The sequence below is a fragment of the Pteropus medius genome, unplaced genomic scaffold (assembly GCF_902729225.1).
Source record: "Pteropus medius unplaced genomic scaffold, Ma_sr-lr_union100, whole genome shotgun sequence".
Classification (NCBI taxonomy): domain Eukaryota; kingdom Metazoa; phylum Chordata; class Mammalia; order Chiroptera; family Pteropodidae; genus Pteropus; species Pteropus medius.
The window spans coordinates 18634974-18759969 of NW_024352784.1; the positions used below are offsets into that span (position 1 = coordinate 18634974).

The following is a 124996-nucleotide window of genomic DNA, read 5'->3' on the forward strand; positions in this document are numbered from 1 at the left end:
TGTCACATCCTGCCACTGGACAGAAAAACATCATCATTATCTTATAGATGCCATCTCTGAAATGATATACCCAACTCCATCTGAGGGCACCCTACAAAGATACACTCATTTGTGGAAGACTCTTTGTGGGGTGTTAGACCTTTACTTCCTCCTCACCACCACTGTCCCAACAGGGGGCTTGAATTCTAATCAATAATCACACATTACAGCAATGTCTGTAGGTGTGGTCCATGGACCGCCTAAGTTAGAAAGTTTCAGGTGATTGTTGAAAATGCAGATTCATAAGGCCTAAACCCAAACATATCATATCAGAACCTCTGGGGTAGAAAAATCTCCATTTTAACAAGCTCTCAAGTGATTCATATATCCGCTAAGATCTGAGAGCCATAGCTTTAGAGTTATCAAAATTCTTTTGTATATTATAATTTTCTTTTAAAAACACATTGATGCTTCTATTAGCCTTGCTATTATTAGCCTCATTTTACATAAGAAACAGAAACATTGCATTAATTTCCTAATGCTGCTTTAAGAAATTGCCACATACATAGTGGCTTAAAACAATACAATTATCTTTCTTACAATTCTGAAGGCCTAAAATAAGTTTTCCAAGACTAAAATCAAGGTGTCGTCAGGGCTGGTTCCTTCTGGAGGCTCCAGGAGCGTCTTCCTTGCCTCTTCCAGCTTCTAGAGACTGATTGATTGCCTCAGCTATGGCTGCATCACTTCAATCTGTTTTTGTCTTCACATTGCCTTCTCCCACAATGCTTCCCTCTCATAAGGGTTCCTGTGATTACACTGGGCATACCTAGGAATCCAGGATAATCTCCCCGTCTCAAGATCCTAACGTACTCACATCTGCAAAGGCCCCTTTGCCATGCAAGGTAACATTCACAGGTTCCGGGGATTAGGATGTGGACATCTTTAGGGGCATTATTCAGCCTACCATAGGCACTAAATCCATAGCTGGTGAATGGCAGAGAAAGGATGCAAATATGCAAATCAAAGACTTTCGATTTCAAAATGAAATTACCTCATTAAACTTTGTTTTCTACTGACACCTTACTGAGCATTGGTTCCTCATATCAGCTTTAAGTGGGAACTTGAACTGATTGGATGCACAACAGGACAACTGGAGCATAGAAAAAGGCTATGCCCAGGTGGAATTCCACAGAGACAACTCTGAGCTTCCACCAGGCACCTTGCAGGGAGTATCTAGAAGAGTGAAGGGTGCTGGAGAACCACTTTAGCTAATTGAGCAGGGCTTAAAAGCGATGCCACCAGCCTGTGGAACTTTCGAATTTACTAGTGACTCCAAACTGGAACGCTTAGGATATCCAGAACTACAGAGAGGGCTCATAGTCTTCCTACTCCAAGTGTGGGCCCAGACTGGGAGCATCAGCAGCACCTTGTTAGAATGCAGAACTTCAGGCCCCACCCAGACCAACTGAATCAGAACCCGCATTTTAACAAGAGCTTAGGTGACTCGCATGCACATTAAATTTTGAGAAGCACTGTCTTTTATCACAGCCTATTGGTTCTGTGTGCATGGGAGAGTGGAGCTGTTGATACATTTCAGGCCCAGGGCATCATTATGATCTGAAACTGGTCATTCTTAAAAGGATGCTGTAAACTCCACACAGGCTGACTGATGTAGAACACAGAGGAAAGCTTTGAGTCAAAATGCTCTCCAGGTTATCTGCTGTAGAACTGGGATAGATATTGGGTTCATTAAAAGAAACAATTCCAAGCCAGAGAGGACAAGAGTCAAGGACATCCTTTGAACATCACCTCCGTTCCATTTAAGAAATCTGGAAAACATCCAAGTATGATCTTAGAGCTACAGTCACTCAATGCTAAAAGCCATTGCTGGGTCGGAATAAACTGAAAAGAAATGTAAATGTCACCTGAATATAATATAAGAATGTATGTCATCCAAAGGTTAGCCCATTAATAGAAGTGAAGATGTAAAATACAAGAAGTCATTATGAAGCTTTATTCAATTATTTCTAGAAAAATCAATTACTTATAAAAGTTATAAATGAGTTGCGTTCTGATTTGGGCAAACACTTGTTGAATCCCTCCTATGTGCCAGCTACAGTGGATATAAACAAGACACAGTATTTGCTCTCAAGAATTTACAGAAGAGATATATAGGTTTTTTTTTTTTAAGGTGCAACACAAGATAATAAGTACAGGGTGATAAGGGTAAAAGCGCAGGGTAATGGGTACAGGATAGTAAGGTACAATCTGTGACAGAAACAAAGAGGAAAAAGTAACAATGTTGGTGAGTAAAGTAGAAGCAATAGAAAATTTAGAAAATACAAAAATCAGGAAGAAGAAAATAAAAAACATATATAGTCCCACTACAGTATTTCACAGTTAAAATTTTGCCCTATGCCCTTTGGAACATTTCCCCATGCAGATATATCAATTTTGTATTTACTTCTGATTTATAGGTAACTGTATGGAATTGCTCCTTTTGTAGGTTAAAAATGATTGACTGTTGGAAACTTCAGACGGTTCAACCTAACGCTTTCAAACATGTCTGGGGATAACTTACAATAGTTAAATGTATAAAACAGGTAATTAAAAAAAAAGAGAGAACAAAAAAGCACTTGAAACAGCAGATATATAAATGGTCTCACGCATCTGAAATCCATTAGTTACTGCCTTTGCACTTTACACTGTGGTGGTGAGTTTCCTAGCAGCTAAGAAAAGGCAGAAAACCTTTTCTGTTAATAAAATTCTCTTTATAATTAAAGGAAGCACATGTTGTTCACCTGAAAAAATGAACTTTTCTTCCCAGTGAAACAAAAGAAATTTATTATTTTAAATGATGCTCCTTACATGACTCCCTCCATTAGAGCAAAAGCTATAATACTAAATCTTTACTCAATGGTGGCCTGTGTAATGCTGTAAAAGACTTTCAAGAAGCCGAAGGTCTGGAAAACTAATAAGTCTTTCGGACTCCGTCTCGGAAACTACTTCAAGTAAGCTTTTAGCAGGTCTCAATTCATGGTCAGATAAGCTCCTAAATTCTCTTGAAGTATTGGTAATCTACATCATTAATTAAAGAGCACTCCATGTTGCTCCTTAACTAAGTGCCAGAAATGTTGTCAGGGTTAACTTTCTGCAATGACAATTTCTTTAGGAACCTGATTCTTGCTCAAATAAAAGATCTTTTCCATGTTAGTTAGTTTTGCTCAGGGAGCAAGGGCCAGAGCTGTGCTCAGGTGACTTCTTTAAGGAAATGTCACACCATAGGACTTGATGAGAGCTGGAACGTTGACTGTCTTTCAGGGTCATTTAGTATGCCCTGCATTTCTGTGAACTTGCTTTAGCCCTAGTGACAAAGCCATCATCTCATCCTTCCTGATTCCTGCTAACGCCCATTCTCCTAACCCTTCTCTCTATTTTTACTTCTTTTATATTTCTGTTGCTTCCATCCTCTCTCTGTAAGTGTCACATTCAACATACCCTTCAGGAGGAAAGAATTTGATTGAATTGTAGCCATCCAATATGGAGCACCCTTATTGAGTGAATGAGGTGACCCCACAGGCTATGGGTTAAGATAAGGGCTCTAGAGTCAAACGGACAGAAAGGCCCTGGGTTCAAGCCCTAGCAACTCCACTTACTAGCCTGTGACATTGGACCAGTTACTAAGCCTCTGTGATGGTGTGGCTCGTCATGAGACACATGTGTTTAAAGTTGGGTGATCGTGGAGAATTTTTCGCATCCTGTCAGGGTATCTCTGTAACTATATGTGAATTGTTATTAAGGTACATTTGATAATATCCCAGCCAACCTCACAGGACTGTTGTGAAAATTAAATAAAACAATCAAGGGAAGGCCTCAGCATAGTGTTTGAATCATAATAAGTGCTCATTAAATATTTAGCTATTATTACTATATTCAGCTCTTGACAATTACTTTCAACCCTGATTTCTGGTTCAATCAATTTTGGCAAGATAACAGGATCACATAACACTAACCCTGATAACTTTGGGCACAAGGGACCATCTTTTCTCCTAAAGGGACAATGAACATGGCATGCACTTAGTGATTTACACATTGTTCAGGAAGATCCCATTTCTGCATGAATTGGAATGCATTTAGCATCATAACCCTGGAAGATATGGCTTGTGCTTTAAATAATTAAAGACATCATTACAAACTGTCTTCTTTGACCATAAAAGGAAAGAACTAGTAAAATAGCATCCTTAGAGACTGTTCAGGATTTATCTACTCTTGTTTCCTAATCATTTCCTAGACATAAATCTCGATACCACAACTAGATTGGGATCTTGAGAACAGAAAACCATATATTTTAAATTCTTTTTATTTCCCCAAATTCCTAGACAAATAAATAAAAGATTCTCAAAAGGCACTTGTGACCTGTCTTGTTGAAGACAAACATTTGCTCAACGGAAAAAAGAAATAACTTGCTTTCCCGCCCCTCCCCCCGCCCCAACTTTCAAGGTATGACTAAAGCAGAAATTCTCTTGGGATCCTTTGAAAATGCTGTGCTCTCCTCACCTATGTGTCCCTCCTCACTACATTTATCACAGTGGGTTAGCAGAACTCTACAATTGCTTAGAAAACAAGAGAGGCCCAGGTCACTTCCATTTGTTGTGGTTTCTGTACTAAAAAAAATTTTAAGTCACAAACGATGCAATAGAATTCTATTATTTGTAAGACAATACATATAAATTGATGAAAAAATATAGCGAAAATAATTTTAATGGTCACTTTACAGTATTTCTATACTTTAAATTTTTCTCAAAATTATAGAAGAAAAAGGAAAACAATAGTAAGTACTCACAGTGTACTGCAGATGGTGTGGTTATGGCAATGAGTTACACATGTTTAAGTTGTATGACCTTTGACAACTTCTTTGAATCTTGTCAGGGTTTCTCTGCAACTATATGTATGTTATTATTTGTAAACAATGTCTCGAGGTCAGTGTAATGATTTTTGTCAGCTGCTACGTGAGTTGTGTCTACTTATAGAAGCTCAGAATTTGAAGGTCCTTAGAAGTCTTCTTGCCCAACCCATTCTCCCACTCAGCTTTCTTCTTCTCTGTCCTCCCTTCCTCACTCTACCAACATCTGCTTTTAGTATTCAATAAAAACGAGTCAACATTTTTGATAATCAGCAAAGTGATCTAAAATTTCTAAAGCAAATCTATAATCTGACCCTTCCTTTATTCTAAAAACTGCAATGCAGAGGGACTATACTCCTGTACAAGAATATTCTAGGAGTCCTTCATGGTCCTACAATAAATCTTAATCCATTTCAACTCCTATGCCAGAAACTTTGGAATCTCTTTTCTTCTACCCATTCTCCTTTCTTCTCCCTCTTCTCCATCAATCTGACATCGGGCCTTGTCTATTCTTTCTTTAAAGTGATTTTTATCTTTTGGGTAATAGACTTCTATAGAATAAAATTAATTGGGTGATAAGCACTTTACATTATATTGTTTTGTTGCTTTGTTATCTCCAGAAGGTTAAGTAACTTGTCTAAGTTTTCGAAGCTACTAAGTGATCGTAATGGTGTCTGAGCCTAGATTTTCTATCTCCAATGTCGGTGACCTAAAAACACTCTCTATATTGCCTACTCAGAGATTAGCGAAATCTATAAAACTTAATACCTATTGAAAAACACATAAAGTCCAAATTTGAGAGCCCTCAAACCCTAAAGTTTATCCTTGTATCCCAAGTAGATCCATGGACCACACATTAAGAAATTTCGCTTTATAATGTTTTTTGATTTCACTTTTTTTCTCCTCTATTCTCATTGCCATCACCCATGCCCAGGTCTCTCATAGCATCTCTCCTTCTCAGTCTACTCTGCCAACTTAATTGTCCTAAACTCTGCTTTCATTGTATCATATGCCTCTGTTGAAGCATCTACAGCAATGGTGGAGCTGAATCTTTGCACATTTTAATCATTTACTTAATAACATAATTTTTTAGATGCCGTTTTATCCACTGTGCTGTAAAACCCATGGAAGGCAGGGAAAATGTCTGTTTTGTTTATCATAATACAGCAATTCTTAAACATACAATAAATATTTGTTGCTTGACTAGTTTTTTGAACACTCTTCTACATAAATAGTGGAACATAAATTGTAGAGAAATTTGCCAGTGTATTTATATGCGTGGAAAAACGGCTTGGGAAACACAGATAATGTTAATAGTAGATATCTCTGAAAAGTGGGATTATTGAGGGCTTTTATTTTTTAGGTCATCTGGAAAAATCTCATCTCCAATGTTTTCCCTTAGTCTACTTAAACATATCTTTTTCTTCCTCCCTCCCTCCCTTCGTCCCTCCCTTTCTTCCTTCTCCCCTTCATTGGCTTCCCTTTTAAAAGGTCCTTCAGTGTCTGATCCCATCTTACTAGATCTCCCACTGGTCTCTTATTAGAAAGCTCTTCTCCAGTTAATTTATCCATCCACCCATTCAAACAATATTTATTGAAAATTCATAATTTTCCTGGCACCATGGTGTGGGGAAAAAGACACATGAACAATTCATTACACTACAATGTGATTAGTGCTGCTTTAGAGGCACGTACAAAAGGCTGTGGGAACATAAATGGGGGGAGTGGTTGACTTTTGCCCAGGTGCTGAAGGAGGTCAGGCAAGGCTCTAGAAAAGGAAACCGTATTTGAACTGAACCTTGAGGAGGGATTTAGCTAGGCAGAAAAGTAGAAGAAAAATATTCTAGGCAGAGTGAGCAGCCCCTGAATCATTTCGTGAGGCCTGTAATTCCATAGGAAATACATGTGTGTATTTCACAAGGGGTGAAATACTGTGTGCCTGGAACACAGGCGTCTACAGGCAGGAGTGGTTGTCCAAACCTAGACATCTCAAGTCCTGCTTCCTCCAATAAGTCTTCCCGGATGCTCTTGGTATCCTGTGGCCTCTCCCTTCTTGTAGACCTATCGCCCTATTTGGTATTTGATTCAAGACATTTTATTATTCTCATTTTTATCTATCTGGTTTGCATCCTTCTTAAGAGTGAAAAATAGACCTTACATTTGTTTCAATAGTATCCACTTCAGAGACTGGTTAATGTACTCCTTGGTGCATAGTAAGTTCTTAAAACTCATTGCTGACTGATAGACAGGTGACTAACTTCTGTGTTTTGAGCTGCAAGGCTATCTGAAGAGCCACACAAAAATGGTTAATCTTAAGGTGACTGACTGGAGCAATTTGATAAATCACTGGGATAAGTACTGGTGTGCAATCACCCCAAACTGTCTTTTGGATCTTCTCTCACAGTAAAAAGGGCAGACCCACCATTGGTGCAGAACCAGAGTTTCTATAAATAAGGCCTGTTGTGGCCCCATAAGACCTTTCAATTCTGATTGAAGAGCTTGCTGTGTTTACTAAACTCCTGAGATCACTAAAGTCTGGAGCAATGTCTCATGCCTCATTAATCTCCAATGTTTGCAGTAATCACTAATGTGTAATAAATCTCTAGTCTCTGAAGGTTTAAACCACACAGATGTGTGGTTTCAGATGAATAATGACAGACATGATGTTGCCATTTAGTCATTCTACCCACACTTAGAGAATACCTACCATGTTCAAAATATTGAGCAGGGTTCTTTCCCTGTGACCCACACTACTGTGTCCTAACTGCTTTATGTCATAGTGAAAAACAGACTCTCTCTCTCACACACACACACGAATGGAAGTTGTTTGAATGAAAATTAAAGGATTATTTTAGTGATCAAATATATTGAGGAACTTTTCTCTTTGGTTTAAAGTTAAGACTTGGAGATTCTTTTCCTTCCTTCCTTCCTTCCTTCCTTCCTTCCTTCCTTCCTTCCTTCCTTCCTTCCTTCCTTCCTTCCTTCCTTCCTTCTTTCCTTTCTTTTCTTGCTCCATCCCTCCCTCCCTCTCTTCTTTTCTTCCTTTCTTCCTTTCTTCCATCAATAAATGTTTATAGAGAACCTATAATGTATCAGATACTGAATCAGAAACTAGAGAAATGATGACAAACAAAAAGAGACACAAAAGTTACATATTTCCAGCTATAAAATAAATAAGTCATGGGAATGTATACAGTGGGTTGGCTGTAGTTAATGATACTGTATTGCATACTCGAAAATTTCTAAGAGTAAATCTTAAAAGCCCTCATCACAAAATATTTACGACTATCTATGGTGATGAGTATTAACTAGACTTACTATGGTGATGATTTTGCAATATATAAAAAATATTGAATCATTATATTGTACATCTGAATCCAATATAATATAATATGTCAATTAAACCTCAATAAAACAAAGAGACACAATTTATGCTTATGTGGTGCAATAATATCTGTGCGTAGAAGGCAGAGTCATTTAGAACTTTTACATTTTATCATCCTTTACTAAATACTCATTTGATACCAGCCATTAATATAATCAAGATAAGTTGAGTGAATTATATATGTCCATTACTTCAAAGTGTGTCTTTTATTTGCATGATAATGACAAGTGTTTAGAACAGGAGATTTGGAGTTAAAAGACTTGAGTTCTATTCTGCCTTGTATTACGTACGTGAGCTCAGAAAATCATTTCCTTCTTTGTGCTGTAGTTTCCTTATCTATAAAGCTGAGAAAGTGATAAATGTTTAATTCCTGGGGGTTTGGGGAGAGTATATAAGGTAACTCTCGATGACTTTGCACATGCGCCCTTTTCACTCCCTGAACTGTCTTTTCCATCTCTCCATCCCTTCTGCCTGATAAACTCCTGTTCATCTTTGAAACCCTGGCTTAAGTAAGTATCACTTCATGTAAAAAGTCTTTTCTTTCTACCCTGATGGTGCTGAGCACTCTCTCCTCTTGGCCCTAACTGTACCCATTTGGTTTTTTATATTGCAATTATCACATGATATCATCACGCAGAAGGGCAGAGCGCATGTCGTATTCACATGCTATGTACCTAACATAGTGCCTGGCCCATAATCACTGCTTTAAAATCTTCTGAATGAATGAATGAATAAATAAATGAATGAATGAATGAATGAATAAATAAAATATCGGTGAAATGTTTTATAAATTTCAAAGTATTAAACAAAAGTAAGATATTATATCATCATTATGCTTCCCATTCTAGTGGGACTCAATTCATTTTTATAAAATATAAAATTTATTTTGGCCTAATCCTGATATGTAACTGGTGGACATTATGGTGCTCACTAATAGATCAGTCCTCCTTTCCTCCTGTGCATATAGGAGAATTGGACTTTCTTGCCCCCTTGAACGTAGAAATAAACATGTGATTTGCTTTAGTCAACGAAATGCATGGCATGGCTCACTTCCATACAAAAGCATTTCATTGCCATTGTTGGACTGTTCGGCTCTCTCTTCCCTACACTGGTGACTGTGGAAGTACATGTTGACATAGAGTTGCCATGAGATTGAAGCAGCCCAGCATGGTAACCTGGTACCACACGGAGAACAGCCATCTGCAGAGGCACCTAGACCAAAAGGAGACTTGGCATGACTGAGCAATAAACGCGTATTCTACTAATCCTCTGAGATTTTGCCTTTTACCACAGCATAATCTAACTTATCCCAACTGATAAAGTGACCAACTGACTTCCAGGAAAAAATATGGCAATTTTGGGGGAATATAAACATGGTAATAATCAAAACCAAAGCATGAAGGAAAAAAATTTGTCTGAAAAGTATACATCTTAGAATCAAACGATAATACAAAGGATCTAGTTTACTTTATAAGAGTGATAAATCTCTCTTAACTTGAGTCTCCTTCCCAAAATCTAGAGAAATTCCTTTTGTAGTCAGCGCTGAAGAAGGGTCCAAATCCCATACTTACATTAGAAGGAAATTTTATGCAACAAAATATTTTTTGAAATAAGACATTTGGCATAACTTATTTTAAAGGCTCTTCTGCCAAATATGATCACTGTTAACAGTCTGTTCAGTGTACTCCTTCCCCAACTGTGAATTGTAGTGAGGAGTGTCTCATTATTTTCCACTCGATTAGTGCAAAAGAGGAAAACATTCTTTTATAGATTTAGTTCTGTTTCCTTTTAAAACAATTTTTTATTGTGAAATACACACACACACACACACACACACACACACACACACCACACACACACACAGAGTACATGAAACATATATTTACGGTTTACCAAAAACTCTAAAGTGAAACTGCGATAGCCATTATTTAGGTCAAGAAATAGAACATTACCAAGACTCTAGAAGTCTTCCTATGTATTTCTCTTGCTAGAGGAAACCACTGGCTTGGGAATAATCATTTTCTTACTTTTCCTTGTAGTTTTACCGCTGGGCCTATTTTTAAATTTATTGTATCGTATATATTGTGTCATAACTTATGTACCAAAAAAATGCACCATTTAAAGAATACAGTATAGTGAGTTTTACAAATATATATATACCTATGTTACCACCATCCCAATCAAAATACAGAATTTCCACTGCTAAAATTACTGCCCAAATCACTCTGTAGACATAATTGATAAAAATAATGTCTTTCAGTTTTCCGAAAAATAAATATATAAATGGGATACAAACCAAAAAAAAGATACAGAATTTCTATCACCCCCAAATTTCCCTTTTCTAAAAGCAACAAATGAACAGGACAAAGAGAGACTCATGAACATGGACAATAGACTAGCGATTACCAGAAGGTGGTGGGGAGGACGCAGGTAGATGGGGCAAAGAGGTCAAATATGTGTTGACAGAGAGAAATCTAACTATGGGAAGTGAACACACAATGTAAATATATATTGCCTTACTGTTTAAAATGTACAGCTGAAACTTACTGGATTTCATTAACCAATGTCACCATCAAAATTAATTAATTAAAACAATTTTTTCCTTGTGTCTTTGCAGTAAATCCCTCAGTCCCAGCCCCAGGCTACCACTAATTGCCTTTCTATCTCTATAGATTAGTTTGACCTTCGATAGACTCTCATATAAATAAAACTACACAGTATATACTGGCTTCTTTCACTTTGCATAATTTATGTCTGATTTTAAACTGTATATAAACAGAATAGTAATATATCTTATGATTCTTTTGTGTCTTGCTTTCTTGTTCAGCATCATGCTTGTAAAATTTATCTACGAACTTGCATGTACCTATAATTCATTCATTTTTATTGCTGTATATAAACCATTGTATGACTGTAGCATAATTTATTTATCCATTCTGTTATTAATAGATAGTTGGGCTGTTCTATAGTTTTACTGTTGTCATATATTGATTTTATAAGTGGATTTTTATGTCCAGCTAGCTTGCTAATCTTTCTTATTAATAATAACAACTCTTCTGTAGATTCTTTTGGATTTTCAGTGCATATATTCTTATTATCTTCAAATAACAACTTTCAGTCCTTAAAATCTCTATATTATTTATTCATTTTTTTTGTTTGTCACGAATGATGTAAATTTACTAATAGTTTCAACATGATTGGAAAAAGAATTTTATCATATGTTTTATCTACAACTATTGAGATAATTATATAAATTGATATTCTATGGTATTATATTGGTATCTTTCATTCCTGATATAAACCAATTTGATAATAATATTTTATCCATTATATATTTTGTTTATTTTTGTTTATATACTTCATGAGTAAGTTGGCCTGTAATTCTCTTTTCTCATACTCTCCTTGTCAGGTTTTGATTTAAAAGTTTTATTAATCTCTTAAAAGCATAGAGGAGTGTACCCTCTTTTAAAATTTCAACCTCATGTAAAATTGGACTTATTTTTTCCTTGAATGTTTGATAGAACTCAGTAGTTAAGCCATCTGGGCCAGCAATTTTTTCGATGTGTGTGGGAAACTTATTTCTAAAAATTGCTTTATTTTTCTAAATTTTGAAATTTATTGGTATGAAATTCTTCATGAAAATCTCTCCATTGACATTTAATATCGGTAGCATTCTGCAGTGTTTTATACACTTTAATTAAATCTAGTTTGTTCATTATATTCTACAAATATTCTGTATTCTTGCTTTTTCTGCTTGTCGGTTTATTTGTTTGCTGATTTACTGAGAGAAGTGGATTAAAATTGCCCACTTGGATTGTAGTTTTGTGCATTTTCTCTGTAGTGCTCCAATTTTAGCTTTATATATTTAGAGGATATTTTGATCAATGCATGTATTTTTATAATTGTTATATATTCTGAAGAACTTAACATATTTATCAATACGAAATCACTCTCTATCTTTAAGTAGTTGTTTGACCATAAAGTTTATTTTTCTGATATTAATGTAGCTGTGCCAACCTTCTTTGGTAGGTAATTTTGCAAAATATACATTTTCCCAAACATTTACCTTAGATTTTAGATGTGTCCTCTGAAAAGAGCATATAGTTTGATTTTTTAAAAAAAAAAAACCTAGCCTGAATATCTTTGCCTTTTAACTGTATTCTTTTGTTCATTTATAATTAATGCAACTGCTGATATATTTGGATTTTAAAATATCATTTTTCATTTCTAATGTATATTCCCTATTCTGTTTCTTTTTTTCTCCCCTTCCTTTCTAACTTTTTGTTGATCAATATAATACTTTTGTTATTTCATTTTTTCTCCTACTAGTTTTCAATTTATATAGTTTATTTCTAATCTGTTCATGGTTAGAACCTAGAACTGTGTTCTCCAATACAGTTGCCACTAGTCACATGTGGCTATTTATATTTTAATTAAATAAAATTAAAAATTTAGTACCTCAGTCTCAGTAGTCATATTTCAAGTGCTCTAAAGCTATATGCATCTAGTGGCTACTGTATCAGACAGTATAATGGAACATCTTCATCATCGCAGAAAGTTCTGTTGGAGAGCGCTGCCTTACAAACTACAAGATACATACTTAACTTATTAAAGTCTAAATCAATACCTTTATTACTTCATAGATAATTCAAGGACTTTAGAACACTGTAACTCAATTGAACACATCCCAATTTGTATATTATAGCTGCTTAATGTTAATTCATTTAAAAATGTCACTAACCTAGTATAGTAACTAAACATAACTCTGGATAACCATGTGGCTTATATTATTTAATTGTTAATATAGCTAAAATAACAAGAATGACACTCGTAACAAGTCTATCTTCTTAGCAAACAAAGTAGATTGACTATATGTCTACGTAATTGCTTTCTGTTGTGAAATGTTTGATCCAGTTAAAAATATAGATCGACTCTTCTTTTTAAAAGATTAAAATACCATGTAATTAATTAACTAATTACTTTATTGAGTCATTATATTTACTTACTGAGTAGAGCTATAGGTTTCCCCAAGCAAGATGCCTGCACAAAAGATACAAAGCTTACGAACTCATTTATAAACCATTCTTTCCATCTCCCGTCAACCACCATTAGTGGCCAACCACTGTGACTTCTTGTCTATGCTTTTGGAATTGCTCCCTAGCTAGTCCTTTTCTTCTACTCTTGCTCTTTTGAGATCCATTTTTCAGTGAAGAACTAGGACATTCTTTTAAAACATTAATTGGGTCACATATTACTGTTCTGCCATAAATCTTTCAAAAATTTTCCAATATCCTTAACTTTAAATCCAAAGTTCTTAACACACCCTGGAGCCCTGACATGATTTGCCTATATTTCTAACCTTATCCCACTCCTGTCACCTGCACCGTGCCACAATGTCCCAAACATATTGTCCTCTCAATTTCTAAAGTGCTTTGATCTCTTTCCTGACACAGGCCTTTAAACATAGGGTTCCTTCTTCCTGGCATTATTTTCTCCTACTGTTCACCTGGCTAATCCCTACTTGTGCTTCCTGTTTTAGATTTCACTTCTTCAGAGATACCTTTTGTTATCATTCATATTAAGATAGACCCCTAACTTACTCTCTCAACACATCTGAAAGTTTGCTTTCATAGCACTGTCACAATCTGCACTTCTATATTTATTGTTTGTTTACGTGTTTAATGTCTATTTCCTCCACACGAGTCTGTAAGATTTAAGATAGGAACCATGCCTGTCTTGTTCACCACCTAGCACCCAGCAAAACATCTTGTATGAGCTTCTTAAACATTTGTGGACGAATGAATGAAAAAATTAGCGAACAAATTCAAGGCTTATACAATTGCAAGTAAAAATGGCATTCTGGACAGGAAGTGCTAGAAATCACAGAAAAGAGGGAACTCAGAGGAGCCTAGAAAGCTAAAGAAAGGCTCCTGAAGGATGGAGTACCACTTTAGGGAGATCTCAAAGGATGGATAAGATGTAAAGAGGCTCTAATGAGACCTGTGGAGAGAAGCTTCATTGCTCAAGGAGAGGGCAGGACCAGCGGAAATGTAGCCAGTTAGCAGGAGGCAGTGAGGGGTGTCACTTGGATCTAGAGCTCACTCCCGGATGTCAGTGAGTAGTTGGCTTCCAAGTGCACAGGGAGGCTATGAAGTAATTTCTTATGAATCTTATCTCTTGAGTAAACACTCATGCAGTGAAACTACTCAGAATATAGACCTCCAGATGTGTGGTGTGGGCACAGAGGCAGGTACTGCATGCAGGCTGGCTCCCCGGATTTCATGTCAACCCCTGACAAGAGTGTGCTTGTCGCATGCCTGAGCCTAGAAAGCTAAGAGCACATATCAAGACTCCCATCAGCTTGAGTTCTGGTCCTGATCTAATTTCTTTTGGGCAGATATCTCTGTGCCAGATTTAGAAAGAAGCTAATATCATGCATAAGAGGCCACACTTCTGCTGCTGCTTTTTGCAAGCAAGGCCATCAAAGTACTTGCTTTTTGGAGGCAGCTGTAGCAGAGGTCTCAGTCTGATCACTAGCTTCTTGATTATTGAAAGGCATGGCACAGAGTATCACTTTTGCTCAGGCAAATCATGGCCAAAATTAAGTGATTCCACGATGAAAACTCCTGGAGAACCTGTGATTTTTGGTTCTCTCTTAACTAATACAAGTTCAAAAGTCACCTTAGGACTTTTGACAGAGACAGTGTCAATTCAATGATTTAAAATGCTCTTTAAACTTGATGTAAATTTAAAATCTTCTCCATTCCCATAATGAAACTAGGGCCTGCAATAGGCTGGACACTTGCAGGAGGTTAGAGAATATGGTTCTTCTTTCTTTCCCTTTTCATCTTAATCCAGCTTGCTTTCCAGTTATGATCTCTGTGTGAGTGGAAATCAGAGAGGTTGGAAAGGAAAGGGGAAAGGAAAATTTTTATTTGACCAGTACTATTGTAAGATGTCTTCACACTTTCTGAGTTGAGCATATATTTAAAGTTGACTCAGTCTGAGGGGGTTCTTTACAGACCTCAATATCACAGTAGTCTTTCCTTTACAGTTTCTCTGATCTGGGCAAATGCATGCTATTCCTGCTCCTTCTCCTATAAGCTCTAGGGAATGGGCGATCCACCTCAGCTTCATTTCTGTTGAGGTCTTATTGTTCTTCTGATGTTCCTAATGGAAAAGATCTAAGATGTCTTTATTATTTTAGCCATAGTAAGGCAGAATTTCTGTTGTTAGCAAGCAAAAGCTAGTGGTCTTCCAAAGATCTCTCGTGTCAGGTCATGAGTCCTGAACAATTCACTGCGACAATGGAAGCATAGGGTGATGCAAACATTAACCAGCATAGCTAGCGTAGGTCACTTGTTTCTTCCCTGCAACTGTGGTGATTTTCCAGGAACCAAAGGACTCCTCCATATTTGTGGGAAAAGAAAGAGATAAAGAAATGCAGAAGAGGCAAACACCCCATTGAGACTGTAGGCAAATGTTTTTTTAAAGTAACTTCTGAACCATTCTCCTTCATGGGTGCAGTTTTAACATTCCAGTTGCCTGGGCCATGTTAACAGCACTCAAGCAATTAATATTATTTGAGATCATTGCTTCATGTACATAGCAGAAGTCCACTGTGCTTGATTATCTCCTTCCCAGTGAAAAATTTACCCTAAATTTTATTACTTTATGAGGCTAGTAGGTATATTGGAAAAAAACAAAAAAACAAAAACCTACAAATGTATTTTATAGAAAGATACCAAATCAACACATGAGCTTATGAACTTCATTTTTAATTAAATAAATGTCTTTATGGGAAGTTGCTGCTTCCAGCCAATGAGGCTTTTTAGTTAACCATTTTGTTTTTATTCTATTAGAGTATTTAATTCTATCAGCTTAGTAAATTACTTGTGTACTCTGTGTATTTCTGGGAAGCTCCAGATGTCTTTGTGAGTATTTTGATGTGTTCGATTGCCGTAAGCAATGCCACTTTGCTTCTAGGTACCAATAGCATCAAAGATAAAAATAGACAGAAATGAGACACTTAGGATGGCATCATCTGTATGATGGTTGGAGAAATGATCAACAACCTCTGAATGTCTCTTGAATCTTCCTTCTCGGCCACTTTTGTTCAGACTTGCACTATCTTGCTAGATGACTGCGAAGCTGCTGAAGTGGAATCTTTTTAAGCTCCTGTCTTTCCCCTCTTCAGTCCAGCCTTCATGCTGTCTCCAGATAGATCTTACAGTCACACAGTTCTCATCACATCACTGTCTCAGTCAGGAGCCTTTGGAGACCCTCCACTGTTGGCCAAAATGAATGGCATTGGGGGCCGTGGTATTCGAGGGCCTTATAATGTGACCTAAACTCATTTTTCAAACTTTTCTCCCATTTTCCCTGCATGTACTCTATTACTCAATAAACTGGACTGTTTGCCATTCTCCAAATATCTCTCACACTCCCACTTCTCTGAGCCTTGGCCGTGATCTTTCTCCTATGATGACTATTGTCTTAGTCCATTTGGGCTGTTATAACAAAAATCTAGAGGCTGAGTGGCTTAGTAAACTAACATTTACTTCTCACAGTTCTGGAAACTGAGAAGTTCAAGATCAAGGCTCTGGCAGATGTGGTGTCTGGTGAGGGTTTGCTTCCTGGTTCATAGACTGCTATCTTCTCGCTGTGTCTTCACATGGACAGTTGCACAAGAGTGGAAGTCCCTCACTACAGTGTGGGGGCCCCCATCCAGAAGGAGAGAGGGCAAGGAAATACCATGGATGAGGATGATTAGAGAGGGAGCTTCAATAACTAGGTGAAATGAATCTGGGTCAGTGAGGTGTAAAGGGCCATCGCACCTTGGGGTCTTATAACATCAAGCTCTATCTTATCAATTGCTAGCAGATGTGGGGTTAGGTTTCACAAGGTCTACAAAGCAGGTAGGCTCTAAATGGCTAAAAATACGTTTGTTTAGGTTATTTTAAAAATAATTGAATGTGTAAAGTTTTGATTTTGATGCTGGTAGGCTTTGGACTAATAGATATCTATCTTCAGTGAAATAATAAACAACCTAAGGGTCAATACCGAGAGACCATCTTTGGCTCATTGATATAATATATTGGGCAATAACTAGCAGTCAGTGCTACAACAACCATTTATAAATTGCATCAAGTATTAAACATTCACAGTTTAGAAGATACTCCAGCAAATATCAAGGGCTATTCTAGAATTATAAACTAGAAAAGAACAAAACTGATTTGCTTGGGAATGGAGGATGGGGAGGCAATTGTTGGCTCCAATAAAGATATATAAAATCAGCTTAGACGTCCTACTGTATTTTTATTTAGAGCTGAAATCATCACTCATACTCTTCTTCTCCCCGAGATAAATTTGTGGGAACTCTAAATCAGAGTTTAATGCAAGATACCCAAATTGAAGTGTTGCCTAGTGTGATGGGGAACAGAAGACCCCCCACAATGATATTACCAGTCTAATGGTGCCCCTCATGACTGTTGTATAGGTTGTTTTCATGAAAGCACTTCCTTTCCAAGCAGAAGAGATGAAAATGTTAAATAAAACGTATTATTCTTCCATGGTTTGGTGTACCATTAGAATTTTTTATGTAATCACAATTAAAGTGTCCCATAATTTACATCATTCCCCCACAGAGCACATCTTCTTTGTTTTAATCTAGGAAGCACCTACAGTCCAGAATCAATACATATCCCCAATTATTTTTTGTATGTAAGTCCAGAAGCACAGAATTGCTTTACAAAATGAAAGCTTAGCATATTAGAAATTCACAAGTCCCTTAAGTTTCTGGGGACATGGGTCATAATTTAAGATTTTAATTACTGCTTAATATTCTCTGAAATGTTTCCTAATTCAATTCGAATAGGTAATTTCAATCATGCGACTCTTGATATCTATGTTTTCGGTCAACGAATGTTTATTGAGTGCCTGCTACGTGCTAGGCACTGCGCCAGAAAATGGGGACATGGCAGTGAACAAATTCAGCTTAATCACTGTCCTAAAGGTGTGGGGACTGATGTGGTGATCATAAGTCTGCCCCAAATCGAAGATTCTGACACTGTAAGCAAAAATAGGTAGTTTTACTGTTTTATTTTCTTCTGGTCTGGGCTCCCCTGAGGCTGAAACTGATTGACTTCGGTTACAAATCCTGCTGGAGAAAAAGTGTTGTTTGTTTGTTTGTTTTTTTAAGAGAATTGATAGCTATGTTAGCTTATCACTGGTTTGAGCACTTGATCTGAGCTCCAATTTGCTTCAACAAGGTCCCCGATCAGCCTCAAGGAGGCTAGTTCATGGAATCCCACATTCTGACTTATCAAAATATTCATTTGACCTTGAAAACATTCGTTTTGATGCAGTACAGCTAGAAAACAAAGTATTTGAACAAAATGTTTGTATCAGTGACTCCAAATTGGCACCAGCTCTGTAGGTTGTCTAGGATGAGAAACCTCTCTAAGGCTCATTTTATTTAGTGCCTGCGGGGTTTTGTTATTCTCTGCTAAAAGATGACAAGAAGCATGTTAATTAAAAAATGGACATCTTTCAATTTACTCTTTTCTCACTACGTGCGATATTCCTTTCTCCTCCAACTCCCATCTCCTGCCATTACCAAAGAAGTGTAAATGAAAGGTTTCACAGTTTTTACATGAATAATTTGGGGGCAGATACTGTTCTTCTCATCAACCACTTTACAGCAGTGTCAAACTGTGTGCCCTATTACCTTAAATGTTGATTTCTTTAACAGAAGAAAAATCATTTTGATAAAGGTTAATGCCTCCTTAATATTTATACACTTGAATATATCGAAAATACATTTTTGAAATTCTGAAATCCTGAATTAATATGACAACGTGCAAAGACTGCGCAACACCATTTGTAATTCATTAGCACATACTTTACAATATATTAGCATCAAAGGTGGAATGCTCTGTCATAATTCTGGCAAGCCTGAGTTTCGTCCTAGTCTATTTTCTAGCACTTTAAGGTTTTGACATGGATGCCCAGAGACAATTCCAAATGATTCTTACAGATCTGGAATAAATTAATTTATCCAGCAACCTGCTAGGTGTAATATATTATCCTGAGAAACATGCTTACCTAGCAGCCATCCAGCATATGTTTATCTAGTTTCAAGCAGATTTTGAACACCAGACTGTTATAATGTGAATGAATTGTGACATGATTCTGGTAAATTGGGGACTGCATCTGCTGAACTGCACCTGGCACATGTCCTCTTTGTACAATGAGACTGCAGATAATTAATGGTCCCTACAACTCACATCATTTTGAAATAATGCCTGGATGACCCCACATGTATCATCAGTGGGTCCTAGAACAGATGGAAATCTAACAATGTCTTAGATTTCCACAAGTTTGTTTTTTGCTGATGCTAAAATGCTCAGGAATATTTATTTTAATGACCTGATCTCCTGGGAATCTAAAAATCCAGTCTCTGACTGACAGATACAGTGTCCAAAACAATAATTTAATGACTATACTTAGTTTGACTATCACCTCAAATATTTAGATCGTAGCTCTTAAAAATTCCCAAATCTCAAAAAAATCCTTTGGCATTGTAGAATATTCAGTCCCCCTGAGTCTGAAAACTTTTGTATGGGGTGCAGCATAGGAGTTTATGTTTTAAAATGTTTATAAAGATGTTTCTGGTTTTATTACTATCATTATTAGAGAGAAAGCCAAAATTCTGAATTTTAGAATTGACAAGTCTGCTTCATAGTTATTATTAATCTCTGTGACTGAAATATTTAGAACTGTAGGCAATATTTTTGACCCATCGTGTAGTGTGTGTGTATAAGTGCGTGTGTGTATGTGCATACACATACAGATCCTTCTGGAACATAGCAAATGCACTGTTGGATGTGAGTGTGGTCTGATCCTTGTTGCCTGTGCAAATGAAGTTGTTCTTGCTTCCTCCCTTTGAGAAATGACAGACAGCTTTGCTCTTAGCCTCATCTCTGCCACGCTACTTCAACCCTCCAGTAGTGTGTCAGGGACTACTAATTTCTTCCTAACAGCCATTTTATACCCTCTATGGTAACATCAAGCTTGGTTTTAGCTGGATACATTGCTGTCCACACAAATACACATTTTCCAGCCTCCCTGCAGCTAGGTGTGAACAGATAACCTCATTTTAGACAATAAGACACAAATGGATCCTCCTTGGATCCCCTCCATCAATCTGCTGCCTGGAAAATCTACCCGATGGCTTGAGCTCCAGCAGTCATCTTGTGCAATATTTGAACGATGTTCATACAGTGAGCTGGAAGGAGCCTTGTACTCTGACCATTGGGGGACCTCACCCCTCCCAGGCTATCTTCAGATTATTCTATGCAAGAGAGACATAAACCTCTATCCTATTCAAGGTATTGTTTTCCCTGCTGTTGAATCCCAACTGATAAAAAGATTTCTTCCACATCTGCCCTTGATGCCATCTGTTCCCTTCTCTGACCCCTGCCATCCATGTTGTCCAGGAGCCACTTTTTTGCCTGTCTAATATCCTTGACACATGAAGCCTGCCAAATTTGATGACTGCTTCTCTGTTCTGCCTCACATTTACCATTACTCCTAACCTTCAAACTCCACATCTCAGCAATATTGCCATGCTTCCTTATGCTTCAGGTTCATGGTTGCTCTTTCTGTCTAGACAGTCCTTCCTGCGTTCAACAACTTGAGAAACTCAAGTCTCAGCTCCAGTGCTCACCTCCTTCTTTGAAATTTTCCATGATTCCCCTAGACAGAGCAAATTCATGTGTCCTTTCTTTTATATGTCCCTGCACTGAGTTAACTAACTGTATTAAAATACTTTGTATGTCTGCCTCCATGCGAAACTATAAGCTTCTGGAAACAAGCGCTCAGATATTTCTTACTTGTATATCTTGTAACAAGCACATTATAGTCACTTAATGTATGTATGCTGAGTGAAAAAAATGAATTAAAGAATGAATAAATGAATGATTCAACTAGGGACTCATTCCATCAGGAAGCGTTCCCCCTACTTTAAATAACCTAGCTTCAACTCCTTAGTTGTGACAAAAAACCTCAATGATTAAAAAAAAATACTAGAATTTTATAGTATACTGTTTAAATTTTTATGTTTTATCTTCTTCACCTTAAAACATTTTTAGGGTAAAAAATGGCATAAAAGTAAAAAAAAAAAGTATGTTTTTATTTAATTAGTTTTAGTAATGGCTACTGTGTATAAAACTATCGTACAGTGGCAACTTGGCCCTGCCAAGCACTATGCTAAGTGCTTTACGTGCTTTATTTTATTTAATTTTTGCCTTAATTATTGTATTCAGGTAAGTATTGTGTCCAGACTCTTTTAGTTGTAAGTAATAGGACCCCAAGTCAGTCTAATTTAAGCAAAAGAAATTTATTGGCTCATGAGCTAAAATGCTGTTAAGGTGCTATCCCTATCCTTACCTCTAACTCCATCCTTGTCTCTGTCCCTACCTCTACTCTATCCTATCCTTACACCAACTCTATTCTTGTCCCTATCTCTACCTCTAACTCTATCTTTGTCCCTATCCCTAACTCTAACTTTATCTCTATCCTCATCTCTAACGGTACTCGTATTTCTCTCCCTAACTCTATTCCTTTCCCCATCTCTATCTCTGTCCTCACCTCTATCTAAATCTCTATTTATATCCCTATCCTTATCCCTATCTCTATCTCTCCAAAAGTCTCTTCATTTAGCAACCATGGTATACATCATAGGCTCAAACTTATATTCTACTCCCTTAGTAACCCAAAGAGAAAGGAAGTATCTTCCCTATTCCTCTGAGAGTAAAATCCCAGAGAATTGTCTGATTGGCTGCCTTGAGTCATTTGCTTATCCTTGAAGTTGAGATTGATTATGTGAATAAAACAGAGTGGTTTCTGTCCCTACCTGAACTAACCATGTGGAATGAGTGTCCCTAAATGAGGAAAGGTGGGTTCCAAAAAATGGTGAAAGAATGCCAGGCAGGCAAAAAATGGAAGAGTTCTGACACAGATATGTTCACTCCTTGCAGATGAGGAAACCAAGGTTAGAGAGAGTTTTTTTGTTTGTTTGTTTTTTGTTTTTTTTTTCATTTTCCAAAGAACACACAGAATGTAAGTCATGGAGCTGAGATTCAAATCCAGTTCTATCTGACTCAGAGTCTTGGTCCCCTATGCACTCTGCTGAATTATGTTCCTGAATTATATAGTACTAAAAAGTAAACACTAAACCTTCAAAACTTAACTGATAATGAGGCAGAAACAAAGAAAAATCATTAGGTGGTCACGGGGATGGGGAGAACAGCATGGGGAATGCAATCAGCATTAATATATAGAGTAGGTGGAGAGCCAGAGGAGAGAAAGAGCAATTGGGGGATCGTTTCCTGAGCGATATAAATGTCTAACCAATGTACTGTATACTTGAAACATAATAAAATTTTAAAAATAATAATTAATTTGCCTAAATTTGTGACATAGGGCTAAGGTTTTGATGTGAATTGCCATCTCATATCCTACTCAACCAAATTACACCTCCTTATCAAAAAAGTACACAATTCCTTTTCATACATTGTCCCTAAACGAACAAATAAAAACATATACGAGTCACTTCATTCCTTTTATTTTATTGTTTCATTTTCCTTGAAGCTTTATTCTTGGCATAGGTAATTCTCACAGAGATATTTTCTAAATGATACTCAGCTTCTCAATACTTTTTCTTAACTATGCATAACCATAGCAGCCTTAAATTACCCAAATAGATTCCTATGTACACTGTACTTGTCCTGGCATTGCTCTTAACACTGGGCATGCTTTTTAGGTTTCCCTAAGAGAATAAAGGCTACTCTACCTACATACTTTCTGTGTTTAAACACTCATCCATAGAAATCCTAAAAGATATAAAACATGCCACATCAATATTAAGGGATTTGGGTGCAGGGACCTATCTGAGAGATCATTAAACCTAATCATCTCATTTTATAGATGAGAGAGATGAGATTCAGAGGTTAAGTGGCTTGCTCAAAGTCACTCCACTGTTTTGGCAGAATTTGGGGACTTAGATTTTCTGATGCTTTGTCTCACATTGTACCATTACCCACATTGGCCCACAGTTCATTTACCACACACTGTTAGGACTCTCTCTCCAGGACCTGAGATAAGACATCCTCTGAGACATTGTGGACCAGAAAATTTGAGCTCTTTTGCCCTTGCACACTAGCCATGTGATTAATATAAAAATGAGGCAGATACAATCAAATTCCAAGGAATATAAAAGTGTCATTGAAAAATGCCAGGAGATTTTAACAGCTGCTGTGCTTGATGGATGTTAAGTATGCTCCTTGAATTTTGTACAGAAAAGCATTTTCATCATAGAACAAATAATCTCACTGCTGTAGTAATAGAAATGGAAAAAAGAAAGAATGAAAACTATGATAAAAGAGTGACAAAAAGTCCTTGCAAATGACAGTTAAAAGTTGTCCAGATAACTTTACTATTCTATTTTTCCATCACAAAGCATTTCTTTTCTCTTCCTTTTAATAATCCCTTTTTTGAAACTGTTCAAACCTCATTAAATTGTCATATTGTCATGGTAGCCTAATCTCCAAATGTGAATTAATTATATGTTGACTTCAAGGAACATGATTTTCTTATAAAGTGTAATGCCAATACCACTGGTGGAGATATTTCGCTGCTTTGGAAACTCTTAAGTAATTAAATTCTATTAATCATAGTGCTGTAAAGTTTCAAAGTATATCTGCATGTTGGTGTTCAGAAACCTAAATGGCTTTTTTTGACTGTAGCAATTTCACGGGAATAATAGGGTTCTATAGTGATGACTTACTTACATCTTTTAATTAAGGTGTTTGTAAGAATTAGGTATACTGGGATACGTGACCTAATTTGGTAAACCATTAAACAGACTCTGGGCTTGCTTTCACTCAAACTCAAAAACTCCAGGGCCAGGCCTATGAGAGACTGAGTATTTTCTCTTACGCCAAGAATGGCAAATAGTTTTCATCTGAAGACTCAACTCTGATTGACCTAGAAATAGATACTGGGAAGGATGGTGAGTCTGTTTCTAGGCTCTGGAGGGAAAGCGAGATATTATCAATTAGTAATGTCTCCCACGGACAGAGAAGAAAGTGGTAGCACCTGTGGGGTGCATTGATACTCTCCAAAAGATAGTTCTCACTGTTTCTTCATTTTCTTTCTTTTTGTTTCAATTTCCATTTTTATCAAACATACATATGGTTAGAAAGTCAAATAGTGATTATTAAAAAGCCCAACAGAAAGACAAAGGTTCACAATGAATATTAGTTTCCTGATTGACTTCTTCCCATTCCTGAATTTTGTTTTTCTAAGTTAGTATTTTTTAACATATTTCATTTGAACTTCTTTAGCTATTCTTTTGGTATTTGCCTCTATAGTTCTTAGGGTATTAGTTCCTAGGGAGTAAACAACTGACTCCGGGTATCACGTAGCTCATAGGGATGCCCAGCTTTCAGGAACAACAGTTATAACTGTACAGCAAAACTGCCCTGAAAGAAACACATTCTACCACGATTTGCCCCACTGATGCTCATTCTGCTCTGAAACTCAACCTTGTGGCAACCCGCCAAAGCTGAATGATGCTGTCACAGCCCTCACCAACCAAACGTTTTCCTTAAGGGACCACCTTCCTCAAGTTGCTCACATCTAAGTCAAAATCTCGTGTGAGTGGTAGTGGAGCTCAAGTTATGTGTTTCTGTGTTATCTGCAAAGGAAGCTGAGAAACAATTTTCTGGGTTTATTTTGAGGTTACAGGGCTCATCTGGCAGTAAATTCTCCAAATATAATAGGATGTTGTTCAAAAGGTGTGAACAACCTGAAAAGAAATGACAAATATCTACCACAGTTTTCACGTTTCTAATAAACAAGTTTATTCTACTCTTTCGTATTTTGTATGTTAGTTATTATCTATGCGCTTCCCACTGTTAAAGATAGGTCACAACTTCATGGAACACTCACATGGAATTTTCCTCCCTCATCTAACCACATAAATAGCTATATCACATTTTTGATAGATCACTATTTGGATTTTCATTATTTGGTCTATGTAAACATTGTTTTTTTCTGAGCCAAGTACTTTACTATATTCTTTTCTTATATAATATAACATTTTCTCCAGAATTAATAATTATCTTTTTTAGTCGATAGTTTTCTATATACCTATTATTAATGCATTCTAAATTTTATTCCAGAATTATAATTTCTCATATCATATTTTAGAATTTCTAAGAGCACTAATTTGTGTTTGAGCACTAAATGTTTTTTTATGTATTTTTTGTATGTGTGTTATAGATATAATAATGCCTTTTCTTATTTCCCTAAAAATAACTATAGTTTTTTTTTCTGCTGCTTCCCACATTGTTTGTCTCTGTGTTACCTTTTTCTAATTGTTTTGGTCTCTCTGAAGTTAAATGTTTCCTCGAATCTCTTGTCATTCTTATTTGAGTTCATAATTTAAGAAAGAGGCCCTAAAATTGTGGGAGAGAGTAGGGCTCATTAAAGGCTTGGTATTGCTGAAGGCCTTGTGGACTTAGATATCCGCTTCCTCATAGGAGACCCACAGAGTTTCTAAAAATAATTATCATTAAAGAAACACCAGCAGCTTAGACTGAAGGAGATAGAGAAAGGACACAATGAAGAAGCCAAGATTTTACTGAGAAAATACACAGATCCCAGACAGGTTATCTGTCAAGGAAAAGGAAGGATGACTCAGAGGATGGAAATGAGAACACCAAGGGTGCAGCCAAGAGGCATGGAGAATTATTCCTGGGAAGGAGTAAGACCGAGTTCAAATCAAGAAACTTCTAACATGCACCTGGGTGGATGTCAGAATAGCTTTAGAACAATGATTGCTTTGAGCCTCCCATTTTCCCTCTTTTTGAACGAAAATATCTAGAGTGGTTATCTGTGCCTGTCCTACATATGTATATCGGGTGTGTATTTGAGCAAATAATTTGTTTCTTTAGCTCCCAGGGCTTGGGATAGAAGGAACCGTACTCAAGAAGCTGCACTGAAGGAATGACACCCAAGAAGCCTCATCCACATCTTGATCTGATTAAGATGACATTTCTGGACTTTAAGCTGATTCTGTGAAGAGTTGAGACTTGAGATTGAGGGGTGGATTTGGAAGGTGCTGAGCATATTTTTCATGTATAAATTTTAATAATTTGTGGCCAGAGAACAAGTTGGAATAGTTTTAAAATATGTACACAAATCATTCAACACTCTTCCCCCCAAAAAATGGAGCCTAATTTGCCTTCCCTTGCACTTAAAATGGACTTGGTGACTTGGTGCTAATGAAGAGAATATTATAGAAATGATAGTGTGCTACTTCTGAGACTAGATCATAAAAGCCTTACAGCTTCCTCTTGTGTACTCTCTCTTAGATCACTCTTTCTGAGAGAAGCCATCTGCCATGTCTTTAGGATGCTCAAGCAACTCTATGAGGAGGTCCATGTGGAGGGGAACCGAGGTCCTCTGCCAACAGACATGTGAGAGAGCCATCTTAGAAGTGGATCCTCCAGTTCCAGACAAGCTTTCAGATGATTGCAGTCTTAGCCCATATCTTGACTATAATCACGACAGACCTTGAGTCAGAAACACCCAGATATGCCACAACCAAATGCACGATCCATAAAAACTGTAGGATAATAAATGTTTGTTGTTTAGGGGATAATTTTTTATATAGCAATTAATTTAATTATCTTTTCCTCTCCCATTTATTACTATTCAATTATCATCATTCAAGTGTTATCTTACTAAGCTATTTTTTTTCATAATTCGTTCAGGCTAACCTGTTTCTAAAAGTTGCTGCGTATTTTTCCTCGCTGATATTTTAAACATAGTAGAATAATTATATTACAAATAGTAATAATTATAATAATAATACTAGTAAGAACAATATAATGATGCTAATTTGAACTATTTTGGAGTACCTACTACATGACAAATGCATTATACGCATACCTGACCTAATTCAATATTTACTATAGCCTCGTAAGTATTGTTATTTCCCACTATAGAAATGAGGAAATTAATATCCAATGCGATTAAATAAATTAGCCACAGTCCTATAGTTATTAAATAATAGAGTCAAGATTCAAACTCTTGTCTGTCTGAATTCAAAGCCCATATTCTTTCTATAGTGCTCAGCTGACTTTCTTAGATGTGAATCATTTGTATAGTTGTTTCATATTGTGTATTCAAAAAAAAAGGAGGATTCATGAAAAGGATTCCACAATTTAAAATGATGAACATTGAAATTATATGTTTTTCCTGCCTGAAGGACATTGCTAACTGCTATTGATTCTTTTTTCAAAAGAACGAATATTTTCCTTTCCTTCATGGTTTACAAACTTAATTCAGCCATCAATGGCAAGTGAATTATACCCAGTTAAAGTAAGAAAATGCAATTGAAACATTTAACTATGAAAAGAAAAAGAAAAGAAAATGCCGTTTCTTCTCACAATGATTATCATTCTCTACCATCTAAGGATTTATGTCAAGCAGAGAAAATTCTCCCAGTTGGTTCAGAAATAGGACTGAATAATGAATTTTAACATAACTCTGGGATAATGAGATTGATGCCTTCTTCACAAAGCAATTTAAAAACTTTCAGAGGTAATTTTGGTTCCTGGATGTTGAGGTCACCACTGATTGAAGGCGAGTATACTTTTCAGGTGACATTCCAAAATGTTTCATCAGAATGATGTAAATTTATTTTTAAGAGAAAATAACTCCCCTGTACTGTCAAAGTTGTTTTCTAACAAGCCTTGTACGAAATCATAGCACTGTAGAATGCAACCGTGATGGAGTAAACGGCACTGTAATGAGGACACTGCAAACTAGAGTTCATGATACACATTTCACTGTTTCCTTTTCTGCCACATATCTAAGAGTTTTCCTAATTTGAGTCTGGGAAAAGAAAAGGAGAAAAATGTTTTGGTTTTCTTTTTTCCTATTGAATGTGGCAAACTTGCATTCTTTTAATGCTGAACTCTCACTCTCATGCTTCCTAGAATAACGTTTTATTCTAGGCATAGCATCTCATATTCAGTAGCAATAGCAACAATGCTAACATGCTTTATACCAGAAACAAAAAGAGGCATAATAGTGGCAACATGATGAGCAGTCTTGCAACACAAACCTAAGTAATGAGGGTACTGGGCGTCATTTTTCTTCAACCTGCGTGTTGTTCCACATGATCATTGAAAGGTGACACTAAAATGGATAAAACGCCGGTATCTCTCTGAAACAGGTGCTGCAGTCTCTTATGGTGATGACAAAATGTTTATTCATTAATATTTATTTAAAGTACTTCTTTGTATACCTGCAGCTCAGTTTTATTCAGCCAACTGCACGTTAATCATTGTTTGTATGATAACCAGAAAACATGACACTCAGAGATACACAGGAAGTAATTCATGGAAATCATTTCAATAAAATTAAGTAACAATAAAATAACAATTGAATTTCCTAATACAAAATTCTGTGTTATAAATATATTTTAAAGCCGTATTCTCTTACTTTATAAATGGCTGTATTGTGTTCTTTGATTTTTTACTAACATCACGATTTATAGCAGATGAAGTCTGATCTTGAAGCATTATTTATTTAACCCATTCATAATTTTCACACTTTCTGTTTTCAAAAATAAAGAGCCGAGGGAACGTAAAAGACATTTATATATAATGGAATATGAAAAAAATGAAAATAATGTAGAAAGCACTTCCATTTTTTGGCAGCATGTTCAGGTACCCTGAACAACACTCCTAACTGAAACAAATAAAATATTATATAAAATATCATTATATTGCTGAGTTGGAATGAAAAAATGGAACCAGCAGATTTCAAAACCCAAGTGAAAGCAAGAACTCTAACAAGGGAGTGAATGCTAAAAGTAGCTTTGCTCTGAGTATTTCTGCTTATACTATGATGGTTACGTGCAGAAGGGCAACAGGATATAAAGCCCAGGATGAGTCCAGGTGAGGATTCCAACAGAAGACCTCTGTGTATAACTGGGATCCCAAAAGGCTGCACTCGCTATACAAGTAAATGAGGCACAAAGAGTGAACCTTAAGGTCTGTAATTTAAAAAATTACTTAGGGGGTTGGAAGATCCCAGAGTGAAATGCAGAATGTGAGAAAAGAATCTAATTGTGTTACAAATGTATGAAATAACCTCACTGAAAGAGGTGGGGAGAAAAGCTACTGACCTAAATAACTTTGGAAATGAGTAGAAACTATAAGACTGAAGGCAAAATTAGCTGCACATAAGTGCTGTACTTTATTGATAAAGTTGCTTTCCATAGGATACAGTAAAACGATTCCAATACTGCTATACCTATACACTGCAGTTGTATAAATTGGGTAAATTGGATGGCAGATGGTGGGAGCCAGTTTTTTACTGTTGGGGTAGGAGTTTACAAATAAGCAAGGGGAGGAGGCTAGGGTGATCCATGTGGGCAATAGATTAGAGTTGGAGATTACAGTGGGAACTCATGTTTAGCCTAATAAAGATATGAATGGTTACACATAGAAATATTTACAGATATTTGTATATACATGGATTAATATAGATACACATATTTCCTTACTTTGTCAGCTAAGAGGGCCTAGAATCGAGGACGCATAAATAGCAATGAATACACGTAGTGCCCAGATCTTGGCTTCTCATTGCATTCTAAATAAAAGGAACCATAGTTCCATGGAGAAATAGCTGATTCTAGGACTAGCAGGAATTTACATTTACAAGATGAGCCTAGAATATCTTACAATGCCAGAAAGCGTGAAATGCTCAAGTGAAAACAACAACAACAACAACAAAAAACTAAAACCCACAATTATGAGGGTATGGAAGAGAGACATAGGAGTTAAATAAAAGAGTTCTCAATGGCAAACTGGAATAATTTGAGAAACAAACTAAAGTAGCTTTGGAATATAATTCAAAGTGTACAATAAATATTCACTAGTCTATACTGATATAAATAAATGCTGGAGGTGAGACAAATCTGTGCAAAAGAATTCTAAATAATTATATACATACTCTATCTTTAGAAGGTGATGGAGCGTAACTCCCCACTCCTTAAGTGTGAACTGTAAAAAATGACTTCTATCTAAAGTGTTCAGTATGGAAAGGGAAAGGAGGAAAACTTGACAGTGGAGAGACCTGACAAACACTATCTCAACCGGGTGACCAAGATCAACATCGACAGTAATAAATCATGTTAATATTATGTATACTTGATACAATGTAATAAAAATGGCAGTTTATTTCTGTGATCTTCCCTCAAACCAATAATCACAGTCTAATCGTGAGTAAAACACCAGACAAACTTCATCTGAGGAATGTTCGACAAAGTGCCACACTAGCACCTCTTAAAAGTGTGAAAATCATCAAAAACAAGAAAATTCTTAGAAATATCATAGCCAAGAGATGGACAAGAAGACATGATAACTAACTGTAATATGGTATCCTAAATGGGATACTGCAACAGAAAAAAAGTAAGGAAATCTAAATAAAGAACAGACTTAAGTTACTAATAATATATCAGTACTGGTTTATTAATTGTGGCAAATGGACCATATTAATGTGAGATGTCAATTACTAGAGCTACTAGATGTGGGGTTTATGGGAATTCTCTGTATTATCTTCACAATTTTTCTATAAATCTAAAACCATTTGGAAATAAAAAGCATACGTATTTTTTAAGTCACAAAAATGAAACAGCAGAAAACATAACCATCTTGACTTTTGGTACTGAGTGAAGGAAAATTCTTTCTCTGAAAATGTGCATCACAAAGTGACCTTATCACTCATTTTTCATTTGTTCATGTTACCTGTGCTGTCTGAAAAAATATCCTGTGAAGAATTTAATGTAAAGTGATTTGCGGTCGGTCACGCCCTGAGGTAACCCTCAAAAGTAAATGTAAATCTCTCCAACCTCAATCCTAGCCTCAAATATGTCAGAAAAAAAGTTATCCCCCCCAAATTATCTCGCAGTCAAAAAACATAAAATATACAAGAAAACAAGACAAGAGTAAAAACTAATGGCAATAAATCCCAAACATTTCAGAGACTGGAATTATAAAACACAAAATAAAAAGACTAAAATTAATATGTTTTAAAAATTAAAAGAGAAGCTCGAACATTTTGACAGAAAAATGGAAATTATAAAAAGTGACAGATGATTTGTAAAATAGCCACGTAATTTTTTTATTTCAAGTTTGACAAATGCTTCTTGAGTACCCACAATATGCCAGGGTATATATTGGATACTTTCATATATAACATCTATTTTTATTTTCATAACAATAAATAATTGTATTAATAGATACTAAAGTTGTAAAACTTTCATATTAAAATATTTTCATTACTTTATCTTTCCCTACAGTCTGGAAACTTTCTTTTTGAAACTTTCTGTTTTTCAGTTCAAAAATTCTCTCTGCACCTTTTTCAACTCTAATGCTACATCTATCTGTTGTGTTCTTAATTTTTAATTAGTAATTTTTTTAGTCTTAGAATTTCCATTTGGTTCTTTTTCAAATATGCTAGGTCATATTTCATATTTAGTGCTCCTTGCAAATTTTTCAATCTTGTCTTTTATTTCTTTAAACATACTATGCATATTTTTTATAATCTTTATCTGATTCCAATATCGGAGGTTTCTGTGGTTCTGTTTCTGTGGTCTGGTGTTTCTGCTGGTTTTCCTCATTCTTCAGTCACATATGCCTCAAATATTTTCTTTTAACCATTTCTGATTATATTTTATATCTTATTCTGATTTTGCTGTGTCCTCTAACTCTCTTTCAGGACTGAGCTCTCACCAGCACTCTGTTCACACTCTTCCCCTCCTTTATTTGTTTGTTTGTTTGTGTTTACGCCTACAGCATCTGATATTCCTAAGTGGTCTCCCATCCAAGTACTAATCAGGCCCGACCCTGCTTAGCTTCCGAGATCAGACAGGATTGGGCTTGTTCAGGGTGGCATGGTTGTAGACTCTTCCCCTCCTTTAAACTCAGGGACTTTCTGTTCTCTTCATTAATTTCACCTAAAAAGATCTAATAATAGGTACATTTCAGGGTAAATTCTTTTTTGCAGTTACTTCTTACTTGGGGGATGGGGGATATAGGTAGTTCTTTGCATTTTAAGCCTTAAGTCTCAGCCTGAAATGAAAGCCATTATTTCTATTAAATTGAATGGGGGGTTGGGGGTAGGTTCTAGGCTATATTTAAATTTTCTTAAAATCCATCACAGTATGTTCTCTCATATCCTTATGCTTTGCAAGCCCTGCCCACACCTATTCTTTCTGGTAAAAATGTGGCTTTAAATACATCGACAGTTACCTAGTCAAGATTCTGACTGCTAAAGAAACCTATTGAACCTTAAATTTGAGATAGTTTGAAGAGCACTAGACTTGGAGTAAGATCACCTAGGTTCTTAGCCGCACTTGAACTACAGGTGTCACCTTGGACAAATCCTTTATTCTTTCTAAACCTTAGGTTCCTAAACTGCTAAAAGGAGCTGTAATAATACCTGTTACACTTGTGTCACATGGTACTTCAGAGTATCTAAGGAAATAATGTGAAAATACCTCGCAATGGTAAAGGGCTACTCTGTGTGAGTGATATTGGACATTCTGAAACTTCATTAAATTTCGTTCCTAGTTCCATTTTCCTTCTTGGGTCAGAATAAATACATTGACCCATTCAGTTTAGACAAGAGTAAAGAACAAAGCTAAGGTTTTCAGAATAACAGGAAGTTTCAAGTTAAGGTAAAATGATTACTTTCTTCAATCATAATATGGGAGCTTTGGAACACTTGTTAGAACTAATAACTTGAGTTGCTTTTACACAATTTATCTATGAAACTCAATTTGTCACGAAACAGCAAATGCTCTTTTGAAATTCAGATGAATCTGAATGGAAGGATTGGTGTCGTTTTTAAACCGATATGCACATTAAAGTAGCAAATTAATGTTAATGTTATAAAAGTGGAGTGAAAATAAAAGATTTTAAGAATTAGAAATTAACCGACTGTATGTATTGGGAAGGAATTTTGTTCCTAAAATAAGTGCAAGAATATTTTTCAAACACAAAATTCAAGTGTTTATAGACCTCACTCAAGATATCAGTAGGAAAAAAATGTATAAACACACATACATGTATATATTTTTTCCTAATATTTCTTTGAAATCAGGGACTGTGTGACAGAACTTCTGTCATCAAGTATTCTTGGAATTTGGTTTAAAAAGGAAAGAATTTGGAACCAGTCACTCTGGGTTCTGTCCCACTTAGGAGTTATTTCCTTCTCCCTAAAAGGGAAGCAAGACTGTCTGCTACCCCTAACTTGCAGAATTGTTCTAAGAACCCAATGCACTGTATGGTAACGACAGGTACAGTTCTGCTGTTATTGCGACCACAGTAGCTGCGCACTGAGCAATGCTGTTAAAAGAAACCCAGCTCTTCATAACTGGAAGACATTTTCGTGAATAGAAAAGCATCTCCCTTTACCCCAAATCTATTTCTTTTTCATGCCATTTCAAATGTGGGTAAGAGGGAGGAGGGCCAAGGGGATTTAAGAAACTTGGGTGTAGACTCCAACTCCAACCCCCGCTATTTACACTTTGTTCGTTGGTTCATTCATTCAACAAATATTTCTCAGATTCCTCTCGGGTGCCGGACGCTAGGCTAGGCAGTGGATGCCACAAAAAGGAAAGAATCCCGAATGTGATCTCAGTCACTAGACGTAAAACTGCGAGACTGCGAGGTCGCGCTCGCGTGGGCGAAGTTTCTGCGGCCAGGGAGCCCCATTCTTTGCCGCTCCTGCGGCGGGTCCGCCCATCCCCCCACCCCGCCCCACTCCCGTTGGCGGCGAGTTCGGTCCGCGTCTCCATGGCAACTAGTGGCGAAGCGTTGGCTGCCCGGCAGGCGGGCCCGGGAGGCGGGAGCGCGCGGCTGGCTGCGGATGGCAAGGCCCTTAGGGGCGGGCGGGGCTGGCGGTGACCCTAGCGTTCCTGCTCCTGGGGCCTCAGACCTCTAGGGAGAGCACGGCGTGGTGCGGCGCAGGTAACCCGTCCCGGTTCCCCGGCCCTCGCCCTGGGCTTGGCCAAGAGAAGCTGGGGACACCAACAGGCTGACTGTTCCAGGGAGGTTGGCCTTGAACCCTGCACTGGTCCGGAAGAGAGGTCGGGGTCCGTGTGGGCGTGCATGCGGCAGGTGGAGAGAGCTCGGGATACCGGGATGGTTCTTGCAGAATCCAGAGCAGAGATTCTCCCTAAATTAGAAGGTCTGGATTCTGGTTGTGTGGCCTTGGGCAAGTCACGTAACTGGTGCCTCAGTTTCCCTGATGTTAAAGTGAGAGATTTGAGAACCAAGAAAATGAATTTATTCATCTATCCGTGGTTCCCCATTCCTGCTCCTCACCCCTCCTCTCCACACACAATTCCAGGGTCTTTCTTAAATCCTTTGAAAATCCTTTGATTTGAGAATGACATGGGCCCAGGAGTCTACCTCTTCCTCTTTCTACCATCTCGAATGCTATTTAATTGACTTTTATTCAGTAATTCAGAGGAGTTGAAGTTCTCTTCAATATTTCCTCCATTTATCCTCATGGATTATTTTTCAATTAAAATTTTATTGCTGGGAAAACATTTTTTTTTTTTTTACTTTGGACAAGTATTAACACACCCCAATTTGTCAAAAAGGTGAGCAGGTGCCCACAAAGGCACTGAGGAATTGTAAGATTTCTATTTTTAGAGAATTCTTTGTCCTAAAGCTCATGGTATTCATTATAACAAAACTCAGAAAGGGCCAAAGAAAGACATTTCTCAAATAAAGGCAAATCCCTTAGAAGATCCACAAGAAAGGAAAGTTTGAAAGCATTCAGCTATAACTCCTCTTGAACAGGAATTCTGTTTTATGCATCTCATATACTGAGCACTTCGCAAAATACCTGACACCAAGTTGTTGCTCAGTATATAGTGAATGAATGCTCATTTGAGTCAGTACCACATATTTCAACTCATCACTAAGCCAATGTGATAAATGTATGGAGACACACCCACACACACGCACACACACACACAAGTGCAAGTTTATACATTTTGTACAACCAATAGCTACTCCATTCAGAAAAAAACATACTAAGTGGTTTGCCAATAGCAAAATTTTCTTGTTTTATAGGTTAATAAAGGTAAGCATTTAAAGAATCTAGACCATTTCCCCCCTAACAGATTAAAAATCAAGAACTTTAAACCAGTTGCAGCAGTTTCTTGACATGGAGAACCAACCCTATAATACAATGGGGTAAGTACTGAGAAATTTCTATTTAACAAGTTGGAACTTAACTATGACAAGAATTCCCTGATTATGCATGAATTTGAAATTTAGTTTTAATAGAAGAATGTATTGATTATTTTTGGTGAGGGGGTGGGAGAAATTCAAGTGACTTTAGTTAAGAATCTATAGTTTGAGTATTTCCAATTTTGACTATGGATCTGCACTTGAAAAATCACCATTTTCCAACTTTCAGCGATTTTTTTAAATGTTTTAGAGTGATGGGTGCCCACACAGGCCCCATGTGCTCTTGGATTTCCACAGTGCAGCAACTCCTGGCCAGCTTGCTCCTTTCTTGTTGTACCAAGTGTCGAAGCATCCCTCTACACTTGCCTTTAAGGCTGAACTCAACACTCAAACATAGCCTCAAAATAGATTTAGCTCCTCAAAGCAGCAATGAGAACTGGATATTTTACCAAATTTTCCTAGGAGAGAGAATGAATAGGGTTTGTATAGCATTTGCTGTTCTAAATAAATTCCTTTTCACAAATATCTGTTCCCAACTCTTCCCTGCCACCAGTACCCCATAGTTTTCTCTTCCAATTGCTTCATTAGCCAACTGGTCATTGACTGACCCCAGAGTTGGGTGGGAGCAGGAGGCAGTTGTTGGGGACGGTTGGTAGGGGCGGTACTGCAGTGCCTAATCTTGACTGGGACTGACTTTACACTAGTCAACCACTCCAGATGTCTCACTTTCAGTTTTTCTGCTCAGATCATGACTTTGACATCAAGCTAAAGGAAAGCTCCACAAGTCTGGATAATAATAGCTATCACTTTTTAAAGTCTTACCGCATACTCGTCCTGCCTTGCTAGGTAGTACTGTCATTTCACAACTAAGAAAATTGAGCATATTAGTTAGACTATAGTCTAAGTTCTTGTAGCAGAGACCCCAAAATTCAGTGGCTTAAATAAGATTGAAATTTATTTCTGTTTCATATACAAGTCCAGAGATAAACAGACCAAGACAGTAGGGAAGCTCTGCTATCCTCACTACATAATTTCCATCTCTGGGCCCAAAGCGATTGCTTTAGCTCCCACCATCATGACTGTGTTCCTGCCAGAGGAAATGGTGAAGGGCAAGAAGAGAGAGTAAGACCATTCTTTTTGGGAGTATGAACTTGAGGTGGCCTGCCTCACTTCCGTTTACTGCCCAATGGCCAGAACTTAATCCCAAAGCTACAGCTAGCTGCATGGAAGGAAAGGAAATGTGGTCTCTAACTGGGCAGCCATATGGCAAACGGAAGCTGAGAAGTTCTATAAACAAAAGGAAGACAACTAGCAGCCTTGGCCACACTGAGCTCAGAAAGGTAGAAAAAAAGAGAAAAATGAAGCAGGAACTTGCCCTAGAACATACAACTGGTTAGTGGAGGAGGTAGGGTTTGAATTCAGATACATCTGACTCCAATCCCTGCATTCTCTGCTACTGGAAATTGATGGTAGTGAGATGCAGGGAGCATCCTGCCTAGTATTCATAGCAGAGCCAGGTTAGTATTCTGGATTGAGCAGATGTTAGGTCCTTGGTGTGACAAGGCATGGAGGGCTAACCTAAGGATACTAGATATATCATTTCACTCCTGCAGATCTGAGGCCTTGGAGACTGCTATTTCTCTTCATTCATTCTTTTGGGAAGAAAAAGTATGGAACACTGAATGTATGCCAGACATAACACTAAGTCCTATGGTTCATAGGAAGATCACTGAGAAACAGACCTTAAAGAACTTAGAATTTAGTAGGGAACCATAGAATGTGTTTGGGTACAATGCATTCACAACTCAGAAGTGAATGAAAATAGCTGGAGATTTCCATGAGGATCTACTGCCCTCATCACAGCAGATTTGGGACCAGACATTGTCTACCATGGTCTCCAAAGCATGGAGAACCAGTGTTGGCTTCGCCTCTGTCTCACGTGCTATTGAGAAATAGGTAAAACTCTAGATCATGAAGGCAATAAACCCTCATTCATCAGGGATTTGTTATATACTTATCAAACCATGTCATCTACATACATGGTACTGTTTTGTAGACCAACCTGTATTTTACAAAGATTTATCTAGAGTCTATTATAAGTCAGTCATTGGTGGAAGCACCAGGAAGATAACAGTGAACAAAATAGAGATGACTGTTCTAAGGCACTTACATGTTAGTGGGAGAGACAGTGGGAGATATAAACATGTTCCAAACAGTGATATGAAGAAAAATAAAGCAGGCTAAGGAGGAGAGGAATAGAGTGTGATGGATGGTCAAACAAGGATTCCCTGGTAAGGCGCCATTTGAACAGAGATTATTTCTGGGCAAAGAGAGTTTCAGACGGAAAGTGCAAAGGCCTAAGGTGAGAGCTTTTACATAGAACATTTATAATGTGGGTGAATCATTATTCCCTGACATCTGGATGATAACAGGATTTGATTTAAATTTATCTAATATTTCTCCTAATTATAGGTGTTTGTATTTATGCCATAATAATCAACCTAAACTCTTTCTAATAGAAACAGTCATACTCGAGTTTATTCTTTTTATTTGTTTTTAGACCGTGTGCCCAGAACATAGTGATAGAACAAATATATGATCTGTTTTTATTGGCCTTTTAAAGAGAACCATGTCTAGATACTGCTTTTTGTTTTCTTATTCATGAATTTCTACTCATTAATTTGTCCTTTTCTGATTTATTTTATCTTGTTCTTCTGATTTTTGAGTTGAAAAATATAGTTCAGTTGCTTTCATGATGCCTGGATAATTTGCTTCAAGTGTTTCCTTAGATAATTTTTTCGTAAATGTGAAAATGGGTGGTATACTTTTTAACTTTTTATATGTCCAAATGTCTTATTTTTACTTTAATACACAAAGTCTGTAACATTATTCCCATTGTCCTGAAGAACTGAGTATTGCAGATAAAAAGACCAATGCCAGTTTCATTCTCGCCCTTTCAAGTTTTTTTTTTCTTTTTAATCATCTACTGGAGGTTATAGGACTTTTTTTTTTTTTTTTTTTTTTTTTTTTTTTTTTTGACAGTGAATCTTAAGATGTATTTTGGTCTTATTTGATTATTTTGTTTATTTATTTTTTTAACAGTAAGGCATATATATATTTACACTGTGAGTTCACCTCCCATAGTTAGATTTCTCTCTGTCACCACATATTTGACCCCTTTTACCCTGTCTACCTCCTCCCTTCCCCCTCTCCTCTACCCTCTGGTAACCACTAGTCTGTTGTCCATGTCTATGAGTCTCTGTTTGTTTGTCCTGTTCATCTGTCGCTTTTAGGTTTATATCCCACATGTAAATGATATCATGTGATTTTCAACTTTTTCTGTCTGGCTTATTTCACTTAGCATGATTATCTCGAGATCTATCCATATTGTCGCTAATGGCACTTTTTTTTATCCTTGGAATTTTCAAGGATTCTTTCTCAATATGGATTCTTTCTCAATAATCTTTCACAGCATTTGGTGAACACTTTTGCTCTACAAATTCAAGTCTCTTCAGCTCAGTGAAGTTTTCTTCTATTTCTTTGATTAGTAACTCTCCACTATCTTGTTTCATTCTCATCTCCTAGAACATCTATATCTTTTTCTTTTCTCTCATCCTTTCCATCACTATCTTTTTGACTCTGTTCAGGAGGAATTTCTTGAGTTTTCTCATTTTTATTTCAGCAATGATTATAGTCTCTTTCTTTTCTACTGCCTCTACTGAGGTCTTTAATATTTGGTAAACATGTTTTTATTTCCAAGAACTTCTTTTTTGTATGTTTATTTCATTGTTCCCTTTACATTCTAAAGTTCCCTTTTTAATCAGTGCAATATACCCTGACTCATTAAAATACGAATAAAAATTGTTTGAAATTATCTCTTGATTCTTATATCAGCTTCTTCACAATCAGTTATTCTGTTGGTGTGGCTCTGGTGTATTTCTCCACATGCTTCCTTTTGTGCAGCTCCCCAAACCATAACAACTGCTGCACAGCCCCCCCTTTCTCCTAGCCTCTGCTGCTCCAAAAGAGAATTCAATTAGGTTTTCCAGAGAAACCTGTCCACCAGCTACAATGAAGCTGCAGCTCCCTGAGGGCCCAGCATAGCCACCAGCTCATATACATAAGATTATTAAAGTTTATGTTTAATAAACCCATCTATGAAGGTCATTGCTAAAAGGGAATTCCACGAATGCATTGAGCAATGGTAAGATCAATGAAATACATGGATAAAGTCCCAAAATATATAAATTCTGAAGTGTTTTTTTATAAAAATATCATTTTCCTTGTATTAGTAGATGTACATATGATGGATTATTTCTTTAAAATATCTAATTGAAATAGAACATATGATTTACACATGTATATAGTTTGAGAAGTCATTTGGTTCTTTATCAGTTACCGAAAAATAGCAATCTCCTGTTCCCTCCCCAGCTTTCTACTCCTCAGAGGCACTTTCTTTTGGCTAATTCTTTGATATTTACCTATTTACCTCTGTATCTCTAAATAACACATTTATATTACTACTTCTTGATTTTTTAGTTTTAGACATTGTCTATCGACATGCATAATGGTTATTTTTCATGCTTGCACCACACACACACACACACACACACACACACAAAGTCACACTTCCTGTTCCTCCATTCTCCTAATATACCATGATTTTGGTTGGATCAATATCTGTTTGCCTTGTTATGACTTTATAAATTCTCTTTACCTCTGAGCCATGCAGTATATTGTGATTACATCTCCTTTCCTATACAATATTTTGTTTTTCCTATATCTTAATTATAAAATTTCTGAAGTTTTCTTCTTTCTGCATAATTTTCTTCAATAAATGTCTTTCTGTTTGTATTTGACCTGGTTGTGTGAACTGCTTCCTTCAAATGGCTATGATCCCTGACTGCTTGCTCCTATTTCAAAGTGGTAGAGTCGAAGCCGACAAGCACTCCAGGGTCAGTGGTGGAGCTCACTGACAAGGGTCTCCACTATATGGTCATTAGCCCAGTAGTCTCTTTCAGTCTTCTGTCTCAGGTTGATCAGAGCCAGAGAACACTCTTCTAAATTCTCCTGTTTGGAAAGTGTAAGTTGGGCTGAAAGCATTTACCCCCCAACTTCCAGAAATACCTGATTGGGTTGCTTCTTGGCTTTCTCTACTGCCAGCTCCCATTATTTTTGTTCTTGCAGATTTAACCTTGTAGATTAAAAATATCCCTTTGCTTTATTTTAGTAGGTTTTTGGAAGAGAACAAAGTATATGTTCATCCATCTTCAACCAAAAGTCTCATTTTTCTCTACTGAATCATTTACTCTACTTTTCATTCTGTGACTTACATTCTAGCCGTTGATCTCATTCACAGAATATTGGCAAATCCTTTCTAAAAATCTAGGTACTGCGACATGATCTGCCAATTTTTTTATCTGCCATGAAAGTCATATTTTCAAAGAACCGAGGCAGATGAATATTAAAGCATAACTTCTCACGTCTGAATTTAGAAAAATCCTTTAAAGCAGTACTCTCCTATGTGTGTATCTTTCTTAACTTTTAAAGTGTTCTTTCCCTGTGGCTATATTAATTGATAATCACAACTTTACTTCCCAGTTTCTTATGAGTTAAATACAGTTTTAATTATAGTTTGTAAAAAATTCTAATGTAAGTCAATATATTGGTAATTTAGTAAAACATAGTAATCTTTTTTGCACATGAAAATTCTTTTTTAATTTGATTGATTCTCTTGCTTTCTGAATGGGCCAGACTATGCACCATTGTTCTCCCTTTGTCATACATTATCCCCACCCACCCCCACATACTCCTCTCCAGAGTTGACGAGTTCTAGTTTCTTGTTTCTCTGAAGAGAAGCAAAGTGAAGTAGACCTGGGGGTAAAATCCTGATCTGTCAAACTTTGAAGGTAGATCTTGACATGTCAGCGTAGTGCTGAGTGGTTGCAGGAATTCAATGACTGATGTGAAAGGGGGGAGGAAACTAGGAAGGGAGTAGGGAAGAGAGGGAAGGGAGGAAGCTGGGAAAGAGGGAGGAAGGACAGAAGGAAAGGAAAGAAAAATTCCTTTGGGAGACCAGTTAAGCTGTCTACTGGAAATAAGGCCAAGCACCTTGAAGTGGTAACTATGAGGGATGTGTAGGATACCAAAAGCAACTGCTGTGGCCCTCTTTTAAATCGTTTCATGACAAATTCCATTATATTTCACAGGCCAGATTTTGTTCCATGGCCATGACCAGCTCCAGGGGAGACTGGGAAATGTAGTTGTGTTTTCAGCTGGACCCATTTTTACTCTGAATAACATTAGAGCTCTGTTAGTATGGAAGAAAGGAAGGATGGTGGGTAGGCAACTAGCCACGTAGGAAATAAGAATGAGATACAGATTTGGAAGTTATCAGAATAAGCTGGTATTAGAAGGTTCATTAGAAATTTCCAATATTCAGGAAACAGTATATTTCTTAGATTTCTAACCTTTGAAAAGCAGATTTTATTAATGTTTGCCTAATTTTTCACTGTTAGGATCCAGGGAAAGTGCTGGCTTTAGTTTTACATAGAAAAGGATAAAATGACTATCCTCACATATACTGACACTGTGGTCTCTCATCAAATAGAACTTTTGGAAAGAAGGAATTTTAATTGTCCCAGCAATTGGCTTATAGAATCCAAGCTAATGCACGTGTAGATAAACATTTATTTTTATTAATTGTATCTTATATTTAATAACATGAAATAGTATTTCAGATACATAAATTCATGAGGATAGTAAAGTTACTTCTAGATAATTATAAAAACCACCCTGAAGATTACTAGATATTAGTGCCTGCCAATTTTTCAGTCATCTTACCACATTCAATCTGAGACACTACTCAGAATGTGAATAGTTATTGTAAAAAGGGTTTCAAGAAAAGGTTTATCCATAATGTACATATTTTAGCAGATCTTCCATTCTTTTTAGAACATAAAAAATAAAATTTTTAATTTGTATGTACCTAGAATTCTTTTAAAACATTATTAGGGACTTGGAAGCTATCGCATTGCATTTTATTTCTATAAATGTCTTCCTTTGGCGATTATGACAAAGGCTTTAAAATAAGGCCTTTATAAGCACATTTAAGCATGCTTTTGTGGAATAGTGGGATTTATATCTTCTTCATATCCCAACATTAAGCTTACTGCAAATAAGAAAGGAGAATGGACTGAATATGAGCCACCATCTCAAATACGCAGTAAAAATAGGCGTAGTAATGCTCCTAAGTCAGCGAACACTAATGTTGACAGTAAATAACATTTTTGGGACAAGAAAAGTGCTTAAGGAAAAACTATTTTTAGCTATAATTCGACAATTAATTTAAACAAGGGCAACCATGAAACTGTGACCCAAAAGTCAAAGTAATAAATCTTTCATTTTACTGTTGTAGGAGACAACTGGCTAAAGAGCAGGCTGACAAAACAGACATGTCTACAAAAGTGGTTCTAGGATTCCTCTGGGAGTCTCACCTGTTTGGTTCTATTTATGTTTCTGGTGTGATACAGTATTTGATGTGCAGAATAGGGTCTGTGCGTCGACACAGAAACGTTAAATTATATTTAGTGTAGCTAAATGTGTATTAATATAAGACAAATATACAGTCATATATTTTAGAATGAGTGTCATTAAAATATTTTGAAAAAGTTAAGACCTAATATGATTATTCATCAGTCTTTTGGAAACTCATTTTTTTTCTCTTTTCTCTCTGCTTCCCGTCCTCTCTCTTTCCCCTTTCCCCATAACTTCTTCCATATTTGTCTTTTAAAGCTCCTCTTTTCCATCCAGAGCTGAAGATCCATCTCTATTCAGATGTTTCTCATGTCCCAAACTGAACGCACTCTTTTTCCCCTTTTTTCAGACCTGTTTATCCACTTCTGTTTTCCACATTGGTGATGGGTAGGCTGACTCACATCCCAATTTGACCAGAATAATCACTTTTTACACCTGTTGTCCTGGCATAATTATTATTAGCTTCCCCCTCACTTTCAAAATTGTCTTGGTTTGGCTAACAGATCACATGGTCACCACAGCTACCTGTCTGATGAAGGTCTGCCCTTTTGACAACCAGCATGTAAGCCCGTATGTTAAAGGACTTGGGAGTGACATGTATATCCATGAATCTTACCTCTACTCTTTTTAGTCTGACTGACTCTCTTCACATTCCTTTTCCCTGTCCCCTTCCAACATATTTGCCTCTACTACCTCCACTTATATCATAAGCTTTCTGTTTTGCTGTCTCTTCATCTCCAAAAGTGATATCCCGATATTTTTGATGACTGTATGCTCACAAGACTGGTATATCACGCTGCAAGTCTCGGTGTGCCCCTTCCCTTCTGGTTTAATGCATTTAGATCTCTGGCCTGACACCTGGGTCTTTCTCCTGGGATTGCAACCAAGGAGAAACCCAACAGTGAGAGCCATAGGAGCATGTCTCAATGGTACATCAGACACAATCCACCTGGGCTCCAAAGCTGGAAAACTCAGAGGATTTTTTTTTTCTTTTTTAGCTCCTCATTCAACTTTTCTAATATTGGAATAATAAGACCTACTTGATGGGATGTTCTGAGGATCCATGAGAGGAGAGAAAGTACAGGAAAGTAATTAGCATAGTGTGAGTCAGCATTTGACTAAAGGAAGAAATGGAAATATTAACAATGTCAGTGCCCAGCTCTGTTAGGGGGCTAAACAAAGGCTTTGTATTTTATTTTAAAGTTCACTAGATTTTAGGAGCAAATATTGATGCTACTAAGACAGCTGCTGCTACTAATTATCTCTGAAAAACTGGAGAGATATACTAGATGATTAGATGATTGAATTTCAAGAGAGAATATTAAATTTGAGAAAAAACTGGGTTTGATGTAAAAAGGAATTTGACTAAATCTTAGGCAAGACTCTAGAAGAGATTATCGGTGGTTTGTGAGCATCCAGAAGAGGAAGCAGTGGCCACGGGGACACAGCATGGATGCACCCTAACCACTGCATACTAGATCAGCCTTGGTTCACAGGGCTAATATGCTGGTACATATCATATCTGGTTCCATATCAGGGAACGTGCAGAAAGAGTTGTATTTGGGCTTTGGCATGATATTTTACAGGGCTCTTCATGACATTTTTGTAGGGAAAAAAAAGTGTAAGTTTAATTAAGTGGATTGGCATCTGATTATAAGAAAAGAAATAATCAGTGGATCACTGTTACCCTGAAGGGTTTGGTAGAGGAACATAATAAGGCTCTGTCCTCTATCATTGCCCTTCATATTTTAAAGCTACTTATATGAAAAAACATGTTTATATATAAAACAAGTAATGCTCATCAAATCTGGGAGGCATAGTGACTATAATCTCTGACAGAAACAGGATCCCAAATAGAAGCTCGGGTGTTACTTCCTTGAGGAAGGCTTCTGTGATTGCCTACCTGTCCAAGTCTGTATTCAGTACCCTTCCTTTCTACTCCCAGAAGAACTGCATGTAGTTATCTGTCTCTTACTGTACCTGCCTGCCTTGCAAGTCTCTCTCTATGCACGGGCAGTTTGTCTTGTGTCTCTGTCTTCCCAGTTCCCCATCCAGTAAACAGCAGTCGCTTAAAGAACGTTTGCTTCATTAAAGAACCAGTGATGACGACCCACACCAAGGGGCTGAAACTATCCAGCTGAAATTTAATAAGGAAAGATGTAAAGCCCTGCCCTTGGAGCACTAGAAAAAATCTAAAGCACAAGAGAATAACTAGTTGGCTTTACTTGTAGCATGCATGAAAAAGAAATAAGGTGTTTAGACAAGAATAAACTCACCTTGAAATGATATAATAGCACTACTTTGCCCTTCCCCTTCCCCAATTAAAAACTGAGGTGATCTTCATCTGCTTGAATAAAAGTGCACAGCACCTAAAACAACAGATGTGAGAGTCCCTCTCCAAGCTGATAGACCATACTCAGAATATTATGTTTTCTGAAAGGTACATTTTAAGGAAGAAATCAGCAAACAGGATACTTGTACAGAGGAGAGCCACCAGGATTGTGGAGGGCCTGAAATCTTAAAATAGTTATTAATTTTCATTCATTCAACAAATGTATATTAAGTATCTACTATTTTCCAGGCAGTATACTAGGTAGTGAGTGGTAGAGGAAAAAAAAAATCCTTATGAGCAATTAAAAGAAATAAAGACGCTTGTAAAAATAAACACAGACCACCCAAATGAGAACAAATGAAGCCTATTTATTTAGAGCTGGCTAGAGCAAGGAATTCAGCAACCATCACTTGCATTTGGCAGAGACTCAAAGGCAGACGGAGTGGAAAAGCTCTATAGTGAACAAAAGAGACGGTTTCAGCTATGCTCTAATTGGAGGCTGTTGGCACAGGAAAGCTGGAGGTAGGATAACTTGAAGCAGGGCATCCTATGTGATTAATTTGGGGAGCAAATTTTGCTTTCTCCAGTTGGCCCTGAGTTGGAAGTAGAAGTAAAAATTAAAGAAGCTGTTAGTCGTTGACTAAGTCCTGACCATTCTAGTACTATTGTTGTAGAAGTTATAGGTCAGAGTCTATAGTCATATGTCCTGGCCATTATCTGTTCAATGTTCAGTCTCTAATACTGAACATTGAGAAGAGCGGACTCAGAAGAATCTGGAGGTCCACTGATAACCGTATTTAGGTATTTTTAGGGTTGACTATATTGAGAAAGCATTTGTTCTGAATGGTCCCAATGGATCAAATTAAGACCAGTAGATGAAAAAGTTCTTCAGTATAAGAAAGAACTTTAAAAAACACATTGCTATCTAGATACAATCTCAGACAGTGGTTACCTGCTAAAGGAAGAATTCAGACGTAGGCCAGATGATACTCTTGGCAGTGATACTTCAAAAGAAATCACAAACCTTGACATGCACCAGAATTACTTGATATCTTTGTTACTGTTGCCAAACCTTAGGCTCTGTCCTGGATCAATGGGGCATGATAGATGATTCTCATAAGAAACATTTGTGGATGGGTAGTTGGACTACGTGACTTGTAAAAGTCCTTCCGCCCCAAGAGTCTAATATCATAATGTTTGCATAGCATAGTCATAAACAGGAAATAGACTATTCGTTCATTTATTTAACAATATTGATTGAGTAGCTTACATTATGCCACACACTACTTTAGACCTATATTTTAATTCTGTTAGGTTGGTGCATTCCTACGTCCCAAGAAGACAGTGATGAAAAGAACTCATTTTGTTCATTTTTCAAAGATTTATTGAGCTTCCGGTGTGTGCTGGGGTGCTGTGCCAAGCTCTGGTGAGACAGTGATGAACAAGACTGATATAGTTCTTGTCTTTCAGATCTTACAGTAGCAGAAGAAATAGGCAGAATGTATTTACAGTAAAGGGTGATAGACATTGTTATAAAAAAGGAAATTGGTGTGGAAACCACTCTTTTTAAGTTCTCTTATTTTTCCCCACATCAGAACTCCAATTAAAATTTAATCGGGAGTGGTGAACACACAATGCAATATATATATATATATGCCTTACTGTTGAATTGTATACCTGAAACTTACTGGATTTCATTAACCAATGTCACCACAATAAAAAAAAAAATCTTTTTTAATTGAATCGGGTTATTGACAGAGGAATTAGTAATTCCTTTCCTCAGGTTTATTATAGGTTTTAAGTAAACATTGAGAGCCTTTGACCTTAGCTCTGGAATGCTAGAAGACTTCAGAATGCACTGTTACCAAGAACCTCTCTGTAGTTGAATAAACCATTCAAAACTGTTGAGTCAAGGAGGCTCAGGTGCTGCTGCCTGCACTGAGAGAATGGAAGCACTGACTTCATCAATGTGTTGATTATATATGACAGCAACTGTACTTCAGAAATGTCATTTAAAAAAATTTAATGTATGTACACTGTTAGCTCTGAAATTACCTTTCCATTTTAATTACAAAATTAACCTCTACCTTTCAGACATCTTCCTGTTTAAATAATTGAACGATTAGAGAAAATTACCTATTCAGAGAAATATAATAATTTTTCTTGTCCTTACATTTCACTCTTTGAAAATGTATTTTACTTTTCTACAATTGGCAGAGCTTCTCCTTGTGAGGCCGAGCTTCAGGAATTAATGGAACAAATTGACATCATGGTCAGCAACAAAAAATTGGATTGGGAAAGGAAGATGCGAGCTTTGGAGACAAGATTAGATCTTCGGGATCAAGAATTGGCAAATGCACAAACTTGTTTGGATCAGAAAGGTCAAGAGGTACCAAATACATGTGTTAACAAACTGTTAATTCTTCAGACTGTTAAAAATAGGATTTAGTCTATTAGAATATATTTTTTTATTACACATAGTTTTTATCAGGCATTAGCAATAGCAATTATTGCTTGAAATTCTGTCAGTATGCTAAAAGTGACAGAGCCTAAAGACATAAAAATTTGGCCGATGCAGACAGACATATAATACCAATGCCTTGGGTGGCTCCATAGTATAGTGGTTAGCAAGTCTGCTCTACATGCAGAAGATCCTGGGTTCATGCCCCAGGTGGAGCCACAGACCATACATACCCCAAGTGTGCCAGGCTCCGGGTGCATGCCGCGAGCCAACCCAGCCCAGCGCCAACCAAGCCGAGCACAACCAAGCCGAGCATGTGGGAGGAGATGCCCCGCCTTCAGAGATCCTGTTCTTAAGGGGAAACAGCAACATCCATAGGTCAGGGGAGGAAGTGGGGGTGGGGATGGGGGTGGGGGAATTAAAGAGGAAAAAAAAATCAATGCCATCTAGAAAAGAAAACAAACATTTAATGGATTGTGAAATAAATATTGTTTGCAAGCAAAGATGTCAGTGCATTTGCTGCTGTAGAAACAAAGAAGTACGTAGTTGTCAAAGCTCGGTCTTTGGACTGAGCGGAGGTCAAAAGCATTTGCATTTTCTAATCCACTAGAAAAATCTTTCCTGAAAGAAGTGAAATGTCAAGACGTGATTGTAGGACAAGGGAGAAAAGTGTTTGGTGAATGAAGAATGCGTATGTGTGTACCTGGGCACCCATGTAAGAGGTGTGTTTTCAGCTCCTGGGTGGCTGCTTAGGATTAAGCTGGTTATTATAGAAAAATGTATTCGTGCTCTCGGGCCTGCAGAGGAGTTCAGAAAACCATATGCTTTACCTAAGGTGGATGTTTGTGTCTCCAAATTTTTCTTTTGGGCAAAGCAGAGGAGAAGTGTTTACTAATCATACACTAAAACATCATCACTTAACGTATTCAGCAGCCATTTTTCTACCTGGATTGGCCTCTCAATGGAACTCAGATTTTGGAATAGTTAATGATGTTATTGTCTGGCATAGTTAACTTAGGTTTCCCTTCATGGTACAGGCAGGTCATCACACCTGAGATATGCAAGCGGCTAGTCTCTCACTTAAATACCTGTTATGGCGCAGATGTGTCAACAGGTGCCTCACCTGCCTTTTAAGCAGACAAATTCTGTAAGCCAAATACCTAAGAACTCCTCTTCGACATTTTTCTTTTTCTTTTTAATATGTTAGTTCTTATAAAAAAATGTAACAATTATTCCATCGTTGCACCAAAGCAGACCTCCCTTGTAAGGCCGTGGGGTTTAAAATGAAAGCTGGGAGAGGTTCTGCCAGAGGAACGATGACATAAACCTCCCAAAAAGATAATGCAAAGTAAATTCTCAACCTTAATTTAAAATGTGACGGTGATAAGGATCTTTGATCAAACATCGATACCGTACTGTCCTAATGTGTACCCAGTGGAATAGTGCTAGCAATATTTGGCTTTTGTGAATATAATTACTAATAGCTATTTTAAGAACTGCAGGACAAATATTTATTCTTGGTTTGGTTCAGCATTTTTGTTTGCGTTGTACCCCTCTTTTGCCCATTTTCTGATTCTTATCAAGACAAATTTAGCAAAATCAAAATTAAATTTTATTCTTAATGCAGGTGGGGTTACTTAGACAGAAGTTGGACAGTTTGGAAAAATGTAACTTAGCAATGACTCAGAATTATGAAGGACAACTACAAACCCTAAAAGCTCAAGTAAGGAGACTTATTACAATTTAATACCACTCATTTTTATATATGCTTTAACCTATAAAATTGTGTTAATTTTATTAAAATGAATTGTTTTCAATACAAGCAAAAGTTCTTATATTTTAACTATAGGTTATATGTTTGGTCCTGTCTTTCATTATTTTATATGTATTGATTTTGTCTTTTATTAAATAGTCAGTTTCTGTATCCCTTTAACGGTTAGCACAATGCTAGACTAATAGCTTTCTATTTATCAAGTGACTTGTTGATTATGTGATAATAATTAGCTATGTTAACAACAAAAAAACAAAGTTAGTATTTTATAGTCATTACTCCCTCATAGAGAAGTTCTTTTTTCTATGGCAGTTTAAAATATACATGTATGCTCTTATGAAATAGGTAATTGAAAGAACAAAATTGGTCTTTATTACTTCATTACTTGTAGGCTGTTTCATAAATGATAGGCCTCCACATATGTGATAAGAGGGATACTGATTTCTCTCTTATTTATCCCTGTATCTCCCCACTGTGCTGGCAAACAAAAAGGCTTCTCTCCCTTACACAGATAACACATAGAGCAATAATCATCCAAGCATCTCAGGTCTAGTAGATGATATATCCTTGATTAACTTGGTAAATGAATCAATGGGAAATATGGTTTGATTACATAATTTTACTTTACAACCAATTTTTGTTGGAGTGCGAAGATTTCATAAATGATAATATAGTTAAAGCAGCTCAAAGTAGTTAATGCTCCTCTTTACGTATCTTTTTAGGGAGGGGACCAGCCATTAATAATGAATATGAAACATTTGATGCCACGTAATAGATGTGATCTTATAAGACTAGCTCTTAAGTCTACCTAGACATTTTGCCTACAATTTAAATAGCTGCCACTAGAGGATAGCATGAATTATGAAATTTTACACGGTTTTCTTTGCTAAGACTCAAAGCATTTAACACTTAAGTCACTCAACCTTGCTTGTTCTACAAAGATAAAGCTCTAAAATTGCAACATAAATATTAAATCACTATAATTGTTCAGTATAAGTTTGAAAATACATAGGAATTTAGATACAAGTTAAGTACCATCTCTAAATTATATTTAACTAGTTCAGTCACTGCTTACTAAATCTTTAATTTCTGGTGTTTTTTTTTTTTAATGCTTGTTATTAAAACGTTTGGGGCCTTATTTACAGGTGTTGAGTGGTAATTTAATATATGAATCATTGCCATTTGATGCTTTGCTTCACTGCTGGCTAACCAACAAATAAATACCTTTAAGGCAATCTCACAAAAAATTTTTCTGTGAAACACTAGTACCAAAAATTTAGGAAATGCTGTTTACTCCTTCTCTGCTCCTGGATATTCACAGTGCAGATCAGCATATTAGAGGCTGAGAAGTCCTGCTCTAAACACATGCATTTAGCCTTCTCAATCCACCATTTTCCAAGTATATATGGCCGTGGAACCTTTTTTTGTTTTTTAAAGTAAAACCTACTAACACTGTAGTACAGTATTACAATGTAAACACTGTAAATAGGTGCTTCATAGAATACACTTTGGAAATACTACATTATTGTTGAGAGAACAGCCATCTGCTTCCACTGACATTTTCTTCTGCTTCTCTTTTCTTCTCCGATTACAAGAAAGGAAAGAAGAGAATTAGGGAGGGAGAGCAGAAGAGAAAGAGAGAGAAAAAAGTAAAAAGAAACAGAAAAAGTACTATGTACTTGACTTGGTTTGCATAATAGTAATGTCTTTTTCTAACCAGAAAATGCTATCTTGTGGCAAACATGCTTTTATTGCTACTAGTTCACTCAACTTCTTTGAAATTCCTGGTTTATTTACAATTTCATTTTCTAAAATATCTTGAAGATACACTTTACTGCACTCTGCCTTGAATAACTCAACTCTGTCAAAGCTTTCTTTTAGAAATTACTTTCTTTTCTTAAAGGGGGTATTTTCTTTTCCTTCTAACCATTATAAAACTGTAAATTATATATATGTATATATAACTGTAAATATATATATATTTGAGATTTCCACTTATGAAAAAATGGAGTAGATGTACTTTTTCCCTATTCCTCCTGCTAAATGCAACTAGAAAACCTAGACATTATTTATAAAACAACATAAGAAAACTGAGAAGTAGAAACAAGAGACAGACCAACTAGGAGCTTGGGACCCAAGGAATGACAAAGTGGTGAGTTCCCTGGGATATCTTTTTTGCCTCTTATATTTCAGACTGGGTAACAGAGAAGCTGGCAATCCAGACACTCCAACGGGTACAGAAAAACCAACGAACAAAAAGAACCCCCAGGAAAGCCTATTCTCTGCAGTCAAAAGACCAGGGAAAAGACTGCCTAGCAAGATTAAACACTTTTGGATAATAACTGCTCTACTCCAGCCAAACCCCACAGAAAAAGACTATAGCCCCAAACTCCCCCTACCAGCAGAGACTGAGTAGACAGCCTAGGTTTCCACCCTCACCAGGCTATAACAAAGTAGCCCAGGCCCCCTGCCTGAGTGGTGTCAAAGAAGCTGAGTGAAGAGCCAGGACTTTCATTACCACTGGCCTTAACAAGCCCTCCTCAACCCCCAACCCATGGTGTCAGTAGAGACTGTGAGAGGAGCCTGGACATCTATGCCTATCTGGTGGTGATGAGGCACCCCTCCCCCTCCTTTCTGGAATGGTATCAGGGAAGCCTAATGAGAAGTCAAGACCTTCACTACAGGATCACTGAAGGCCATGTAAGAACCAGTAAGAAGGCATCTATGGCCCTGCAATCAAGGTGGTTTAGTGAAAGACCAGTGGGGAGCCTGAACTCCCACTCCCCACTCAGCAGTAGTAAGGAACACCTTTCCTGGGTTACGACCGAGGCCAGGACCTGGACTTCTGCTGCCACCTGGCAGAGATGAGGCAGCATTCCATTTTCCCTGCTGAAATGTTATCACAAGATGGCTGCTAAAACACAATATTTAAATAAAATCCAGAATCTCTTAACACAATACCCGAAAATGTCCAGGTTTCAATAAAAAAATTACTCATCATACCAAGAACCAGGAAAATCTCAACTTGAATGAGAAAACACAATCAAGTGACGCCAACACCGAGTTGATATAGATGTCAGAATTATCTGACAAGGATTTTAAAGCAACTGTTATTAAATGTTTCACTGAGCAATTACAAACATACAAATGAAACAAATGAAAAATTATAAAGTTTTAGCAAAGAATTAAAACCATAGAAAACAACCAACTAGAAATTTTATAACTGAAAAATTCAATAACCAAACTAAAAAAAATAAATCAATCCATGAGCTCAAAAGCACAATGGAGAGGATAGAGAAAACAATCAGTGAACTTGAAGATAGCGAAATAAAAATTACTCAATCTGAACAAAAGAGAGAAATAGACTAAAAAAATAAATAAACCTCAGGGACAGGTAACACCATAAGTTTGCAAATTTGTGTCATCAGAGTTCCAGAAGGAGAGGAGAGGAAAGTGGGACTGTACAAAGAAGTAATGGTTGGAAAGTTTCAAAACTTGGCAAAAGATGTGAACATACAGAAGCTGAGTGAAACTCAAACATGATAAACCCAAGAAGTCTACACCAAGACACATATTAGTCAAAGTTCTAAAAATCACAGATGAAATAATCTTGGAAGCAGCAAGAAAGAAATAACATCTTGCCTATAGGGAAAAATCAATTCAGATAATGGATTTCTCATGTGAAATCATGGAGTCCAGCAGAAAGTGGAACATTTTTCAATTACAGAAAGAACAGAAACGTCAATCCAGAATTCTATGTCCAGGAATTCTTTGTCTAAGAATGAAGGAGAAATCGATATATTCCCAAATGAAAGAAAACTAAGAAAATTCGTCACAAACAGACCTACACTAAAGGAATGGCTAATGGAAGTTTTGTTAGCAGAAAGCAAATGATAAAGAATCTTGAAATACCAGGAAGGAAGAAAAACACTGAAAGGAGTATAAACTTCCTTCTCTTGAGCTTTCTAAATTATTTGATAGCTGAAGTAAAAATTAAAACAATGTCTGATATAGTTCATAATGCATGTTAAGGAAATACTTGAAGACAATAATGTTATAAAAGGGTCATGGTAAAGGGACATAAAGAGAAGTAAGATTTCTATGCCTCGCTTGAACTGGTAAATGTCAACACCAGTAGACTGCTATAATTTTGTTTACCTAGAGTAACACCTAAAAAAGCTATACAAAGAGATACATTCAAAACACTATAGATAAATTAAAATGGAATTCAAAAATTGTTCAAATAACCCAGAGAAAGACAAGAAAGCTAAAACGGAGAGAAGCCAAACACTGGAGAACAAACAGAAAACAAAAACAAAAGTCAGGCGTAAGCCCTAATGTATCAATAATTACATTAAATGGAAATGTTCTAAATATACTATTGAAAAAAAATGGAGATTGACAGAGTAGGTAAAAAAATATGACCCTACTATATGCTCTGTTCCAGAAACTCACTTCGAATATAACTATATATGTAAGTAGAAAGTACAAAGATTTAAAAATATATACTATGCAAATATTAATAAAAAGAAAGCAACAGTGGTGCCAAGATAAGCCAGTGGACAAAGAAAAGTCTTTTTCAACAGTGAAAAGATGACTGGATATCCACACGCAAAAGAATTAAGTTGGACATTTACCTAAACCATTGACAAAAATTAAGTCAAAATGGATCAAAAACCTAAGTGTAAAAACTAGGAAGAAAACATAGGAGTAAATTTTTGTGACTTGAGATTAGGCAGTGGTTTCTTAGATTTGGCAGCAAAAGCACAAGAAAAATTCGTTAAATTTCACTTCGTAAAAACTGAAAAACCTTTGTGATTCAAAGGACACCATAAAGAAAGTGAAAAGACAATCTACAAAATATGAGAAAATATTTGCAATCATATATTTGATAAGTGACTAGTATCCAGAATTAAAAATAACTTACTAGTAAACAATAAAAAGACAAATGACCAAATTTAAAAATGGGCAAAGATATGAATAGACATTTCTACAAAGAAGATATGCAAATGCCCAATAAGTACATGAAAAAATGCTCAACATCATTAGTCATTACAGAATGCAAATCGAAACCTTATGTAGATACCCCTTCACACCCACTAGGTTAACTATCATCAAAGAGATGGACAATAGCAAGTGTCGGTAAGGATATAGAGAAATTGGAACCCTATGCATTGCTAGTGGGAATGGGATATGTTACAGCCACTTTGAAAAACAGTTTAGAAGTTCCATAAAAAGTTAAACTTAGAGTTTCCATATGACCCAGCAATTCAATTCCTAGGTAAATACCCAAGAGAAATAAAAACATGTATCTACACAAAAACTTGTACACAAAGGTTCATAGCAGCATTTTTCGTAACATCCCCAAAGTGGAAACAACCCAAATGTCCATCAATTGATGAATGGATAAACAAAATGTGGTATATCCATGCAGTGGAATATTATTCATCCATAAAAAGGAACGAAGTACTGATCCATGTTACAACACGGATGAACTTTAAAAGCATATGCTAAGTGAAAGAAGTCAGACACACAAAAAACCATATATTGTATGATTCCGTTGATTTGAAGTGATCAAAATAGGAAAATCTACAAAAACAAAAAGTAGATTTTAGTGGTTGCCAGGAACCTGGGGAAAAAAGAAATATATAGTCACTATTAATAAGTATGACATTTCTTTTTGTGGTGATAAAAATATTCAGAAATTACATAGCATAATAGTTGCACAACTTTGTGAATATACTAAAAAAACTAGTAATTGAATACTTTAAAGGGTGAATTTTAGGAACACAGTTTTGTGTTCAGCTTCAATAATTTAATAAAAATTATGAGAAAGAAAAAAGAAGGCAGAAGTGACTACACTGATATCAGATGAAATAGACATAATTGTTCATAGCTTTCTTTGTAATAGCTAAAAACTGGAAATAACCAAAATGTCTCAATATGTGCATTGTCAAACAAACTGTGGTTACATCCATACCATGGAATAAAACCGAGCAATAAAAAGAAATGAACTATTGATACATGCATGCATCTCAAGGGCATTATGCTGAGTGGAAAAAAAGCCAGTCTCAAAAGGTCATATATTGTTTGATTCCATTTTATAACAATCTCAGAATGACAGCCTACAGAGATGGAAAACAAATGAATGATTACGCAGAGTTAGGGGTCAGAGCATGGGGGGGATAGATGTCACTACAAAGGCACCAAGGATCTTTGTGGTGATGAAATGGTTCTGTACCTCAATCATAGTTGTGGTCACACAAGTCTACACATGTGATAAAATGGCATATATTGTACCATCGTCAGTTTCCTGGCTTTGACATTGTACCATAGTTCATTAAGATGTAAATATTGGGAGAAACTGTGTGAAGATAATTCAATATCTCTAATATCTTTGTAACTTCTTGTGAATCTATAATTATTTAAAAATAAAAAGCAAAACACTTTTGTAAACAGTTATATAGAAATTTCCCCACAGATATTGATAGACCATGATGCTTTTAAACTATTATTTGAAGATAGAACAGAAACAAAACAAATAAAAACAACAATACAAAGGCTAAGTTGTAAAAAGAATTATTGGTAAGAAAAAAATTACATCAATTTTGAAATTTATTTAAACTTATATCAACAGGAATAAGTCATTTATGTTGTTTGTATCTTTTAAATTAAGTATTCATTTTTCTTGAATAAAGTATAAGCTGATTATTTTATAGATTGTTACTGAAATTAAAACTGTCAACACAAGATAGCACTAATTAAAAGTGAGAAAAAAATGTTTTTTTTTTTTAGTTATGAGTTTTGCTACATATGGTTAAAACAAAACTGAACAAAACATTTATCAAGTGAATCATTGTTTAACTATGTAGTTAATGAAGTCCCAAATTTACATGAAAGCTGAATTGTGCTCAGCTTCAATAATTTCAGCTTCAATAACTGGTTCTATCTTCACTAATTGGAACAGTTAAGCTTTGCTGCATTTTCTAATCATGACTTTAATTTTCAAAGAGGTACCCAAGAATAGGACCATAGTGAAGTCAAGTTAGAAATTACCAGTAATAGTGAAATGTCAGCATTCTCTATTTATTATTTACAGTTTTCCAAACTAACTAATAGCTTTGAAAAACTGAGATTACACCAGATGAAACAAAATAAATTGCAACGAAAAGAGGTACCGCACCTCAAAGAAGAAATACCCTTTGAACCAAGCAATTTGAACCAGAAATTAGAGGTGAGCTATATTTTCTTAGTTTCTTCATGTGTATTAAAGATTGATTTTTGTTGTGGTGGTGGTGGTAGGCTATTTGCCTCTAGTGTACTACATGTCATTGTGTACACTATGTACAGCTGTGGTAATAAACACCACTAAAGATCGACTTCTCATTGAGTATATTTTCATACTGTACCTTCCCTTCAGCCACTTAACTAATTAGAATATCACTTTGACTTGCACATCTTTTATACATACTGGAATTTTTGGAGAGCCAAAAAAAAAAAAAATTCAAAGAAACTGCAGATGAGAGTGAAATTAAAGGACATCCCTGGGGTCTGTTAAAGTGAATATCTAATAAATCTTTTAATGCCTATTTAACTATTAGGTACTTAAATCCCAGTGAAACCTCATAACAGTTTCAGAACAGAGCTTGAAGTGCCAAGGTTTTTTCTTTAAAGAGGTAGTGCCACTCCAATATAGCCAACCCATATCACCCAGAACTTCTAAATTCTTGGTCCCTAAAAAGGTTTACTATGTTATGAATGCATTTATTTTTATCCTCTTAACTTTCCAACCTTGGAAAAAACAAATCAGTTATTTTTCTGTTCTGTGCTCTTGAGCATTCCTGCTACAGGTCACGTAACAGCTGATATTCTACTATAAATTCCTATTCTTTAACCTTAGCTGAGTTCCCAGTGTTGTTCAATTGTTTGTTTAATTGACCTCAAGTTAACTCTTATCATATTACCCCACTCAACTTATTTCATTGTTCTCAAGCCCTAAACCTCAGTTTCCCCCCACCCCCAGCCTAAATTTCAGTTTCTTCTTTGTTGACAGGTAATAATTCTGTGCCTCCCCATCACCAAGGTAGGAACTTCTTAGGAATCTCTGATCTGTTCCTTTCTCTTATTCCTCATATTCCAGCCCAGGTTTTCCCCTTTCCCTTGTCCAATGCCTCTTATCTCCTTCTTCCTCCTATCTAGTTGTCATTGCCTTGTTTCATACTTTATCATCTTCCTCTTCAATTAATAGTCCTTCTCAAAAAATTTTAGGAGCAGAAAAAATAAAATCTGGGATTACAGCCCTAAAACCAGCCCATTGCAAGTACTTTGTTGGAATTTTGAGGTTTTAGTTTTTTAATCTCTGGAAATTTTATATCTACTGAATAATGAACGTACATTTTTAAAATAAAATTAAGTAAGTAAAGTAAAGATGACCCTCTAGGAAAATGTGCCATGTATAACCCCCTGGCTCTTGCAGTGGTGTAACTGGACTGGCTTTGATAACATACTGGTCTCACAGAAGATGCCTAAAGATGTGCGCTGTAATGCACAAATGCTTTTACTGAAAATGCAGAAGTCAAGTCACGAACTATCCATTCGATTGGCTTCTCATGTGGTTTAGTAGGAGAACCACGTTCATATAAATTCTTCAAAAAAAAGCCTTAAAATAATATTAAGTACTTTGTGTGTACACATTTTACATTTGGGAAACTAAATATTTTCATAAAATATATCATGAAATTATAATGGAAATTAGCCACAAAATATGACTTGATATGTTTGTATTTATATAAAAAGTTTTAAGCACACTATATACAATTTAATCTATATAATTATAGAAATGCTTCACATACCTGTTTTAGAGTTATCTGAAAAATTAATATGTAAGAGATGGACTGTTCTAGTTTTAGTCTGCATCTCAGTATTTCGTTCCTTTGGGACAGGCATTTATACACTGATATAGTAATAGAGAAATGGAAAGCGGCATGCTATAGCGGAAGAACATGACAGTTTAAAACTTAAACCAGGTCCTGACTGACTCATTTATTTGCCCTGTGAACTGTGGGCAGGCTGTTAACCTCACAGAGATTCCATTTTATCACTAATAAATGAGGCCAAAAATATCTTATAGGTGACATTATGATTATGAAAGAAAAATACGTATACACATATGTGAATTTAGATGCACACTGAAACATTTAGGGGTGAAATACACGAGGTCTGGAAGTAGCCTTTAAATATTCCAATAAAAAAGGGGGCAGAGAGAGGTGAAATAAAAACAGTAAGTCAATGGTCATTAAATTGGGTGAAGGGTACATGGGAGTTTATTATACTCTCTACTTTTATGTAAGTATGAAAATTTTCATAATAAAGAGTTAAATCTGTCTTATATGTGGAGTTTTGTAGAGTCCCTGACATACAGTTATTACTGAAGAAATGTTTGTTCCATTTCTCAATATTTAGTAGAGAGATTATAAGTATGTGTATATATACATATATGTATGTATGTGTGTACATACATACACACACACATACATACATACATGTATGTACATACATACATACATACATACATACATATACACACACATATATGAAATGTAGCTTCTGCTAGAAACTCTAATTTTTAATGATCCTGACCCACTATCAACTTTGAACACTCAGAAAAGATTTTTCAACCATGGAGAACTTACTCTGGGGGTTTAAGCAAGTATACAGACCCTCTGGAACTTGGGCAGACACTTCCAGTCTCTACAAAAATCTTTATAAAGCAATCTAGGTCTCTGCAGGGCCCCATAACTACTGGATATTTTGTGTTCACTTGCTAATCTTGAAACCAATACATCTGTAAGACCGAGGAAGCCAGGACCACTCTAAGTACCTGCTGATAATGTCTGTGACACACACTTCTAATCTTGCTTGGCCTCATATCTACCTGTTGTAGAATTTGTAAGTAATTGATGTTAACACTCCTGCCTCTTCCTAAAGTGTGCTGGGAAATGCTTATTTCAAGACTGAGGTGGTTATATGTGTAATGCTAAATATTAGTATTACCTGAAAGGTATGAACTATGTAAGTCGATCTTGCCCACATTTTGACTTCTGACTCCAAAGACTCCTTTCTAAATTAAAAGTAAACAGTAATTTCATTATAGGCCCTATATTGATTTGAAATGTTACCTATTTTACACTAGAGCCAAGTTTTATAAATTTCTCATTATTACTAAAGACGCTGTTTTCATGTACTTAATTTTAAATTGTCAAATATCAGAATCAAAGTCAATAACTGTAAATGAACTGTTTATTTATCCTAATATGTAGTTGACCCTTGAACCATGTGAAGACTGTGGTGCCGACTCACCACGCAGTTGAAAATTCATGTATAACTTTTGACTCCCCGAAAAACATTACTAATAGCCTACTGTTGATCAGAAGCCTTACCAATAACATAAACAGTTAACATATATTTTGTATGTTATATGTATTATGTACTATATTCTTATAATAAAGTAAGCTAGAGAAAAGAAAATGTTATTGAGAAAATCATATGGAAGAGAAAACATGTTTTTCGGTATTTATTTTTTAAAACTCTACATATAGGTGGGACCCATGCAGTTCAACTTCATATTGTTCAAGGGTCAAACATAGTCTATTTATCATAAAGTATTATTATATATTTTAAAAGGAGGGTCTATCCGTATTTCTCCAACTTTATTACCACCACTAAATTACTATAAAAGCCTCCTACTTTATACCCTTCAATCACTGGTTGTTTCAGGACTCGAGGGTTTATAAAATGAAAATTTCTCCCAAATGTTCTTTAAAGTCATATCTCTGTAGAAAATATGAAATGCTCTGTTCTTCTCATTTTAAGCAAGATGTAGCTTTCATTCTCTAAATAAGTATATTTATTTAACACATAGCCAAGCTAGTCATTTAGCCATCTTCAAAACAACATGAACCACTCTAGTCAAATTAACTATTCCAATTTGACATATTATTGGAGATGGCTGAGATAACCATGACACATGGCTTTTATGTGAAACTAATATTGTACTTTCACTGTAAAATTATTTCTTTACATGTACATTCCCCTACTTTATTGTATATTCTTTGATTTGTTTTCTTTCAAAAAAATTTTAATCATGAAATATTTTCGATTTCTCTCCACAGTACCTGGTGAACACTAAGTGCTTAATAAATATTACTGAATTGATGATTGGAAACATCAATATATTCATGTCATATATCTATATATATTCAATAATATGTAGTTATAGACTTGGTGACTATAGAGTTTTTGCCAACCATTTTGTTTCCTTTGCAAAAATAAGTGGGAAATGTTTAAGTTCTAGGAAATAATACCATGCTTTTGTCTGTACATTCATGGTCCATAAGTGGTGCCTGGCACTCTGTCAGGCACTGAGAGGAATATAAAAGTAACAAAATACACAGTCCTTACCCTTAAGTTACTCACAACCTAGACGGAGAGATGATACAACGTCCAACCATGGGCACACTTGAGAAGCAGTGAAATTTTCTTTGGCATTCCCAAAGTCGTATCCTTCCTCATGTTAAGTGTGAACAGATAATCGTGCTCTGTGAATATATGACTTGGGCAAAAACTTGAAGAACTGAGTATGCCATATCAAGCTAGTTCTCCCACTTCTTCCCTAGGTTAGTGCTGCCTGAATGAGGCCTGAGAATGATCCCAAGAATGAGTTGAACTGGGCTTCACCTTGGACTGGTAGCTTTGAAAGCCACAGTCACGAAATCAGTCCAAGCTCTGTTCCCTAAAAAAATACGGGAACAGGTTTGGCGACTGGGTATAGAGAACAAAAGAAGGGAAAAAAACTTCTGGTTTTGGCCCAGGAATTTGGAAGTACTGGTTGGTGCAAAAAGTTGTTTGAAACTTCCTTGTAGTAAGCGGCATTTGTTACCAGAGAAACTTTTTATATTTTTAACAAAATGCCTAATTTTTTATACAAGGATTAAGTTACAAATTCTACATTTTCCTAGCAAACATTAAAAGATATATCGAGTAATAAATCCAAGATGAGTGATTTGATACTTTTTTGTTTTTCTAGTGGAGCAAAAAAAATGGATACTTTTTATCCTCTGAATGAAGATATACAAATGAAAGAAGCCCTGTTCATTGTGCTTTAAAATGAATAATTTTCTTCAATTTATGTTTATCCCTCCACCTTTTTTTTTTAAAGGAATTTAGAGCAAAGTCAAGAGAATGGGACAAGCAAGAGATACTGTATCAGACTCATCTGGTTTCTTTAGATGCTCAACACAAAATATTATCTGAGAAGTGTAGTCAATTTCAGGTACATTATCTAATACTATCCTCTAAATTAGAAGAAATTAAAGGTTAAATATTACTATCATTGCCATTCAGCATGTAATCTTTTTACAGATAGAAATCCCAACTAACAGAAAATAACCAGCATAGGTACAACACTGGGTAAAATCACAAGTGCATGAAATATCTATTGGTGAGTTTAGTCTACATGTCTCAAAAGGATGGTGCTATTAAAGTGTCCACTGTTGTTATGTCATTAAATAGCATATGTTTTTGCAAAACATTTAAAAAGTCTAAAATTGCTTGGTCCCTGACCTCAAGAACTTTACAGCCTAGACACAGCAAAAATACAAGTAGAAATTTACAGATAGTTAATAACAAGCGAATGGAAAAGATCCAAATCCTTTTAGAAGTCAAAGGATTAAGAGAAAAAAATTGGACTCAGATAATCAGGAAACATCCTCCGGCAGGCATGGAACTGGGCCTGAACCTTGAAGAATATATTTCGAGAGAAAAGAGATTGTTTTCTAGGTGGGGGAAGTAACACCAGCAGAGTCACTCACTGCTGCAAGAGAGCAAAAGGCAAATTCTGGGAATGGAAAATGGGCCAGCTGGCTGGGAGTCCCTGTAGAGATGGGAAGGGGTAGTAGGCAGCAAGTGTGGTGTGTTGATTATAGATTGTAATAAGCCTTGAAAACTTGGCTAAGGAATTTGGAATTTTTCTTAAGGCCAGTAAGAAACTATGTTTTTTGTTTGATATATTTATTTTTCATTCTTTCTTTAAGTTACTTGAATTATATGTTATACGTGTTCCCTGAATTCCATGAAACAAAATGATCTAACGTAAAATTAATAGCTTCATTCCATACTCCATTTTTATCTGTTTAATATAAACACTGTTAACAGTTAGGTGTTTATATACTTTTTCTTTTGTTATACAAAATGTAAATATGTATTTGTGTGGAAGTTGTACATTTTTCCTTTGATTTTTTTTCTTTTTCATTTAATAGTAAGCCATGGATACCTTTTGAGTTATTACATAAAATTCTACTTAATTCTGCGTATTTCATAGTATATAGTAGATATATCATAATTCTTTCAATCATTTCCTTTTTGATGTACATGTAGGTAGTCTCTAGTTTTCTGTTATTACAATATTGTAACAAATACCCTTGATTATGCATCTTTAAATATTGATACTATTCTTTTGTTAGATAAAAATTCTAGAACTAATTGTTGAGCCATAGGATGTGTTCATTCAAAGTTTTAATAAATACTAGCAGTTACTCTCACCAGCATAGAATGTTTGTCTTTGATTTTTATCAATTTGATGGACTAATAGTAATATTGGCTTGATTTGCTTTGCATTTTTCTGTCTATTTCTAATATTGAGCATCTTTCTATATGCTTCTTTGCCTTTTTCATTTCCTCTTCTGTGGATTATCTGTTCATAAACTTTGCCCATTTTTCTTTTGTGTTTGTTTGTTTTTCTTATTGATGTGTAGAAGATTTTGTGCATCAGAAATTATTAACCCTTGTTATGTGTCAACAACCTTTTTCTATAATCCAGTTGTTTTTGTGTCATTTTGTTTATTTTTGGTCATAGATACATTTTGAACTATTGTGTAATTGAATCCATAATTTTCCTCCTTTTATATCTTCAAGATTTTCTTTCTTTCAAATAAAAATTCCCTACCCCAAGCCCTCTACCCTACTCTACATCTTTGCTCTGAGGTTATACAAATATATTTTCTCTTTATGCCATCAAAAATTGAGGTTTTATAATAAACACAAGAATTATAAAGGGTGAGGCTTCATTATCTGAAAATGTACTTAAAGATGTTTTTCTAATTCTTTTCTATCATTCTTGAACTTTATGTAAACTTAAATGTGATATTCTCCATTTAATTAATCCAGCTTTCATATTTCTCAGAAACAGGCACAAAGTTACCAAACTCAACTCAATGGTAAAAAACAGTGCATAGAAGACAGAAGATCTGAAATTCCTCAGTTGATATGTGAAGCAGATCCCAGTTGTGAAATGAATGAAAGAGATGAGTTCATTATTGAAAAATTAAAATCAGCTGTGAGTGAAATAGCATTAAGCCGGAATAAGTTACAAGATGAAAATCAGAAGCTCTTACAAGAACTGAAAATGTACCAAAGACAATGCCAGGTGAAGATTTATTTATTTTCAGCTTATATTACACTTGAGTTGTATAAACGATGACTCAACAGGTGTATGGATTAGAAAGCTAATTACGTATTACATGTGTAAATTCAGCTAATATTTCCTTTTAGTGAGTAATTCTCACTTGATGAGTAAATTCAATAATCTCATAGGTACTTTACCTCACTAGAGTTCACTTTGGTTCTGTAGTGGCATAATAATAATGTATTACCAATGCAGTTCAACCGTCATTTACAGACCTCTATGCCTAAAAAACCATGGCCCTTTAGCTATATACCACCCTCTGTCCCCATTAACATTCTCTCTGGCCCTGTGCCTCTTTGACTCACAAAAATTCTAGGTTGGAGATCCAGGAAGTCCTTAAGGGTTCTACAATCTAATAACCTCAATGAGAAGCATAGGGGTCACTCCTTATAATTTATCACTGTTAACCTTACCATAACCATTTATCAACAGTAGCCTGGAGTTAGTTTATTTGTCTGTGTTTTGTTAACTTCCACATTGGCAGATGTGATTGATGGTTTCTCTAAGCATTAATTTTTTCCTTAACTCAAAAATATTTTTTCTTTTCTTGTCTCTCTACTTCTTGCAACCACTAAGAAGGATATACGGCATTCATCAAAATTGTTCATTACCAATTTCTTTACTATATATGCATTTCTTATTCACAGATATCCTAGTTACTTGAGACATTCTATGGTTTTATCTCCCATTCTAGGTCTTATCTCCCACCTCCAAACATTCAGCCTCTGTCCACCAGTTCCTCTGTGTCAGCTGGCCCATTTCTCAGTCCCACGATATTCTCTTCTCATGCTAAGGTATATTTTTTCAGGTCACTATCTGAGCAGACTTCCACTTGCTTCTCTAAGAGATTCCACCTCAAAATCTGCCACTTAAACTCCCAGGGTCACTTCTTAGTCTTGGCCCAACTCCTCATTCCCTGTCCTGCCAGATTATATATGGGATTCTACATGGGATTAGTCCTTTTAACTTGCTTCTTGGCCAGCATCTTCTCCTCTTTGTCTCCCTTTCCCCAAGTTTGCAAGGGGACAGAACACAAGGCTCCCAGCTTTTCCTATTCCATGACATTTCTAAGAGAAGTATATCTCCCAGATCTCAAATTCCAACTTTGTTTGGGGAGGTGGATGCTATTCTAATGCAAATTAGAATATGATGTAAACAAACAAACCAAGCTAAACCACAGATACTAAACACTGAGGAAGCCATAAATTTTCTAGAAATAGAAAAGGTACTGATGATGTTTATTTCTGGTTCCACTATAACATAAATGACATTAGTCTTACTCTTCTGCTCTAGAGGTTGTTCAAGTGGTTTCTTGCCAGTAGTGTTTAGCTTGCCAGTGAGCCCATCCAGTACGTTGGAGCTGGGTTTGCATGACTGCTGGTTCTGATGGGATTCTCTCCCTCTCAGGGGCTGCTTCTCATTCAATGCCCTGGGTAGGGTACAACTGGTTAAGCCTCTGGTCCTGATTTAAAGACAACTTAAAGTTATATTATGCAGCTGTCTGTTCTGCTAGAGTCTGCACGATGATCACATCAATAAATAAGATTATTTTCTGGGTGCTTTTCTGAACAGGTTATCCTGTATGGACTGAGGTTTCAGGTTATCCTTTACAGACTGGAGAGTTCTCTTTGTCCTTTTTTGAGGTCTTTTTGGTTCTAGTCCCTAGGACTCTTTAGTTTGCCTGAAATGTATTTCATGATGAGCCTGGTTATGAAGTCTGGTTCTACTCTGCACAAAGGTTGAGCTTCTTCACTAACATTAGTTCCTCTTAATCTCCCCCCTAAAGAATTCTGTTTGGACCTATTACAAAAGCCAAGGACATCCTCTTTTATAGGCCGAGGGTCAGCTTTTGTTCTTGGCTCACTTGTAGACTAGAAATCGCTATTCTTACCCTATATTCTAGAAAGAGCCTCCGTCACCCTTTCTGGGCAGCATGACTGACTTTCTCTGTAATGCTTTCCTTTACCAACCTCATCTTTTTCCTTCTCAGAACTTACCTTCTATACTTCTTCAGGAATTAAGTTGGAGAATCTTGTTTAAAAAAAAAAAAAGAATATTGCAAATGGAGGAAGAGGGTACATTGATTAACATTAATAAATTAACATTCTTAATTCAGATTATAATCTCTGTACTCACTCCAAGTAAATATCTTAAACCTGTGCTTCTCACACTTGTCACACAGACACACTCCTATTGACAAGAGGAAAGTGCAATCCATGGGTATGAACATGTAGCAAGAGGTTAGAGTACTCAAACCACTGGATGGCCAAGGCAACCCTGTCCCTGTCCCTTAGCAATATCATTTAAATTTTAACTGATTTACCCTGCTGACGCCAGATCAATAGAATATGACTGACCCCTCAATCCAGGATTTGTACAAACTTCCAGGGGCTTACACATATTCCTTAGAAGGCTTTATGGGTTGTCTGGACTAAGGAAAGTTCATGTTACCCACTTTGACTTTTCCGTGTGTGTGTGTGTGTGTGTGTGTGTGTGTATGTGTGTATATATATATATATGTACTTAATAATTGATTAATGTTCCTAAATATATACTAATAAAACTCCAGCTATTCATAAAAATCAATACAATTGTGAAATATTTGATATTTATACAAAAGGTTATAAAATAATAATATTAATTGTCTAATTGTTATGACTTTCGTTTAAATCAGTGGTCCTCTACTTGGGTGATTTTGCTCCCTAGGTAACATTTGGCAATGCCTGGATGGTTTTGGTTGTCACAACAGGGGAAAGGGGTATTAATGGCATCTAGTGGGTAGAGGCCAAGGATGCTGCTAAATATCCTACAATGTGGAGTTTGGAGAAACATGGCAGAGTAAGAGAAGTCCCCAGATCTCTCCCCTTGAAACAACAATAAGTTGAACATCTAAAACTCAACAAAAAAACCCAAACTGCACACCAGCACATTTGAGTGTGGGATCTGAGCATAAGAGCTACCACAGATCAGAACCCCGGGTGTCGGGTGGTGAGCTGGGAGAAATAAAGAAGCTGCCTCTCGCAGCCACCAGAGCTCCCTGTAGTGGGAGGGGAGAAGAGAGATCTAGCAAGTTGCCTGAACAACCCTGCCTGGGAGCGCTGTGAGCTCAACCAGCTGAGCCTGTGGCAGGGCCCAGTCATCAGGGCAGAAAGCAGAGAAGCAGGACAGCAGAGAAACAACAGTTGATTTTTACCAGTCACAGTTGCAAAACCAAGGCTGAGCTGCAGCCCCCACCCCCAACTCCCCAACTCAGGGGCCCTCCTATACTCTCCAAGACTGATCACTGCAGAGCCCAGGGGAATCTAAGCAAATGCTACCAAAACTGTTGCTAACACTGACAAGGACTGAGACTGAGGGTAGCGAGTATGATTAAATATCTACAAGAAAATAAACAGGCATTATTAAAGCTTTATATAAAGCAGGGATCCAAGAGGCTTAGACGCCACCTATTGGGAATCAAAAGAAAAGCACCTTCTTTGCAACAGGCTAAAGAGAGACCTTTTATATAATAAATCTTCTTTCTGGAAAAATAGCAGAATACACTTCCATTAACTCCCAGGTGGTGGAATAGCCCATTAGACACCATGAACAACCAAGATGACAAGGCATCTCAGAAAGAAAGAAAAAAATCTCCAGAAAATAAGCTTACAGACATAGAAATATGCAATTTAAATGACAGAGAATTCAGGATGATAATTCTGAAAAAACTCAGTGAGTTCTGAAACGAGTTATACGACAATTTCAGGAATTGAAAAAAACACCTAGATGAGCAGAGCAAGGAGATTGAAACCCTCAAAAAGAACAGACTAGATCTTCCAGACATGAAAAAACAAAAAACAAAAACCAAAAAACAAAAAAAAAAACAACCACACTGCAAGAGTTGAAAAATGAAATAGCAAGCTTGGGAAATAGAGTTGACCAAATGGAGGAAAGGATCAGTGATATTGAAGACAGAAATTTAGAAATAAATCAGAAGGAGGAAGAGAAAAACCGAAGAATAAAAAATAATGAAAGAGAAATTCAAGAACTAGATAATACCATCAGAAGAGGAAACATAAGAGTAATGGGCATTATCGAAGGTGAGGAAAAGGAGCAGGGAGAAGAAAGCATTTTCAGACAAATAGTTGACGAGAATTTCCCAAATCTAAGGAATGAGCTGGAGCTTGAAATTCAAGAAGTCAACAGAACACCCAATTATCTCAACCCAAAAAGGCCTTCACTAAGACACATTGTATTAAATGATCAAAAATCAACGACTAAGACAGAATTCTTAGGGCAGCCAGAGAGAAGAAAATGGTAACTTATAAAAAAAAAACCCAGTAGGTTATTGTCGGACTTCTCAGCACAGACCTTATAAGCCAGAAAGGAGTGGAATTAAATATTCTATGATGCACAAGACAACCCTCACAACAAAGAATTATCTAGACCAAAAAGTACATAGTACCAAGGATGATGAACTTTGCTTTAAATTTTTAATGTTATTTTTCTCATGTGCTTCACCAGCAGTTTTCTAACTCTACTTTGTGTTGTTTTTCATACTTAATGATAAATTTTAATGTAGCTGTTATTTATTTATTATCTAACAATTTCTATCAGAAAGTATAGCAAAAAATTTTTATTTATTTAAAAAATAATTTAGTTATCCTTGGATCTGGGAACATTATTAAATTTAAAATAAGAATCTCCATTTTATATTTTACAAAAGAATCACGTATTAAAAAAATTATTCTGTAGTGTATTTCACACACACAAATATGTTATAATTCTAATGAAAAGATTTTTGGAAGTAATTTAGTTCAAAAAATTTAGGTAAGATTTGTACTCCCTGGAAATACTTTTTCATGCATTTAGGAAAAAAATGCTGAAAATAATGCTTTCATTTGTACTTTTCTTTTTTTATTTCAAAATTTTACTTACATTTCATTCTTTTTCTTTAGCATAAATACTAAATGAGAAGATATCAATTATTTACTATTTGGTAGCTGATTTGAGGGTTTAAAATCATGGCTTCTCTCAAACCATTAAACAAATTTCTAACTAAACAAACGGGCCTTAAGCTTGTTTTACAAAATTTATATTTTACCAAACGAGAATAATTAGAGATAAATAATTACTGTTTTCAGTGCATGTATTTAGAAAGAAGTTCCTTTTCTCTTTTGCAAAACTGTCATATGACAGTGTGCCACATCTTGCACATGAATTTGAAAAGCCAATCATTTCAATATGAATTACTGTCACTCGTTATATATAAAATTCTCTTTAGTTTGCAACATACTTTAATGCCATTTGCATCTGAACTTCCACATGAATCACATCTTCTCACTTCTATGACCTTGAAATGTGTCAGTATATGTATTAATTCCATTGCATTTACTATGCTGCACTACACTAACATTTTTAAAGTGTGCAATATTTCTCATTGGAGGTTAATGACAAAAATAAATTGTGCTGCATTTTTCTAATATCTGTGCCAAAAAACCTTGACCATTTTTTGTTTGCTTGTTAATGTATCATTAAGATACTAGAGCAACACCATTCCATAGAAATATAATGCAAGCCACAAATATAATATAAATTTTTCTATTATCCATGATAAAAGAAGTAATAATGGATGAAATTAATATATAATAGTAATATATTTTATTCAACATAACATATATTTAAAGTATTATCATTGCAACATGTAATCAATGTAAAAAATTATTAATGAGATATTTTACATTTCTTTTCATACTAAATCTTCAAATTCTGGTGTGCATTTTACACTTACAACATACCTCAATTTCAATGCCAAGTATTCACCGGAAATACCTCCTCTATACTTAGATTTCACAAAATTTACAGTTAAAAAAGTAGATTTACATATGCAAGTTGTTACACACAAACTTCCTCATCTATAAAAATGGCAATGAATTTGATGACCTGGGTCAGGCACACTTAATAAATATGAGTTTCCCTGTAAAATTGAGGGGAAGAGACCTGATAATATGGAAGGATTCCGTCATTCCTTCTCCCAGAGAACAGCCAAGTACAGCTGGAGAAAATTACTCAACAGGCCAGGATCACAAATCTCAAATGAGTACTCAACACTGCCAGGAATCTTACTGTGTTGGTCTAATTAGCTAACTCTCCCATTCCCACTGCAGGCCGTTTCAAACTTTCTTCATGTTCAAAAATCACTCCCAACCCCCCACTTCCACTTCTCCCTCCATTGTCACCACCCAATATTGCCTTTTCTCTTCACAAGGAAAATCGAAGCCACGGTCTTATCTTCCCATATCCAAATGTACATATACTTGTCTACATTCCATCTTCCTTCCTTTTTTCTCATTGCAAAAGATGAGGGACTCTCTTTTGCTTTAGGCAATACTTCCCTTGTGCTTTGGAACTCATCCGCCCATCTTCTCAGGAAACTGTCCCCATTACTATTACTCCTTTTCTCTTCTAACTGGATCCTCCTTCTCAACAGCTTTTAAACTTGCTCCAGTCTCTCCTACTAACAAAATAAAACACTGGACTCACAGGATTGCCGGTGTTTCTAGTTGCCAGCTAACGCAGGGCTACTATTGGCATTGGTGGAACCATGATTTATAATTCGCTTCATTGGCCAGCTTTGAAATCAGATTTTTCTTGGCTATTATCTTATTTAAATTGGGAATTATTTGCATTAATCCAAATTTTATGCCTTGATATTTTATTTATACTTGTATGTTTCCCTCTTTCAAATTTACATACAACATGGCCATATTTGTGTGATTATTTGATTTTTCTTTGTCTTTATCACTAGACTGTCATCTCACTGAGGACAGATTCTGTGAGTCAGAACCAGTAAAGCACTCAATATCAGCTCATTTGAAATTAGACTGGTTCATAGATGTTAAATACTTTTAAATGTATTATACATCATGATATTCAATAAGAGCATTGAAAATTTTTGTTTTTATTTAGGCCATGGAAGCAGGACTCTCAGAGGTGAAAAGTGAGTTACAGTCACGTGATGATCTCTTGAGAATCATAGAAATGGAACGATTGCAGTTGCACAGAGAATTATTAAAAATAGGAGAGTGCCAAAATGCTCAAGATAATAAAAAAAGGTATGTCTTTATATTCGGCAATCTGAGGAAACTGTTCAAAAAAAGATGTTTGACTTTTCAAGAGCTTTATATTTGAAACTAGAATTACAGTCTATTTTTTTGTATTAACATGCTGTTAATTATTAGATAACATATATTAAAATAAAATTAATGATTATTTTATCTTAACAATTAATATCTTTACTTACCTAGAAAATTATATCATGTTCTGATTTATGGATACTTATGTGTCATACTGAATCAGAAATTTTCTTTGAACTTTTTTTATTCTTCAGGATATTACAAAAACAATACTATAGAACTGGTATTTAATTACATATAAATATAAATAAGATTTATTCCATATTTTTAAAATGCTTTTATTTTGATTGCCTGTAAACTCGTTATTAACTTTTTCACCAGTAATTGTTGTATTTATTTTGGCCTCCACATTCAGCACATTAAGGGTTTTGTTAGAACAATTTTTTCCCTCTTTTAAAATCAGATAGATATTGCATACTCCATAATCACAAAGGAAAATGACTGCTGAGGATTATTAAATCTTTATGCTTGTAAATAGACAGTGTGACTGTTCTAACCATTTATAACATTCTAATTCTCATTAGAACTTGAATCCTTCTCAAATCTGAAGGCCAATGCCAGACCCATGATAGAATTTTTAAAACTGAATAGCCAAATGGTGAGAGATTTTACTGAAAGAAAATTACATTGTTTTAAAGGTAATAATTATTTCGTCAAAGTTTTGGGACTTGCTAGCATTTCTTGAGGTCTGCCCTTTAAAACAAATGGCAAATTAAAATTCTTTAAAATGACCTATTGTATGTCTCACCAAGGAAAGTAGAATGCCTGTTAGCCAGTCGACGTTATTGAGTGCTCTGTATACAAGCTATATGTCATCACCAATCATAAATAAATCTATTAAAAATATAATATGTGCAAGGCACTGTTCCAGTGTGGTGAGCTGATCAGAAATGTCTTCGCACAAAGAATGTATATGCCTGAAAACATAAATTTCCTAGAAGAGCAAACCTTTCAACCATGTCTCATTCTGGTTTTGTGAAGTGATGTAGGTACTTTCTATAGAGCTGTCTCACAAGGCCAATGCTGAATTCCAAACATTGCCAACTATCCTTCAATATACAATTTAATCTAAAATCTTACAGTTATTCACATATTTGGCCAATACAATTCTTCTGTTATGCTTGCTTGACAGCCTCTCTTTAAGTTGTATTTACTTTGGTCTCCAAGCTATATCTTTCTCATTTGGAGCGTACTGGCTCAGTTCTAGTGTTCTGAGATTTGATGAAAAGATATTAAACTTTTCACAGATTACATTGTATTTTAGACTTTGGGCATAGTGTTTTAAGCCTTCATCTTTCCCACTGAAAGTTTCTAATCCTAGTTGTTCTTATATGAATGTGGTTCTACCCTTTAATATTGTTTTGGTTTCTTTTATTTGGACTCTGTTTCTTCTTTATAGTTGTATTAAGGTGAAGCAGCCCAGACTACTGAGAGTAGACATGTGAAAGTTTTATAGAAGTAGCATCGTAATGTTTTTATTCATTATCAGAAACTCTCTCAATAATGCTAAGATTTTATTAGCTTTTTCTTTTTCATTGTAGAAGCACCTTGGGCTGATATGTCCTGAGAGTTATTAAAAATAACTCCAATACACCTTTCCAACATGAAAAATGATAATTCCCTTATATATTTATATTAGCATTTTACATTAGCATGACTATTATTTTCTTCTATGAACTTGTCCACTTTGAAGTTTGACATTTGTTCCAGTCACTCACTTAAATTTACAAGATTATCATGAGGTTTTATCATTCAGTTCAGCATTCCACTCCCTGAAATTGCTTTGGAAGAATTGAAGGAAGAATTGAAGGTAAAAAGGAACTTTCATTTTCACCTCTTCCAAATGATAACAAATAAGAAAAATTTAAGACTTATCCTGAAATAATGTTTTAGGATAATACTGAGTAAAATGCTCACAATATATTCCTGAGTGGAAAACGAAAGAAGACTGAAAAATAATGTGTATAGTACATTCTAATTTTATGGGAAACATGTATGTATTTATACACATACATAGAAAAAAGACAATTCCTATACACAAAAATGCTAACAATAGTTTTTCCTGGAGGACATTATAGCGGTATATGCTCTTATGTACTCTGTTTTATGCAGTTAACATATATATTTGATAATAAAAAAAAAAAACAACACAAAAACAATCTAGTCTAGACACATTTACCTCAGGGATATCACTATTAATTTATACCTTTTAAAAGATCCCTTCATTTTTAATCTTTCCATTAGTTATTTCTCTAGCATTACTAGATTTTGTTTTGTGTGGTTTAAGTTTTTGATTTGTGAACATTTTAAAAAATTCTTTGGAAATCTAAAATTGTACTCACAAGTGGGTACATTCCTCAAAACACCAGACTCTACCAGATTAGTCAAACAATAGAAAAGAATGCTGCTTTCCTTGCCGAGAGAACCTTTATTTTTCTGTTTTAATGGTTTTTATTTTTCCAATGTGGCATTGAGCATTACCTGCTTCTACTTCCCCAAACTTCCTGTGGGAATTGTACTTTTTGTACTAGTTTCTGCTTTTCCTTTCTAGTACCCATACATGGTTGCAATTTAATTTTCCAAATTGAACAGCCAAAGAATAGATGTAGTTGAACGCTCTCTGGGTAGACCATCAGGTCAGTCACTTTTAGTCGCTTTTATGGGGTGGTGCTCCCCTCAGACTTCTCTTGACATAGTTCTTTTCCACGATACAGAAGCAAATCAGATGGATTTCCGTTTTTTAATGGGTTCCCAAGCTATTTTATTTTATTTTATTGTGGTGACATTGGTTAATAAAATTATATAGGTTTCTATTTTTTTATGGTGCCATTGATTGAAACGATATGATCCAGCAATCTCTCTACTGGGTATTTACCCAAGCAAGCTATTTTATTACAGGAAACAGTCTCTTTTTCTTATCTAAAAATGTTATCTACATATGTAAATCCAGTATTCTGCCAATTTTTAATGTATAATTGAAATTCCATAGTAATTGCTACCTTTTAACTTATTTTTTTTCTCTAAAACCATTTGCACTTGATGAACTATGTAAATATGCGATCTGAACGTTTTAGAACTTGCAATGTCTGTAACTAGAAATGTTTCCAATAAACTAATAACCTATGTCTGCAACCTGCAATAGTCTAAATTGATAATATTATCCTAACAATTTATCAAGTTAAGCTTAATTTTTACTCATTTGAATTTGTAGATTTGAATCATCTTATTCACCTATTAAAGAACAAGAAAGGAAACGGAAAGAGCTGTTTTCAGTGACCCCAGATCAACCAAATCATGAAAAAGAATTAAATAAGGTATGGAAAATAATGAGCTCCATTCTTCCAGGCAGATTCAAAGTCTTTCAATACAAAGCGGGGTGGGAAATCTTTCTTCTCACTCCTTTCTTTTTTCTTCTATATATTTCTCCTAAGATAATAACCTACCAAACTGCTAAAACTGACATTTTTCTGTGTGATGCTATAGAAAACACAAACCTTAGGTCTTCATTGCCACTGTGAGGCTGCCCATAAAATACGGAGGGCCTGTGACTCCGTGAGAGGTATCTTGTAGCAATAAGTAAGAGAGCACAGACTTGGGGGCTCAGAAAGATGTTAGGTGTGTAAACTTGGGGAAGTGCCTTCTGCAACTTGCTCAGGGTCCTCATTTCTAGGATGAAGATTGGATAATTAGTACCCACCTCATCATAAGATTGTGATGAGGATTAAATGATCTAATAATAGCTGCTACTTAAATAGCATTTACTATGTGCTAGGAGCTGTTCTAAGGGCTTAAAAAATTCTAATTCATCAAGTCCTCACAACCATCTTATAAGGTAGATAATTTTTTGCAATATTACACAGCTAATACATGACAGAGGACAGATTTGAATCCAGGAAATCTGGTTCCCGAGTCCATATTCTTCCCTTAAATTAAAATCCATAAAATAATGCATATGAAGTGCTTAGGAAAGGGTCTACCTAGCTCAAAGAAAGCATATGGTACACTGGCTGCTATCGTTTTGGGTTACACCTTCATTTTGTCACTGAGCACCTAACATGTGCCAAGTTCTCTGCCAGGAGCTAGGAATATAAGGATGAATAAGACCTGGGCACTGTCCTTGAAGACCCTGTGGTTCTCAACTCTTCCTATAAAAAGCATATTCTCTTCTCCGTCCAGTAAAATCCAGTAGTAGCTTTCTTCCCATGAGTTTATCATGGCTACTACTCACTTCTCTGGTCTTTAGGTTTGAGGATTGCGCAGAATATTTAAAGCTATATAATCTAAACAATTGTTAAAAGTAGGAAGAACCTAGGCATGGCTTTGAATATCATCTAGTGCACAGCACAGTACCTGACACACAATAAGTAAAAATAAATATTTAAAATTGACTGTCAGGCAACTATTAAGTGTAGAAAAGTTGTCATGAATTAATTATCATTTTCCTTATATTTTTCACATAATCCCATGAAACTGATTTTATTGATATTTAAAAATATAACTTTAAAACCTGTTCTTTACTGGTGTCTCCAGTGAGTACATTATGATAAAACATTGATCAAAACCACCTAAAGTATAGTTATACCATTCTTAACTTCATAGATTTAGCTAGAGTAATATAAGGAATATACGGATTACACACAGTTTTGATATGGAAGGAGTGCATACAAGGCACAAATCCGTTATAGGCTTTTGGAGACCTCTAGATAATGCATTGCTGTGCAGAAGAGGTAGCAAGTGAATTTTGTATAAATAGCTATAGCTTCCAGGAAATGTTTATGGAGAACATTTTTACTCTCTTGTAATAAAACCAGTAAGGGCCTGGTATTATGGATCTTCTTTTATCAACATAGAATTATTTTTATTCATTCATCTGTGATAAAATTGACATTTTTTATAAAGTCACTTAGAGCTACGTAAATTAATCTCATTTAGAAAAAAGCTTTGCAGTATAGCACATTGTTTTAATAACTAAATGTGAAAATAATAAAAATAGTTTACTCCTTTTTCACAATAGCATATTCATTTTTTTACATTTTACAAGTTCTATTTTAAGAGAATACGTAAACTACACCTCAGGGATGCAAACAAAAGTAAAATCCAAACCGGGACCAACTACAGAACAACTCAGTTATTTCATCAAATAAATGGTAAGAAAACAATTGGAGAAAGAAGATTGCAGATGAAAGGAGACTTGTGATATTGTCCTCAGGGTGAAGACATTTGTTCTCCACTTTCCTAGTTTTATCTCTGGCTCTTAGGAGCTGGGTAATAGGCTCAGTCCCCCTGCCCTGTGAGTCTTTTCTTTTTTTCCTAATTGTTAAATGATGAGGTTAGACCATGTGATTTCCAAAGTCATGTCCAACTCTGAAATTCTGAATGTGTTAGTACTAAGAATAGAATCAGACGAGGGGTTAGTGGTATAATGCCTGAGGACGGGTCAAGTTTGCCAGCTGGACATGAGTACTTTCCATGTTACGTTATCCCACTCCAGCTTTTTGTTATGTGTGAACTATCGTCTAGGGCTCTGCTCAGAGAAGTTACGTAGGTCCTGGAATCAGACTGCCTATCACCAGGAATGTGACTGTGAGCAGTTATGTACCTTAATTTTCTAATCTGCAAAATAGAGAGGTATGTAAGTTTTAAATGAGATGCTATATGTAAAGTACTTAGAATCACACAAACACATACAAAAAGAGAGACTTTAAAAAGATATGAGCCCGGTCTATGGCCATGCTATCCTGAATTAGCCCGATCCATTCTGATCTCAGAAGCTAAGCAGGATGGGGCCTGGTTAGTACTTGAATGAGAGACCACCTAGGAAGACCAAGTGCTGTAGGTATAAAAAATAAAAAAAATAAAGGATTGTAGACTGACAAGACAAGGTCCTTGCAATCTGTAAGGTCAACCAAGGGTTGCATCGCCTAAAAAATAAATAAACAAACAAACAAATAAATAAAAGATATGAGCCAGTTGCAATGTGTGGGTCATATTTAGATCTCAATTCAAATAAACAAACTTAAAAAACATTCATTACACTTCTGATACAATTTTAAATTTGAATACTGCTTCGATATTTGATATTGATAAATTGCTAATATTTTTAAGATGTCTTATGGTATTCTGGTTATATTTAAAAAAGAGTGAGCACATCTTATTCTTTCAGAGATATATTCTGAAATGTTTAAATATGAAATGAATAAAAGGTCAATTTTAAAAGTAAGTGCCCTGGGGTAAATTCAAATAAATCACTTTGTGAATGGCCTCTATTTAACTCTCCAGACTTATTCTCACAACACTCCAAGTTCCAGCCGCTCTAAACTCCTTTTTGTTCACTGAGTATGCCACTGTGCCTTGGCTGCACTCTTTGCCCAGGAGCCCTTCTCCATCTTGTATTTTCCATCTAACTTCCATTTGTCCCTCAATATTCGATCTGATGTCCTCTCCTCTGGAAATCCTATCTTGACAACCCCAGGCTGGTTTAAGCATCCCTCCACTACATCCTGCCTCTGTTACATACCTCTGACATCGATTGCACACTGTGTTGTAACTTAATTTTTCTGTTTCCCCAACGGATTATGATTTTTTTGAGATCGGTGATTGTGTACTTCATCTCCAGATCCCCAAAATTAGAGACAATGAATGATTTCCAGAAAGATGGTAAGAGGGCTGGACTAAGTGGTAGTAGGAATGAAGAGTAGGGGAAAAACTTAAGAGAGAACCAAATGAAAGAGACAGAATTTGCTGCCTGACTGGATTTGGGAAGATGAGGGTGGAAAGAGTCTGAGGTGATCCAGAAGTTCCTAATGTGGAAGGCTCGGCTAAGGTTAGGAATATGAGACTCCACGGACTTACAGAAAGGAGGTGACACGTTTTCATGGACACACTACGTTTGAAATTTATTACAACATGATTCTGAAAAACAAAGTGTTTAGTCACAGAAAGTACAGCACAATTTAGTAAAAAAGAAAAGAAAAGCACTGAATTTAAAACCAAGAGTCCTACGTTCTAGCCCTAGCTCTGCCAGCTAATAGCTTTATGACTTTGAGCAAGTCACTTCACCTCTCTAAGCCAATTTTTTTTCTCCCTAAAAAGTGCTCAGTCCATCAATCTCTGAGTTTTGGGTCCAGTCCTCTTCCGCCACACCACTCCGGAGTGGTTGTCCAGTGGGTATAAAGTTCGGTTATATAGATGAGTAGGTTCCAGAAATTGGTGCACAACACGCTGCCTAAGGTTAACAGTAGATCGCATGCTAAGTATTCTTACTACGAAAAAAAAAATCTTAATGACAAAGGTATATAAGGAAACTTGAAGGTAATGAATATGTTTATTACCTTGATGATGAGAGTAACATGAACGTATGTCCGAACTCACAAAATGGTGTACATCAATTATGTGCAGTGTTTCTGTATGCCAAGTATACTTCAGTAAAGATGGGAGTGGGGGCAAATGCTTGATAATACTTTCTCTGCCTTCCTGTCAAAGTTTTCAATTTAGCATTGATCGGAAACGGAGGGTAAAGTGGGGACTGCCAGAGTTTTAAGATAGGATAGGAAGACTGAACATGGCCAATAAAAGCTTTAAGCTGCTTTAAAAATAAAAAGACATGTTAATATTTTCTGAAATATATCTGCTGCAGATAAGGAGCCAACTCTACCAGAAGGAAGAGCACCATAGCTCTGAGCAGGAAAGAATGAGGAACGAAATCTCTGACCTTACAGAGGAGCTTCATCAGAAGGAGATCACTATAGCAACTATCATGAAGAAAGCTGCCCTTCTGGAGAGACAGTTAAAAACAGAGTTAGAAATAAAGGAAAAAATGTTGGCAAAACAACAGGTATGTAAGTGGGCAGGACAGAACCTGTCCAGGTCACTCTCTTGCTCAGTGCAGATAGTAGCCTTCGTTATTGACTAATAAAAGCCTTGCATTTCTCAGTATTGTATCTGAGACTGGCATCACAGAAATGCTTCGTGGAGTTACACAAAACCATTGTGAGATATTGCAAAGTGTCATCAAAAGAGAACCAGGAAAATTAGTGACAATGCAAGATCATTTCATTAAATCTCATCCTAACATTTTCTTGTGATCCATAGTTTGATCACCTCCCACAGTATGCTCTAGTCAAAGATGTCCTGAAATTTTCTATAGTTCCCTTGCATTAACATTTTTAACTTTTTAAAAAACTTTCCTGGATACCTCCCACCCCCATTTTATATGTTTATTTTAGGGTTTTAAAAAATGGATGTTGAAACATGAAAATTTGTTCATATTTATGGAACATTGACTCAATGCAGAGCATGGTTCATGGGGAAAAACAGCAATTACAACATTCTACTGTTAAAATACTGCAATTAACTTCTAAGTCCTCCCTCCTTTCCTCTCTCCCTTCCTTCCTTCCTTCCTTCCTTCCTTCCTTCCTTCCTTATATATCTTGAAATTCTCTTCCTCCTTTACTCATTATCAGATTGATGACCTGCTGTTGAAAGCATAGGGTTTATCTTTTTTAACCTCAAATGTAGAGGATTTGAGAGTACCATTCAATAACTTTGTAGGCATTTTTAAAATTTATTAATTTATTTTAATTAGTTTCAGATATACAGTACATTGGTTAGACACCTATATAGTTCATAAAATGATCCCCCCAATTGCTCCCTCCCTCCTCTGGCCCTCCACCTAGCCATCATACTAATGCTAACTGCCTTCCCTCTGCCTTGCTCCCCATCCCCATGACCAACTATCAACTACTAATTTGTACTTCTTTAACCCTTCACCCCATTCTCCCAGCCCCCCAACCTCCCTCCCATCTGTCTGTCACCAAATTGTCCACTATATTTGTATAACTTTGTAGGCATTTGAGGATCACTTCAGAAATAACATGGCTATTTAAATCCTGTGTATTATAAAAACAAGAGAAGAGTCAGCCTTTGCCCACTTATTAAGACTTAGACTGTGATTAATTTGTACAACACACAGGAAAACAGTATAGGTGGGATAGTATCATTGGTTGAACCTGTATAGGAAAGGATATTTTACACATGTTAACAGTTATCTGGATAATTGAATTATGAATTTTTCTTTTCACCTTTATATTCTTTTATGTATTTTTAGGTTTTTGTCAAGGAGAATATATTTTGTAATTTACAAAAGTAAGTCTTTTTAAGGGAAGTGTTTTATATAGAAATGAGCCCTAGATAAATAAAGGGGCAGATACTATGTCAAAGTACTGTCAAGTAGAAGAAATCAGTGAAAAATATAAATTAGGAGACAAAATGAAGTAGTCACAAAAAAGAGGAAATTTGGCAGAAATATCAGAAAGAACAAAATTAAACATTAAAGTCATATTTGTATATTGTAAAAATTAATCAGTGAAGAAATTTGATAGTTATTCAAATATGTTTTAAAAATTGTGATTTTTCTTGTGATAATTTGCATACCGTAGAAAATAGAAGTGAGAAAATGAACTTTGGAATTGGAAAGAAAAAGTAAATGAATCATTATTTTAAGTATGTTTTTAGTTTAGCACTGATCAGAAAGGAGCATAAAGTGTAGCCTGCCAAAAATTAAAGAACTAAATGAAAATACCTGATTTATAATAATCATGCCTAAGAAATATTTCCCTTCACTACATATCGAAAATATTTAATTAACAAAATAAAATTAATTATAATAGAATTGTGAGCTTTAATTATGAATTTTACATTCACTTTTATCTACTAATCTCCTTTCAGGTCTCAGATATGAGATATAAAGCTGTCAGAACTGAAAATACACATCTAAAAGGAATGATGGGAGATTTAGACCCCGGACGGTACATGGTAACATGCTGAAATCATTCAGTAAATTGAACGGAGATATTACTTAGTTGGTCAGGATTCACCCAGACATTATTTACTGAGCACTTCCTATAGAGTGGCAAATTATCTTGCGCAGGGGTTGAACTTATTTTTATCTTCTGTCTAAAGTACTTGAATTTCTGGTTTTCCTTCTTGTTCTTTTTTTTAGATTGAGCTCAATTCTTATCATTTCCTCAAACATGCTACTTCCTTGCTTTTGCTCTTGCTATTGCCTCTGAAATCCTACATCCTATGTGGCCTGACTCAAGTGACAACCTTTCCCTTGATGAAGCCACCTCTGAAACTCCAGAGTAAATTGTTCCACCCACACTTGGTTTGTATTTTGGTCTGACTTGTTTTGTAGTTTCTCGTTCCCCCACTAGACGGTGAACAAGAACTGTGTCTTATTAACGTCTTATTAATAAACCAGCACCTCACAGCATCAGGGTTAGTAAGTATTCAGTGGATGTTGGTTGAATAAAAAGATGAATGAATAAATGAATGACTGAGTCGACCTTGTGGTTTTAACCAGTGGTTCTACAGGTTTATACAGGGCAACTTAAATAGTCTCTGTGCCTTTCATTTCAACTGTTTAATATAACAGTTGATGGTTGGTTTTTATATGTAAATATGATAGCGATTACTTATTGAACTAATGAAATACCATTGTTAAATTCTGAAATAATTTTTCCATTATTCAGAGAACGGAGAGAATAAGAGATGAGTATGGTAATTGTTTAACCTGGCCTCAGTTTCCTCAGCTGTGAAATAAGGAAGTTGGATTAGGTATTTCCCATGGTCCTTTCTTAAGTCGTGATACTGTATTTCTGTAATAGTATATACTTGTTTTCATAATAGTCCATATTCTAGCATCAAAGAGTAGAAGCGTTCTGGAAGCATTCTGCTTTCTCCTTTGGGCCTGGCGATTGGAGTACTATAGATGGATAAGAAGTAAAGTATATGCGGTCTCTCTGTCTGTTACATAAAATCTGTCTGACACATAGGACCTTTATCTAAACACTGGACACACAAGAAATTAAACTGGATCCCGCTTCCATGAATGTCCTTTCTCTCACAAAATGGTTTTGTGATATTTTTTAAATGTCTTATCTGAATGTTTTGAGGTGTGTATTCTACGTCATCACAGCCCCTGCTGAGCCTGCTTCACTCTGGCTTCTGTAAACATTGGATTTTGTTCATTTATTTGTTTTTATTTTTCAAGAAATAAAACATGCAAAGATGTGCAAAGAAGAAGCTAAGTATCCCTACTTCTGTCCCCAGTCCTAGTTTGAACTCCAGAGATATTCAGAGCTAACAAACCAGTGTGTATAGCATTCTATAACTTTTCCTTTGCTCGTGCACACATATACAGGGGATTAGTTAAGTGTTCTTTTACAGAAATAAATGCATACTCTATACATTATTCTAAACTGCCTTTTGACTATATAGCATAGACATCTCTACAAGTAAGTAGAAAACATCTTTTGGTTTTTCCTAATTTCTTAGGAAAAAATACATACTTATGTAAAATATATAATTTTTAATAAATCAAATCATAACTTACATACTTGTAATTTTAGTAGTCTTTTTTGCTATCCTCTATTTCTCTCTGCTACCTCATATCCCATCTACCTACCAGATAACACACGTTAACTATTCAGTAAGTAGCATTTTGTACTTTTTCATATATATGAATTCATATGCATGTGTGAATATATATATGTATATACACATACATGTATATAATCATATACCTATTTAGGGGTTTTCACTTTTTTAAAAAAATTGGATTACATTATACACATTTCTATGTGTTGTTTTTGTTCACTCAACAATATCCTTTGCAAATCCTTACAAGTCAATCGGTTTAAGTCTATTTCATTCTAAATAATGGCTTAATAATATCCATTGATGAGAATGTATCAAAATTTATTCAACTAATTTTCAGAATTAATTCATTTATAATTAATTCAACTGTTTCTAGATTTTTGCACAAACATAAAATACTGTAAAAAACATCCTTATATATAAATCTTAGAATAACTTCTTAAGAATGGAATTGCTGATTCAAAGGATGTGTATGTTTTAATTTTAAAACATTTGTTGTCAAATCATATTTCTACCCTTTTTTCATCCTTATCAACAATATGTGTTATCATTCTTTTATATCGTTATCAGTCTGATGGATATAAAGTTCCATCAATAGTTCCTTAATTTGCATTTTCCTGACTATCGTGAGCATATTTTTGTGTATTTATTTGGCAGTGTATTATGAATTAGTTATATTCTTTGCTCATTCTTCTGTTTGGCTGTCTTTTTCTTGTCAGTTTATAACAGCACTTTTCTAAATTTGTTGTTTGTAATTTTTTATTTATGATTTGCCAAAAAGTTTTAAACTTCTATTTGTCAAATATGTATATCTTTTTGTTTATAGCTTCTGCATTTCCTTCCTTGAATAACAAGGTTCTTCCAACTTCTAGACAATATACACAATTTTTAGAGTTTCTTCCAAGATTTTTATATATTTCATCTACGTTTAATCCATTCAAATTGTAATTTTGCATGTGATAGAAAACAGGAACCTAATTTAAATTTTTATATGAATGTGAAGCTCGAGTTATCCAGTTCCCCCTGGTAATTTCCTGTTGGATCCTATTTGGAATTGAATTAAGTTTATATATTAATTTTGAAAGAATTGGTGTTTTTATGATAGTATATTTTCTCATCCAAGAATATGACATGGCTTTCCATTTCTTCATATCTTATTTTATGCTCTTCAGTAAGATTTTACAATTTCCTTTGTATAGGTTCTGTGCCTTTATTCTTAAATTTATTCTCAAGTATTTTATAATTCTTGTTACTGCTTTTCTTTTCTCACATGTAAGAACTTATTGTTAATATAGGCAGAAAAGCCAAATTATCTTTTAATTCTAGTAGACATTTAACTACAAGTTCTTAAGTTTTTTTGAGATAGATTGTATCAGTGAAAACAGTTTTCTCCTTTTCTACTATTTATATCAGTTATTTTTATCATATTGCATTTGCTAAAACCTCCAAGAGAATATTAAATAATAATAGTGATAGCTGACAAATTTGTCAATTCCTGATTTTAGATGAAATTGTTTTAGAGTTTTACTATTTAAGATAATATTTGTTCTTGATTTATGGACTTTATTATATCCTTCTGTCCTTAATTTACTTAAAGCTAAGATTTGCTGCTGGTTTTTATTAAATGCCTTTTCAATGTACATGACATCATGTGTCTTTTATTCATTAATTTGTTGACATGCAATAGACTATGTTTGGCAGATTTCCTAATATTGATCCACATTTGAATTCCTGAAATAAACCTTCTTGGTCACAGCATTCAGGATCTAGGGCCCTCATAACAAAGTACCACAAATTGGATAGCTTCAAACAACAGAAGCTAGAAGTCCAAAATCAAGGTGTCGACAGGGCCATTCTCCCTCAGAAACCTTGGGGGTGGGGTGGTTCTTTGTTGCCTCTCTATAGCATCTAGTGTTTGCCAGCAATCTTTGGCAATCCTTGCCTTTATAAGATGCATCCCCTTCACTCCTCTGTCTTCACATGGCATTTTCCCTGTATCTCTATCTTCGAATGACTGTCTTCTTACCATTTCTTCATATCTTCCCTCCATGCATGTCTGTCTTTGTTTCTAAATCTCCTTTTTTAATAGAACACCTGTCACATTGGGTTAGAGCTTACCCTAATGACATCATATTCACTTGACTACCTCTGTAAACATCCTATTTCCAAATAAGGCCACATTCTGAGATGCTAGGGGTTAGGACTTCTACAGATCTCTTTTTTTAGGGGTGAGGGAAATGGGAGTGGACAAAATTCAACTCATAACAGTCATACTCTAACAATTTTGATATATTACTGGATTCTACATGATATTTTATTAGAGATTACTCTCTATGTGTATAAATGAGATTTGTATATAGTTCTCATTTTTCTATTTGTTTCAAAGTTATGTTAGCTTTATAACATAAATTGGAAGCTCTCCATCTTTATGAGTGGGTATGATAGTTTAAATAATATTGGAATTATCAGTTCTTTAAAAGTTAGAAAGAATTCAGCTATGAAACCATCTGGACATTGAAGTTTCAGTGAAGTAGGGTACTTGGTGTATTCAAATTTTACTACTACTTAGGTTTTATTTTTTGTAATTCGTATGTTTCTAGGAAATCTTTACCCATTTCGATTTGTTTCCTTGTTGTTGAAAGTAGTAATATCCTATAATTCTTTTCATTCCTTCTATGTTCTGTGTTTATGTTCCTTTCTTATTCCTAAGCTTATATAGTTTAGCTTTCTCTTTTGTTAAGTCTGGCTCACATGGAGATTATTTATTCTATTAGTATTTAAAAGTACTGGCTTTTGGATTTATAGATCTAGATTAAATTTTATCTCCTCCATGAATTTATCTCCAGCTGCTCTAGGCCCCATTTATTTCTCCTTTCTTTGACATTTTTTTAGCACTGTTATTTATTAAAATCTAGCATTAAGTTTTGAATTGTCTCCTTTTATTTTTTAATTGTTTAGTGTATGTATGTTTTGTCTCTTCAGTCATAGACTCCTTGGGAAAAGAAGTAGATTATATTTTATACTCTTCATACAGGATTTCATACAGGATTTCAATAAATACTTGTGCATTTTTGAGTTTTCAGCTGTAGTCTAGGAGGCATGAACAAGTTATCATGAAAACCATTGCTAATATCATTAAGGACATTGGCAAAGCCTTGTCTTACCTCACTTCCTGCATGATCTCAGTCCATCTTGTTGCTTTTAATTGGTTCAAAAAACTGAGTTCCTACTTGGTGCAACATACTTTAACACATAATTATACTTCATATTATTTACTATATTTTCATATGGTAGTTTAGTCTACTCAATTTTATTGTATTTTCTATGAAGGGAGGTTCACTTTTTCATACTCGATTACCTCTATAGTACTCAGCACATACATGTACAATATATATTTGTTTAAAGATTGGACATTTAGATATCATAAAATGGAATAACATTGATGTATGGCCCTCAATGTGATGCTTATTAAAATATTGTCTAATCATAAATATTTTATATGATTGTAATTCATATAGGAAGTTGACTTTATACTTGCTCTCTATTTTTTTTGTATGTGATGATTTGGAATTTACTTCAGTCATTGAAATAGTCAAGCTATGCCCCAAAGAGAAAAATCTCAAGTGTCTATCGAATAATAAAACGAGTTTAAGATAATTCTTCAAGAGTTTACAATTCATTATGTCACTTATTTAGCACTCAGCTTAAAGATTTCATGAAGAAAATTCATATCTGTTATGTGTGAAATTAATTACATAGACAATCAGTTAATTCTCTGTGAAATAAGAAGAATGGAGAAGTAAATAAAGAATTAAATAATTGGTGCTGAAATTTTACCTCAGGCAAAAAAAACCCCAAATATTTATGTCACTATTTTTAGATCTTCTAAAATATATGGTACTTGGATAATTAAAATAACAATTATTTTTTTTTTCCTTTCTAGGCAAGTGAAGTTAGTGATATTAAGGTAGGTCATTTCTAACTAACTATATTTTTGAGAACTTTTCTGCTTGACTGACTGTGAAGCTCCGTGCTAATTTATACCGAGGAAAGAAAAATTTTAAAAGGCACCCACCAGTGGCAAGAATAGCAGCCCTGCACTCAGTCATTACTCCATTGTATGCTTGAGGTTATGAAAGTTCTCATTTTCCTCTGGAGAATGTCCTGGTGAGACTAACCACCTGATAGGTAAGTTTTCTTTAGGTCTCAGTGAGATTCTTAGAATAGTAACAGAACTAGTAAGCCATTCTTGGTTCCGAAAAAGATGTTTTCCTTGGATTTGTGCAAAACCTTGACTGCATTGGGAAAGGTGAGGGGTTTAGCTTTATTCTGCTCCTGGGTAGCTAGTGAAGAATCAGGTTTATCATGATAGTTTTTTTTATTCCATATTGACTTAGACTTGTAATTATATTTATCAAATTTTCTTTCATTTAAGAAAAGTGTCATAAAATCAAATTTAATCAGAACTCAGAATTTATGGTAATTTTTCAGACTAATTTGCCTTTCACTATCCATAAAGTTTGCTAAATAAAATAATAGCATAAACAATTAGTACCCTCACAAGTATCTAAAACACCTTTACATATTGAAAATCAGCCTACTACCATAAAACATAATTAAAGCCAATCTTTCTGTAGATATACTTTGTTAGCCTAACTATTATTGTTGAATGTACGTGAATTTAAAAGAATAAGAACACATACAAAATGCTATTATTCAGACACTTCATTAATTCAACTGGCCTCATGCTAGTGTGTCCAAATAAATAGGCCAATTTTAAGAATAAAGAAATGGATTAAAACCATGGAACCCTAAAATTTTGAAGGAAAAAAAATTGAGATAACAAACCTATAAAATAACCCATGAAAAATATAGAGGTAGAATTTAATCAATGTCTATTTTCAGTGATAACCATCTAATGGAGGATATATTCCTGAAATTGTTAGAAAAGCATTTTCAAAAAAGCATGAAATGAGAGAGCCCAAAAAACATGACAAGGAAAATGGAATATACTTTTAAATATAAATCATGTAAATACATTAGCTATGTATTCTTCCAGGTCATGCTCACAACACTTATTTAATTATGGTGCATTTAGAAAATTGTGGGTTTTTAAAGAGATCATTACTTTCATTATTAATTACTTTAACATTGGGCCAAAAAGTCACAAATAATATCTAGTTTTATGAGGAAAAAGTTTGAATGAAATTGTAATTGAGCAGCAAACCATCAAGAATTTTGTACTTGGACAAGTAGATATCTTTTTAAGAGCAAAATTTTGAATCTTTTCCATGACCTTTTTCTATCAGATCTATTCATATAAATATTTTTTTATGTAGGGCAAAATTTTATAATACTCTGCCTCCTTTGTATTTACCACTAGTGTGCTCTAATTTTAGAACAAACAGTCCTTTCTCTTTTAAAGCAGACTGCAGATGACTCTTTTATCTGCACTGGTGTATCTCAAATGAGCAAATATTGACACATACTAAAAGCTTAACAAGCTGAGAAATACCTTCGATGGTGTTTTTCTAATGGACACCGTAGTCAATGGACATATAAGCACATAAACCTTTCTGTACTGTTTGGGGGAAGTTTGCCCTCCTGGAGCATTTTTTTTTATTCAAAAGTGAGACTTTTCTAAAAATTTATAAGTGTCTATAATACATTCAGCAGTAAACAGAAAATGTAGGAAGGCTTGTCCTTTGAAACGAAAAAATAAAACAAACAGGTAAACCCTTTTAATACCTAATATATATTGAATTTTAACACTTAATATGTAGTGCCATATGAAAAGGCACCCAAAACCTTAAATTTAGGAACTTCAAAATGAAAGTTCTAAGCTATACTTATCTATAGTCTTACGGACTTTAACCATAGAAATATGGAGCTTCAAAGATATTTTATCCATGGTATTCTTTTTGTGCTAAAATATTACCCTTCTGACAGTAAAGAACTACTGTTTAATCAGGAACTATACAATTCATAGACATTCAAATCATAGGACTAGAAAGAACTATGTAGAGTCATTCAAAGCATTTTATGAGTTTTCATGTGAAACTATATACTATTTTTAAAAACTTTATGAGAAGAAAAGTTCAGACTCTCCCTAGGAAACTTCATATAGCATTTAATTCAAACTGTATCAGAAATCTTTTGTCTTGCTCTAAACTTCTTATTTTGTGGTTTAAACATGTTTCTTATTCTCTTATGAAGACACGTTAAAAAATTGGGCAGACAAAACCAGATAGTAAAACTTTATCACGAAGCCACATTGCTTAAAACGGGCACTATCTCAACTCTTATGTATGTATTTAGTATATACTTTGTAGCATCACCCAACAGTAGAGAATCAACATATGATTTTTCTATTATTTTAATCAGAAAAAAAATCTTTCAAATTAAAATGTACATCAATTCCATTATTAATCAACACCAGAAGGCATACACAAAAACACTGAACTCCAGCCAATATGTTCTAGATACAGAAAACCCTAATGCATGAGTGAGCTTTTTCTTTGTTGGAATATGAGCAGCAGTGTATGCATTGCTTTTACTGTGCTGTGTTCAGCAGCAACTATCACTGAATGTGTCATGGGGAGGTAAGGATAAAAAAGGGCGTATAGGAGGTAGAGCCACATCACTTAACTCTAATGAAAGGGCCTTTCCAGCACACTGATCCAAACGCACAGAAAATATGCATCGCTTATGAGGAACGATTTTTTCAGTGATGGTTTATTTTATTCTCTAGAGTATGGACTTCACTAACAGGGAACATTCAAGGCGTACATCTATTAACAAATTGGAATATGAGAATGAAAGGCTCCGAAATGATCTTGCAAAACTTCATGCCAATGGAAAATCAGGATGGGCTAATCAAAACACCTGTGAAGAAACAGGACGATACACCTATCAAAACCAGATAAAAATGGAAAAAAATGAAGATAGGTATGCAGACTCCATTGTATAGGGATATAAATGTATAAACATTGAAATTTATTTTAAACAATTCTACACACTTTCTCTTTAAATTTTATTTTATAGTGATAATATAGTACTGTAATTTTACACACTTTCTCTTTAAATTTTATTTTATAGTGATAATATAGTACTGTAGATATGTTGTTTTGTATGAAACTGAGTTGTCAAAAGCTATCAAAATATAACAGTGAAATGGGTAGAGTGTTACAGTAAATCTTACTCACTTCAGGCCCTTCTTATTAGCTGATGTGGCACACAAAACATACACGTGTGTAACCTTATTTTTTTATGTCATGGGAATAAAAAATTTGAATTTACTATGTTATGTATATTGTTCAAACAAAAGAGAAATTTCATACTTACTTCTGACTTCAAAAATCTATACACTTATACCGACATTCCAGCAGTGACTTGGTGAATTTATAGGAAAAGAATCTATGGATGTGTTAAGAGAGGGTTTCTCAGAGTGAAGAGAAGCATATGAAAAATCAATATTTGCTGTCCACATATCCAGCAGATATTGAACTAAATGTCTTAGTTCAAAATTTAAGTAAACATATCAACCATAAAATTAGACTAATTTATTCAACTTTAATATTCATGGAGTCAAAACTGTCTCTGGAGGCTTTTCACTGTTTTTCTAAACTTGGAAAATTCTCTGTAAAACAAACAAGTTTCTTTTCTACAGGATCTCTCAGAGTCATTAATATGCTAATGAACATTGTGAGTTTCCAAGAAGGGGGATGGTGTGTAACAGTCCCCGAACTTATTTGATATCAGATTTATTAACATTCCATGTTGTTGAGGAATAGTGAATTAATGGGTCCAGACCCAACTTCAATACAACTTTTGCTCAGAAGCTAATAATACTTAGCCTGCAAACCTTACATAATATTTTCATGTAAAATAATTAATATTTACAACTTTGAGAAATTTAGTTAGCCTTAGTAACCCTCAATTTCCCATCTGACAAATAGGGATAAGAATGATAAGGTTATTGCGAGAATTATAGGAGAAAACATAGTTCCATGTAAAGTATATATTATTAGTTCCTTAAATGATATTATTATTAACAATTTTTTTGGCATTTGTACTAATATTAATGCTCCTCCAACAACTCACAGTGCCTAAAAAGTATGTTTTGGTAGATAGAAAAATGGCTGAATCTGACATTTTCTCATAGATAGTCCTGTGGAGGAGGGGTGATGCCAGTCTCATCTTTGTAACTAAGCACCCGCAGTTCTACAGGTACATAAATCCATAAATCCATGGGACATACTACAAAAACATTCTTGTTCAACCTTCTTGTGGATGTAGTGTAGCTCTCTCCTACTTTCACCACCTCAGCCCTGTATGCAATATTAGGATATATCCTAATCTGATTCAAGAAACAGCAACCACTCAAAAAGGCTAAATTAATAACCTCTCTTCAAGTGGTTGAAGAAGGGAATGAGGGAAGATTAGCTGCTACCCCCAAAAGCACTGGTGATGGGGACTGTGGTGGGCAGGCAGCACTACCGGAGCAGTAGGGGAGGATACAAATGGACACAGAGACAGTTGTGGGCCAGGTTCTTGGTGAAGGTGCCCATGCTGACTGGCCAGTATGTCTGAAAATCTGTCTAAAGTCTTGAGTTTGGTGTATAGAATAAACCCTTCACGAAGTGCTTCCCCACTCATGTATTCATTTCTCTATCGGTCAAATCATGACCCCATGTCTGCACTTCTCTCACTGTAAGAGAAAAGCAGGCCCCTAAAGGTATTATAAAGGGTCTTCCTGTGTATAAGTCACCTGACAGCGCCCATCAGGTGCAGAGCATTGTTTCTTCGTCTTGCTTGGTGCAAGTAACTTCGAAAGCCTTAGGTGAAGGTACCAGGTGTTCCTACCCAAACAAAAAGACACTCTCCCTTTTATTATTTTTTAAAAGTATTTTATTGTTCGTATTGCCCCCTTTTTTCTCTTTGTCAGGCAGTACAGAATGTGTTAAAAGTGCCTAACAAAAACAAGGCTATAGGAGACACAGAAAGCAGCATAATAGGTTAAATGCTCAGCAGGAGATTATCTTAATAAGCAGTTTGGACTACTATTCCTGCTGTAAAGCCTTATATCCTGCCAGTCTCATTTGTTGAAAGTTTCATTAAATTTGTTTTAATGCCTTGTCTGGTTTCAGTGTCCTCCAGTGGCCTGGTTTTTAAAAGAAACAGCATTTCGAATGTTCTGAATAAATAATTACCATGTAAAACCCGCTATGGGGAAAGAGTTGTTGAGATGCAAAGACACTGTGAACTCACCAGTGGAGAACCGTAAAGCACATATCTATTACATTTAGCAAGTGAAAAATGAAATATTCTTTCTTTCACTCATAGCACCGCTCAGTGAAGTCAAATAGTAAAAGCTATATGTATTTGTTAGACAAAAAAAATCTGAAAATACACGAGTTATATTTGCATATATCAACCGCTAATGCCAAAAGGTCTTATTAAACTACTTAAGGAAAAAGCTTTTAGATAAAAGTAGATATGAAGATAATGTTCCACGTAATTTTAAAGTCTGTAGTCTAATTTGTAGCCACTTCTTATTTAACTAAGAAAGATTTGTATAGTACATTATTAAAGTAATCTTTTATGTACTCAGAAGAAACTCAGTTTTTGTTGTTTTTCACTCCTGTTAGAAGTGATACAAAGTTTTTCATGATCATCCACTTAAAACATATTTTAGGATATGGCAAAGGTTTTGCTTTCCAATAAGAGAGTTATTCGGCACTTTTTAAAAAATGATGAATGAGATGTAATTGAATTTGATGAAGATATATTGAATATTTTTAAAGTTTTTTAAAGTTAGAGTTTGGAAGTTTAGGATAATTTACAAGCTAATTTGGAGTAGTGGTATTCAAAGCTATTAATAGATAACTAATTTTAATGACAATGAATTTTGTAAATAGTGGAGTTTTCTATCTATTTAAGATACATGCTTAAAGCGAATTTATGGTTTTAAAAGTTATGTCATGCACTGAAAAGATTTTAGTAATCGCAAACATTAATCATTAAAATTACTTCGAGTCTAGTTAATAAATTAGAAGTTTCCAATACTAAGAAAAACACGACGTCAGCAGGTTTGTCATAATCATTCTCACAGGATCTCTTGTCAAGGAGTGGACAGTCTGACATCTAGAAGCAAAAAGTAAGTTGAGAAAATTTCATAGCATGGTGTTGCTTATAAAGAGCAAAACATAGCCAGCCGAACAGTTCTAGGACAGGAAATACTGAGTAGTTCACAGACTAGGGAGAATTATGTGGAGTGTTAGAAGGTGAGACTGCAAGCGGTTGTGAAGGTATACCGTTCCATGCTGAGGACATCACCCTATAGCATGTAAAGTCAGACGACTCTGAAAACTGGCTCGAGGTGACTCAGTCTCAAGTGGGTGGAGTTCTCCCCAACAAAGCAATCAGATCCTGCCCTCCTGGCAAATATAGGCAGAGACCTTGGAACAGGGCCTGTGAAAAAGATAATTGAACAGACCAGCTTGTGAGGAGGTATTAAAAACCTCCTGAAATAATTTTTAAGATGGCTTTTAAATTGATATACTTAGCATTTTATGCAAGGTGGTTTTATGAAGTATTTGAATAGCAAGTTCTAGAAGAACTTGTCAGATATAAAGATGATTTAAAGCAAAAGTACTATACTTCATAACGTAGTCTTTCCTTTCAATCTCTACATTTTATTGATCTTACAATAAAAAGAATGTTCCTATATAAATTTTAGTAATTAACATCATAAAACTATATCTCTACATCCAAAGCAAAATGGATAATTGAGATCATTATTTAGATAATTTAGGACAAATACTTTCCCCCAAATCTCTGTATAATTGAGATTACAGAGAGATGTGTATTTCTTGAATCACTTCTATAATTATCTTACTTTTGCCACCATGCTTTGAAGTGTAGATGGTAGCCTCACTCAAATTAAAAGGTTCAGCTGAAGATTCTATGCAGATGTACTATGCAATTGTTATAATCTATTTGAATTGTGGGATGATTTATCTGATTGTGCACATCATAAACCATGTTATTTCAGTTTAATTTGCTGTTCTGTTTCCATGGTAATTATGGTTTGAGAGAATGAATTTTTTTGAAAAAGATATATTTCAAGATAAGTAAAACTGGAACACATGTTGTGTTTGTTTTTATGGACTAATTTACAGATGCCTCACTTAACTTTTATTGCTACTGCTATGCATAGCTTTGAAAATGTTTGCATAGTAAGAAACAAGCCTATATAGTCTTTGGATAAGAACAGAAAAAAAAATAATGTTGTTTTTTTTCAACTATGTGAAATTAAAATGTGAAGGCTTTGAAAATGGTTAATCAATACCTGTGGAAAGTCTGAATTACTAGTAAAAATAAATCACTTTAAATTAAAGGAATGTTTATATTTCATGGTCTTTGGTGACTTTGATTAAATTTAAACCCCATTTTTCATGAATTAATGTTCAGAAGGATATTTATTTAGTCCCAAACATCCCATACTGTTATGACCTTTTTGGGTAAAATTTGGGGGTAAATTGGTTTGTTTCTTTGTCTTATTATTCATTTGTTAGTCAGCATACCAAAATTTAAAATCTCACTGGTATTTTATTCAGTCTCATCTTCTACCCTAGATTTTAGCACAGACAAAAAATGCTGCACTATGCTTTTTGTCTAAATTGTGGAGTTCAATTCTCATAACAGCCTTTTTTTATACATGAAAACATTAAAGTAACAGGAAGATAAAGTCACCTCCTCAAGGTCAACAGTGTGGAGGAGTTCAGGAGATGATGTAAATTAAAAACATGTCATAAATTATTAATTCCTATAAGAATGAGAATTATTATTAGACAAAGACTTGTACTAGCATTTTTAAAAAGTACAATTATGTTAAGAAAGCCAGTGAGGTTAAGTGGAATAGAGAATAGAAAAAGAGAATCTAGTTAGAACTGTCAAGGGCAGCATTGTTAACTGTTTTGAGATTTGTCTCAGTCTGGTTTCATGTTATTTAAGTGGCAGAGATACAAAAGTAAAACACAGAGAGGGAAGCAATATAGCCAATAAGGATAGAATATTTTTAACAATTACGGTACAGTTTTCTGCTTCATTATCATTCTAAGTCTTTTAAGTGGAGTGGAAATCATTCATCAGGAAAATCGTTTTCAAAGAAATACCAAGATAACAAGCCCAAACATTTTCTTATGTTTTCCCCCAGTTAGACACCAGAGAAATTAAAATCCTTAGCTATATAAACAAGCAGGTGTCCTTGGTAGCAACAGTGACAACCATTCCTTCTCTTTCAGACTTGGCCAAGATCGTGAGCTAAATAGAAGTGCCACGCCTCCATTGCCACCTTTGCCACCATTTCAAGCCAAAGACATGACCAGTCCTTTGGTTAGTGACGAAGAAGTATTCCCACTGGTGAGTTGCTAGATTTTTTTTTTCCTTTAAGGGGTGATTACTCTTACACTGATACAGATAAACTGATGTATACATAGTTGTTAAAAAGAAAAAAATTTTGCTCCATGAATAGGATCCCCAAATGAGTCTGAGTCGTTTGGCCATGCCTATCTATAGAGGGAAAAGAGATCCATAATGTTTCATGAAGTATTGTAATCATTGTTCATTTACCTCTAGTGCAGGCCAGAATTTCAGTATTGTTTTTTAAAATACAAGTGCTTGGGACTCACTCCTGGACATTTCATGAGCCCTTAAGGATCTCTATATTTTAAAGAGCTACAGTGATCTTTTGTGCCTTTTTTTCTTTTTTTAACTTTCTCATTGCTCTGGCATGCATACAGAAACATGCACATATCACAACTGTACAGCTTGATGAATTATCACAAAGGAAACATCAATGTAACTACCACCCAGGTAATAAATAGAATATTAGTAGCACTCCAGAAGCTCCCCTTAGATCCACTTCCAGTCACTCCTTCAACTTGCTCTCAAGGTAACCACTATCCTGACTTTTAACATCATAAATTAGTTGAGGCAATTTGTTAATTTTATATACACAGTATGGTATTTTATTTGTTCTTTTGTGTCTGGCTTTTTCGCTCAACACTGTTTATAGATTCATCATCCATTATTTTATGTAGCTGCAGTTTATCCATTTTTGTTTCTGTATAGTATTCCATTGTATGTAAATACTATATGCAATGATGCTACAGTTTATCCATTCTACTATTGACGGACATTTATTTTTTGTTTGAGAGGCTATTACGAATAATGCTGCTAAAACCATCATATGTGTCTTTTGGTGCACATGTGTATAATTTCCACTGGATATATACCTAAGGGTGGAATTGCTAGGTAATAGGATATGCATGGTCAGCTTTAGGAAGTACTGCCGAGCTGCTTTCCTAACTATTTGAGCCAGTTAGCACCCCAATGAGTAATGTGCGAGTGTTCTCCTTGTTCCGTATTCTTTCCAACACTTGGTATTATTGGTATTTTTAAATTTAGCTTTTATGGCCAGTGTGTTGAAACATCTTACTGTGGTTTTAACTCTTATTTCTCTGGTGACTAATGAGTTTGAGGACCTTTTCATATGTTTATTGGCCATTTTGATATCCTCCACTGTAAAGTGCCTCAATTTTCTTTCTATTGGATTATCTTTATTCTTATTAATTTGTAGAAGTTTCTTTATATGTTCTGGATATAAGCCTGTAATTGAATATATGTATCACAAATATCTGCTTGCCTCTTACTTGCCTCTTCACTTAATGGTCTCTTTTGATGACCAGAGTTCCTAATTTTAATACGTTCAAACTTATGAATCTTTTCCTTTATGGTTAATATTTTTGATTGTCCTATTTAAAACTTTTGCATGTCCCAAAGTTATAAAAATATTATCCTATGTCATCTTCTGGAAGCTTTGGTGCTTCATTTTTCATATTTAGATCAACACTTGGAATTAACTTTTGCATATGGTGCAAAGTAGGATTCTCAATCCTTTTTCCCATGGAAATACTCAATTGAATTTGCACGTGTACTCCAGTCCTGTGGATTCTTTGGATTTTCTATATTCGGAATTAAAATAATGACAATTTGATTTCCTACTTTCAAATCTTATACCCTTTTTCCTTTTTCTTGCCTTATTGTACTGACTAGGGCCTCCAGTAAATGTTGAGTAGTAAAACTGGTATTGCCAGCATCCTTCTTCTCATTCTCGACTGTGAAGGGCAAGTTTTCAGTATTTCACCATTGTGTTTGATATTTGCTATAGATTAGACTAAACAAGCTAGAAGGATAATAGGTGGGTTGCTTAAAATCTTGATTAGTAAATAATGCAGTTATCATTGATGACAATGTCAAGAACATGACCATAAGAGTGGGTGCCTGAAAAAAAGTGTTACCCAGGACTCCATTTTTTAACTTCTTTTATTTGTATATCTTAGATGATGTCAATTGGACTTATGGCTTTAATTATTATCTCTAACTTCCAAATATATATCTCTGATCCAGACCTATGTTCTGAGACCTAAACAGATATATCCCACTGTCTGTTTGACAGTCTGTTTAAGTCTCAGGTCACCTCTAGCTCAGCATTATTCAAAATCAAATGGACTGGGGAGGTGGGGCACTGCAACTTCCCAGGTGAGGCAGGAGGCTCCAGTTCAGCCGAAGGCAGGTCTCCAGAGAAGTGTCCCACTGCAAGCCGTTAGCTCTTAGCAGCCAACATCCACATCAGCTGAAGAACAGATGCACCAGCCTGGTGAAGGGGATCCAGGTAGGGCACCAGCAGCACCCAGTATAGTCCACTATTTGAATCACTCAAATCTGTTCTTTTCATGTTGTTCATTCCATTGAGGCATAGCTTCTCCAAGATTTTGGCTGATCATCATTTCTAAGAATACTTATAAGAAGAGGGTTAGTGAGACAAACTACATTCCTTGGTGCTGCAATTGGTCTCAAGGACTTAACTGATACTCATCATCTCCTCACCCATTCTAGATTCCCTTCCCCTTTGGCTGGCACTTCTTTTGGTCCAGGTGGCTTGCTTTTTTGGGGTAAGCTCTTGTTTTCCATGCCCTCATCAGGATGTGGTTTTCCATTTACAGTTAAAACTGGGCACGAGAGTACCAAAAGACCACCTTAGTAGATCACCTGAGTACCAAACCAAACATATTTCTCTTTGTGATGACCAGTCAGTTACCTCTACCAGTATAGTACCTCTTTTCTGTGCCTCTGATCTATTAGCATGAGAAACCAAAATTTACTGGGTGCCAGCAGAGCTTTAAGTTCAGTGAAACTCTTATAGGTCGTTTGGTAGAGGCCTTCCCCTCTAAGACCTTTGGCCTCTAGACCAACAGAGCCCAAGGGTACAGAGACAGAGTCACAAATTCTCTAAGTAGGTCAACAGAAGTGACAGAGAGTAGAGCCATTCCTTCATCCTCCCTTTTGTTCCCAGATCTGCATATTCTACCCATCAGAAACATAGTAGTATATAGCGGCAATTGGTGTAAAGTCTATACCATATCCTGAAGAATGGCACCTCATTCCCCACAGGATATAATTTCCAAGCTGATGCCTTAGCTGTGCCTTCAAGAAGCCTATCAGGCTAGCATCCTCTGAATGTGGTAGGACCAACGGATACCATGGCCATGCCCCCACTGCCATACTCTTCTGCTATAAAGCAGGTTCCTTTAGTATTAATCAGTAAATCAGTCACCCTGTGACTGGCAAAGGCAGGAAAGGCAAAGTTACAGAATATATGTCAATTCTGGTAAAGATAAAACATTGTCCTTTCCAAGACATGAGGGATTTGATGTAATCTAATTGCCACCAAGAGACAGGCTGGTCTTCTTGAGGGATGGTGCCATATCAGAGCTTCAGCTTGGGTCTTTACTGCAAGCAGATCAAATGTTCAATGGCAATAAAAACTAGATTAATTTTGGTGAAAGGGAGACCATGCTGCTGAGGCCATGCATAATTTCCACTGGTGTGGCCAAGGACAGAGGCTAGTTTAAATTCTCCTGTCCACTTCTTAGATGGTTTATCTCGACCAGGGCTCAACAGTATGAAAAGAATCGTTTTGCAAACAGTATACAGTTTTCTGCTAAAGATGGCTTGGCTTTGCTCCAGAATCTTAAGGGTTTGCAATGCAACTTTTCTACTGAAACTTGCTAGAGGCTCCACAAGGCAATTTTCTCTATGAAAGATTCTTCTAGTAAGTCATTTGGCCCAAGTAGCAGAACTGCTAGTACCCCATTCCCAACCTACCACAGAGCTCTTTCTTGCTCTTGGTCCCGCTCAAAAACAAACAAACAAACAAAAAATTCAATAAATGAGTCAGCTTATTTTACCCAAGAGTGGAATATGCTACCTCCAAAACCTGGAGTCCTATCAAGCTTTGTGCTTCTTTCACAGTGATAAATGCAAGGTGCATTAATTTGTGCTTTAGAGATCTGCTGCTGTGCTGTATATCACTAGACACCTGAAAACAACATGTCAAGCCCCACTGAATCACGTATGGGGTTTGTCTTTCATTCTTTGGAGTACGCGTCTTTCCAAGCCTTTGACATGCTTGCCACTTCTTGCTCATCAGGTCTTAGCATAATGTTAACGTTAATATAAGATGTCCTATAGCCTACAGTCCTTGGAATGACTAAATGGTCCAGGATCCTTCAGAATTTATTGTTGACAGCATCATTAACATGAAACACAATGTTGGCACAAAAACATGGATGTGAACTATTGTCTAGCCCATGTGCATGCTAACTGCATCTGGTCGTCGTCCTTACTGAGTATTAAAAAGAATGCATTTGCCAGATCAACAGCAGCATACCATGGACCCAAAGCTGTGAGATTCGACTTAAGTAAAGATACCATATCTGGCACGGCAGCTATAGTTGGGGACTACTTCTTAGATAAGTTTGCAGTACTCTACTCTCATTTGCCATGATCCATACACTTGTTAGCTAAATCCCCCTATAACAAAGTTCACTGGCATACAGACTGTTGACTCTTCACTTTACAAAATCCTATTTTTCCTAATAAAACAAAAGTTGGAGAAGAGTTTAGGGACCATAGTACAAATTTCTCCAACATACTTTAAAAAATTAACTTAAAAATTATTTTGAATGCACTGTAAAATGATCTACTATTCTCTTTATTCCTCAGCCACAGTTTGTGTGTGTGTGTGTGTGTGTGTGTGTGTAAATTGGCACTGACAGATCACTAACAGTTAAATGAGCACTTCTTTATCACCATAAAGGGTGGGACCGAGCATTCATCACTGAGGCTTTCTCAGTTATAACTAGACAAACAAGATCCCTCCCAGCATATGGTCCTCCCCACTTAGAAGCCACCCTTCCCCCTGAGATAGATCATGCTGCCAGCCCTCCTCACCTGACTCACTTCAAGCAGCAATTAGCCCCCATTTAAAGTTAATCCTTAATTTTTTTTCCTGTATAACCTTTCTTTGCCTCACAATATTTACTTCAGTTTTTTTTCGAGTTGCCTATTTTCAGATGAAAATCATTGGCTTTGCAAATTAGTGGAGTATGTTTTAGGCAAGTTTCATGGTAATTATGTTGTTCCTGCATTTGCAGTTAGACACTATAATATCCATTTCTAGAGCTTTTTAATGTAATGGAGCTGCGATGTTTTAGTTCTTTGAGGATTTCATTAGAGACTGCATTATACTGGTGGAGGGAATTCAGCTTAAGGTATATTATTTCATTAAGGGCTGCAGTGTCTGGCAATATGTCAGGAAGGAAGCATGCCTGGAAATAGGAAGATTTAAAAAGGCTTCGTGTTCCTCATCTAACTTTTCTTCCTTTCTTTCTTTAGTCTCCCCCAGATATATCTTTCTCAGCTTCTTTGGCTGCACAGCATTTCCTTCTGGAGGAAGAGAAGCGAGCAAAAGAACTCGAAAAACTTCTAAATACACATATTGATGAACTGCAAAGACATACAGAATTTACTCTTAATAAATACACCAAGCTAAAACAAAATAGACACATATGAGCTTTTACACTTTTTTATTTGTTGCCCCCACCCCATGAAAAAAGTTCTGGCAAAATTTTTACAAAGCTGATTAATGAAACTGAGAAATTCTGTTCTGTTTTCTTGAGTAAATCATTTCTGTATGGCAGCTAGAAAATAGTAAGTATTTTGTTCGATAAAGCTGTATTTCTGTATTAACATAATAAATTGTTCAGCTACTGAGTTACTATAAAATAAACATGACTACTCTAAAAGAGATTTTCTTCCAGTCTAAGGAATATTTTAGAATTAAAGATGCAGTTTCTTCCCAACTCAAATCAGGTATGCTGAAAACCCATTTCCTCTGTAACAACACAAACTGAGGGAAACAGAAGTGCTGTGTTCCAAATAGACACAAATCAGGTGCAGCTCAGTTGTACTAGGTTTGAGAACTCAAGGATTTTTTTAAAAAGGAAAAATATTAAAAGTATTTTTAGCTATAATAACATCCTAAAACTTCTTTTAGAAAAAAAATACAAATCTAGTGTTTCTGCATTCATCTTTGTAATGTCTGTTTTAACACAATAAAGGCATGGAATGTGCTGTTTACACACTCAAAATTATGTGCCAGAGATTAATGCTTTCCTTTTAGCACTAATTACCTCATGGACCCGAACAAGATAAAGAAAATACAAAGCATTACCGTTGTTACATTCTTCTTTGTAATACCTCTATTTTTAATACCATAAAGGAATGCAAAATTCTATGGACTTAAAATATAAATGCCAACTCTGTATGGAACAGTAATAGCATGGTAATGAACAATAAAATTCAAGTTACAAATATTGTACGCATGATAATCCATTATTCTTCCTTTAAAAATGACATTTATATATAGATTATGAAAAAAAACAAAACTCCTAAATAGTTTCTCTAGGTAAGTCCTATGGTTTCTATAGTTTTTTTTTTCTCTTTGAAGAAACTAAACCTCAACACACTGGAAGATAAGTCAAGATGTCTTTTGGTAACAAGTATCATCATGTAAAAAATGCAGAGTCCTGTTCATTTTGGGTGACTCGACCGTGTGGATTTGTATAGCTCTTGATCTTTGCAAAAAGCTTTCACATAGCATTATTCGTTTCAACTCAAAACAAGCCTGTGAAGTCAGCAAGGCTAGTGTCCTTGTTCCTGGAAATCAAGCTGTTAAGGAACTTCCTAGAATCATGGTGAGCAAGAGAGGCGGAAATGCCTGGCTTCTGATTCCAGGCTCCAGCTCTTAATATTTCCCAGTATCACCTCTTATAAGAGAGCAGACGGTGAGCAAGGCTATATCCACAGAAGCCACGTTTCACGACAAAACATCAGAAGCGTACAAAGCCTTCAGTGTGCCCTAAAAAAGCCCCACGTAAGAAAAATAATGAAAATCACAATACTTTTAAATTATTTAATAATTTCTAGCCTGGACACAAAGAAAATAAAGTATTTTTCATTGCTGTCTTTAGAAGATGGGAAGAAAAAGTATGTTTAAGAAAGGGATGTTCCATAAACAGTCTAAAACCTTTATATACCTAATGCAAATGCAAACAATGCAAAAGTTTAAATATACACATCTTTATATCACTTATGTCTGAATGCCACTTTATTCTCTTCAGGATTAAGACATAATTGAAAACTGCGTGGTGAAATAAAGAGCTAGCCTACCATGTTCTTAGAACTTTGCAGAGTCACCGGAGCATGACCGTGGAGTATGTTCAGGACTAACAGTGAATCTGCCCTTCCGGATTATTATTTCAAGTTCATAAGCGAACTTCTTTTAAATCACTAGTTCAGCATTCCACTAACACCAGCTTTCTTAAAACAATGATTTTCAATATTTTTTGCTTAACAGCAGGATTTAGGTGTTCAAAAGGAATCATATGCTGAAGCTCAACATATAACCCAGATAAAAATTAAGCAGCCTGGTTGAATATTGAAAGGAGAAGAAGGAGGTCTACCCACTGTCCATCCCTCCCCACTCCCCTCTCCCTCCCTCAGCAGACCAAAGGGGTTCCATGGAGTAGTTCCCTTCTATTTGTAGGAGGGACTGAAGCAGAGGCAGATTTGATCCATTATTACTTCAGCACAGAGTACATTTTCCTACAGAAACCGCATCAATGACTATTAATTCCTCCATACTACAAAAGCCAATTTAGCCCACAAGCTAGGTAAAACATGATAGAAGGAGTGGAAGGAGAGAAACAGGAGAAAGACCAATCAGGCCATCAAACGCTGGAAGTCAACTCAAAGAAGTGTGCCTTGAGTTAATTTTTGCCTCAAAATGGCTTAAATATACTTCTCAATTATCCAGAAACATATTAACTGGTTTGGGAATTAAGCAAATTTTGGAGAGGGAAGCCTGCTGGAAAATCACAGACAACCTGCAAATTTGTTTAACAAAATGGTAGACAAGTGTTGATTATCTGTCAACAGAGCCATCTGGCGAAGTGGAGCTTAGAGTCTCCCCAGTACCATCATCCTGAGACTCAGCCCCACCCAGGCTCTGACTCTCTCCTCCCACTCTGGGAGAGCAATAGGAGCTCGGTAGCTTCTGCTGCCCAATTATAGAGGCTTGCCCTGGAGGTTGGTTTGTCTAGGTCCCTGCTATGCCTCAACCATGGTTAATCTGAGCCAGGCAATCTAGAATAAACGGTAGTTTTAACAAAGATGTGGGGTTATCTTCTCCCTATCCCATTATCTCAGTTAATGTAAATTTCCTCTTTATGTATGCGCCTCTATTCTCTCTAATTGGCCTGAAAGCTCCTAGAAGAGAAGCATATTCCTAGGCTTCTCTGCCTCCCCAGTGCACCTAGCCCACGTCCTGGTCATGGGAGGTATTTGACAAGTAATGATTGATGGGTATATTGAACCCAGACATGGGGGATACTTTTAGCAAGGACAGAGTAAAGGAAGTTTGAGGAAGTTTAGGGTACAATGACAAAATACTAGACCAGGGGTCCCCAACCCCTGGGCCATGGACCAGTACGGTCTGTGACCTGCTAGGAAACAGGCTGCACAACAGGAAGTGAGCAGTGGGCAAGCAAGTGAAGCTTCATCTGTATTTGCAGCTGCTCCCCAGCGCTAGCATCACCACCTCAGCTCTATCTCAGATCATTAGGCATTAGATTCTCATAGGAGCACTGGTCCCTTGTACCAAAAATATTGGGGACTGCTATAGATGTGTCAAATTGTCAGCTGCAGAAAAGTGCACAAACTGAATTTGTCTAAATGCTGGTGTTCCTGTGGGAGATTTCTACTCATATTTGACCTCACATAGGACCTTTTGAGCATCTACACACTCCTTTTGTATGTTTCAATTAATGCCTAAATAGGAATCTACTATAGAACATTAGCCATATGCTTAATTGTCAGAGCCAATGAGACCATAAGAACCCTAGGACTTGAGCAATGCAGCAGAAGTGTGAGAGGGATTTGGGGCCAAGTAGCAACTGAAACTCTGCCCAAACCTTCAAACCACACAGACCAGAGCATCACCAGGAGTTAAAGCCTAAGGGATAAAACATTCCAAACTGATATAAGAGCCTCTTTCCTCTTATAGTGAGTTTGCACTGTGGCCCAAGGATGATAATGAATGGACCATGGGCCTACCAAGTCCTGGCTGAGGGAAAAACCTGAGGAAAGTTTTCATGATCTCTGGGGGAACTCCCAGGACAGAGGTGAGGCAAAAATATTGGCCCAAGTCGCAGAAGTCAACCAGGCAGTGTTCAGAATCTGACACTCATCACTATCCTCCAACATGGAGCAAGAGGGGTCACAGTCTTATAACAAGAATAAACATGAGTCAGAGTCAGGCAGGCAATTGCTGTGATGGTGACCAACAATATCATCACACAGCTGAACTGTCAGGCAGTCCAGAATAGCAAGGTTTCAAACAGGAAGCTTCAGCAGGGCCAAGCATAGAGATGCTCAGAGCCACCTAGCTGGCCCCATGACCAGACTAGAAATTCTTAGGTCTTAAAGGTTCTCGATGCATTAGGACAGGTTAGATCGGTTAAAGGCGAGAGATTCTCCATGTTTTGGCCCAGAGGCCTTAACAAAGCTTCCACTTCCTTATCTGTAGAACAGGCATAATAACACCACCTGTGTCAGAGGATTGTTGTGATGATTACAGGAGGTAACGTATCTATCTAAAGCAGTTAGCATGGAGTCTGGAACACAGTGAGTGCTCATAAAGTGCTAGGTGTTAGCACTTCTTGCCATCCTTGACCTCTGAGGCATTAGGTCTGAGCTCAGAAGATGAAATACATCCTCAAAGAATAATACTATTATTTATTGAGGACCATGTACCAGCCACTAGAATATAAACTCATTTAATTGTTAATAGTTTTATTAAGAAATAATTTACATATCATAAAAGTCACTTATTTCAAGGGTATAATTCAATAATTTTTACTAAATTTACAAAATTGTGTAACTACTGCCACAACTCAATTTTAGAATGCTCCCATTACCCAATAAAGATCCCTAGTGCCTAGTTGCAGTCACTCCCTGTTCCCATGCCCAATCCCAGGCAGCTACTAAACCATTTTCTGTTTCTATGATTTATCTGGACATTTCATATAAATGGATTCCTATATGTGGGTTTTTGCATCTGGCCTCTTTCATTTAGTATGTTTCTATGGTTCATATTATAGCATGTATAAGTATTTTGTTCTTTTTTTATTGCTGAATAGTATTCTGTTGTATGAATAAACAACGTTTTGTTTATCCTTTTCGCCAGTTGATGGACATTTGAGTTGTTTCCAGTTTGGTGGCTATTATGAATAAAGTTGCTATGAACGTTTATGTGCAAGTCTGTATGTAGATATGTTTTCATTTCTGTTGAGTAGATTCCTAGGAGCAAAATTTCTGAGTTATATGGTAAATTTTATGTTTAACTTGTAAAAGAAACTGTCAAACTGTTTTCCTAAGTAGCTGCACCATTTACATTCCCACCAGCAACGTATGAGTTCTAATTTCTTTATATTCCTTCCCATACTTACTATTGTCTATCTTTTTGATTATAACATTTCCATGTGTGTGAAGTGTTTTTTCATTCTAGTTTTAATTCGCATTTCCCTAATGACTAATCATGTTGAGCGCCTTTTTGTGTGCTTTTTGACCATATACATCTTTTGGTGAAATGTCTATTCAAATCTTTTGCCCATTTTACAATAACGTCTCTTCTTATGGAGTTATTATGAATTCTTTATATATTGATATGTCTTTTATCAGGTATATGATTTGCATATATTTTCCCCTATGTTGTGGCTTATTTTTCCATTTCGTTAATGATGCCTTTTGAACACACAAGTTTTTAATTTTAATGTAGTACAATTCATCATTTTTATTCTTTTATAGATCATGCTTTTGGCACCATATGAAAGAAACATTTCCCTGACTCAAGGTCACGAATATTTTCTACTATATTTTCTTCTGAAAGGTTTATAGCTTTAGGTTTTACATCAGGTTTATGATCAATTTTGAGTTAGTGTTTTTGTATGGTGTAAGAGTCTAGATTCATTTTTTTACATGTGTATATCCCGTTGTCCCAGCACCATTTGCTGAAAAGACTATTCTTTCCCCATTGAATACTTCTGTTGAAAAATCAATTGATCATAAATATAAGGGTTTACTTCTAAACTCTGAATTCTGTTCCATTGATCTGTATGTCTATCCTTATGCCAGTACCATATAGTCTTAATTATTGTAGCTTTGTACTAAGTTTTGATATTGGGAAGTACAAGTCCTCAAACTTAGAGACTGTTTTGGCAATATTGGGCCCTTTTTACATAAGTTTTAGGATTAATTTGTAAGCGTCTCAATTTCTGCAACAACAGCAGCAGCAACAACAACAAACAACAAACGCTGAGATTTTGATAGGGATTAAAAAGGCATTTCTCTCCAAATTGACTTTTATTAAATACCAATTTGGGGACACCTACCATCTTAATAATATTGAGTCTTCCAATCAATCAGTGAATGTGAAATATCTCTCCATTTATTTGGATCTTAATTTCTCTTAGAAATACTGTACAGTTTTCAATGCACAAGTCTTGTAGTTCTTTTGTTAAATTTATTCCTAAATATTTTATTCTAGTCGATGCTATTATTAATGGAATTGTTTTCTTAATTTCATTATTATATTATTTATTGCTAATATATAGAAATTCAATTGATTTTTGTGTATTGGTCTTATATCCTGTGACCTCGCTAAGCTCATTTATTCTAGTAGTGTGTGTTTCTTAAAATTTTCTACATATAGGATCACGTTGTATTTAAAGACAGATTTTACTTCTTCCTTTCCATTCTGGGTGCATTTTATTTATTTTTCTTACCTGACTGTATTAGCTAGAAACTCTAATACAATGTTAAATTGAAGTAGTGAGAGCAAACATGTTTCTGATCTTAAGGAAAAGGTTTCAGTCTTTCACCATTAAGTATGATGTCAGCTGTATTATTTTTATAGATGCTTTTTATCAGATTGAGGTAATTTCCATCTATTCCTAGTTTGTTGAGAGCTTTTTATGATTGGGTGTTAGATTTTGTCTAATACTTTTTCTGCATCTATGAGATGATCATGTGGTTTCTGTCCCTTACATTCTTGGGATAAATCCTACTTGATCATGATGTGTAATCCTTTTCATATATTGCTGGATTCAGTTTATTAATATTTTGTTGAGGATTTTCTGTGCCTGTATTCACGAGGGTTAATGGTCTGTAGTTTTCTCTTCATGCCTTTGGCTTCGCTATCAGGGTTAGTACTTGCCTCGTAGAATGAACTGTGACGTTTCCCCTACTCCTCTATTTTCTGGAAGTGTGTAAATGACTAGCATTATTTCTTCAAATGTCTGGTGGAATTCTGGGCCTGGGTTTTCCTTTGTGGAAAAATCTTAATTAATTCAATGTCTTTCCTCATTATAGCTCTATTCATATTTTCTATTTCTTTTTGAGTCAGTTTCAGTGATGTGTAACTTTTAAATTTAATTTAATCTTGATAATAACCCCTCAAAGCAAGAATTAGGCCCAATTATCCCTGAGACTTAAAAGATCGAGTGATTTATCTCAAGGTCAGATATGTGGAAAATGGCCAGTCTGTGTGACTTCAAAGTCCATGCTTGCTTATATCAGGCCACATTGCCTCTAAACAAACACAGAGTTTTTTAAAGTGACCACCTCTTCCCCAGGGTCACCACTAAAAACAACCCCCTTTTTTGGCTGCCCTAGTCCATCCAAGGTTCTTTTTTTCCCTCAAATATCTGTACCCCCTTGGAGTCTAAGTTGCCGGCAGCAGAGATGTTAGCCCACAGACCAGGATGTTCCTTCCTTTCCAGCCCCATTAAGAATTTCTGCCTTAAGTCTTGGCATGGTTCTTGCAAGTAAACCCTCTCGTGAAGGTGCCCAACAATAGAGGCTGCACTTAACAATTTAAACTGACACATATTTTCCACCTTTTGCCTGCCAAGGAGGGAAAAAATTAAATGCTTAAGGACTAAAGTGGTTAGAATGAACCACACTTGCTTTGACATTGAAATCTGATGACTGATAATCAAGACTTCTGCTAGATAAGAGCCTGATGTGTGCCTTCCTATATGTTGACTCACACAGAAATAATACATATGGTTGCTCCCCGAACAGGTAGAACACATCAGAGATAAAATTTATTTGGTTCTGTGTGCTTCATACAAAATACAGAATTAGCATTTTTACTTATCTAGTCAATATGTCTTTTATCAGATATGGTGAACTAGCTAAAAGAATATTATATAAGATGAGGTTAAGGGGTCCACACTAAGTAAATGTTATGTTGTACTTGAGGTGGGCACAAATCTCTCTTCATCAGAAAATTTACACATTAAAATAATAAAATAGAAAAGAATTGAGCTAACATTCTTCGCATCTGGTATATATATTTTTTTCATTTCTAAAAACAACAACATTGCAGCTTTGAAATTTCTCATTTTCATCAGCTTGAGGAAAATCTTCCAAAAGTTGCTACTGTTTGAGCTCAAACCATTTTCAATCCCAAACATATCTCTTGGCTGAGATAATTATTAGATGAGTCATTCCCAAATTATTTTGATGGATAAAATTATGAGTAACCAAGTTAAAATAGCTCTTTAGTTTCAAATATAAAGTTTGTTACATACAAAGTTCAGTTTATAACCAAAGGTTTTTATACTAACCAGAGTTGTACCCAAGAATTTTGAGAGAATAAATCTATATATACATATATGTGTGTATACATACATACACATATATGCACATAAATACACATGAAGCTCCGAAATAATCATCAATAAAAAAATAAATTGGGAAGGAGGAAACTTTTGGAGGTGATGAATATGTTTATGGCACAGAATGCAATGATTATAGGTGTATATTTATCTCTAATTCCATCAAGTTGTATATATAAATATGTACAGCTTTTTGTATGTCAATCATATCTTGATACAATGGTTGAAAAAAAAACATAAGTCAAGAGCAGTCTCAGAGTTTAGAAGACAAGCACATAGTTCAGTCATTTTTAATATTAAAAATGTCAGCACTTAAGTAAATATAGGATTTAATGGCCAAACATATAGCTTCATTTTGGAGAAAATTCATTTATTTCATTGAAGACTCTATGCTAGATGTATAAGGCACCCCAAATTTTGGGTCTGTTGTATAAGCCGCACACCTTTATTACAGGAGCCCTAGCAAATGAATACACTTATATATCCCAGACTTGGAGCTGAAAAAAGCTGACGACCTTGAAATGGCAATGGGCACAAACAAAAAAGCCCCAGCAAAGCCTGTTCTCTCTAGACAAAAGACAAGGAAAGGGCAGCATAGCAAGGCAAAATCTTTTAGACTATAACCACTATAATTCCGCCAGATACCAGAGAAAAAGCTGATACCCACACCAGAAAGGTGGACGGAGAGCCTCAATTTCCACCCTGATCCCAAACACCCAACGAAGTGGTCTCAGGAAAGGCAGAGTAGGGTAGCAGAACTTTTGACCCACCCAGCAGGTGATAAGGCATCCCACTTAGCAGTATCAGTAGAAACTACGCGGGAAGTCCCCATAAGGCAGAAACAAGGCAACCTTATGCCTTCAACTAAGGTGGTATTCATGGAGGACTAGTAGAGAGTTAGGATATTCACCACAAAAGTAATGAGGCCACTCCCTCCCCACCCTCCACAGTATCACTGGAGTCCATGTAGGAAGCAGTAATGAGGCACCCCTGCCCCTCCCAGCCAGCATAATAGCAGCAAAAGACTACTAGGCAGCCAGAACTCCCACCCCAACCCAGCAATAATGAGGAGCCCCTCTTCTCAGGTATTAACAGAATCTGAGTCAAGAACCTGGGCTCCCATAGGCATTAACAATAATGCTGCACCCCATTTCTCTGCTTGAGTATTGTCAGAACAGGCCTGCTAAAATACAAAATTTAAATAAGATCCAGAGTCTCATAGTATAATGCCCCAAATAGCCACATTTCAATCAAAACTCCCTTGTCATACCAAGAAACTGGAAGATCTCAAGTTGAATGAGAAAAGATAACCAACAGAGGAAAACATCATGATGACATAGATATTAGAATTCTCTGACAAAGATTTAAAATAGCCATCATATAATGATTCGGCAAGAAATCATACACATGCCTGAAAAAATGAAAATGCACTAAGTTTCAACAAAGAAATAGAAGACAAAGTAAAACCAAATGAAAATTTTAGAACTGAAAAATACAATATCAAATAAAAATTCAGAGGATAGGCTCAATAGCGGAATGGAGGAGAAAGAGAAAAGAATCAGTAAACAATAGCGATTACCCAATCTGAACAACAGAAAGACAATAAAATAGGAGTGGGGGGGAAATCAGCAGAATCTCAGGAATGTATGAAACTATAACAAAGGACCTAACAATTGTGTCATTAGAGTCTTGGAAGAGAAAAGAAAAGGTAGGCTGAGAAAGTACTCAAAGAAATAATACTTGAAAACCTCTCGAGAACTTAGGCAAATTCAAAGAGCATAAACTAAAGGAAATCCATATTATGACATATTATAGTCAAACTTCTAAAACCTAAAAACAAAAATAAAATCTTGAAAGCAGCAATAGAAAAACAATACCTTACCTATGGAGAGACAAAAATTTTAATTAAAGCAGATTTCTAATCAGAAACCATAAAAACCAGAAGTAATTGGCACAATATTTTCAAACATTGAAAGAAAAGAACCATAACCAAGAATCTCATACCCAGTGAAAATACCTTTCAGGATTGACGAGTAGGGTCAAGACATTCACAGATGAAGGATTACTAAGAGAATCTGTCACTAAAATTTGTCCTTCCTAAAAGAATTGCTAAAGAAGTTCAAATAAATAAATAAATAAATAGATAGATAGATAAATAAATAAAGGAAGAAATCTTAAAATGTCAGGAGAAATAAAACACTAGAAAGAGTAAAAATATGGTTAAATACAATAGACCTCCTCTTGTTTTCTAAATTATGTTTGATGATTAAAAAAATACTACACTTTATGATGTGATTGTAAAGGTATGTAGAGTTAATATTTAACTTATAATTATAATTTTTGTCTATAATTTATGTTATAAACAGGGCAGGTAACTGCACCTCACTGGAACTGAATGACACTAGAAGATTGTGATAAATTATGTATATATGATATAACCTAGAACAAACAATAAAAAAGCTATGCAAAAAGATGGTCAAAAACACCAAAGAGTTAGTAAAAATAGAATTCTTTAGAAATTTTCAAGTAACCCAGAGGAGGAAAGAAAAAAGTAAACAGAAAATTTAAAAACGTAGAGTATAAAAATATCAAATAAAATGTCAGCTTTAAGCCCCAATATATCAATAATAATATTAAATATAAATGGTCCAAATATACCAATTAAAAAAGAGACAGAATGGCAGAGTGGATTAAAAAAAAAATCACCTAAGTATATGCTATCTACAAGAAACTCATTTCAAATATAGTGATATAGGCAGATTGAAAGTAAAAGGATAGAAAAGTCATATTATGCAAGCATTGAGGAAAAGAAAACAGAAGTAGCTATATTAATACCATATAAAGTAAACTTCAAAGCAAAGAAAATTACCAGAAACAGGGAGGGATGTTATATAATGACAAAAGAGTTAATCCACCGAGAAAGCAATCCTAAATGTGTATACGTCAAAAAACAGAACTACAGAATATATAAAACAAAAACTGAGAATAAAAGTTGAGATACACAAATCCACAATTATAACTGCAGACTTTGACATCCGTTTTCTCATCAATTGATTGAATTATTAGACAGAAATCAGCAAGAAAAATCAAAATCAACAAAATTTAATCACTAGGTATGAATTACTTCACCCAACAAAAGTAGAATACACATTCTTTACAAGTGCCCTCAGGACATATGCCAGGATCATCAAACAAACTATATCCTGGGCCATCAAACAAACCTCAACAAATTTAAAAGAAATGAAAAAAATATAGAGTACATTCTACCATCACAATTGAATCAAAGTAGATATTACTAACAGAAAGAAACTAGAAAATCAAAAATAGGAAAAGAAAGAACTAGAAATCAATAACAGAAAAATCTCCAAACACTTGGAAACTAAACAACTTTCTAAATAATCAGTACGTCAAAGAGGAGGTCTCAATACAAATTTAAAAATCTACTGAACTGAATGAAAATGAAATTATAGAATATAAAAATTAGTGGTAAACAACTAAAGCAATGCCAAGGAGGAAATTTATAGCACTAAATACATACATTAGAAAAGAAAAAAATCTCAAATCAATAATCTAAACTCTTCATTCAAGAACCTGGGTCGGGGGGAAAGAGCAAAAACAAATCCAAAACAAACAGAAGGAAAGAAATATAAAAGAGCATAAATCAATGAGATTGAAAGCAGAAAAACAGCAGTGAAAATCAATAAAACAAAGAGCTGATTCTTTGAAAAAAAAAATTAGTAAAACTGACAAATCTCTAACAAGACTGATAAAAAAAAAAAAGGAAAAAGACACAAATTATAGGAATGAAATAGGGATGTTACTGCAGACCCTAAGAAAATCAAAAGGATAAAAAGGGAATCCTATCAACAACACTATTATGAATACTATGAACACAAATATTTGACAACTTAGTCAAAATGAACCAAGGCCTTGAAAAACACAAATTACCACAATCCACCCAATATTGAACAGATCACTTGGATAGCCCTAAAACTATTGAGGAAATTGAACTCATAAATTAAAAACTACAAAAAAAAAAGAAACCTCTATGTCCAGATGGCTTTATTAGAAAATTTTAACAAAAGTTTAAATAAGAATTAACAAATTCTACATGATCTCTTCCAGAAAATAGGCATCTCGATTCATTTCATGAAGCTAATATTACCATGATACTAACACTAGACAAAGACAATATCAAAAAAAAAAAAAGAAATGCAGACTATATTATCTCTCATGAATATAGATGTAAAAATCCTTAACAAAATATTAGCAAATGAGTTCAGTAATATATAAAAATAATTATACACCATGATTAAGTGAGATTTGTTCCAGAGATACAAGACTATCTTAATATTCAAAAATCAATCAATGCAATCCACCTAAAAACCTAGGAAGACTAAAGAAGAAAAACAGTGATCCTATCAATTAGTGAAGAAAAAAACATTTGACAAAATTGAGCTCCCTTTCATGATTAAAAAAAACTCGGAAAAATAGTAATAGAAGGAAACTTCCTCAATCCGATAAAGAACATTTACCAAAAAACCTATGATTAACATTTTAATTAATGGTAAAAACAAAATGTTTTTCTCCTAAGATCAGGAACAAGGCAAGGATGCCCATTCTCACAACTTTAACTCAGAAGTTCTAGCCAGTGTGATATATGAAGAAAACGAAAGAAAAGATACCCAGATCAGAAACAAAGAAATAAAACTTTTCCTATTTGCAGATGATATGACAGTCTAGTAGAAAGTCCAAAAGAATCTACAAAAAGACTCCTAGAATTAATAAGGGAGTTCAGCAAGATGGCAAGATATAAGATTGACATACAAAAATCAAATGTATTTCTATATACCAGCAATAAACATGTGGACACTGAAGGTAAAAATATAATACCATTTACAATCATCCAAATAAATGAAATACCTAGGTGTAAATCTAACAAAACATGTGCAGATTTATATGCTAAAACACTGATGAAAGAAATCAAGAAGATTTAAATAAATGAGATAGACATCATGAATTGAAAGACTCAACATAGTAAATATCTCAGTTCTTCCAAAACTGATATATAGGTTTAACACAATTCCGATCAAAATTTCGGCAAGATTTTATGGTAGATATAGACAAGATTATTCTAAAGTTTATATGGAAAGGCAAAAGAACTATAATAGCTAAAACAATTTGGAAAAAGAATAAAAAGGATTCAGTTTACCCAATTTCAAGACCTACTATATAAAGTATGTAAGATGAGACATTTAAGCATCATACTGTACAGACAGAGCTGACTCCATCTTGAAAAGCTAACTTCATTTTAAAACCAACCTCCTGAACCCTTGACCCCTACCCTTTTTCCCTGGGTGGACTCTAGAACGTATACAGAGACCCTAGGTTAATCATGAACTACCATTAATCCTCCCTCTGGGGAAAGATGCCCTCAATATCATCTATCTCTTAATTTCCCCTGGCGCCAGAGCCCCCGGTATCTGGTCCTTTCGTTCCCCTGCATTCCTTGCTAAGTAAATAGGTCCATTTCTTAGGGGGGTATAAAACCAGTGGCCTGGGGAGGTGGGGTGAACTGTGTACAGATCCATTTTGTACTGCTGACGCCCAGGACTGTGTTTTTGTAAGTAAGTTCCTTGTTTAAACTCATTAAACAGACAAGCTGGACTTGTCTGCTCATTCTTTGGCAACTTCAGCAACTTGGAAGCTGCTTTGCATACGTGGCCTCTTCACTCAAACATACTTTACATAGAATTAACTTTTTGGTAATTAAATTATAAAATCAATTATACAAAAATGGATCATGGACTTCAATGTAAAAGGAAAAAATTTTTAGGACAAAACATAGGAGAAAAGCTATGGGACCGAGGGCTAGGCAAAGAGTTCTTAGACAAAGAAAAAGCACAATTCATAAAAGGAAAATTTGATAAATTGAAAGTCATCAAAATTAAAAACTTTTGCTCTGCTAAAGACCCTGTTAACAGAATAAAAAAAGATACTGGGAGAAAATATTTGCAGTCCACATATCTGAAAAAGAACTAGTATCTAGGATGTATAAAAGTCTCTCAAAATTCAACAGCGAAAAATAAATAATCCAATTAGAATATCAGTAAAAGACATGAAGACACGTTTCACCGAAGAGGATATACGGGTTGCAAACAAGCACATTAAAAAGATGTTCAACATTATCAGCCATTAGGGAAATGCTAATTAAAACCACATAAGATACCACTACACATCTATCAGCATAGCTAAAAATTAAAAATAGCGGCAACGTAATGCTGGCGGGAACACAGAGAAAGTGGATCACGCTGCTGGTGGGAATATCAGGTGGTACCGCTACTCTGGAAGACGGTTTGGCAGCTACCATATGACCTAGCAATTACTCATTTATCCCAGAGAAGTGAAGACTTACGTTCGCACACACGAACCTATACGTGAATGTTCATAGCAGCTTTATTCATAACAGCCCCAAACTGGAAACAAAGCAGATGTCCTTCAACAGGAGAATGGTTAAAAAAAAAAAACAAAACAAAACCAAACCTTGAGGACTCACCAGAGACTTATGGTGAGCAAAGGAAGTTAATCTCAAATGGTTACATTTTGTTATAACATTCTTGAAATGACAAAATCATAGGAATGGAGACCAGATTAGTGGTTATGTGGGAAGAGGGAGTGAGGACAAGACGGAAGTGAGTGCGGCTATAAAAGGGAAACATGAGCATCATTGTGGTGATCTGCTCTGAACCTCGACTGTGCCAATGTCGATATCCTGATTGTATTAGGAAACTGTACTATATAGATTCGAAGAGGTTAATATTGCGGGGAACTAGGTAACGAACGGGTCACAGGATCTCTGTCTGTCTTCTTACAACTGCACCTTCATCTACTATTATCTCAAAATTAAAAGTTTAATTTTAAAAAATAACTTTTCTTCACACTCCATCTGTTCAAAAGCAGGTGGCAGGCTGGATTTGGACCATAGACTGTAGCAGTTTACAGTCTAATGAAAACACCAAGAAATACTATATGTTCATTCAATAGTGTTTCAGATGCTGAAAATTCAGAGAGACTTAAACACAATTGGATGTCTTGAAATGTGTTTTCAGTCATTATTTCTTATCATTACTACAGTGGTTTTCTAGAGCAGCAGTCCCCAACCTTTTTGGCACCAGAGAATCTAATGTCTGATGATCTGAGGTGGAGCTGGGGTGGTGATGCTAACACTGGGGAGCGGCTGCAAATACAGACGAAGCTTTGCTCACTCTCCTGCCACTCACCTCCTGCTGTGTGGCCTGTTTCCTAACAGGCCACAGACCGGTCGGTACTGGTCTGTGGCCCAGGGGTTGGGGACACTTGTTCTGAAGGGCACCTGTCCAGTCCTAATCTTATCATGAAGGGGATAAGAGCAGTGGGAATGCAACTTCCTCTGCATTTGGAATCTCCAAAGTCCTCTTTCTCATGTTGCTTTTGTATCAGCATGGTGAGCTCAGTTTCTGCAGTTGTATACCGGTATTTTCTTGCATCCTGGATTTTCACTACATCACGGAAGCTGGTGTTTGTTTTATTCAACTCTATTGTAGGTCATGTTAATATGATTGTTTTTTGAACAGGGTTCTGTTTGAATTATGCAGGTTAGTTTTAACTTTGTCTTTCCATTTACAATTTGTTTTGTCCACTGTGCAGCACACACACAAAATGAAAACCATATCTTAAACATCTCTATTCAAACACCCATATTAGAAAATCTACATTGATCTAATGAACAATCATTATTCATTCAGTCATTCAGGATAGTCTGTTTCCTGTGCATTGCTTTTTAACTGTTTATTTTGGCCTTTAAAAAGTGTATTGTGATCCTTAACTGTCTGATTGCACACGTGCTCTGTGCCTGTGGGTGAGGCTTGGTACAGCTTTGCCGCCCCACAGCTTTACTGAAGGCTAACTCGCAGACTTTCTTTGTGTAGTCCACAATATTAGTGTCTTTAGGTCTTTTCTCCTGGGCCTATTAAGTTATCTGGAGAAGAAGCTTTACTTTTTTGTCTGAAGGGATAATCCTTGCCTCATTCTGGGGCTAGGTGTGGAAAAAAGGCTGGGATCTCAGCATTTGATGTGTGTATCACAAAAGCCCCGTGTTTTCAGTACAAGACCTCCTCCTGCAACTATACCTAATTGCCCTCGGCCAACATACCATGTTTTAACTTCAACCAAGAATCACCTGCCCTTTGCCAGGGTTGGGGAAGGAATCTGGAATACTAAAGAGTTTAGGCTGATGTTCAATCAATCTTTTCCCCTAGCTCCACCTTCACACTTCCAGAAGAACCTGGTCATATGATTCCTGAGCTTGATGAGGATCTGTAGTGAAAGTTAGGTTGATTCTAGGCCCTCCCACTACCACCTTATAATTAGCATCCTCAGGTCTGCTCACCCAGTTATCACTCATCCATTTGCTTTCCATCTTTCAGCATGTTGTTGCTCTTCTCTCTGCTCACTTTTTCTCTTCCTTCTCATTTACTATTTTTTTATCACCAGAAGGAAGCATGTGTTCAGCTCACCAGCATGAATCAGAGGTCTTTATTCAAATAATCATAGTCTGAGCCAACGCATAAGAAACTAACATCAAGTGTTTAACATGACTTCTGGGTTTGTTATAATTCATATCCACTGGAGAACTGAGATATGGGCATATTCCCTCTCCTCATAGTTATTTCATGCACATGGGCTTAAATGAACATTCTGGATGTAGCTGAGATTAGTTCTTACCATGACTGCAGGTGGTTAGACTAGAGGGCAGGGAGTCAAACCCCAAGCCTAACTTGAAGAAGTACAGTTAAGATATCGTTATTTGAAAATAGAATCTTCTTCAAAATCCTTTTTCTCCTGCTTTTTGTTTTAATACCAGCATTTGGGGTCCATCTTCTCCAGCAGTAGGTTCTCCTAATTCTAGATACTTAATCAGAATCTATCAGGGTGCTACAGGAAGAGACAGGAGATTGAACCAGTCACTCCCTAGACCTCTGAACTCCAAGGTTCTAAAATTCAAATAGGCTTTTGTGGGATAGTCTGGAAACCTAAAAATGAAATATGTACCTTTATTGCTATGTGAAAATGTGCTCTGAGTTCCACGTAGCAAATTTAAATGTTAGCAACAGGTTAAATGCCAGGCTGGGGGAGATATTCCCTTGAAAGAGAGCTGCACAGTGGGAAAAACTCAGTGATGGACAACAGTAGCTACGCAGAGAGTTCCTGGGGGCCGTTTAAGAGTGGAGGTGACCTCTGCTGTGACTCTATCAGGACACTAAGCCATCCTGCCATGCCACCCACTGAATAAAGAAAAAGTTAAGATGTGACATACACAAGTAGCACCTTTTCTGAAGATCACGACTCACCTTGGATGTTTGCATGAGAGGATTAGAAACTGGGAAGAACTATTTGTGTTACCTATTCTGTTTGACATTAAAACAGAATAGGTAACACAAGATGGACCCCAAATGCTGGTTATTTGTGGAATTGACATATTATCTAGGTATGCATTTATATATATAAAGCAAGGATTCAGAACATGTTGCCAATTTGATAGATGAAATGGTATTCGATTGCTATTTGAACAGAAATATCTTTGTTTATAAAGTTGTGCTATTTTTTCCCCAAGGGCTTACTGGCCATTTGTATTTTTCTTTTATGAATTATGTGTTTTCACTTATTCAAAAATATTTATTGGTCACCTCTGTTAGTTCCTGGGGAAACAGGGTTAATAAGACAGACAAGTTCCCCTCCTATCTCATGGAGCTCATGATTTAGAGGAAGTAGATAAATATTACATGAGTAACATTATTTTTTTAAATGTTTCTGGAACTTGGAAAACAACATAGCCTCTTTTTAAGGACAGAATTAGACATATGAGTCTGATCTCTTTTATGATGTTGTTTGGGTCTTCTAAACCCTTATCCGTTATTTACTTGCTCTGTCATGGGCTGAAAACAGTGAACTAAAGTCTCCATTTACTAATAGGTTTGTCTATCATCCCTTGTAGTTCCTGTAATTTCTGTTAAGAAAATTTTGATCATTTTGTACATATTCATGTTTAGATCTTCGTTATATGTACGCTTTATCGTCATCATGTGTCTTTCATCTCTTTTATGTTTTTCGCTCCCCTTCAACTTTAATAGTGAGGTTGTGAACACTGCTTCCTTTTTGTTTCCCTAACAATTTCATTTTTTCATGTTTATAGAAATGCATTTCATGTTAATGCTATTATTTTTTGTATCATGGTATGTACTTTTTGCCTACCCTTTTACTTTCAACTGTTTGAATCACTTTAAGATGTATCTTTTTTATATGTTATACATGTGGGTTTTCCTTTACAATCCAAGTTTTTTTCTTTAAATAAGTACCATCCAGGCCATTTTCACATTTACAGACATAATAGTTGTTTGGTCTTATTTCTGTTACCATATTTTACATTACACTCTGTATTTCCATCAATGCTTTGAAATAACTTCAAATATATGACTTGTTTCCTTTGCTCATGTATGTGTTATTTTTTTTATTTTCTCACTCTTAAATGGTTACCTTTAACAATCATTATTTTAGCTTCTATCTACTGGCACCATAAATAAGCAGTGACAAAACAACAGTATGCTTTGACTTCCTCATATTCCCCTCCACTAAATTAGCTGAGTATATTACTATTTATTCTTTCACTACTTACCTTTCTACTTTATACATTAAAGTATAACAGCAACGTTAAGTAATTTTTATTCCTAATGATAAAAGAGTAAGAAATCAGAATACTTATGCCATCTTTCACCTTCTCTTACTTTTAACTCCTGTTATAGCATTTTTGAAATCTAATATTCAGCAGTTTATCTGCCTTCATCTTATAGCAAATTCTTTTACAGTAAGTTTTCCATTGTCTTGTTTAGACTTTATATTCTTCTAGTTTCCTCATAAAATGCTCATGAGATATAGTCCTTAATTTTTCCATATTTATAAATGGACATTCATACATGAGTGGTAGTTTAATTGATCCCCTCACTGGAATGTATACTACATAGACAAGAATGTGTGTCTGTTTTACTCACTGGTATACTGATGCCAAGAACAATACCTAGCACGTAGTTGCACTATAAATATGTTAAATTAACAATCTACAAAGGAAAAATACAAAATAAGTCTTGGGTTAGGTTTTTTCCTCCTGAGAATTTTGTTGGCATTGTTCTTCTCATGCTAAATGCTAAAGAGAAGTTTGAGGTCTGATTTCTACCCTCACTAAAATTTATTTTTTGTTTTCAGCAATTTGACCTTGAGGTGCCTAGATGTGGTTTTCTTTGGTTTACCCTATTTGGAGTTGAACTTCTTGAATCTGTGGGTTTATATTTTTCATCAAATTTGAAAATTTATAAGCCAATTTTTATTAATGTTCCATGTGTGCTCCTAAAAAATGTTTATTCTCTGTTGAGTGAAAAGATCTACATTTATCCTCTCTAGATTAAGTTTATTAATTTTATCATTCAAGTCTTCTAAATCTTTGCTCTTCTCAGCTGCTAAATCTATCCACTGCTGAAAAGTAAACATTAAAATCTCCAACTAAAGCTGCTGATCTATTTCTAGTCTGTCCATAGTCACTTGCTTTATCTATTTTGAGACTGTATTGTTAGCAACATACATACCCATGATTATAATATCATTTATTACATTACTAGTAGATGTCATCCTTTGCCCAATGGCATGTTCATTTTATAATTGTTCTGCTAATGTTCAAGTTGCTGCCATGACTGTTGTTCAATTTTCCAGATATATCTTTTTCCATCTTTTTAATATTCAATCTATAGTACACTTTTGCTTTAAATATATCTTTTATACACATTGCTACATCTTTTAGAACCCAACCTAGGAGGACTACGTGAGGCAGAAAATTTAAATGTCTACAGAAAATATGAGTGGATGAAATAGATAAGCAGACCTTCAGCTGAACCAGTAATGCAGTTGGAGGTAGAAGTATTTCAAGATGAGGCGCTTGTCATAATGGGCCTTCTTAATTTATTCCAATCTAAACAAGTCGATGCCTTGGGAGTTAGGCCTAATCTCAAAAGGCTTAACATGCTTTCTGAAAGAGCTGAGGCGATCAGCATGTGGCTACCTATGCCTTGTTTCAATTGGAAAAGGAATATTCACAGGTTGGAAAAGTTTCCATCCTTGGAGGGTTCAAAGACAACCTTCATATTAAAACGGGAAAGTGAATGACAAAGGAAGGAGAGATCCTTAAATCATGGCATCACTGAGCATCCAAATGCTCGCTCTGGTCTACATTCCTTAAGTTATTATCCAACAGGCTCAATGGATTAAAAGCTTTTTGAAAAGCCTGGCTGCTTTCCACAGAACTGGCAGGCAGGGAGATAATACAGATGACCCCACGGAAATACACTAAAGTCAGAGACATATGCCTTGTAATGAGAAAATATTCAGAATAGAGAAGGATAGACTGGCTACTGAATTACCAAAAGACCCATAATGAAAAATTAGGCCTGATAAAGTGGGTGAAGCAAAACTTATGAGTACAACTGTTCTTCCTTGATCTTTGAAGCACAGGGGAGAGTAGGACTCGATTCCAGAGGATGTGCGAATTCTTATCCAATTCTAACACAGATTGTCTGGAAGGACTGAGAGAAAGCTACTCCTATTTCCCTGATCCAAAGATACTATATATCATTTTTAATGCTTAAGCAAGTCTGTGGCAAATGTTGTACAGAACAGATTTAGACATGGTCCTTGAAAAATAAACTACATTCAAAATAAGGCAGACACTTTCAGGTGACAGACCATGTGGGATACTTCCAATACAGAGCTATGAAGGATGAAGATATATGTGTGTGTGTGTGTACATATACATATAAATACATACACACATATGATGGCAGACTTCCACAAAGAAATCTAAGAGCTATAATTTCAAGAGATTCCCTTATTTTTCTACCTCTAGCAAGTAAATAATGATGTGAGATCCTTTTGGGGAAAAGGGAAGGACAATTATCTCTTTAATCTTCCTAACAACCCTGAGGCAGGTGTTACCATTTCCAATTTACAGATGAGTCTGGCTGCAGGTTTCCTTCCTGTTACCTCAAGGATGCAGGAAGGAAGGGTGGGAGGGAGCTGCTCTGCCTTTGAACTGACTAGAAGGAATTAAAACTGGTGGCTTCAGAACCAGCAGATACACAAACACATCTTGGTATCATGATTTTTTAAAAACCATCAAGTGACACTTTTTAAACCAATGCAATGGTTTCTATTCCTTTTCTAACTTGATTCATCTTTTGGAATTTGCTCTTCAAGAAATGTTAGGCTCAGTAATGAGGCCTATGAAAGCCAAGAGCTCCAGATCCTGCAGAAATCCAGCATGACTTTCTGTGAAACTGCTAATAAATTATTCAGTTTTGCCTTGAAGCCACTGAATAACTGGGAATAATTTGAAAGCCAGTGTCTCAAAAAAAATTACCCAGTATTCCCACATGGGAGTACTATTTACCCTGAGAATTGTTAAACTCCACCCAGCAAGTCCACAGTAAATTGGTATTTTGTCCCTGTCAAGAGGTGGCTCACATCAAAGTTGTATTAACTTTTAAAAGTCCATTTTCAGCCTGCTTTCACCAAACCCGTCTAGTAATTGCCTTCTCCTGAAAATCCAGTTCAAACCCACTAGGCCTCCTGACAGACAACAAAAAGGAAAACAGTGGGTGAAAATCAGAGCCAGAAGCACCTAAAGGAGCTATTAATACAGTGTGTGTTGTTGTGTCAGCCTGGCAAGTAAAGCCTTAGGAGCCTGGCCTTGGTGTATGTTCTGTGAGGTGAACACAGTGACAAGAAGGAAGGGTACCGAGCACCTACAATATACCAGGCACGATGTCGTGCCCTTTTCCTATTTCAATTTATCCTCCCAACACCCTCTACATAGTCAAATGAACTAACTTGATAGATGCGGGGCAAGTGTAGCTCAGTTTATGGGACCTGACTGAGGTCACTTGCTTAGAAAGTGGCTGAATTAGAGTTCACCTACGTCTTTGCTTCTCAAAGCTCATGCTCTTCTCATACCATACCCAATGTTCTAAGCAAGAAAACCAAAATGTTTTAACAAGGAGCCCACAGAAAAGGTATTTCTCTTTGATGGCTATGGGGGTGCAGCTCCTCTCCCACTGAGCAACAGATGAGAGACTGAGCAGGGTGTTAAGATACCCAGTGGGTAAAGCTGAAGTCACATTGTTTGTCTAAAGATGCGTCTACGGTTGTTCCTGTGAACTGTCACCAAGTGAGGACTGTTCACTCACACCTGGACAGGAAAGATTTCCTTAGACTGGAAGAGTGAAAAGGATAAAATTAGTATTAATGGGTAATAGATCTTAATGATCAAGAGCATGAACTCGAGCCAGACTGTCTTGGTTTAAATTCCATCTCCCATTTTGCTACAGAATAACCCACTATGCGTTTGCAAGGGTGTCTGAGTGTGGGGGGCAGTAGAGATAATGAGTAGGAGTGGCCATGTGTGGTATTTGCTGAAGCTGGTCAGTGAGTACATGAGGTATACTGCATTATTCTATTTTTGTGTACATATTAAATTTCCCAAAACAAAAGCATAAAAATAAATAAACCTGGGCCCCTCCACTTATTAGTTGCATGACACTGACAAGTTTCTTGGCCTGCTTCAGTTTCTTTATCTGTAAAATTTAGTACTAACAGTACCTACTTCGTAGAGTTGTATGAGAAATAAATGAGTTAACATATGTGAAATGCTGAGCTACTATTACTATTTATAGAGTAACTACTACGTCCTAGGTGCCAGACTTGGCTTTACAAATATACCATTTCAACTTATTCCTCCCAACAATCCTATGACACAAGATAACCTCCATTTTCACCTGACGAAGTGGCCTCAAGGGGTTCCAGGGCAAAATCCTACTAGGGCGCACTTCCCTAAGAGTGACTTTACCAGTTATTTACCGATGGGGAAACTAAGGCTCAGCTGGTTTACATAATCCACAGTTCTGAGTGATAGGCTGTGAATTAAATACAGATGAGACAATTACACAACATGCAGCCTGGGCTCTTTCCTTGTACCAGCCTCAAGCATCTACTCTTTTGGGGCAGAGTAGGGGCCATCATGAAGAGCAGGGATGACCACAGACCATTCCGCTTCTCCACTCCTAAATGAGACCAAGAAGCACTGAGGCTCCTAAGAGAACCAATTAAGGGGGGAGGAAAATAGAAACCTGAGAGGAACTTTATGTGAGCAGCCTCTGTATTTGATAAGTATTTTAGTAAATCTCTTTCCAGGGCCACAGGGCACTTGCTTAAGGCAGCACGGTGTCTCCTGCTGAGACGAGCTCTCAAGGAGTAGCTCACAGAACCCTGTCAGCCCTGCCAATCTCGGGATCTCTGAGCATCCGCTGGAGTCCTTCCTTTCAACAGCTGCTTGTCTTCCTGAGAGACTCGCGCCAAGAGGCCCCAAGTCCCCAGTAAGAGCCTGGCCATCAGCGATTCATGCAGCATCCTAGATTAGAAAAGCTTTTCTCCCCCAACAAATCTGTCCGTAATCAGCAATGACAGGAGAGCAGACACACTTGGAACAGTCACCAGGAATCTGACTTCCAAAAAGGGCCCTCTCTATCAGGACGGGGCTAACAATTCCTTCAGAATACAATGAAGCAACCCGGCTGGCAGGGGCAATCTGCATCAAAAACTCAGCCACACCGCCAACAATTTGCATCCTTTCAGCAGGAACTGAACCCAATCTGACCTTTTACCTCCAGGACCATTTCTGTGCTGCTGCTTGCTAACTGCTGTAAAAAGCACTTGTGGTCATATTCCAATTAAAACTCTTATTTTGCTAAAACAGACCAATTAACACACCCTTTGTGCCTCTCTAAAGATT

The 124996-nt window shown here is 35.8% G+C and overlaps 1 protein-coding gene and 2 pseudogenes across 1 annotated transcript; 2 read left to right on the forward strand and 1 right to left on the reverse strand.

Moving 5' to 3' along the window:
* Positions 1–32203: 32203 nt before the first annotated feature.
* On the reverse strand, positions 32204–32322 carry LOC120590577 (uncharacterized; annotated as a pseudogene).
* Positions 32323–34296: 1974 nt separating this feature from the next.
* Positions 34297–100866, forward strand: DEUP1 (deuterosome assembly protein 1). Its single transcript, XM_039847668.1, has 14 exons — positions 34297–34390; positions 35557–35629; positions 47712–47883; positions 49583–49678; positions 56826–56960; positions 61944–62057; positions 63966–64208; positions 71196–71341; positions 74634–74736; positions 79059–79256; positions 81149–81235; positions 89613–89809; positions 95170–95287; positions 100667–100866. Exons 2-14 carry the CDS (start codon positions 35601–35603, stop codon positions 100841–100843), a joined length of 1815 nt encoding a protein of 604 aa, XP_039703602.1. The 5' UTR covers positions 34297–34390; positions 35557–35600; the 3' UTR covers positions 100844–100866.
* Positions 77143–77261, forward strand: LOC120590652 (uncharacterized; annotated as a pseudogene).
* Positions 100867–124996: the final 24130 nt, after the last annotated feature.

Bases quoted from the DNA above. Each gene is read 5' to 3' on its own strand.
- DEUP1 (XM_039847668.1), top strand. From the start codon at position 35,601: ATGGAGAACCAACCCTATAATACAATGGG. The intron at 71,342-74,633 runs GTATGTCTTTAT...TTGAATTTGTAG, and splicing joins GCTCAAGATAATAAAAAAAG to ATTTGAATCATCTTATTCAC. The intron at 81,236-89,612 runs GTAACATGCTGA...TTTATTCTCTAG, and splicing joins TAGACCCCGGACGGTACATG to AGTATGGACTTCACTAACAG.